Raw genomic sequence first — 144,179 nt, 5'->3', positions numbered from 1 at the left:
AGTGAGAGAGGGAGGAGGGAGCAGGGAGAGAGGAAGGAGGGGAACAGGGAGAGAGGAGGGAGGAAAGGGACAGGGGAGGGAGGAGGGAGCAGGGAGAGAGGAGGGAGATAGGGGAGATGGAGAGAGGGAGGAGGAGGATAGTGAGAGAGGGAGGAGGGGGACAGTAAGAAAGGGAGGAGGGAGCAGGGAGAGAGGACAGAGGGGGACAGAGAGAGAGGAGAGGGACAGGGGATCTTTTCCTGAATGTGATCTTTCCTGTATGATCTTTTTCTGAGTGGACTCCTATATGATTTCCACATCAGCACGTTGTAAGAGTTCGGATAATGAACAATGAAATTCAGGGAGTGAAATGTGTAAGATATAGGAAAGTCTAATACATATTTAAGGCATGGAGAATACAAACTAGATGACACCATGGGCTTAGAGAGTCAAAAAATAACTGAATGTTGTTAATATTCTAAATAGACACACAACTGATGTTTGAAATATGTGAGTGGCTGTAGTGACCAAACTTGGGGTACAGAAGCAGGTCATAGGAGATAATTGGAAGTAAACTCTAGACACCAGTCAGATTTTGGACACTGAAGTGCCCATTTCCTTATGGTATGTGTTTGTTCTTGATCATTAATGAAGCAGTGAAGATGAGGCTTTAAATATCCATTTTCTTGAGCCTGATAAGTCTGGAAGCTGTTGCCTCTATAACATCAAATTTTGACGTTCAAAATGGATCTTTAAGTTACTTCCTACCCCTCTCTCTTATTTAGATTCTCTTTCATGGTAACATTGACATAAATAATATATGAAGCATAATTTTAAATATTTTGTGTGAATCAAGCAAACTAGCATTTACCTCCAAATACATAAAAGGAAAAAATTATTCTGCTTTTGTCTACCACAGGTGCAAATATTTTGATTTGCTAAATTCTGCAATGTCAAGCGTGAAACTTAGATCGAGAATCTTTGTGGCTTCTCCTGGTCATTGACTAAATTGAGAAGCCTAAGAAACCCAAAAATTTTTGCACAAAATTATTCTAATGTAGTTTTGGTCTACAAGACACTGATGCATCAAAAGTAAAAAGATAGCGTTAGTCATGGTGAATGAGCTCCTCATTTTATTTTTGGTTTTTGTATAAGTAACTATATTTAGTTATTTCAGCTCAAAATGGTAGTCTACCATTGTGAAATTGTAAAATGATTTTGAATATCTGGACATATGTTAAAACTGAAAAATGTTTTTAGTCTTGCTGTTTCTTTCAACTAATTCTCTTTAGTTATGCTCTTGATGACCCTGATTCTTTGAATAAAACGTGTCTTTGTGAAATAAAAGATTCAATTAGACTTCCAAAATTATCACATTTAGGTTTGCTTTTAAAATAATTGCACTACATTATTTTACTTAGTTATTGACTTATAAACTGATTTAACTTCTGTGAGTGCCAAGTAAAATTTTGTTTTCAGGCTAACTATAACCAAAGTGCACACATCTTTTAGTTTTATGAAATTTTAACATCTTTCCCCTTTAATTAAAATCTCATTTCACTGCTCTATTTTCCCTATTTTTCTCTGAGTAGTTAAAACAAGTGTAAATTGGAAATTTGAAAAGAATGGGAACACTTGGCCGTATTTCTGGCTGATCAAGAAGCAGAAAATGCAGGAAATCTAATGAGAAAGCTTATTATTATGATTTGCACAGCTCAGCTTTTGCATAATCAAGCATGTCAATGTGCTCACACATTTGTGAATGCCTCTTAGAACCGCACATCTGAATCTTTTTAATGTTTCCCCATTACCATTGCTTTTGCTGCCCCACTCAGGAAGCCATCATCCATGACCTCAATTTTCAAAATGAGCCTGCTAAAACAAAGACTGGATGTGTTTCCTAATCCTATCAAACCTCTTTTTTTTTTTTCCTCAGCAGAATGAAAACAGGTGGTGTTCTCAATTTTTAAAGAAGACAAATTATAAACTGTATTCTGAATATGGCTGTGATTACCCAGGTACAATAGGCTAACACAAAAGTTGGTAGAATTCTAGAAGCTGTGTAATATTCAGGTGACTTTTCCCTAGCATCTGTGGTGATATAGTCCTTTAATATTATGCAATACTTTAGTTAAAGTTAGAGGAACATATGTTTCTATTTGTCAATATGATAGAGTAATACATATGCATGAAGGAGGGTGTCATGCCAAGGAAACTGCATCCACATCCTCCCCAAAGAATTCATATGAATAGTAAATACCTTTCACTCTCTTTCTCACCCATCCTTCATCCCTGTACTTAAGACTCAAATTCATATGTGGTGAATGGTGAGGGAGTGTAAGATTTAGTTTATCGTGGGAGTCCAGCAATATTTTAAAATCATAGACTAGTGCATACAGATAGCTATATAGCTATTTTATAGCTATTTGTTACGATTTTTGTTGTGATTATTGTTGTTTTATTGTTTTTATGTATTTATGATTATTTATGATTATTGTTAATGTTTAGACCTGTGAATTTCAATGAGAGAGATTAATTTCAAAATAAATGTGAGGTTTCTTCATATGCTATTATGTATAATCGGATGAAATAAAATTTAAGCAAAATAATGAGTGCTTTCAAAAAATTATGAATAAGATAATACATCGTGACAGTTATGAAGGTAGAATTCAGTGGATTTGTAGTTAATTGAAATATTTCTTATAAAAGTTGCTGTTTCATGGATTCCTGATGACCTACCTATAAATACTTCAGGTGGTGACATGACATGGGAGCAGGGATCTGTAGTTAATATTCACAGAAAGAAATTGAGGCCTTCCTCATTGAATGTATAGAGGAGACAAAAGGCATAAGAACTAACCATTATTTTACAAAAGATAGTGGGAATATAAAATGATGTCAATGGCATGAAAAGATAAGTAACAATGAGATGGCATTTCAAAATATTAAATGAAAAGGACTAATCTTGGTATAATTTTTTTTCCCACAAATATAACAGCATGGGTGTCTTAGTTCTGGGTGCTACAATATGCACCATAGACTGGGTGACTTAAATAACAAACATTTATGTCTCCTAGTTCTGAAGGCAGGGAAGTCTAAGGTCAAGGTGCTGACCCATACATTTCCTGGTGAGGGGCTTTTTCCTGGTGTGCGGGTGGAGGCTTTCTGGCTATATACTCCTGCAGCAGAGAGAGATCATTTCCTTGACTCTCTAAGGATATTAATCGCTGTCAGAAAGGTTTTTACCCCCATTAGCTAATTACTTCCCAATACTTCCAAATATTGGAAATCAGAGTTTCAAAATATGCATTTTGAGGGGCACAGTTATTCAGTTCATAGCAATGGGGGAGATGAATCATTAACAAAATTAACATTATGGATTTGAATTGGCAAGACTAATATGAAATGACTACATGATGAGCAAAAGCCCTCAGAACTACATAGAATGCATTGCTCTTCAGACAAGCTGCAAAGTGTTCCAAGACAGATTTTAATGTGTCTTTCCACAACCTTATATTTCTAGGACTAATTTTGAAATTGAATTAATATATTCAAATTAAAATCTTTTCAGTATCCTAAAAGAAGGAAGAATCAAAGTTTGTTGACCTACTTATCAAAGTGTGTTGATCTACCTCTTAAGATATGATCAAGAACTGTGATCAGTACCCTAGGCATGATCTAGTAGGGGTAGACAACGAAAATTACCTTATATATTCTGGATATTCAATTCAAACATGTATTTATTTAATATACATTTTGAGACACTATTATGAGCCAATCACTGTACACAGTGCACAAATATTAGTCTCTCTCTGAAGAAAGTAATCTAAAAATATTAGAAAGGCTATCTGCATACATGTATTTCTCACCATACAGTTTGTCTTAGGGAAAGCAAAAATAATTTTAGTGGACAACAATTGAACAACTGATAGGTAAATTATGTTTTATTTGCATGACAAGATATGTGGCCAATAATTAAAATAATATTTCTGAGTGCTTTATAATAATGTGCATTTACTCATGTCAACATATAAAAAGAAAACAGAGGTATATATAATATAATCATAATTATGTGAGGGATTAAACAACTCCAACCAATATGGATTAAAGTACTTCTAAGAAAATACATTTAAAATTGAATTAGCACTATAAGTCTGCCAAGAAATAAAAGCAATGTACATGAAAGAATGGTGCAAAAACACAGAGTTATCTGCTAAACAGATAATGAAACAATCCTTAACTTGTTAAAATGATTCAAATAAATGTAATTGAAAATACTAACACAATTTTATTTCTTTTCATAAGTTAAAGTAATTTTATACATGAATGCATGGTGAGATAAAAATGGAAACAGAAGGTATATGCCTTAATAATTTTTATGAAATATTTTTTGGAATATTTATCAAAGCTATTGAACCACGCATTTTGATTGTACTCATTCTTTATTTCAGTCTTGATTATGAGATTTTTTTAATCTGCAAAAATAAAAGCCAGACAGAAAATCTAACTATGCAAATATCCCTGAAATATTACATGAACCTTTTGAGGACAGTCAATACACCCAACAATAAGGGAATGGTAAATTATATTATACTGATTCTCTAAATGGTATATCATGCTGTTATAATTTATGAAGTTTTAAAAATAGCAAATAAGTATGATATATTATCAAGTAAACATCAGTCTCTAAATTGTAAATGCATCATTACTTAAACCTATATAATATCTATAAGCATGTGTTAAAAAATGAAAGGGATCTTTCAAACATGTATAATAATTTTGTTAGAATGGCTGAAATACGGGATGTTTTCCACATTAAATTATGTTAAAGTATATTTTAAAAATAAAATTCGCACCCGGAGCCATGCATATGGTTCAGAGACATATCTGTGCTACTTACATATACCTGAAACTACAGCAAATCATGGATGAGTTAGTATGGAAATGATAAATAAAGATGGGAAACTAAATGAGGAAGATCAACAGAAAATATTGATATTTAAGAAACAGGCAAAGAACGGGGATTCACAGTAACCTGACTAGAACGAAAATGCAAGCTGAAAAGTATTGAGTTAGCTACCGCATTGCCAACAAAGTGAAAAACATTTATTTCTTCCCAAGGGTTGGTGGTAAAACTGCTAAGATAGCTTTCTCTTCTTCTTAATTATCCCGGAATATAAGCAACGAACTTTCACTACTCTGAAGTAAGCGGAGTATACTTCTCCATCTCTAGGAACCTATAATGTGATTGTTTGCCATTCAGCAAGGGAAAACGTGTCAAAAGTCAGTTTTGAATTGGTTTCAAGGAGGCTGTGTCAAACAGTACAGCAGAAAAAGTGTATAATTGAAGTTTGAGAGATAAAGATGCATTTTTACTTGGCTACTCACCCTAATATTTTGTCAGAATATCTTCAGTGAGATATTTTCACATATTGATCAAAATTTCAGGATAAACATGGAATCTTGAACATTACAATACAACAATGCCTCATCATTTACTAAATATTTTAATGACCCCCTATCAACCTGGCATAGGAAACATGGAGATGAATATTATTTTCCTCAAGGTGTTTAATATATGGCAGATTAAAAAAATGAAAATATTTATAATATTTTGATATGTGATAATAACAGCACAGTCATAAAATTTTATCACCAGTAAATCAGAATCCTAGCTATGTGTAATGGGCATGATTGATAGATGACAGAAAATGAGGGAGGTGTCCTTTGTCTGGAAATTGGCAGACATTGCCCTGGAAAATTACAGGCAGCAGAAAAAGCACAAATGGGGCAGAGAGACATGAAAGGATCAATTATTTCGGAGGAGCTTCCAGTGCTTTTGTTGTTGTCATGCTTACTACTAGAGCAAAGATTGTACATCAAAGTATGCTAGGAAATGGGGCCTTTAATAGAGCTGGATGTAGTGTCATTTTGGGATATGTATTAAAAAGGGAAGACTTGAGTCAGAATGATATTCCTTGAGCCTGTAAGAGACATTGAAATTTTAAAAGTAGGATCATGGGAATGAGAGAAAGACTAGATTTGAAAAATAGTTTATAATTGGAATTTACAGAACTTTTACTCATTTGGTGTAGCTTTCCTAAAGCAAAATCATTTCTTTAGCTGAGCTAGCTCAAGAGTATCCTTTATTACAATGTGTGCTTCTAGCTATAGCTAACATATTATTTTATGCTGGTTTCCCACAGAAGCATAACTTGAAATGGGAATAGGGTACAAGCACTTTGTTTGGTAGGTCATCTCAAGAAGTGCTGGTAGGAGCACAGGAATATGAGACAGAAAAAGAAAGGAAGTCAAAACAGGTGCATGAATGAGCAACTTAACACTGTGAGTAACTGAGATCCAATCCCACTGGGATATGCTTCCTAGTTATTCCACCCAAAGTGTGATCCCCATTCATCAACTCCGTCCATCAACTGGTTTTATACTACTCATGGGGGCTTTAAATTGTTTGCACTTTTGCCTTGACCCCTGCCCACAGACTGAGAAAAATGTAATAGCCAAAGAATGCCTTCAGACAGAGTCACAGGTGTTTGCAGTAAGAAGCTGTCAAACTGTGAGTGCCAAGGAGATTTGGGCGGGACCACAAGTCATCTGTTACACACATTAAACCAGTATTTCTCAACCTAGAGTTTATGCATGGCCCTCAACAATAAATTATCTGTTTTTTAAAAAAGTTTTATCATCTTTTGGAACATGGTATGTTTAAAAATATGCTTAAGCATATTCTAGACATGGATAGTAACTTTACACTTCTTGGCTACCTGATGGTTTCAGTGACTAGGTGACAAATTATACAAAGAGGTGTTAACATAAAGTTGAAAAAAAGAAAATGAGAAAAAAGTTCATGGCATAATGTATGAATGAAGGTTTCAGAGAAGTTCATATAAAGTAGGGGAGAATTTATTCACCCGGTCCAAGCTTGTAGAGATATATAGTAATAAGTTGAGATGTATTCTCCTCCCCAACATCCATGTTGAAGACATAACCCAGTACCCTGGAAATGTGATCTTACCTGGAAACAAAGTCATTAAAGATACAACTAATTAAGATAAAGTCATTAAGGTGAGCCCTAATTCAATGTAAAAACTAGTATCCTCATAAAAAGCAGACATTTGCACAAAGAGACACAGACACAGGAAAACATCATGTGAAGATGAAGGCAGAGATCTATAAGCCAGGGATCACTAAGGATTGCCATAAACTCTCGGAAGCTACGGAAGAGTCCTAGAGCAGAGTATTCTTTGAAGCCCTCAGAAGGAATCAACCCTTATTAGCACCTTGATCTGTGACCTCTAGCTTGAAGAACTGTGAGATTACCGAACCATATCGCTTGTGTCTTAGCAAGCAATATCAAATGTCACAGCCATGATGTGACTAAAATTCCTCATTAAACATTGTACATCCCATTAGGTTATTTTTTAATCGAACTTGGTTGGCTTTATAGTTTTATTTATGTTTGTTTTCTATTTTTATCATTATGGTTGTATAACATTTATAAGCATAATGAATTAATAATTATATAATAATTTAAATTTAAATAAGGTTAACTTGTCGTCATTGTTGTTGTTTGAGATGGAGTCTCACTCTGTCACTCAGGCTGAAGTAGTACAGTGATGCAATCTCCACTCATTGCAATCTGTGCCTCCTGGGTTCAAGCGATTCTCCTGCCTCAGCCTCCCAAGTAGCTGGGATTACAGCTGCCTGCCACCACCCCCGGCTAACTTTTTGTATTTTTAGTAGAGATAGGGTTTCACCATGTTGGCCAGGCTGGTCTGGGACTCCTGACCTCAAATGATCCACCCACCTTGGCCTCCCAAAGTGCGGGGATTATAGGCATGAGTCACTGCGCCTAGCCTAAATAAGGTTAACATTTTAATAAAAATAGCTTAAATCATTCATGGTTAGTAACAGAATATGTCCTTTCAAATGGGTTCCATTTAAAAGAAACTTTGAAAAATGCTTCATTAAACTATCAGCATCTTTTCCTTATTCATATAGTTTGATCAATCAGATTCAGAACATAGTAATTCAGAGAGTTTGATTAAGAAATACTATTACAGAAGTTTAGCCATGTTAGATTTCTGTTGGTAAAGGAAGTAGAAACTTGATAAGTGACAACAATAACATTGACATCAGGAAAATTAGGGAGGAAAATCACAAGTTCTCAATATTGATTTTCTGTGCTTACATTTCTTCATGAATTAAGGACCAACAATAAGAACATCTCCTTTTGCATCTTCTTGTACCCCAGTGCTTTTAGAAATAAAATGATACTACAGAGCAAAGAAAGCTTATTTATTCAAATGGAAAGCCAGATGTGTACTTTACATAACAAAGAGGTAAAAAATTGGTAATGTATTAGTGGCTTAATTCTATTGCTTGTTTTTCTGTAAGCACATACTATACCAGAAGGCCTTTGACTTTCTTCATTTATTCTTCCTCTCAATCAATTACTCTTACCTCCATTAGTGAATCAGTCAGGAATGCCAAATTGAAACATTTGTAACAAAAACATTTATTTGCTCATTTAATTCAATTGTGGCATAGTAGTGAAACATTTGAGCTTCATGAATAATTGGAAGTGGGGACTTCTCCAGTTGTTCATTTTTACTAATTTGTGCATATCAGTTTTTCAAATCTCAGAATACCTTATTCATACAACCAAAGAAGTACAACCTCTCTTATCTTGGACATCAGAGATGAATTGAGCTTTTCCTCGACCTAAGTTCCAGGACTAGAGATCTGACTAGTCCAGATTGACAAAGGTGTTTCTATGGTTAAGTTCATGTGCCAACATGACTGGACTGTGGTACTCAAATATTGGGTTAGACATTCTTGATGTTCATTTGAGGATTTTTTTTTTTTGAATGAGATTAATATTTAAATCAGGAGACTAAGCAAAATAGATTGCCCTCCACAATGTAAGCTTCATTCAACCAGTTAAAGGTTTTAATAGAACGAAGACTGATCTACCCTAGAAAATAAAGAATTCTGTCAGAGGACAGCCTTCAGGCTTGAACAGCATCAGCTCCTCCCTGGGTCTCCAACCTGCTGAACTACTTTGCAGACATCAGAGTTGCTAGCCTCCATAATTGCATGAGACAATTCCTTAAAATAAATCATTCAACCTTCCTCTGTAATGCACGTCTTATTGGTTCTGTTTCTCTGGAAAACTCTGAATAATATACTACCAGACCTTAAGCAAGCCATCCGTACTAATGCAGGGTGAAAATGGTATCATTGGTTCATTTTGAGTCAAGTTGCCTTTTTTTTTACCAATCAATGGTGGGACAAAAATTAGTTATGCAAAACATGACAGTTCCCATATGATCATTTGATCATACAATTACAGCGCCCCCCCCCAAAAAAAAAGTAACAACAAAGTTTGAAGAGCTGAATTAGGAGCACTTCACATGTGTTTAAATGTTTGCTGAAAATGGTTATAAAATATCAGAATTTAAGATAAAAGACAGGCAAAACTAAGGTTTGAATCTGAAATACATTTTAAAAAATTAAAAAATACGAAAGAGCTTAATTCATTCAATTTTGCAAAAAGTAACATGTGGTTAAGCTTAGTTAAACTGGTGATTTTCAAAGTACACCAATCAGGCAATCCTGACTGATTTAGTAATGGAGGTATGCCATTTTGAAATATTTGTAGCAAAACCAGACTTGCTCATTTTATTCAATTGTGGTGGAATAGTGAAGCATTTGGGCTTCATGAATAACTGGCTTCATACATCGGCAATTTTTTAAAAGTGACATTTGAAGAGTATCTTAAAAGTACTTTGAACTTAATTTATTTTCATTGTTGAATTTAACCTATATTGTACATGTTGTATTACAGATTACATAATCTACTATGTAAAATATACAATTCATGCGACTTCTTAATTAGATTGAATGTAACTTAAATGATCTATTGAAATCTGCTTAAAACTGAGTAAATATTTAAATTTGCTAAATTATTTTGTGCAATAACATTTTATGGCTGGGTAATTAAGATTTATAATATATAGTAGATATTTGCAGCCTGATGACAGGATCAAAAGAGAGTCCAGATATGAGACAAAGACTCAGGTATCTGTCCCAGAATTCCATTGCAAGCTCTGTTTTCACAGATTTTGTCATAGAGGGTTTGGGTGTATGGATATGTGGTCAATTCTGGACAATAAAATGATTTTATTGGAAGCCTTAGGACTTTTCACTTCCATCTTATACTGATTTTCACTTGTAGCACTTAACAGGAAAACAGAAGTCATCTTCATTTCTGGCTCTATACTGTGATGAGAGGCTCCTTTTTCTTTCATTTAGCTTCTGATACAAGGTACTACTAGTTTGACAGAGACTTACCAATATGTTGATTTTATGAGGAACATAATAGTTGTTCAGTAAGTGAATTTGTATCTACAGAAAATTGGATGGGAGATAGCTGGCCTTGAAAGCCAGACAACATACACATACTATTGCAAACTCTGCTGCTCCCTAATTTTCACTTAGAAAATGTGAAATCTCTGGACATCATTTTCCTCAGTTGGATATTGTATAACATAGAAGAAAGTTTCTATATTTCAATTAAATGATCTGAATTTGGTTCTGCTAAAAATGCTATTTTTAGAAAATATCAACAATTGTGGCAGTAATTGTTTCAGTTGATCATAGAAGAGTCATATCCATTTCATCAAGCATGTCTAACGTCTTTTTACTCTGTCAACAATATTTTTTTTGAAAACAAAAACTCTGACTTTTAATGTAGCTATTAGTCTTCAAACTTTGAAATTTGTATGATAATGGGATAATTTTTCAGAAAAAAGTCTAGTGGTGTATGTAACATCTAACTTGCAGATCAAATATCTTAATGTTATATTTTGTGTCTCTGAATCAAAATCCTTCTCAAGTTAATACTTAACTACTATTACACATCCTAGATGTTTGTTTCAAATATATGCCTTTAGTTTACTTTCTAAATAGTGGGAAATAGCAGTGAACACTCCATGTTCCGTAAAATGTAACCCCAAATTAACATTTGGTCTGCACTTTCCTGTCTCAAGACATTCTATTTTCACATGCCATTTTGGCTTCTTTTCATCCTTTTTGATTTAGTATCTGGTTTACTTAACCAATTATTATCAGTTCAGCTGCGGAGCGCTACAGGATATATTGCCTTAATATTGTTGTTGCACTCTGGTTGTTATTCCTGGTGCCTGCGACAAATGATCCTTCAAGTACCATCGCAGAACAAGAGTAGCAGGTACAAATGCAATGCTTCCAGGGACATTCAGTCTCCATATTGATTGAGACCCCAGGGACATGGTATAATTGTTATGACAATAGAACATAAGAGGGTTTATTTGCTTGTTGTTTGATTTGTTTTAAATATATGTCTTCATTGGTTTCTTTATTCATTTGCCATGGTGTTACTGGCTTTTGTTTTTCATTGTGTTTTGTTTGGGAGTATTGGGAGGAAAGCAGGTTTCATTTTTAGTGAAATGTTAAAAAAAAAGGTGCCATTTTGGATGGTAGGGACGCTCACAAAAATGATGTTTTTGCAAGTTTTTTTATATAGGACCAAATGTTACTTTGTTGTTTTAGACAGTATTGCAGTCCAACTATCACAATACAACTGTCAGTGAAAGGGAATGAGGAAAACTAGGTAGGAAAAGCATCAGAAAAGATTAAATTCATCATAAATCTGAAAATACAGTGTCAGTGACTGAAAAGACAAAAGCACAAACTATGGAGGAGGGGTTTCAAATTAAGAATAATTCAATGGACCAGATACCATATAAAGAGCCACAAATGCCATATACAGCTCATGCCAATGCTGCTTGTTTCCACTGATTTTTCTACTGTCCTTTTTCTCTTTTTTTTTTTTTCATAATTTCCTTAACCAGTCTAGCTACTCTTCTATTTTGTATTTTTTTTTGTATATTTAATTGGCATGCTTTGTTCAGTTATACAATTAATTGAGATTGTTTTAGCAACTATCATAATAGATATTACATGCAGGACCTAGGAAGCATCCTTTCCTCAGACAGTTTGGGACAACATAGAAGATTTCAATGAAGCTTAGATTGCAGAAGAGACTTTTTAAAACCTGTTTGGTTATTAAGAATAATGACATATGGCCAAATGTGGTGAGTTGGGTACTCTGGAAACATACACTGATATAAAGTTTAGAATGTAAGATGTTTATTAGACTCAACATGAAAAAAACAAGAGGGGGCTGGAAACAGAAGTATAATAATTCAATTATAATAATACAGGTCCAGCAAAACTTCACTCAAAACAATAGAGCGCTCTGATGGGAATATTGCCATCTAGAGTGTTTTGCATCTGGTTGAAATGCGCGGGTCTTTATATCTCATTTAGTTCATCAACAAGATTCTGGCCTCTTAAAGGAGGGCATGCCCTTGAGAAAGGCAACTCTGTGAATCTGAGGCAACCCCTATACCTGGAGGATTTCTGGTGACTGTACTCCCACAGATGGAAATAAACCTTTCTTAGGCAAGGACCTGGGTGGTGCCTCACTGTGTCTACATCAAAGAGAAATAATTTGGAGTATACCATAGACAGATGTTTTATGGTATTCTCTGCCTCAGTCCCAGGATATTGTTTCAGGTTTCTTGATGAAGGAAACTGTGAAGCAAAGTGTAAATTAACTTTGAAGACCTAAAATAAATTATAATGTCTTCAAGGTTAGAAAATCTCAGTAGACTTAAGTGTTCCTTGAAAAAAAATTGAACTTTCTTTTCAATAAAAATAGAACATTAACACTAGTAACTACATTGGTAGAGAAAAATATCCATTCGAAAATAATTTTTGCATGGTTTATTACAATGTTAGAGGTGATGTTGGTAATACAGGCAATGTAGAAGTGTAATAAATCTCAGGCCAAGATGATACTTGTTCCTGAATTACCTAGCATAAGCTTACTGCTACTACAGTTACAATTTCAAAAGTTTTCACTATAAAGCTTATAAGTATGAGCATGCCTTGTGGTGAGCATGCATTGTTGCATGAAGCCATTCAGAAACCCACATTTTTCCCACTATGTTGTTTGAATCCATTGCATTAACAGCTGAGGAGAGGATTGTTTCTAAAGATCAGGTCTCGAAGTAGAGCTAGTAATTTTATTCACATGCCATTAAACACAACTTAAACACCTATACACACTGAATTGTAAAGCAAAGCGTGGCAGAATCCAACAAAACTAGGACATATTGACCACTCAATGGACATTCATAGCCTTTGCAACAGCTCCTGATATGGACATTCATAGCCTTTGCAACAGCTCCTGATATGAGTGAGAACACCACAGAAAGGCAAGAACTTACAAGAGCAGAGCTGCTGGTAAGGTAATTATGTTGATTTAGAGCTCAAAGAAAGAAGTGTAATTGTCATTCACAGCATCTGAGGAAGTTTGTGGAAGGAAGAAACTACAAAATAAAAATAATGGGTTGCACTTTTGCTCTATTGAGCAATTATCCTAGGAATAATTTGAAAGTTACATAAGGGGAAATCTCAACAATTAATCATTCAATTTTTTTTGAAGTACAGAATGCATAAAGATCTATTGTTAAGAATTTGGAATATTTCTACTTACTGAATTATAAGCTTTTTGTACTTAGAAACAATTAATGTGCATATGATACAATCTTCTATGCAGATTCAACAATTATTGAAGTGCTGGATGATGGATTACAACCATTATTTTACTTGAAGCCAAATAATTGCTTGCAAACTATTGTAAGTGTCAAGAAAAAGTAATAAAATGTGTTGATAGGTTGTTGTAGTTCAGTGGCATTTAAATTTTTATTGGGGTCAAGATGGGAAGGTAGGGAAGCATCCAAATTATCTATACAATTTTAGTACGTAACCACTTGAAAAAATGTGAGCTTAAGACTAAGTGAAGAAAAAAATAGCTCATCTATAATAATCAATTTCTCCCAATTTTCTTACCAAAAGATATGAGATTACTTCATCTTTGTGACAATTCTGTGAAGAACCACACTATTTTCATTTCTTGAAAAAAAGAATGCTAACATTGGGAAAAAATAACTGTGAGTAAAAGAAAAAGAACTCCCACTATGGTTTTATAAGCTACCATCTAACTGCCACTGCACAACAAGGCTTTGTAGTGAATATGGGAACAAACTCACACAAGAAAAAGTACATATGGAAATCCGAGGGTGAGCGTCAGTGAAAGGGACTGATTAAGACTAGGTAGAAAAAGCATCAAAAAAGATTAAATTCATCATAAATATGAAAATATAATGTCAATAATTGAAAAGACAAAAGTATAAACTATGGAGTAAGGGTTTTAAATTAAGAATAATTTAATGGGCCAAATACCATATAAAGAGCCACAAATACTATATACAGGGACACATTTGGTTTAAATAAGCAAGCATGATTTAAATGGTCAAACTTCTAAAGACGTAGCTTCTTAAGGGAACAAAAAGCAATGATAAAGAAGACAGAAGTACATATTGGCAATTGCATGATGAACAGGAAAAAAGAAGTAAAAGTGGAAATTTTAGAGGCCTAAAAAATGGAAGAAAACTGCAAAATCATGGGACTCACAACTATGTCACTATTGAAAAAACATAAAAACAAAGCATCTTGTTATATACCTGAACTTTGACAGATAAGCAAAGGGAAATGTCATAAACAAAAATCTGGAAAATACCCCAATACTATAAAATAAACGAAGGAAAAGTCTGTGGACAACTATTGCAGTAAGTCAGAAAACAAAATTTCCCAAATCAACTGGAGAAAATTTCTCCTTGAAAAATAGGAATGAAACAGAAGAAAAACTGTAATTCGATACTCTAAACAATATTAAATATATTCAAACAAGTATTTGAAGATATATAAAATCTTAAGTAAGAATTTCAAAAAGAAAGAACAGAAATACACAATAAAACTGGAAAACAAAAATTGATTGAACTCTGAAAAGCAATGAAGGGATAAGACAAGATTACTTCAGAAATAAAGAAAATAATTACTCAACTTTTTGGGTGAAAAAAGCACTATAGCAAGAATTGATTTGAATGAAGATTTAGTAGGATTACTGAAAAAGGGCAAGACATCAACCAAGGGAATGTTTATAGCATAAAGGTAGAAGAAAAAAGAATGCAAATGACATAAAGAAAGAACACGTTACATTGAGAAATAGGCACATAACTCTGACAGACTTGTTGGTAATGTAAATTAGCATAGAACTTCTGTGCAGATATTTGACAATGCTTTAACAATATTACTTACACACTTATGTGATTATAAGTAGAAGACTGCCCTGAAGAGATAACTGCAGTTATTTGCAAGTGTATATTAATAAGATTATTCAGTACAGCAGCATTTGTAAAATGTTGTAAACAATCTAAGTATCGCTAAGTACACAGGAGAGTGGTTGAGAATACTATAGTATAGCCACATAATGGAACTCTATGTACCTGTGAAAAATGAAACAGGAGGATATCTGCCAGTTGAGAGTGGGATGATATCTAGTATATAGCACCACACAAAAAAGCCAAGGACTTAAATACCAATTTATGTTTCCCTTCTTCACAGTAAGAAGAGGGGATATAAGAATATACATATGTGTGTTCTAACTGGTTACCTACAGCGAAAGTGTGTCAAAGTGGTGTTAAGAACAGAAGAATGAGAATGGAGCAGCAGAAGTAAAGAAACAGTAATATTTATCTGAGTAGAACTGTTTAGTAGCTCGGATTCTTGGAAATACAATAATGTTTTCATACCCTTCAAAATCCCTCAAAATAAACTATTAAAACCTTATCAAGGAATGGAGGAAAGCCAAAGTGGAATTCCCACACTAACAAATGAAGTTAACAAGACTACACATAATAGCATCACCACTGAAGTTGATTAAGGAGAAAGCAGCTACCTAAGTAACTTTGGGAAACAATATTTTGATTGGATACTCCAAAGCTAAAGACAGAAAGAATTATGCATAAATGTTGTATTCTATTTAGTAAACATATTTCTTCCAGTGATAGCCTTTAGCAATCCTGAAGCTATTTTATATATATACTAACATTGAACAAACATGAATAAATATACTGTAAGTAAATTAGAACTGTACATATCATGCTCAAGAAAAGAGTAAGGATAAAATAAACCCCATTGTGTTGGATTGCACCCAAAGTTAACAATATAAACACATACCCACATGCCTATATAAATACCTATGTATATACATACATATATATGACATGTATCTTATTATAATACATATATACACAGAGAGGTAGAAAAGGAAATATAGATGTGAGTATTGTACAGGCTAGTTTACATACATAATCTCTTATTCCTGTCTACTGAGAGCTTCTAGGGGCATTGAAATATAGTAGCAATGAGGCACCTATTGCGAGATCTTGTTTTGGAAACACTATTCTTCAATTAAAAGGAATCAGGAATTCTTAGAGAAGTGCTGCTTTCCAGGGTTGGGTAGAGGCAATACTAGAAAAATCTGGAGTTAGAAGGTAAGAAAGGTCTTAAAAAGATGAGGTTTTGTTGAAAGAATACAGGTACTAACCTGAAGATGTCCCCAGTGGCAGAACTGGAGCAATTTGGACATTAAAATCAACCCAGAGAATAAATATCCATGTTTGCACACTGTTAAAAATAATAATCAAACAAGTAAATAGAGAATAAAGAACAGGTCTTTTTTTTACAGAACAATTCCCAATTATTAACTATAGAATGATGACTTTAAGCAAACATCATAGCAAGGAATGTTGCAGGCATGATCTACTGATGGATGCGAAAAGTAGTTAGCAAAGTTTGAGGAGAAATAGTATTGTGTATTCTCAAAAAACTTACTCCAAGATATTATTTAACTACTGAGAGAAAGATAATAACTTTACAGTGGACAGCACCATAATCTAACTCTCAGTATTAACTTTACCAATGATAAGAAATATCAACAGCACAAATACCTTGACATGGCACACTACAAAGGACATACTGCCATTTCTGTGGTATTCATCCCAAGATGTGTAAATTTATTCTGGTCATGAGAAAACATTGGAAAAGCCCAAATTAAAGGAAATTCTATCAAATAGTAGATCAGTACTCTAGAAGAGTGTCAAGGTTTTGAAAGAAAGATAATAAGGAAATGTTAGCGATTACTGGAATCTAAGGAGAAATAAAAACTAAATGAAATGTGGACTCCTGAATAGGGTCCTGGAATAAAAAATGAAAGGACATTAATATGAAAAATGTTGAAATTTGAACAAAGTCTTAGTATTAAAGCAATGTAAATGTTCTGGTTTCAGTAATTATATTATGGATACTTAAAGGTTCACATTAGGGAGAGATAGTTGAAGAGTATACAGGAATTTTGGTATTAATCTTGCAACTCTAAGTAAAAATTGGTTTTAAATTATTATCTAGTCAAAAAGGTGAATTATCTGAGATGTAATATTTTAATTTCATTTTCTTATCAGTATACTTAAAGTATAGTTCTTGAAATTCTTCTCTGTAGATTTTTAAATTTTATAAACAAAACAACTAGTAACTTTGGCATAATATAAAGGAGAATATCTTTAACAAAGGGACATATTGATAGAGTTAGTAAAGGCCCAGAAATGCAAAGAGAACATACTAATTGTTCAATTATTTGTATACGACTAAGTCAAACGAAATAAATTAAAATTGAATAGAGAGTATGATTCTTGTGAATAATTATTCACCAGATGATATGGTTTGGCTTCATGTCCCCAACCAAATCTCATCTTGAATTGTAATCCCCACATGTCGAGGGGGGGACCTGGTGGGAGGTGATTGGATCATTAGATCATGCTGTTCTCTTGATAGTGAGGGAGTTCTCATGAGAGCTAATGGTTTTAAATGTGGCATTTCCTCAATCTTTCACTCTCTCTCCTTCTGCCTTGTGAACACGTGCCTTGTTTCCCCTTCACTTTCCACCATGAACGTAAGTTTGCTGAGGCCTTCCAAGCCATATGGAACTATGCTATTAACACTCTTCTGTTTATAAATTACCCAGTCTCAGGTAGTATGTTTATAGTAATGTGAAAACAGACTAATACAGAGAATTGGTACCAGCAGACTTGGGTACTGCTATAAAGTTAACCTGAAAATGTGGAAGTGACGTTGGAACAAGCAGAGGTTGGAACAGTTTGGAGGGCTCAGAGGAACAAAGGAAGATGTGAGAAAGGTTGAAACTTCCTAGAGGTTTGTTGAATCATTTTGATCAAAATGCTGATAGAGATATGGACAATGAAGTCCAGGCTGAGGTGGTCTCAAATGGAGGTAAGGAACTTTTTGGGAACTGCAAAAAAAGGTCACTCATGCTAACTCATGCTATGCTTTAGCAAAGAGACTGGTAGGATTTTGCCCCTGTCCTAGAGATCTGTGGAACTTCAAACTTGAGAGAGATGATTTAGGGTATCTGGTGGAAGAACTTTCTAAGCAAAATAGCATTCAAGAAGTGACCTGGCTTATTCTCAGAGTGTTCACTTATATGCATTCACAATCAGATGGTTTGAAATTGGAACTCGTGTTTAAAAGCAGAGCATAAAAGTTTGGACGATTTGCAGCCCAACAATGTAGTGCAAAAGAAAAATCCATTTTCTGGAGAGGCATTCAACTCAGCTGCAGAAATTTACATAATTAATGAGGACCTGAAAGTTAATCACCAAAACAATGGGGAAAATGTCTCCAAAGCATGTCAGAAACCTTCATGCCAGCCCCTTCCATCACAGGCCCAGAGGCCTAGGACGGAAAAATGGTTTCATGAGCCAGGCCCAGGGGTCCATTGCTCCGTGCAGCCTTGGGAGTGGGTGCCCTGTGTCCCAGCCATTCCAGTTCCAGTCATGTCTAAAAGTGTCCAAGGTACAGCTTGGGCTGTGAATTCAGAGGGTGCTGGCAACAAGCGTTGGTGACTTCCACGTGGTGTTAGGTCTGCAGGTGTGCAGAAGGCAAGAGTTAAGGTTTGGGAGCCTCTGCCTAGATTTCAGAAAATGTATGGAAATGTCCAGGCAGAAGTCTACTGCAGAGGCAGAACCCTCATGGAGAACCTCTGCTAAGGAAGTGCAAAAGGGAAATGTGGGGTTGGAGCCACATGCCTGGAAAAGCCATAGGCACTCCATGCCAGTCCGGGAAAGCACCCACAAGTGCTGTACTCTGCAAAGCTACAGAAGCAGAGCTGCCCAAGGCTGTGGGAGCCCACCCCTTGCATTAGCATTTTCTTGCATGTGAGACATGGAGTCAAAGGAGATTTTAGAGCTTTAAGATTTAATAACTGCCTGGCCAGGTTTCAATCTTGCAGAAGGCCTGTGGCCCTTTTGTTTTGGCCAGTTTCTCCCATTTGGAATGAGAAATCTTTATGCAATAACTGTATCCCCGTTGTATCTAGGAAATAACTAACTTGCTTTTAATTTTATAGACTCACAGGTGGAAGGGACTTCCCTTGTCTCAGATAAGAATTTGTACTTGGACTTTTGCGTTAATGTTTGCATGAGTTAAGACTTTGGGGGACTGTTGGGAAGACATTATTGTGTTTTGAAATGTGAGGAGGACATTAGATTCAGGAGGGGCAAGGGACAGAATGATCTAGTTCAGCTCTGTGTCCCCACCCACATCTCATCTTGAATTGTAATCCCCACATGTTAAGGGAGGGACCTGGTAGGAGGTGACTGGATCATGGGGGCGGTTTCCCTCATGCTGTTCTCATGATAATGAGGGAGTTCTCATGAGTGCTGAAGATTTTAAGTGTGGCACTTCCTTGCTCTATCTCTCTCTCACCTCCTCATAAAGACGTGCCTTACTTCCCTTTTGCCTTCTGCCATGATTGTAAGTTTCCTGAGTATCCCCCACCCCAGCCATGTGGAGCTGTGAGTGAATTAAACCTCTTTTGTTTGTAAATTGCCCAGTCTCAGGTAGTATCTTTAAAGAAGTGTGAAAACAGACTAATGCACCATGTATCTTGACACATTGCCTGCCAGTGTTAAAATCGTTTCAATTACTGATATAGTATTGTTTTAAAAATGAGTTCTGGTTAATGTTAATATACTAGGAATGAGGTAAATAAATATAATCATAGAAACATATTTTTATGGTTATGGTTACATTATGTCTGTGAATAAGGAGAACAAATTCAGTAATTTTAGTTTTAATAGTACAAAGTCTCAGATCCAGTAAATATAATATAACAATTATAAAGGCTCTATGTTATATAAATTCATTAAATGTCTTAAACACAATATATTTTTTTAATATGTTACTTTGAACATTTAATTTCCCTTTCTTGTACACAGATACCCAGGGAGTATTTCAGTGTGAATTGAGGATTAGTAAAGTTAGCCGGTACTTATTTTATGTACAGTGCCTACACTTAAGAAAATAAAAGCTACATTAGGTAGAAATTGAAAAAGAGAAATTTTAATTAGCAGAGAAACAACATAATGTTTCAAATCATTCTGCACCTCAATTTTACTGATATATAACCAAAAGAGACTAGAGTTCAGAAATGTAATCTTTACACAAGTAAGCTCCCAGTAGTTCAAAACAAACAAATAAAATGACTACAAACAGGTAAACTAAACCTAGTAGCAGCTTTAGGTTCTCAGCAAATTGGATGATAGGTGCAGCATTCCCATATATTTCCTGTGGGCCCCCACATATTTATAGCCTCCCCCATTATTAATATCTCCCAAAGAATGGTATGTTTGCTACCATACAGGAAACAACACTGAACCATTGTTATTACCCAAAGTCCATAGTTTATATTGGAGTTCAGTCTTGGTATCATATGCTTTATACATTTGGACAAACCTACATGACATATATTCACTATTGCAGTATCATATCAAGTAGTTTCACTGCCCAAAATAAATCATCTGTGTTCGGCCTATTCTTTTCTTCCTGCTAACCGCTGGCAACCACTAATCTTTTTATGGTCTCTATAATTTTACCTTTTACAGAACATTATGTAGTTGCAATCATACATTATATATCCATTTTAGATTGGCATCTTTCACTAAGTGCATTTAAGTTTCCTTTATATGATTTCATGCTTCATAGCTCATTTCACTTTTGGTCCTGAGTAATATTCCATCATCTAGATGTACCATAGTGTATTTATTCATTTACCTATGGAAGAATTTCTTGGCTGCTTCTAAGTATTGGAAATTATGAATAAAGCTACTGGAAATTTCTGTGTGCAGGTTTTTTATAGACATAATGTTTCAACTCCTTTGAGTGAATACCAAGGAGCATGATTGCTGGGCTGTACGGTAAAGAGTATGTTTAGTTTTGTAAGCAACTGCCAACCTGTTTTTCAAGGTTGTTGTACCATTTTGCATTTCCATCAGAAGTAAATGAGAGTTCTTTTTGATCCAAATTCTCACCAGAATTTGGTGTTGTCAATGTTCTAGGTTTTGGCTGTTCATTAGGTGGAATCATTAAAATGTGTAGTGATACCTTATTGTTGTGTTAATTTGAATTCCCCTGGTGCCACATGCTATGTATAACATCTTTTAATCTATTTGTCATTTGTGTGTCTTCTGTGGTGAGATAGCTTTGACCCATTATAAAATAAGTTGTTTGTTTTCTTATGGTTGAGTTATAAAAGTTCTTTATTAATTTGGATAACAATCCATTATCAGGCATGTTCTTAGCAACTATTCTCTCCCAGTCTCTGGTTTGTCTTTTCATTCTCTTAACATTGTCTTTCACAGAAGAGAATTTTTTTTAAATTTTAGTGTATTCCAGTTTATCAATTCTTTCACAGATTGTGCCGTTGGTGTTGTATCTAAAAAGTCCTTATCAAACCCAAGAGTATCTACATGTTTTCCGGTGTTATCCTCTAGGACTTTTATAGTTTTGCGTTTTACATTTAGATCTGTAACACATTTTGACTTAGTTTTGGTGATGAGTGTAAGGTCTGTGTCCAGATTCATTGTTTCTGCAGAAAATATACAGTTGTTCTAGCACCACTTTTTGAAGGACCATGTTTTCTCCATTGTATTGCCTATGTCCAGTATTAAACATCAATTGACTATATTTATGTGGCTCTATTTTTGGGCTCTTTTTTTTTCTGTTTGATCTATTTCTATATTTCTATTTTTGCCATTTTTAAAATCAAGCATTTGTACAAAGAAAATAAAAGTGAATTCTGCGTTGTTGCCTTTAATAGATATTAGTCAAATGAAAATTGCATCTTTTTATTCTTTCATACCTGCCTAGAAACTAATAATGAACTGTGGATGTATGTAGTAATCGAAAATAAGACCACAGGCTATTAATGCAGAAACATAATTATTAGAGTTAAAGGAGAATTCTGTACCCCACACATGCTCATCTTTCATTCTGGGACCAGAAGTTTAGAAGACATATTCATTTTATTAAAATATTCAAGAATATTACTTAGCATCACCTTTTAAGCATTGATTCTTACTTTATAATTTTAGTCAATATCTGTGCCTTGACAATAATAGTACATCTCATCTGAAAGCTGCTTTTCCTTTGTTTTCATGGTTTGGAAGTTTCCGCTTCCTAAGCTCAAATATCTCTCTTTCTGCATGAAGTTTTCAATTACTGAAACTAAAATTTTCCCACAAAAGTGTTGTTGAGGTGGCTGCATCTTTTAGTGGCCTTTTTTATTTATTCCGTTGTAGATAATGACTCCTTTTTCACACATGTCCTTACTTCTGCGTAACTTCTTTCATCATGTACTCTTCAGTCTTGCACAGAGTGCATGGCAGAGTCAAAGGCTGCTGGGCAGAGTGAAAGGTTGTTTTGTGTGCTGAGAACATCATTATCATCCTTGCTTCCTTTTAGACACTGATTTTATCCTGAGAAAAAAAATCAAACACACATATTTCACAGCATCACATGTACACAACCTGCATCTTACCCCATGTGATCCATCCAGCACAATGCACTTAATAAATAAGACTTTCATTAGCATATTGAAAACTGAGTTTTATCACTGACTCTCCCTTATAGTTTGGGTACTTTATATATCTTATTATTCAGATAATATTAGAAGGAGAAATTAGACTGGATATTGAAATACTAAAACATCAAACATTTGTAACTAAATGTATTGTGGGCCTCTATTACTTCTCATAAGGTCAGACAATAGATTATCTTGATGCATTTGTACACTGCATTTGTAAAGAATAAAATGACTTTAAAATGCAGACAGAACATTATATTTCTTGGCACAATAAACCACCTGAAGATTTCTAGCAACTCGGATTTACTCTGATCCCCTAATTAGAATAAGATGTTAAATATCCAGTAGTTTAAACAGGACACTTGAATGACATTTTTGTCTGAAAGACACCAGTATTGGTTGGAAAAATTACAGGCATTTGTCCTTCTACACAAAAATGAAGGCCAAATGTAAGATAAAAAGAATTAAATAAAAGAGACCAAAAGATGCCTGAACTAAAATACATTTCCATGAACTGAAATACATTTACTGGATTAGATATTGAGCTTCTTTGCTTTAAGTAATCTATTTCATATTTGTTAATCCTCAAGCTTAATTCTCAATAAGTAAATTTGTCAGGCAATTATATAAAGTTGGTTTAATTTTCTGCTTACCAAAATAATTTATCATTAGGCATCTCTCACATCTAAATTTCTAGAACTAATTCTTTTCTCCTCTTATTTCTATAATATATTCAAATGTCTTTTGATTCCCATCAATAACTATTTCTAAATATTTAACAAATATAAACTTCTAAGCTTGGAAATAAAATAATTTCTCTCTGTCTCTCTCTCTCTTTCTCTCTCTCTCTCTATATATATAAGTTTGATAAACAAAAATAGTACGATTATAGAGGTAATATTTTTCATTTAAAAATAGTTCTGGAGTTTAAATTCAAACCAAATCATTCATTATTCTAATATGAAACAGTCAGCAAATCCCACCCTTTAAACGTACTCTGCCCAGAAGTTTGCATAATGACTTACATGTTTTCACATGAAGAACTTGGAGAAAATAACACAGAGCTGACTTTAAAGGTCTCCAGTTTTCTTTCTTCTCTTTCCCTTGTTTCTCCTTCTACTCTTCCTGACATCTCATGATTGATGTGTTTTCCATTCTCATTTATAAAATGAACTCTTTGCTTGACTGGACAGGTATTTTTTCAGGTGATTGGTTCAGAATTCATTTTTGGTACAATCCTTGTCCCTTTAAAATAAAAATGTAAGTATTTTGTAATGTGTAAGGTATTATACATTATTAAATTTAATGTATTATGAATGAACAAAATCTCTAATATTACAAGTGCATTAAAAAGGATTGCCATAAATTCCCATATACATACTCTAAAGTCATCATAGATAACTGTTTTTGTGAAGTGCAAATGTTCTAGATAATTCTTGAGAGTTATTAGTTAGAAGCAAAGGATAAAACCCATGTATATCTCTGCTTCCAAATTAAAAAAAAAAAAAAAGTACACTCTTGAAAAAATCCTCCAATAAGTTCCTACTAATCTTAAGAAGGAGGAGATGGTATCATGATTTTTACTAATGAATAACTGATACTTTTTAAACTGATAATAAAAAAATTAAGGAATCAAAAACAGTTAAATGGAAAATGCCTTGCCTTGAAGACTAAAAAAAGTTATGATGTTGTGCTTTTAAAACCATCTCAATGATTTTTTTTCCTTAAAAATATAAATAAAATATAAAAGTTTACTGTAACCTGAAAAAGAAACTATAGGGAATAGATTAAATAAAACTTGTCAAATAAACATAATGGAATGTAATTCAGAATTAAAATCATGTTGTGGGAAATTATATAATAACAAAATGCTGACATAAAATAATATGAAAAGTATTGCGAATATATCAATGGTATGAGCTCAGTGACTTTAAAAGTTAAATGTGTATAGAAAAATATTGCTACTATTTATTGTAGAATGTAATATTAATGTGGCTCATCTGTTGATAGAATTATGAGCACTTTTATTTGTATATATACATTTTATTTTTATAATTTCTAAAATAATATACTTTTACATCAATGTTAATTTGGATTAAAAAAAGAGAAATAACACAAGAAAATGAAGTCATTCTTGTGTGACGTTCTTTTCTACATTCTCTGTGGGAAACATTTCCATGCTTAAGTCCCTCAGTACATCAGTATGTAAACAAAGACGCATAAAGCATTTTTCCCAAATAAATACATTTATTTCATCTACATAACAATTTTAAAATAAGACTTCTAATTAGATCTTAATATTTCAAACAGCTGCATGACATAATCTATCTTTGGAGTAGAAAAAATACTGAAAGGGAAAGAAGTGGTCATTTATTTTCTGTCCCTTGAGCAATGCCTTCAATTAACAATACTTTTCAATTCTCTTTTCTGTGTCACTCAAAGAAAGCTAACATTTTCCTGAACCTTTTTTTCCTCCCCTTCCCCACTCCATCTTAGGAATTTTCTCCAAGGATTGTGTTATTGAAAGACATTAAGCCCAAGTTTTTGTGTCTCTTCTATTGGATCTCTATTTTTAAAGCATACCTTCCTTTTTGTAAAATTAACATTGACAAATTGAAGACAACTGGGTTCTTTCTTTAAATTCTTTTCCACACATAAAGCTGTGTCAAGTTCCATGGTAAGGAGACCTGGGATCTGTTCTGGGGTTTGAAACAGTACATGACATATCACTAATACTCTAATAAATGTGTGTTGAATGGAAGAGTATTTAAACATTTTTTCTTAGATAAGTCACAAGTTTGGGGCGTGTTTTTTTAATAAAATGAGAATATAGGGGAAGATCATATTTAAGTACTGTTTCCAATTCTAAAATTGAGAACTTCTATAAATTTAACAGAAGCCTATGTTGTAGTTCCCTGGAAGAAATTATTTGTCACACTCTACTATGAGGAGGAGCAAACACCTTTCTTTACATTTTCAAAAACAAACATTCTTACTTCCAAATTAAGGATGGCTTCCTTGACATAAAGTATGTAACTAAAAAGTAGAGGACATAAATTTCCCTAATATGAGGACTGTGTTCACAAATTTTAAATTTTCATGGGATCAATATCAATTTATGTGTGATAGATCAATATTTGTATAAACTGATATATAGATTGATATAATGGTTGATGACTTTTGTATAGAAATCAGTAAACACCCCCTTCTTGACAACAAATTGACTTCTTTTTTACCTGTCAACATTACAGGGATTCAGTTTGCTTGTTGGAAGACAATTATCCCTATTTCTTTTGTTATTTCTCCATATCATATGAAGAAGCACTGACAGCTTTTGTTCTACATTATTTGTATAGACACAAGCATATAGGTCAACCCTTTGCTTAGGAGGCTGGTTCATTGACATATATTGAAGTTACTTTGCAAGTAGATTGATCTCCGAAGTTTTATTTTAAGATATCTTAGGCCACAATCTACAGATGAGCAACAGTGACTCCCAAAGAAATTCATTCAAGAGAACCTGATTTTGGAATGGAAATGAGTCTACAAAATTCCAGCTATGACTTAATGGCATGCTCGCTGTCTTCATTAGAGCCAGTATATAAATGCAATATTTTAATTGAAGATAATTAGCTAATGTTTTTTTCTTTGTATTTCCAGTTCATCGCAACCTTTCTCTATTTAAACACATAAAACTTGTGATATTCTTTGCTTTATAGTAGAAATATTAAAGCAAAAATGCCCACAGATATAAAGAAGTCAAATTTCGACTTTTGAATTTTGAAACTCATACCAGAAAAAAATGTTTGATAAAAAGAAAGGTAGTAATATGTAGATATTGTTGAAGAGGTAAAATAAAAATCTCAGATAGTTTAAGGGATCCAACAGCAGAAAAAGCTTGTGTACCATTTCTCACATCAAACCTAGAATATGAATTATACCTCAGAGTACCTTACTTAGTCCAATATAGAAATGGCCTGTTTGCCTGAATCAGTATCCCAGAGTTTCCACTCACTCTGTCATGGTCTTGAAGTAGAATGCCTTTGTCTTTTTCTGGGCTAGCACAAAAGTGGCAAAGTGCCTTACAGATAACTCTATCAAGTTTTTCATAGCCCTGAAGCAATACAGAAAGGGGCTCAGAAATGGTAGAGAGAATCAGACTTTAATATCACTTGAAAACAACAAGGAACAATATCAAAGTTCCCTGAATGGATTCATAACTGAGAGCAAAACAAAATGATGTATATCCAAAGAATGTTAGTTTTGATACCTGAAGACCAATAATTATGGATACCCATTAACTCATGAAAGCTATGTCATTATATCACTGCAAACGATCTTCACTGCAACTACAGGGAAGTAAACTTAGACCTTAATCAACTGAAATTTAATATTGCCATAGCATAATGATAGCTCAAAAACACGTATTGTTGAATTATTACAAAATAAGAGTTATATGTCTGGTATATCTGAGATTGTAGCCTAAACTTTTTTGTATATCACATGTATTGTAAAGTGTTTTTGTACCTGTGACAAAACCATAAACATAAAAACTATAATTTTATATAATACCTCTTAGCTACAAACTCATTTAATGCTTAACTTTGATAAAGATGTATCTTTGAAATCAGTTTGAAGATATGCATATCTTTCTTTTGTTTATGGAAAACCAAATTAGGTTATAGCATCAGAAGGTGACATTCATTAACATTAGTCCTTTATTGGTAATGGAGGTAGAAATGTTGCATATTAAAATCACCTAGGAAGATTTTTTTTTTCCTTAACCTTCCTTCCTTTCTTTCTTTCTTTCTTTCTTTCTTTCTTTCTTTCTTTCTTTCTTTCTTTCTTTCTTTCTTTCTTTCTTTCTTTCTTTCTTTCTTTCTTTCCCTTCCTTCCTTCCTTCCTTCCTTCCTTCCTTCCTTCCTCCCTCCCTCCCTCCCTTTTTCTTTCTTCCTTCCTTCCTTTCTTTCTTTCTTTCTTTCTTTCTTTCTTTCTTTCTTTCTTCCTTTCTTCCTTTCTTCCTTTCTTCCTTTCTTTCTTTCTTTCTTTCTTTCTTTCTTTCTTTCTTTCTTTCTTTCTTTCTTTCTTTCTTTCTTTCTTTCTTTTTCTTTCTTTCTTTCTTTCTTTTTCTTTCTTTCTTTCTTTTCAAGACACAGTTTTGCTCTTGTTGCCCAGGCTTGAGTACAATGGTGCAATCTTGGCTCACTACAACCTCTGCCTCCCGGGTTCAAGCAATTCTCCTGCCTCAGCCTCCCAAGTAGCTGGGATTATAGGCATGTGCCATCACACCTGCTAATTTTGTATTTTTAGTAGAGATGGGGTTTTTCCATGTTGATCAGGCTGATCTTGAACTCCTGATTTCAGGTGATCCAACTGCCTTGGCCTCCTAAAGTGCTGGGATTACAGACATGAGCCACATTTCCTGGCCCTAGGAAGATTTTCAGATGTCACCCTCTCTGGTTGTTGGAGACTATCAGGGGAACTAGCCCCCAATATTTCAATGTAGGTTCTTTCTATTTCCCCTAAATGTTGGCTGGTCTGAGAAATAAAGGGAAAGAGTACAAAGAGAGAAATTTTATAGCTGGGCCTCTGGGGGTGTCATCACATATTGGTAGGACCTTGATAATGACCCCAAGCCACAAAACCAGCAAGTTTTTATTATGGATTTTAAAAGGGGAAGGAGTATATGAACAGGGAGTAGGTCACAACGATCACATGCTTCAAAAGGCCATAAAGATCACAAGGCAAAGGCAAAATTAGAATTTCTGATGACAGTCTGTGTCCTGCTGTGCACATACTGTCTCAATAAACATCTTAACAGGAGACAGGGTTCAAGACCAGACAACCGGTCTGACTAGAATTTACCAGGCTGGGATTTCCCAATCCTAGTAAGCCTGAGATACTGCAGGAGACCAGGGTGTATTTCAGTCCTAATCTCAACCGCATAAGACAGACACTCCCAGAGCAGCTGTCTATAGTCCTACACCCAGGAATGCATTCCTTCCCCAGGGTTATTCCTTGTTGGGAAAAGAATTCAGCGATATTTCTCCTATTTGTTTTCTGCAAGAAGAAAAATATGGCTCTATTCTGCCCCACCCTGTAGGCAATCAGACCTTATGGTTATCTTCCCTTGTTCCCTGAAAATTGCTGTTATTCTGTTCTTTTTCAGGGTGCACTGATTTCATATTTCTCAAACACACGTTTTACAATCAGATTTCATATTGTTCAAACACACATGTTCTACAAATCAATTTGTGCAATAGTGGTCCTGAGGTGACATACATTCTCAGCTTATGAAGATAACAGGATTAAGATATTAAAGACAGGCATAAGAAATTATAAGAGTATTGATTGGGGAAGTGATAAATGTCCATGAAATCTTCACAATTTATGTTTTTCTGCCTTGGCTCCAGCCGGTCCTTCCATTCAGAGTCCCTGACTTCCTGCAACAAGAGACCAAGTATAGTTTGAGAAAGAACTTCACTCTTCACCGCAAGGTTCACATTAAATTGGGATCTAGTGCTTTTTCCACTGGATAAAGCATTAGCAATGTTGAATTTTAAGCCCTTTCTTATCTTCTTGTAATAAATAATAAATAGATTGTCAAACAAAAATTATTTCCACAAGAGATGGCCTACTTTCTGCATATCTTCCTTAAGCTTCTCATTTCTGGTCTTTTAGCTGCAAAAGAGCTGTCCATAATGTTCATTTCAGCCTTATTTAATGTGTCTAAATATATCTCAAAAGTTTTAAAGCACATGTTATGTAAAATGAGTGACTGTCATAAACTTCTTGCAGAAAATGATTTTTAAAGTTGCAATTGTTTAGAAACCAATAGCAACACCTATGTGTGTGTGTGTGTGTGTGTGTGTGTGTGTGTGTGTGTGTGTGATTCCTGTAAATGCAAACAAACAGAACAAACAAAACAATCCTTTCCTTGAGCTACATAAGACATTATCTTACTTGACCTTTAACTTTTCCCAAAAGGAAAAAGTCATTCATAAGGACATAGTCCTTTATGCTTAAAGGCTCAGATGAAAGGATCTTTGTTCAACTGCAGTCTTTTAACTACTGCAGGAAGGTGTTTGTGTATTTCTTTTGTTTTGCATTATTTTGTTGGGTTATATACCTGAGACTATGACAATTCTGCATTCTTCAACATAAAAATTATGTATTTCCTGCCAATCTATCAATTATCATTCTATACCACTACAAGGCCATCTCCTCAAATTCATGAAAGAATGATGGCTTTGATTCCTCTTGTTGTTGTTGTTTTTGAAGGATTGGTGAAAAACAATTAACTTTGTTTTCTGGGAAGAATAATATAAAACTCATTAACTGGAAAGCATCATTTTGTGAATTACTCCAATACTTTGCATCAATGTTAGACTGTTCCAACTAGAAAATTTTAACATTTTGATTTATACTTACCCTTCAAAGCATTTACAGAATATATTTCATAGAATTTTAAACAAAGGAAATTTTAGTGTACATAATAATGTGATCCTAGACAAAGTAGGTCTCATATACAAAAGGATTATCAGCACAGAATTTAGTGAAAATGTGACTCCCCTCCAAAGTACACACTTTGCCACTGACTGATATTTTAATTTTAGCAATTAAGTGTAGAAGGTGAAACTTCCAGAATGTTCCATATCACTTTCCCCAACTTACGTATTCATTATGTTTTAGATATTTTATAATTATCCTACAATTTAATGCATATGATGTGGAAAAAGTACATTCTGCAAAATACAGATTAGTTCGTTTGATGTTTTGGATCCCAGAAAGGATTCCAAAGATATTTATTGAAAGCATTAATTATGTATATTAAAATAATTAGCATATTGATATAAAACAAACATTTTTAGACAAATGTGTATGTATTTTTTTAAATAGGCTGGTTTTCTAGGACACTATTTTAACTAGTTTAACTATAGTTTGGCAAGGCATTGTGTATGTTATGCCATCTTTGTTTCCTGGTATAAGCCTGATATTTTTCTTGAACCTTTTCAAAAGCTTTCAAACTGCATTTGCTGCCATCAGATTGCCCCCTAAGTAATCTATTTTACTATTGATTAGATGAATATTTTTAAATATCAATGTGGTAACATCTCTCTGTTTTTCATCATTTCCCTGGATCCTAGGACAAACTTTAACTTTTTTACTCATTTTTTTTTTTAATATTTCAGCTTTAAACTGTTACCTTGTTATTTTATGATTTTATCTCAGAAATACTTTTTATTATTTCACATTCGTGTTGTGTACTTTCTCATTTGTACATTTGTTTATGCTACTTCATCTGTCTAGACTATTTCTTCACCTCTTTATGACCAGAGTCCCTGAAATATTTAGTTTAAATGCTATTTCTTTCACGTTTAATTTTCACATTTCTATAATCTCTCAAGAGGGGAAAATTCTCTTTTTACTATAAACTCTTGCATTTTTCTTTCTCACATTTCTAGCATATACATTTTAATTGTATATAAAAGAGTAATAATAGCTATAGGCATCAATATAGTAATGATAGTTAATAGTTATTGAATAGTTGCCTAATATGTGATAGGCTAATAACTTTGCATATAGCTCATATTTAATATTGTAAGCCTTCTTATTAGATATGTGTTCTTGCTGATCTTTAAAGATGAGCAACTTAAAAACTTATATTTAAGTCAAAGTCAAATCACTAGAAATTGGTGGACATGGGTTCTAAATGTAAATGAATTTACTTCAGCATTTGCCACCTTAATACCTATGCTCTATTTCTTTAACTGAGGGAGAAATACCTAACTAAAAGGAATTTGAGAGTAAATTAGCTTTTTGATATAACTCTAGCAGAGCACAAGTATCCACAATGAATTTCACTACAACAAATCAGAGTTTAAAATATTGACGAAACAGAAACGCACATAAAAAATTGGTGAACTATTTGCAGAATTTTAGTAAAATCTAATGATCTTACAAGTGTTTGCATAACCACATCCAAAGAGTACTGATTTGGGGTCTTTTGAGAAGAAAGATTTTAGCACTTCCCTCTAGAATCCTTCTCTTAACTTGGTCCTAATAATTTTTTCATGCGTTTGGGTACAGATGGTAGAAATTATTAGCAAATTTTCAGGTAATATAAAGCTAAGAGAATAGCAAAAATGATGAGTTATAGAACCAAGATGCTAAAAAGTCTTAACAACTTGAGATAAGATAATTTTATTATGATATATTGTATGATACATATAAGGTAGGGACAAATATAGTGTAAGGTTAATGTACCATAAATATTTGGGCATCTCAATTAGATTAGTTCTTTGTGAAATCTATTACCTAATTGTCTATTTGTAATTATGTATTTGTCTTTGTCAAGAAGATTCTGTAAAATCATATAAGCTTATGAGAAATTTGGATCTGCTTCTATATAAGACTCTACAAAATAGTTTTTGATTGATTTAAAGAGATCAGAAAACAAGTCCAACATGGAAAAAAAGTCACTAGCATTTCTTGTTAAAAATTGATGACATGATTTGATGCTCTTTGAGATGTGCCAGTGTGGCTGGGGTATAGTCCTCAATTATTTAATTAAACACTAATCCAGATGTTGCTTGGAAGGTATTTTGTACATGTGATGTAGTAGTTTATTCTCACATTGCCATAAGGAAATACTGAGACTGGGTTATTTACAAAGGAATAATGGACTCATAGTTCTGCATGGCTGTAAAGGCCTCAGGAATCTTACAATCATGGTGAAAAGGTAAGAGGCGTGTCTTACATGGTGACAGGTAAGAGAGAATAAGTGTGTAGAAGGAACTGTCAAATACTTTTAAAACCATCAGATCTTGTGGCAACTCACTCACTATCATGAGAAGAGCATGAGGGAAACCATCCCAATGATCCAATCACCTCCCACAAGGTCCTGTTCCCCACACATGAGGATTATGAGGATTACAATTCAAAATGAGATTTGGGTGGGGACACAGAGCCTAACTATATCATTTGATTAAAGTTTATAACCAGTTAAATTTAAGTAAGGGAGATTATCCTAAATAATTTTCATGGGCCCGATTCAATCGTCTGAAAGGCATTACATGAGAGAAAAACAAATTACATATGTGGTCCACAGCTTTAGCCGGTACCTGGCAGTTCTAGATTACCCTTCTCGAAGATCTGCCCTTCTTGAAGACTTGCCCTGTGGATTTAGAAATTGCCTAGTGAGCTCCTATAATCAAGTAAGCTAATTCCTTGCAATTATCATACCGTATATCTCCTGCTGGTTCTGCTTCTCTGATTGAACCTTGATAATAAGCATTAGTTAACAATTAGCTCAATGAGTGTCAACAATGAGATGTAGTTATTTCAAAAGTTAATTTGCCCTTGAGTTGCTGATGAAAGAGTCAGTGAGAACCCAGTGATGCATTATCAGATCACACAAGAGTGTAGATTATCAGTCTGCAGACTTAATTTCCCCTGCTTCTGGGAAGACAAGTTAAAATAAAACATGCATTCTCAAAGAAGGATTGCTGAGCCACTGATCTGAAAGAAGTGTGGATTCCAAGACTTTACATAGATATCTTAGTGAGTTAAAATTTAGGACTAAGCATTTTCCCTAGAACATAGCAGATATTCAATATGATAAGCTTATTCATGTAACAAGTACAGATTGAATTATAATCTTACTTATCTGTGCAAGGCAGCTTTAATTAGAGGCACCATCAATAGGAAGATTGCTATAGTTGTAGAGAGTGAGCTTTCTGGATTTACACTAAGTGGGTGAGAATTTGTGTTTCACCAACTACTAGCTCTGTAATTGGGAAAATTTATTTGTTTATTTTATTTAAAAACATTTATATGAGCTTACTATGCACTAGGACTTGTTTTAAATACTTTACAGTTATTGAGTCATTTGATATTTACAAAAGAGGCAGGATTTTTATTACACTCATTTATCAGTTAAAGAAACAGGTATTAACAAAATGCAGCATAGAGTACCAATTAAGCACGTAGCGACTTGAGATTGATTACTTGGGTATGAAGCCTATCTCCACCACTTTCTATTGATGTGACTCAGATGATCTATTTAAGCTACCTGCATCCATTTCCTCAACTGTTCAATGTGATAACAATAGTACTTGCCTCAAAGAGTTATGGTACAATTAAATTCGAAAACATGCCAAGAAATTAGAATGACATCTAACACATAGTAGGTGTTCAAATTATGTTAAATAATAACATTGTCACCATTATTAAGATTACTGTTAATATTATTGTTATTACAGATGGGGAATCCAAGTCTCCAGGAAAATTAGTCACTAAGCAGAGGTGAAGGGACCAATAAGTGAAACAAGCTGAAATTAAATCTCAGTTTATCTGTCCCCAGATCTTGGGCTTTTCTAATTATATCCTACCTTTTTATGGAGGATCACTGGCCTGTCTCCATGGATGACAGCTCATAGCTTGTCTGCTTCATATTGTTAGATGTAATTAGAAGCAGAGTGACTCCAGGAGTCTGAAAAGCACAGTAGATGAGTTCCAAGCATTGATCATGTCTTGCAACAGATGTCTTCATTATGTAATTCCAGAGCAACAGAATCATGTCACACACAAATTTTCCAACTCAGCCTATTCCAACATTAGCTTAGTCTCAATTTTGTACACACACCCAGTTGGCTTCCCATTTGCTGATCAATGCCATAATACAGATTATGAAGACAAAGTACTTTGAGTCATGAAGAGAGTAAAACAACAGTTTTGGAAACAGAATATGGATATCCTTAGACTCAGCCTTGCTGAGTTCCTGTATGTCACATTGTTTTATCACTGTTTTAAAATCTGTTCAAAATGTTCACACAATTTTATGATGATCACTTCCAGGTTCTGTTTGCCTGTTCCTTATTCTCTTGCCTATTTTTTTTTTTCACAATGACCTATGTCTTCATGTTGACAAAGGATGATAGTGTGATACATTTTTCACTTGCACATAACTACATCTGTGACTTTTTAAAAATTAGATTTTCTGTAAACATCTTCTGTTCACAGAGAAAATTGTCTTTCTGGGAACTGTAAAAATGGGAAAATAAATAGAGAATGTACCAAACAGAAACAGAATTAACACTAATCAGACGGCTTTGCAAAGTTTCAGCAACTTCAGCCTTGATTTCAAAAACTTCCTACTTGATTTCAGAATGAAGTATTAATTATGTGATGAAGTGAATAAAACTCAAGGTATCCCTTCAGAGAAGTTTCCCAAGGCCATCACTTTCTCAGCTGAATACACTTCTAATGTCATCATCCAGGGAAATGAGAGTTTCAGCATAAGAACTGTGCCCCCTGGAATTATAGTTATTAAGTCCGCCCTTCTCCTGTAGGACCTCCCTACTTCACTATGTTCTTTCTCTCCAGCAATCATGCAATGTTATTAAACTACAAGCGAATCTCAAATTACAAATACAAATTATCCAGCTACAAGCATTCTCTCTCACAGTATTCCGTTCATGTTGGCATATTTCCACACATAGAAAGAATGTTGGAAGAAAATCAAAAGTGCTTGGCAAAAGTCCCAGTGCTAGCACTTTCCAGTTCTGTGACCTTGGGCAAGTCATTTGGTCTCACTGGTTTATAGTTTCCACATCTTTAAAGCAGAAGATGATAATTCCTTCTATGACTGCTATGAGGCTCAAGTACAATATCTCTATTTAAGCAATTTGGAAATTATCAAATTCCATATAAAACAGAGGTATGATTTCAGTTGGATTCCTTCCTCCTTTAGTTTCAAAACCCAAGAAAGCACAGTAAAATTGTAGAGTATACAATGAGTGAATACATGAAGGGATGATTTGGGGTTAAATTTTGTTGTTGTTTTTGTAGGTTAATTAATTGATCTATATAATTAACCAACAACTATTGAGCACCTACTGTGGCATCACTACAATAGTACCGGACCCAGAGAAGATAGAAGATCTCAGAAATAAGTAAGTTAACCGTGCCACTTCAGTGTACTTACTATGTGCCATGATCGGATGCAGAGAATGGAATAGGATACAACTGAAACATAATTGATTTGGATGGAGAAAATGAGGATAGAAAGAAATAAGTGAGAATAATGAAACTGGAGAAGTTAGTTGGGGCCTGGATCACTTTATAAAACACTTTATTCTTTTTATAAGTTTTATATGCTGATGTTCAGAATGCAAATATATTTGAAAAATCATTCTCTTCTAAGTTCCCCAATGATCATGATGCACTTAGGAGACTATGTAACATGTTTTATGTAATGCATCTGCCAAGAACCAACAAGCTAGTTTGTTGGAAGACATCTTTACTATTTAATGTCCTCAAAATTTGGAATTCCTTGCTTTATATCATGAGCACAGTTGCACAATTGGTATGATATTACTTTCCAATTAGTCCAATTGAGATAAAGGTTTTATTGTTTTGCCAGTCTCATTAAATATAGATCTCCATATCTAACTTCTCATACAGCTAGAACTTTGTTGTGGTCACTACAGCCACTTCCTGCCAGCTGCAGATAATCTGCAAGTTCACATTTACATTTATTTTACACCAAAATTTACAAATGCTGTATGTTTCTACCAATAAGGAGGGCTGCCTTAGTTTTTATTCCGATATTTGGATTAGCTTACCATTTACTCACTTGACACTAATTTTCTTTTTACTTTACTCATTATTTTCATTGCTTCTATGTAACTTCTTCAAAATCAGAAGTTTGTTTCCAAACACTACCCACTCCCAAGTCTTTATTAATGACCACCTCATCTTCCAAGTTACTGTTCCAAGCATTTCAGGTTCTAAGCTCAGATAATGGTTAAAACCCCCAACTTGCAGAACCAGGAGAGACCCATCAAATTCTTCACAATGCACCTTTACCTCTGAGGCACTTGGAAATTGCAGTTTGGTTAGGTGGGGTTCTCCCCACTCCTCTGGTTCTATGCAACCACATTTTTATATTATCTAACAATTTGCTCTAACTGTAGGGAGATCAGAGTGTGCTAATTTGGATGTCATATAGCCAGGGATTCTGTAGTTCACCCTGAAGTCTGGACCAGATCTGTGACAGACGAACACCTCTCCATTAGAACAGCTCTGCCAGGCCCACAGCTGACCCACTCCCACGTGCCTGGAGAGATATGAACTCTCCTTTGTTGCATTTTTACCCTTCTCTAGGGAAGTGGTCAGAAATCTTTTTAAAATATAAACAATATATAGGTTTTTTCTAATTGAAAACTTTTTCTGGTCCTGTAAGTAGTAAACAGTTTACAGTTTGTAAGCCAATTCCCCCGGTCACAAGTATCCAACTCTGCTGTTGCACAAAATCACTCACAGACAATACCTAAACGTGAACTTCAGCAACGTATCCAGGACCTCACAAGTAGTGAGTGACTGTGGCAGGGTGAGAATCTGCTGCTAATATTAAGTAATAATGACTTTATAGAATTATTTTGCTCAACATATATGAATTAAGGATCTACTTGTGCCAAGAACTCTTCTGGACACAGATAAACCTCATCATATAGCTTATGATTTAATTAAATCAGATCCTTCATATGGTTAAAATAATACCGGACAGCTTAAAATTAAAATCCTATTGTTTTAAAACACTCATTCACATCACCAGAGGCAGTTTCTTATACCTACTTTTGTTTCAGGCCTTCAGTTAATCACCTCAATATCACTAAATACTCTGTTTATGCATCTCTGTCATGATTGGTTAATTTTAGAGTGTATCTCTACTGAAGATGAAGATATTACTCCTTTTTCATTTCTTATTATTCTTTATGCTTTCTTCAAAATTTCGAGTATTTTGTTTTGTTCTGTTTTATTTTGAGACAGGATCTTGAGACTGGATCTTGTTCTGTTGCCCAGGCTGGAGTGCAGTTGCACAGTGATGGCTCACTGCAGCTTTGACCTCCTGGGCTCAAGTGATCCTCCCACCTCAGGCTCCTGAGTACCTGAGACTACAGGTGCATGCCACCACACTAGGCTATTTTTGTTTATTTGTTTTTTGTTTTTTTTTTTGTCAGTATGTTGCCCAGGCTGATTTCAAACTCCTGGACTCAAGCAATCTGCCTGCCTCAGTCTTCCAAAGTGCTGGGATTATAGGCATGAGCCACTGCGCAAGGTCCCAAGCTTTTACAGTGATCTCTTTACTTTTATTTGTTGACATTTTCATATTTACAGTTTGCTCTGTAATTCTAATTATATGTTCAGTGTTTGGTAATTAGCTGATTTTAAATATTGAAAATGAAAGAACATATCATTATGATTTATATAAGTATTGTTTGGAACAAGTTCAGTACTGTTCTACCATTTATTTTCTCTATAGCAGTAATATAACATTTAATGAGTTCTCATTTATTATATACTGTGAGTAGTCTTTTAATTTAGTATTTAAACATAGACCATATCATCATATAGCAATCTTTTGAATATTCAATCTGAACTGAATATTATTAATATTTAAATGTATAAATAGGTAAATACATATGTATATTGACTAAAAGTTAGAACACTTCACAGAATCTTTGCATACTGTTCTAGGAATTACAGTAATGAGATAAATAGGCACTATCTTTGAGACATGCAAAAGCTCTGCTCTTTCTACACTTCTATTTCTCACCATTTAAAAAATGTAATATGCACAATGTATTTTCTCTTTGTGACTAGATTAGGAATAAAAGAGAAAAACACCCAGCAATATGAATTATATTTATTCATAATTTATTTTCAAAAACTAAGAATGTATAATAGAAATTATGAGCTCTTGGTCAAACAAAATGTTATTATTATTTTAGTGTGTTCTCTAATGAAAATAGATAAAAATAAGGTCTATTTTCTAAATGATGGTTTGTAGAAATGATCCTAACTGAAGTTTGTTGCTATATTCTTTGGTTTTGTTTTTGAGATGACTTTTATTCTTTTCTATTGTGAAGTTGTCATGTTCACCTTCACATTTGATGAGGAAGGATACCTCTGAAGCCAGAGTGATTATCATCTTAGCACTTTCTGTCTTGTCTGGAGTAATAGGACAGCCTTCTCTTTTAAAGAAAAAGTGACAATAATGTATTTCTAGCTACTTTGAAAACAATGTATTCATGATTTTTAAAATTACTAACAAACTGCTTTTTGATATACCTTACTGTATCATCTACAAGTATTATCTCATTTGAAATTTAAAACGAATCTGTAAATAAGGCTTTTCTTAGCATTCATTAATTATGTATTTTTATACTTTTTCCATGAAAGTCATAATTTAAAGATGTTCATTTAAAGTGTTCATTTTAGATGAATAGTGAATGGCCCGATAATTTTTCTAGTTTAATTAAGGTATTTTGTTTTTATATAAGCATATATATGTTGACTCCTATCAAAATGACATTCTTTAAAAGTAAGTTTCTTATATTTGAGGAAGGGTCACTTTTACCTAAACATTATGTGTTTGCTCACTAAAATGCCACCTTCAATAGTATTTTTTATTACAAATTATCACATAATAAATTAATCACATTCAATGTGCAGGTCTTTGAAAAGGACTTCATTGTTTTCTTTTTATATGCACAAATGTTCTTAGTATTATATCATCTTGAAGCCATGGCATGAGGAATTTTTTTTTTTTTTTAAGAAAAGAGCTAGAAAAAATGTTAGTGCCAAGGAGATTTCTTTAGAAATAGAACATGACAGTCTATTTCTTGACTTTCTATTTGCCTTTACCAATTTTCTTCAGGCTCGAGAAGACATCACAGAATAGATGGTGGAGAAAAGGATTCCTTGCTATTTTTCTGTTCTTAGTCTAACTAACGCACTTCAAAACAATTCTTATATGGGCCTGTTAAACATTTTGCTAGTAGCCCTACAAAAAATTGTTGCAAAAATGCTTGGTGCTGCATGATGGAATGAGTTTGTTAATTTTAGTACATTGTGATTAAGTTTCAATAGAAGGGGAATGTGCCTGGAAGATCTCATTGTAAAGTGTTGTAAAGAGATAAGTAATCTGGAGATTTTTGCCTTTAAAAAATGGCATTGGGAAACTATCCCTTGAGAGACAAGTCAGATGTAATAAACAAAAGCAGCAAACTATTGAGTTATCTGTGTCTATTGAAGATGATATGCAATTATTTAGCATTTCTTTTTAACGAAAACTTCCATGCATTTCTTTCCCTAAAGAAAGTTATTAAAATGCCAGTACCTTAGTATGCACATATAACCTTACAATAATACTCCCCAGAAAATATTAAGAAAATCAATAAAGAAATCAATATTAGTCTGGAGTCTGAAAGAGTTGCAAAATACATTGATGGCTTCCCTTTTATGTGTTTGGAAAAACTGATTTCAATAGCCTTGTTACTGATTCTTAGAATTTCATTTAAAACTTTTTCTTTCTTTCTTTCTCCAAGACTCAGCAGGGACATGATATTGTGAATTAAAATTCAGACAGTGAATTAGAAAAAATGTCAGTGTTTTTTCTTAAGATGGAAAAAAGATATTTTCACTGCTTTATTAGTAAGTTAGACATCAAAAGATGAAAACACATGATATTATCATGAAAAGAGAGAAAGAATGCTGTGTGGAATAAAACAAACAAAATCTAAAGATCTACTAAGACTTTCAGTATTTTCAGTTAAAATATTAAAATACTTATTTTCTCATTTGCAACACTTTTGTGTTAATCTGTAAACTTTTTTAAGTGCCCAATTTAGGAGCCATAAATAAGCCTTCTTTGACCCTATTAATCTTGCATTTCTTGACCCAACTCTGTGCTCTCTTTTACAACACAACTTAATGAGTTTTTAATACTTACAATTTGCAGTTCCTCTCCTTTATGTTCTTTGCAGCTTCTCCAGTCAGTCTTTGTTCTCTATCATTCCACAGAAACTGCATTCGACCAAGACTGCGAAGACCTCCAGTTTGTGAAAACCAATGATTAATTTTAGTCTTCATCTTTTGAGGACATCTGAGGGAAAGAAAAAAGAAAAATCTGAAGCAAAGGCCTTAAGATGGAAACATTTTTGGAGTTTTTGAGAAATATAAAAAAAGGTCAGAGAAGCTGGAATTAACTGGATACAGAAATAGTGCAAGAAACACAGACATAGAGTTAATGGGGACAAATAGTCTTGTAAATGGCCTTGTAGGCCATTGTAAGATGTGGCTTTTTCTTTTCATGATATGCATAACCGTTGTGGGTAAAGGATTAACATGAACTGACTTGTGTTTTAAAAGAACCAGTTTCACAGATGAGTTGATAATAGAATGGTAGTGAAGAGGGTGGCAGTTCAGATAAGGCAGTTCGGATGCAAGGAGAAATGTTAGAATAAAAATCTATCAAGGAGAAGGAAGTAATAAAATCAGTAAAATGATATGATGCTGAAAAGTTAAAATGCTCAACATTGCAGGCTATTGGGGAAACACAAACCGCTAGAATTATTACAATCAAAAAGACAGACAATAATAAGTATCGGCATGGATATGGAAAAATTGAAATGGAATGGTACAGTCATTTTACAGTCCATCAAGTTGGTAGTCCTTCAAGATGTTATCAATAGCAATATCACATTATTCCCAAACTCAACTCATAGGTATATGCCCAAGAAAACTGAAAACATAGGTACACACAAAAACGTGTACACTAATGTTGACAGCTAAATTATTCATAATATAAAAGAAGAAAACTACCCAAATGCCATAACATGGTAAGTGAATAAACACATTGTGGTATATTATTCAACAATTAAAAAAATGAAGTTCTCATGTGTACCTCAATGTGGATGAACCTTGAATACCTTATGCTAAATGAAATAACCCAACTAAGAAGAGGATGTGTTCTTTAATTCCATTTATGTGGCATGTCAAGAATAGTCTTATCAACAGAGACAGAGAGGAAATATTTGTCTCGGGTGTACATTAGAAGAGAGAATGGCGGCTATTGATTGCAGGGTTTCTTTTTGAAGTGACAAAAATTTTCTAAACAGATTTTGCTAATGGTTGCACTACTGTGAGTATACTAAAATTATTGAATTATACACATTAAATGGGTTGATTTTAGAGTATCTGAATTATTCCTCAATAAATATGTTAAAATATCCATACATAATTAATAAATGGAGACATTATAACATAATCTTGCTAAGTCAACCCAGGATAAACTAAACCTGAAAGCTGGCAATTTTCTAGTTAAGTTGGAAAGAGTAGAGTCAACCTGGAGTTTTTGGACAACAATTCCTATATTTATATCATTTTCTATATATTCTGCAGTGACTTGTGTAGGAAGAGGATACAGAAGTAGAAGTTTGTGTGATTTCTCTTGTTTTTTTCAGATCCTATGGTTTCTTCTGATGAGCAATGTTTGTGTCTTTACAATAACAGATTCTAGACAATATTAGAAACATGTATTCTTGTTTATTTAACCTGTGACTATCTATGCTGAGGAAAAAGAACAAATAAAAGAGAGAGGCCAAATCACTCATGTTTGCCTTGAAAATGATGCAAATTCTATTCTAAGAATTTCCAGTGTTATAAACAAGCTGTTAAAACCTCCCAAACCTGCTTGTTCAGAATCGTCTGCCTGCCCTTTAGCTTGGTTCACCCACACCCACTGTTTCCTACTCCAGACAAAATTAAGCAGGAAGATTAACAAATAATATGAAATAAATTATTTAAAGAAGCTCAGTTTATAATCCATAAAATAAATTTCAATTCATGATTCTTTTATCCTCTTTGTTTTATTATCTTTATCTTATCATTGGCCTTGGTAGCATAAATAGACCCAATACCAAAGCTTTTCTAACAAGAAGTTATTCAAGGACTGCTGTGTAAATTAAGCTGTTTTTCTTACCAAAAGCAAAAATGAAAAACAAAAAACAAAACCTTTCAAAGACAGTCATATTCCTTTAGCTTGAGAATAGGAGCCCTAAAGGCAAAACTAATAATAATAATAATAATAATAATAATAATAATAATAATAAAAATTTTAAAGACTCCTTAATACTTGATTTTAACCAAAAATAATCTTTTTCCTTTCTTCTGCGGATATTTAGCTCATTCACACATGAGCCCTTGGTGGTGTTCCATAGTAATATTATAATCTGCTCTTTCTCTCGCCCCAGTCCAAAACCCATGCTATGTGTCCTTCCCAAGCAAATCTCCCAGAGGCAGATGCTTCAGTCAGCAGCCTCACTTTCATGGAGGCAAGAGAGATCTTGAGTGACCTGGCTGTTCTTCAGACGGTCTGACAGTTTCTGTCGCTGATTTCTGCCTTAAAGTCCTCTCCTGCTCCCCACTCTGCCTTCCTCCAAGCTTGAATTTGTTTCTGGGTTCTGTTGGGTTCTATCAGGTCCACTGTTTTCCACCTCTGCTGTGACTGTCTTCCTTCAATATTTGTGTATTGAGTTAGTTTTTTTCTGCTTTGATTTATGAATATTATCCCATCTACTTTGAGTCTTTCAAAAATCCATGGAAATACTCTTTTTTTCGTGATGTTTTTTCAGTGCTGCAATGGCCTCCTCCTCCTCCTTTTTGTTCTCCTCTTGTATCATTATGGTAGATTTTTTTTTACTGACCTAAATGGGACAAAGACAAAGGGAGAGGCAGATAGCTGTGCTGTTTTCACCATCTTGAACTGGAATTCTTTGGTGGTATTGTATGTATACATCTAATTTCATATATACTTTTGCAAAGTTGATGCAAGTACATAAGGATTGTGATAGGAATGTTTTTTTCATTGCCATCTGCTTATTATACTTTCTACAATCTCACTCTCTCGACGTTAAATCTGAGCACTTGGTCTTACCCCTGTATTTTCTTGTGTGTTGCAATGTTAGAAATAGGAATTATTAGGCTTTTTAATTGTTTCAAGAGGGACAAGTCCCTGTATGTGGTCATTTTGAAGATAAATTTCTTATTTGAAGTAAAAATACAATCCAGGATGAATCATATGTAATATAATCCCCATTCAGTATACTGTTTACATGGGTAGGAACATAATTTGTAAGTAGACACTATTCCTGTGTAACCCATATATCAGGTATCTTTTTTTTATTATTGTCAATCACCATTACTCTCCCTTGGGCTCTTTTTTTTTTTCCTTATAAATGACACAACAAAACAAGTCTCTGCATGCAAAAACCAGTGACTGCGTCCATATATTCTTTATTAACTCAAAAAAGTTATTGGTATACTCTCTGTACATTCTTCCCCTTTCTTTCCCCCTTTCTGAACCTCTTTATCTGTATACAAACACATATTAAAAAATAAGTAACTAGGAAGCACATTTGCCTTATACCCATGTACCAGAAAATGATATATTTCCTCATTAATGATCATATGTACACAATAAGCAAAAAGAATAAATCACAAATTATCTAATCTTTTTCTCTCTCCTTCTGTCTGTTATCCACCTAACTGGTACCTCTGTAAGCAAATAAATGAATCAAGTAAAATTGTAGAGCATTTGTAATTATACTTGAGAGCTGAGCATGAGTATTAGACATCAAGAAACGTAGTTTTTTAAAATCCATAGCCTTGCATGTTAATTGTCTACAAACAAGTATATATGCTCACTTTGTCTGAACAAGGGCCTGGAGGAAGAGATGGTTAGTTTAAACAACAAAAAAAAAACGACTTCATACATCTCAATAGGAATGATGAAATAAATGCAATAAAGTCTATCTGACCTCAGAATTTACATGTTGAATGGAAGAGAAAGGGGGATCATTATATTTTATTTGCCATGTGTACTAGAAAGATTTGATAATTTGCCAGATTTTTCTATAGCTGGAGACATTTGCATAATGAGAAGATATAGTATACAAACATTAAGTTACTTTACTTGCAATCACTTGAAATTATTAAGATGTTGTGTTATTTGTTATTACACTAAAAGAGGATACCTTTCTAGCTGAGGTCAGTTAATTTGTTATAAAAATGTTAGAACAAAATGGCAATGTCATGTTTTAAAGTTGCTGTGCATGAATGGTTTCTTGCGGGGGTGTTTAATGGAGAAATTATATTTTTGAAAGATGAAAAATAAACTTTAGAAAAACAAAAAAAAACAAAAAAACAAAAAACAAACAAACAAAAAAAGAAAAATAAACTTGAATGATGGTATGAATTATATTTTGAAACACATCAAGTAAGTGTAAGTACAGAATGTACTTGCCAAGCATGGGTTTTCCTAAATATCTGAGTGTACTCTACTTTGTAAATATATTTTTGAAGCAAATTGAAAATAAAATACATTTTCTATCGATAAACAATTATTTGGCATTGGTTAGCACACTACTGTAGCACATAGGTGAAGAAGGGAAAAATAAATGAGAATATTAAATATTATCAACTCATAATGAAAATTTGCCTTTATTGTTTTTGTAAATCACAAATTATTTTTTAAATTATAAATTTGCTTCAGTCTTAAAAACAACATGATTGCAAGGAAAAGCAATTCATTTCAAATTATTACTTAACTTTTTTATTATATAGCTAATATCTCATATGTAAGACAGAACATTTAGAAAAATAATCATAATGAAAAAACTATCACATACTGTTTAAATATTTATAGGTAAAAATTGGAAGACTATGTCATTAATGTTTTCTAATGTATCATATCTCTTAGTATCTGCTAACTCACATGGGCTTGGCCCTCAGACTTGCTTTTGGCCATTAGGCATCAGCAGAAATAACACAAGCTGAGGCTTCGTAAGCACTGTGCATTGATGATTGCTTCTTGAAAGATTGCCATTACTGTGTAAAAAAATCTGGATGACTCTTCAAAAGAGATCAGGTGCAAGAGAAATAAGGTACCCTGACCTGTGGCCCCAGCTAATATCCAGACATGTGGTTCCAGACTTTTTGGACCACTTAACCCTAGGAGAATAGCCAGAGGACTAAATCTTTGCAAGTGACTCCAGGAAAGACCAACTGGTAAACTGTCCAACTGAACTTGACCCAGATTGTAGAACAGCATGCAAGTAAATGATTGTTGTTTTAAGCATAGGAAACTGAAACAAAAATTGGAACCTAAATCTGAGGTGCAGCCGTTCAAAAAATTAGACAAATGACATTGGATAACAGCATTGAATGAAAAATGGAAGAATGGTGAACAAATTGTTAGTGAAAGTTGAACAGACAGTGAAGAAATGATCACTGGAGACTGGAAGAATTATGAGATGTTTTGCAGTGGTGAAGTAATAGGAGAATATGAAAAGTGCCAATTGGCTTCTTTTAGCTGCAAAAGATGAGAGAGAGAGAGAGATACTGGAGAGAGTTTTAGCTTACAAAGCAGAATTTTGTTAAGCTTGTAAGCAAACTTTAGAGGAAACTTAGATCCTCTAGGGATTGTTGGGTTGACAAATAAAGCTTGATAAAATCCATTATATCTAAAATATATATATATATTTTCAAAGAAATGGCTTCAGAGTAAGGATCATGCAAAGGTGTTGCTGTCAATACTCTGTTAAGACCTCTGCACTTTAAAGGTATTGCCGAGTGGACCCTCTAAGCAAGAAACAAAATGGCTTCTAACTTTGTGGATATAATTCCATGGAAGCCCAACAAGCCCAGAGAGAATTATGGATGTGTTTTTTTTTTTTTTTTTTGGAACACATGTTACGATCCATGATCAGATTTATAGGAACTGAGAATTTATTAAGATTCTACTAGCTTGACAAAAAGAGTCAAAAAAGAAGTCAAAATAAAAAGAGGCTTTGGACCATCAATGTTTTACAGAGATCAGGCTGAAAAAGTATTCAGCTTCAAGTGTACCCATTTGTTGAAGAAAAATAAGTACCTTTTAGAAAGCAGAGCAAAACATCCCAGAAGCCATACTCAGTCACAGGAGACAATAACAGATTATAAACCGCTACCTGGGAACAGAATCAGCCACTAATCTTGAAAAATTTCCTGCCCCTATAATAGGTGCCCCGACAATCTATTTGGCTAGATTTTAAAATTGCTTATTAACAAGTATCAGCTAAGGTCTCCCACTTGATCCTTTTTTGGATGAAAGCAGCTATTGTGATTATTCTGTCTTTGCAGATTATAGAGTGTTTACTCTTTCTTTCCTTCCTTCCTTCCTTCCTTCCTTCCTTCCTTCCTTCTGTTCATTTATCTCTCTCTCTTTTTCTTTCTGGTTTTGATGTCTTGAGATCTAGAGCAGCTACAGCTGAGGAGTCTCATCTTAATTCAGACTTGATGAAAATGAGAACATCATGAAATTTAGCATAATACTGCCAGTGTTGTCCAGCCAAAGAACACCGGAACACACCTTTGAGGAAGGAATACTCAAGTGAGGCTAAAGCTACAATTGGTTTGCCAATTTTAACCAGGAGAAGGGCTGTTTATTTTTGTGAATTCCATAATTGTCTGTGTTTAGTTAAAATTTATATTGGTCTTGTTTCTTGTCTCACTTTGTTATGTTTTTAAAATAGACTTGTCCTGTGTTAGTTGCTGGAAGATTGTTTATTCTGGGAAAATAACAGAACCTAGCTGAGAATACCAGTCCAGCTTGTAACAACACTATGACCTAGGTGTTAGTTTTGGGTCAGTTCCTGCGTGTCCATGGATGATTTTCTCTTTCTTCTCTAGTCTCCTGCCCTTTTTCACTTTAGTCTTTCCTCTTCCTAGACAATATTAATATGCCCCTTCTTAAAATCACTCCTACTTCCTCAGAAAACCAAATTCAAAGCAAAACTCCATCTTCTTGAATATCAGGAGAAGAGATATTTGGGGAGTCTTGGGAGAGTGAGAGTGCACTTTGCATATGAAAAGTCTTTAATCATTGGGCCTAGAGAGCAGATTGTAGTGGATTATTAATCTAGGTAGCAGATTGTAGTGGATTATTACACTAATACACAACTCAATAAATCACAGTAAATCATCCCCCTGGGTATCCAAGGCCTTCTGTAGTCCATTTTCGCAGTGACTCTGGGCATGGTCATATGCTTTACTTTGGCCCAAAGGACATGTTGGTATTAATAACATTCTACTCCAAAATATACTACTGGCATATTGGCAATTTTGAGTTAAAGGCATTTGGAAAACAGCAAGTACAACAAGATCACTCTGACCTTCCTTTTGCTTCTTATTAGTGAGAGATGGAATTCCCATGTGAAAGGTATTCTGCCTATATCAGAAAGAAAAAAAACATTTTTTATCACGGATGGGAAGTTGAGGCTGAGGGAAATATGTGAAAACAAACCTTGTCACATGAACCCTTATCTCCCTAGCCACTTTCCCACCCAATTAACTACCCTGGCCCAGATCCCTTTGCCTTGTCACATTTTTACAATTTCTTAACCTTTGTCTGATTTAGCCTATAAGTGTTCAACTCTAAGTGCATCTTTGGGTCTTCATTTCCTTAAGAAAGTTCCCATGCCATGTCAAACTCTTACAGATGATTCCCAGAATAAAAATGTCAACTCACATTTTTTTTTCACTTTATGATGGCGCAAAAGTGGTACACGTGGAAAAAAAACTGTACATTGAATTTGGAATTGTCATCTTTTCCTAGGTGAGCCATATGTAATCCACGTTCCCTCTGTTTGCTGGGAAACAGCTGTGAGCCCCAGTTCCCAGTCAGCCACACAATCACAAGTTTGCTCTACAGTGTATTGTGTTGTCAGTGTTTTTTGGATATTGTGTTCTGTGTCTTTGTATCTGATCATCTCTACAAAACTTCCATCTGTGTCTCCTACTTCTTGTGAGAAAAGGAAGGCAAATACTCTTGAGATGAAACTTAAGATAATTGCTCAGCATAAGGTGGGCAAGCCAGTAATGGCCATTGCAGTGAGTTAGGACATTTGCAGTGTGTGAAGATAGAGTGAAATTGTCAGCTAAAGCAAGAAGTCTTTTCAGCACACTCAGAAAAAGCATGTATATGATTCTACTTATATGCAAGTCTTGTGTAGTTCCAATGCTTCAAGAGGTGTCATAATTTTCATGATGTGAAGGTCAATAGTGAAGCAGCAAGTGCCAATACTAAAGGTGCCAAAGCTTTTAAGGAAGAGCGGCATAAGATAATTGTGGATGCAGAATATTTGCCAGAACAAATATTTAAGGCTGATGAAATAAGTTGGTTCTGAAATCATATGTTGGAACATACATACATTCATCATGAGTCCAGGACAATGCCAGGATTCAAGACATTCAAAGACTGTGTAATGCTGTTGGGTGGTGAACATTTTGCAGTTTAATTTAAAGCCTTCCCTAAGCTACCACGGGGGAAATGCTAGAGCATTCAAGAATGTGAGCAAGCATACATGTCTCATTATTATCGCTATGACAAGAAAACCTGGATGATGTCAGCATTGTTTGAAAGTTGGCTTTTGAACTGTTTTATTCTGAAAGTAAGAGAATATTGTAGGCAAAATAACATCCCATTCTAGATTCCTCTGATCTTAGACAACGCTCCAGCATATTGGTACATGCATGCTGGTGTAAAAGTCATGCATTTGCCACTGAACAAAACAGCACTTATTCAAACAATGGACCTAGATGCAATAGATAAGTTCAAAGCACATTATGTATGGCAAACATTTGTACAGGGGGTTGAAGTGACTGAATCTTGTAATGGGCTCTACGAGTTTTGGAACATTTTTAACATTCTGAATGCTATCCTTAACATCATTGCAGCATGGGAAAAAGTCACACAACAATGCTATTTGGAAGAAAGTTTGATGACATATATGAACACGTTGAAAAGCTTTAACAAAGATTCTTCTGTTGACAAAACTAGTAACAAGATATTAGTATTTGGTGAACAGCCAGAATTGTACATGAATGAAGAGGATGTTCATGACCTTGTTGGCATTGAGACTGAAAAGTTATCAAAGTGAAGCTGACCAAACTGGAGAAAGAAAGATGTAAAGAAGTTGAGGCAGAAGAAGAATTTATAACTGAGACACCAAGAAAGTTCACAGTGAGGGAACTGGTGGCAGCATTGGCTACTCTCAGCAGCGGCTACTCTCAGCAGTGGCTTACGGATGTTAGAAAAAAAATTCATTTTTCACCAACTATAAGAGATAGGTAAGAGCTGACAGGCAAATATAGGATGCTCTTGCTTGCAAAAGATAAATGAATAATGAAAAGAAAAAATAAACTTTACAGTCAAAACTTGATATCTTCTTGAAAAACACTATGCTTGTTAAACCATCAGTAAGTGCCAATCCCTGAATTCTACCAGCGATTTTTTATCTTCATGAGAAGAAAGAGAAATTGATGATCCTGTTGCAGTAGCATCCCCATCACCCAGCAATTAACTGTGGTTCAATGTTTCAAACATTCTTCATGCCCTGTGTACTTTCAGCTGTGTATGTTAATGGTATCATTATTACCATTGTGTTCTTCACGTTCTGTCCAGTATTCAGTAAGTTACATAAAATAGTCAACACTTTATTATAAAATAGGCTTTGTATCAGATGGATTTCCCCAACTGTAGGCTAATATGTGTGTTCTAAACATGTTTAATGTAAGTTAGGCTAAGTTATGATGTCTTGTAGGTTACGTGTATTAAATGCATTTTTGACTTACAGTATTTTCAACTTAGGATGGGTTTAATCATGACATAACCCTATCACAAAGGGAAAAGCATCTGTATGAAATAAATTTGTATATTTTTCTCCTGTAGGTTTGTTTTAGATCAATTTAATTATCTGGCCAAAAAAAGTAAAGGTAAAATTTTATATTCTCTGCAAATATCAGCAAACATAATTCAAGCACAGATTTAGTAAGCATTTGAACAATGGGACTTTTCTTCTTGGAATGCTGTCATTGCTTTGAGAGTCTATTCTAAAGAGTCCAGATGGAGATGAAACTAGATGTCTCAGACAAGAGTCCTAAATAACCATGAGATATGTAAGTGGGATCATTTTGGTTCACCTGGCCCCAGTTGAAGTACCAGAACTATATTCATAAATATTGGGAATACCAACAGGAGAACCATACATCTGAGGCCAGCCCAATTGTGAGCAAATTCAAAACCAGCACTAAGTTGCTTTGATTATATATAGACTTAACTATTAAATAAAGTCTATATTAAATATAGACTTAAACTATTAAAAGTCACAATATTTATAAAAAAAAGAAATTATGCTATAAATGTACATTTTATACCACTTTTTATTTTCACCACTTAACATGCTGAAAAACACTTGTAACAATTAAGAAAATTTATCTTAAGAAAGAAAGTTAGTTTAATTAAGAAAACTAACCTAAACTGTCTCGCTTAGGTTACAATTCTACTAAGAATCATTCTGGATTGGTTAACCAAATAGTGCATATTTTTTGAAAAAAGGTTTCCATATAATCCGTTCTTTTAAAAAATTTTAAAGAAAAGTATTTTAAGGCAGAGTGATTTATAATATTGTTGTAAATATTAAACCATGACTCAGATACCTGTGTTATTAACCACTGGACATCATTCTAAGGAAATGGTACTGCATAGGAAATGTAAATGGGAGACTTTCATGTACTGAAAAATATAGGCAAAATATCAATTAGATACTGCTTTAACCCTAGTCAGGTTTTATATTATTGTTAGAATTTCATAGGGAGTATTATAATTGTAAAATTGACAATCTTCTTTGAATAGATAAACATTACTAAATATGTTACCATAAATACATACCATACATCTCTGGTATGGGGCTTTAAAAGTTAACTATATTTAATAATTTTATTAAAGGAGACTTGCATCTTGTTTGACCTGGGAGAAAACAACATAATTCTTCTTGCCAATCAGTGTGGATTTTAAATGATATTAAGTAAGTATAGTTAGAAAAAACAACCATGCATTTGGAAAACAAAATTGGATTCTTCAGATAATTGGTAAAACTCAAATCCAGAAAGATTAGTGGCAAATAAGTAAAACAAATTTGACTACTTTGGTAAAATATGTTTGAATATTATTTAGACCTTGAGGTAAAGAAGAATTTTGAATACATGACAGAGACTATAATGTAAAATATATTATTTGTAACTTTTACTATATAATACATTAAAAACTTCTGTTCATCAAGTGATAAATAGAAATAGTACCCAAACTGCATATATATAATATATATTCATAAAAAGTGTGTGTGTGTGTGTGTGTGTGTGTGTGTGTGTATATATGACCCAGTATAAAAATGAGCAAATAACTTCAACAAGCTTTTCGTGGAAGAGGAATCACATTTGGTCCAATGAGCATTTGAAGTAATAATGTCATCCAATAAATGCATAATGCATATTTTAAAAATAAGATAATTTTGCAATCAATGCACAAATTTGGAGTCACGATATTGATATATTAAAAACAATGTGGATTATTTGAACCTTATTTTTAAATAAGATTTATTGATATAATTTCAAAAACATTTAATTTAAATGAATGGTTATTGTAAATGAACAGTTTAATGAGTTTTGTTTGACAAACATAAACAGCTGCATAATCACTACTAAAATTAATGTTTAGAGTACATCCATCACTACAGAAATTTCTTTCATTCTATTTTGCAGTCAATTCACAGGTCTATCCTACACTTGGAAAAAAATGATTGATTTTCTGTCATTATAATTTTGCCTATTTCTGAATTTCCTGCAATCAGATACATAGTCTTTATATCTAGATTTCTTCCCATAGCCGGATGATTTTGAGACATATCCATGATATTGCTACTGGATTTAAAAATTGCAAAACCACTTTGGAAAATAGTTTATATTGTGAATTGAAACTTCATGTATGTATATTGAACAGGAGGCATACACAAAGTCTCAGTTACAATGTTATTAATGTTAAAAGCATGTTGATGTATAGATAATGAATAAAGAATGCAGTATTTCACTCAATGGATTTTACAATAGTAAACATGAATGAACTATAGCTATGTGCAATAATAAGAAATAAACCTTACTTATAATACCACAACACTAATTAAAAGATTAATCTAGTTACAGAGTATAACATAAGGCATGATACTTTATTACACATTTCAAAATTATCTGAAATTTAAAATAAATTGTTTTGGTTTATATATGTGATAAAAAGGAAAAGTAACCAAAAATTATAAAATTTAGGACAATGTTTACCCTGGATGGTGACAGAAAAGAGAGAGATATATGAAAGGAGCCCACAGTTATCTTAAATTTGTTATAAATACTCTAGTTCTCAGGTTGCATAATATGTTCATGAGTTCATTACAAAGGAAAAAAAAACAAATAAATAAAAGTCTAGTATGCCGCTAACTAAAATAAATTAGTTTAATTATATACAACTGTGTTTCAAGAACAAACAGCAAAACAAAACCAAAAAACAACAAAAAAAGTGGGAAAACATATCCAGAACTGTTTTGTTGTTGTTGTTTTAAAAATACTAGTTCAGAAGAGTAATTGCAAATAACATTGATATGACTGTCATAAAAATAAGTTCTTAAGGCTCAGAGAATCTGAAATTTTATTATACAAGAAATAGTTTTCATAAACTACTCTTTATCCAGCATTTTAAGAAATTAAGAAGCAGGTTCTTCCTCTATGGCTTTATCACAGATTGATCTGTATAGGACATAACTTAAAAAATGACATTTATCTCGCTCTAGCTTTAAGTGAAGTAGAGAACTTGCAATTCATGGAGCTTGGAATATTGGTTGACTCAGGGGAATTAAGCCTTCTCTAGTCATTGAGGCTTTAAATCTTCAGACAATCTCCTTAGTATTAGATATCTGCATTTCCCATGCCTTCCACCTGAGCAACCTGACTTTATCATGACCGGTTAGGAAGAATATTTGGTTAAAAATTATGGAAGATTTTTTCCTCCAATAACTGAAAACAAGAAACAGATCTCAAACAGAAGTTGGTTTAGCAAATAAAAAAAGTAGTTTTGTTTTTATTAAGTTAAAATAAAATATTACCTGTATTTGTTTCTTAGTACTATGTTGGTAAAATATATCTTTATTGATCCGGAGTTTATTTACTTGTTGTAAACTCTTGGTTATTTTCTAGAGTTCTAACAAAGGCAATAGTGACTGTTTTGCTCATTTTTTTGGTGTTTAAATGAAGAGATGAGCCCTTGGAGCTCCCTATTTCACCCTTTTTTGGCTGACATCATTCCAGTTCATTTATTTTATGAAATGGGTATTATAAAGTAGCAAGCCTGCACAGAATTTCTATTTAATTTAGGAATTTTAAAGAAATTTCATTGTTCTTTTTTGTTATTGTAACTTAAATTAACTATTTTGTGGGAACTATATCCTTGGTAACAGGATATCCATATGCTCATGCCAGAAGGAAACATAACAGGGTAGAAAATATCTATGGTTTGCTTTTATAAGATCATCCAAGTGTCTCAAGCGCTTGTTAAATCTACTTTACATGTTCATTCTCTTCCTAATTGTACAAATGCCTATTAAGTATTCCTTACATATAGAGGATTTTGCTTGTCAACATCCTAGGAATACAGAATTATAATTTATTAAATATGTTTTTAACAAATGCCCAACCTATTAATAAATGCCAGTCAGCAAAACAAAGCAGGGCATGTAATTTGGCTGTTTTTTTCTTATCTAATCATACCTGGCATATTTATTTGCTCCTTTTTGAGTATGCTAATTCATAAATGAAAGTGCAGCTTGTTTTATATCCAGGCCTTTGTTCTGAGAAGCCCTTCTTTACCCATTTATTTTATTGACATCCTTTGGTCGTTGAATATTGATCATTTTTCAATCCTTTCTATATCTAGGTCTCCTATTTCTGAAATATGATTAGAAAACTCTGAGTTCTAAAATTTTGAATGACTCTTCCATATTGGATCTATGAGCAGTCCATTTAATACAGCAATGTCGTGGATGAATTTTCCAATGGCGTGTTCTAGCTTTTGCTTATCTCGAGATCTGCTGACCTTTGTTAGTGTCCCCAAAGAGAGAGAGAGTGACCAGAAAAAGAAAATTATTTTATGAGGTAGCGTATGAATAAGGTTTTAAAGTTAGTAAAGTAATGAAATTGTGTGGGTTTGATCTCAGATTCTTATCTTTGTATATATAAACAAACTCCTGTTCATGAAATTGGTAATAATAAATAATATTATTCACATATTTTACTGTAAGACTAAATCATATAATACATGCAAAACTTGAGACATTTTACATATATAGAACTGAAAATGCATTATCATTATTATGAAGAATGGTTAGGATTTGAAAAGCGAGAAGGGAGTATTAATTCTAGGCAGGGATAGGGACATAAGCAAAAATGCAGGAAAGTCTATAGCCTATGGAGAGACCAATCTGTTTGAAACTAGAATTTACAGCGTGAGCCATAATAACAAACTTGATTAGAATTATTAAACTTATCTAAAATTTGAAAGGTAGTCAATGTCAATTTAAAGATCTGGGTCATTCTTTTCTAGGAATGTAATTTTAACTGGTAAAATATGTTAAATATTTAGGCTAGAGAAGCAAGTACGTGGTGAACAAGTTTCAATTCTAATATAAGAAGGACCATCAGGTGGAAGAGCTTGTTCTATGTTGCTCAAGATTGCAAACCTAGAGCTATCAGTTTAGTTTATATATAGGCATATTTATACTCAGAGGAATAAATTACTTAGAATAAACAGATGTCTGTCAAAAGAAGGCTGCTACATATAATAATAAAATGTTACTCACTAGAATTAAAATAGCAAATGCTAGAAGACAAACCACAGATGCTCTAAAAGGTGTCAATATAGAATAGGAATTAGGAATTTACATATGTATGTGAGCATATTTATTTTTTCAGGAAAGACACTGTATGATTTAATCATGATCTGAAAGTGATACATAACCTAATAAAGATGAAGACCTGTAGAAACACAACAACAGACTTAGATGCCTTAAAAGGATTTTAAGGTCCCAGTATTCATAGAGAAACATGTAGATGTTGCAATTTTGGCATAACAACTAGCCTTGATTTTCATTAATTGCTGGCTGTGATGGCTTTCTCCCTTTTTACTTTGATACCTATTGCTGTGCTTGCTTCATCCATTTCCTAAACTTTCATTCCTATTCTGGTAAATTGAGCTACTTTTTAGCATTTTCATTTTGTGAAGTTCAGCATTTATCTCCAGACTCTTAACTCACAATGTCCTTTAAACTGAAAACACCAAAAGTGTCCCAAACCTTTTCCCCACTCCCCACATTGCCACACCTGGAGACCTTTTTTCTCAATCTTTTTTATTACTTTCACTGACAGGTTTTACTTTTGTTGTTATTCTTTTGTGAAGGATATTTTTCAAGCCTGGCTATTGTTAAGTCATGAACCTTATCTGTAAGTCAAAGTCTGTTTAGGGAAAGAAAATATTATGAAACACAAAGCAAGGTTAGGGGAGCAGAACTGTTACTCTTTGATTTGCAAGCTATCTTAACTTTGTAAGCATGGACTTTTATTGTCATTTTATTCAGTAAATTTAAAGGCATAAAAAACAAGCTGTAAATCCAAACCACAAAATAATATACTGAATGAGGCAGACCCAGTGGTACATTTTTGGAAAGGCAACTGTGTTAGAATTCTCCTAGGATGTTAGCATGTCTCCAGTACTGTAAGTCACTCCTTAAGCCATCAAGTTTTAGAACTATTGGGTATGGCTTAATAATGTATAATAAACTTGTGGTGTTCTGTAATTCTTTTAGAGATCTGAGAGCATTCACATCTCCTGACTGTATATTCCTCTTCACCTTTAAAATGACCAATCCTTAGCTGAATTCTTGTGGATTCAGGACAAGTCAGACACCAGGCTGTCTTCTGTGAGAGTGACAAACACTTTATCAAAGTTTAATTTTTCCTTTTACAACCAATGATTCAGTAGCCCTTTCATAAAACAGTGTTGAAAGAATTTGTACATGTAACCTCAAGGGGGAAAGAGTGGATTCCCTAACCTATTTGTCAACATTGTGGAATCAAAGAAAAACTGTTCAAAGATAGGGCTAAGAAGCTGATTTTACATGAAGTAGATAGTGTTTCATTTGCAACACAACATTTGATATATAGATTCATGGCATTAAGTTTTTATCTTGTAATACTGACACTGCTGGCAGCTCAACCTGCTATTCCATTAGAACATCCCATAGGAATTCTGGAATTTATCAGCTGCCCATGTAAAAAGAGATAAAGCAAAGGAAAAAAATATTAAGGCTTATTTTTATCAATAAAACAGGTCTGTGCCTTCAGAATCAAAGCTTTTAAACCTCTATCATGAGCACTCTGAAAGAAGCAAGTTGAGAGGCATTGGCAAAAAAAAATGTATATGAACAATATCTTTTTATGTCAGCACATACATTCTATTCAGCTTATTTTTTCCTTTAAAATCACAGAATAGCAAGAGGCTTACTTTATTTTTCATTCTGAATTTATAACTATAATGATGACTTCTCAAGAAAATGGTAAAGATGTAAGTTGTGCAGATGCTTTAGTCAAAGCTTCTGAGTTGCTATCAGAGAGCATAAGAAGGTATAAAAACATATAAATGCACTTTTTAGACTAGATTTATTTCACATGCAGACTACAGTTCCTATGTGGCCAATAGTGTCTTGAGGAAGAGCCTTACTTAGTGTTAGTAAAAGAAAGTTTATCTAAGTAGCCAAAATATGAGCCACTAAGGTCTAGAACCACACCGTCCAATATAAATTTATGAGATAATGGAAATACTCAACATCTGTACTGTTCTTAATAGCGGCCACAAGCCAAGTGCAGCAATTGAGCACTTAAAATATGGCTAGTTGGACGAAGGAACTAAATTTCAAATTTTATTAGATTTTAATTAATTTAATTTTAAACTAAATATATCTATAAAACTTTAATTTGTGATATTAAAGGGGAAAATGTTCAAATAATGTACATAACTTACAGAGTTTGCTGAAACCACATTTCATTGTATCCAAGTCAGCTTTATTGAAGGATGTTTTGTGTATTTAAGCATATCTTGCTTAGGAAATATTCAAAAAATGTGATGCAGAGAGGACTTTTTAAACTTTTATTTGAAATAATTTATATGATTGGTAAAGGGAGGCTGTGGAAGAAACTGATTGACCTACTTTCTAAGACCTTCAAATAAATACTCTCTTCATCCCAACTTTGTGATTGTCAGTGCTTTATGTTAACTTTTTATTGATATGTCACAGTGATAAATTAAACATGATACCTAAAGAAAAAAAAATGTGAGAAGAGCAAGAAAGCTGGAATTCAAACACAAACTAATATGGACTAAAGAGATGCAAAAGATACTACCTTTACTTAGGTTGTTAAAATGCTTTGAGTTCTGTGCAATGCCAAAAAAGAAAAGATTTTTTCATAGAAAATGACCAGATGGTCAGGAGTTCAAGACCAGCCTGGCCAACATAGTGAAACCCTATCTCTACTAAAAATACAAAAATTAGCCAGGCATGGTGGCACATGCCCGTAGTCCGAGCTACTTGGGAGACTGAGGCAGGAGAATCACTTGAACCGGCAGGTGGAGGTTGCAGTGGGCCAAGATCACACCACTGCACTCCAGCTTGGGCAACAGAGTGAGACATCATCTCAAAAAAAAAAAAAAAAAAAAAAAAAAAAAAAAAAAAAAAAAAAAAGGTGTTAATAAGATGAACCATATTTTGGTTATGATAGCTCCTTTTAGATGTATCTGCTTATGACTGTGCTTCAATAAAAGCATTTAATTTCTTACTTACCTTTTTCCCCATTCCTTTTACAATTATTTATTGAAAAACTGATGTTTAACAGGTTCTATATTATGTTCTAAATTAACAGTGAATTGTGCTTATCTAAAACATCGTGGTGACTGGGCTCAGTGGCTCAATCTTGTAATCTAAACACTTTGGGAGGCTGAGGTGAGCAGACAGCTTGAGCCCAGGAGTTCAAGAACAGCCTGATCAACATGGTGAAGCCTTGTCTCTACAAAAATACAAAAATTAGCTGGGCATGATGGTGCATGTCTATAGTCCCAGCTACTCAGGAGGCTGAGGTGGGAGGATCATCTGAGCCTGGGGAGGTTGAGGCTGCAGTAAGCCATAATTGGGCCACTGCATGCACTCAAGCCTGGGATATAAAATTAGACCTTGTCTCAAAAAAACAAAACAAAACAAAACAAAAAACCCAAAAAGGTTCTACAGCCATGAATATGCAGAAGAGTCTGGTTTCCATTCTGCAAATTGTACTTTTCATCTTGAGAAACAATAAGCATTGAAATAATGATATAAATCTGTATTTGGACATATACCTAAGTTCTTAAAAACAGTTATTTGTTAAATATTATTACATCAATTGTTTGAATAATACTAAAAGGTGTACATTTTTAAAAAATAAATAGGATGCCAAAAAATGGATAATCTAAATGAAATGAAAAATGTCTAGAAACACACAAATTAGCAAGACTTAAGTACAATAAAGTAGAAAATGTGACAAGGGTGACAACTAGTAGGAAAATTAAATCAATAACCAAAAACCTCCCACAAAGAAAAGTCCAGATCCAGATGAATTTACTGGTAAATTCTACCAAACATTTTAATTAACATCAATCTTTCTCAAATTCCTCCAAAAAAAATTGAAGAAGAAAAGACAACTGCAATCTCATTGCATAAGGCCAGCAATTCCCTAATACAAAAGTCACTAAAATAAAAGAAGACTAAAAATATTTTAAGAAAATATTAGTGCAAAAATGCACAATAAAATACCAGAAAACAAAATTTAACCATATAATAAATGGATTATATACCATGAGCAAGTGAAATTATTCATGGAATGCAAGGATGGTTCAATACAGATGAATAAATCAATATAATACACCACATTAATAGAATAAAAGGAAAAAATCTCAAATAATCATTTAAGCTGATGCAGAAAAAGCATTTGATAAAATTTAATGTACTTTCATGATATAAAACACTCAACACACTAGGAATAGAGGATATCTCAACATAAGAAAAACCATATGTGAAAAATCAACAGCTAACTTCATACTAAATGGGAAAAGACAAAAGATTTTTCTTCTAAGATCAAGAAATACACAGAGATTCTCACTTTTATAACTTCTATTCAACATAGTATTGGAAGTTCCAGCCAAAACCATCAGGCAATCAAAGGAAATAAAATTTCAGATGACATCATTTTATACAAAAAAAAAGATTCCACACCAAAACAAGCAACTATTAAAACTGATAAACAAATTCGGTAAAGTTGCAGAATACAAAATTAATACACACAAATTAATTGCATTTTTATACACTAGCAATGAACAAAATTGAGAAAACAATTCCATTTACAGTAGCATCAAAAAGAATAAACTACTTAGTAATACATTTAACCAAGGGTGTGAGAGACATGTACATACAAACCACAAAATGTTGCTAAAAGAAACTGAAGAAGATAAATAAATGAAAAAAAAAATCCAGTGTTTCTTAATTAGAAGACTCATGTTTAAGATTCAAACAGATATTTATATGCTAGTGTTCCTAGCAGGATTATTAACAATAATCAAAAGGTGAAGCAGCCCAAATATCCATTGGTAGGTGAATGGATAAATGAAATGTCGTATATACATATAAAAGAATATTCTTTAACCTTAAAAACGAAGGAAATTCTGGCCGGGCGTGGTGGCTCATGCCTGTTATCCCAGCACTTTGGGAGGCCGAGGCAGGTGAATCACAAGGTCAGGAGATTGAGATCAGGGTGAAACCTCGTCTCTACTAAAAATACAAAAAAAAAAAAAAAAAAAAAAAAATTAGCTGGGCATGTTGGTGGGCGCCTAGTCCCAGCTACTAGGGAGACTGAGCCAGAGAGTGAAGTGAACTAGGGAGGTGGAGCTTGCAGTGAACCACTGCACTCCAGCCTGGGCAACAGAGGAAGACTCTGTCTCAAAAAAAAAAAAAAAAAAAAAAAAGTAGAAGGAAATTCTGACACAAGTTACAGCATAGCATAACCTGGAAGATATTATGCTGCATGTATATTAGTACCTAGAGTAGTCAGAGTCATAGCAACACAAAGTAAAATGGTAGTTATCAGGGGCTATGGTGATGGGAGAATGGAGAATTCTTGTTTAATGGGCACAGCGTTTGAGTTTGGAAAGATGCAAAAGTTCTATAGATGAAGGATGGTGATATTTGTATAACAATGTGAAAGTACTTAATACTACTGAGCTATACACTTAATGGCTAAATGGTAAATTTTATATTAGATCTAATTACCTTAATTTAAAAAATATCAACAAAATGCAATATGGTATCCTGGATTAGATATTCTCCCCTCTTTTCTGGAACAGAAAGAGGACATCAGTTAAAGAAAAACAAAACAAAATAAAACAAAACCAGCAGTGAAATCTGAACAGAATCTCTGGTTTAGTAAATATTATGGAACCAGTGTTAATGTCTTAGTCTTGGCAAATGTACCATGGTGATGTAAGAGGTTAACATAAGAGGAGGCTGAGTCAAAAAACTCTTTGAAACTTTGCAACTTATCCATAAATCTATAAGTATTTCAAAATAAAAATCAGTACTTATTAAATAAAAGAAAATTTAGAGGAAAATGTTTACTATATATATTTACAATGCATCTAACATTAACCAACAGGTTTACTCAATAAATTCTAAACTATCTTGACAATTAGGAATTTTAAAATGCTGTAAGTTCAATCATTCCTCCTATCTTAGACATTGTTATTTTCTGATATTTTCACTCTACATTGGTTTTGACGAAGATAAAAATGATTTCTATATTTTACCTTAGTGTTTAGATTTACCCATATGTTTATCAAAGACAGTTTGATCATTTTTACTTATAAATAATATTTTATAACTAGGATATTTGATTTCTTTCTGAGGTTCACCCTTTGATATTTCTTTTCCTGACTGTCTATTAGTAGTACATTCTCAATATTTTCTTCTCTCATTCTCTCTCTCTTGCCTCCTCCTTCCCTCCCTCCTTCTCTCTTTCTCCCTATCCCTCTCTTTTTCTCTTCTATATTTACTAATATTGTTTTACAATAATTTTATTTCAGCACTTTGAACATATTATTCTATCTTTGAGACTTAATTTTTGATGTTAAGAAATTTGCTGCTTTTTAATTCAATTTTAGACAGTCTTTCTGTCCTCCCATCCAAACTGTATCTTCTTTTAGGATCTCATCTTTCTGCTGATGTTTCTCAAGTTCATTGAAATAAGTTTTGATTCGGTTAGTTTTATGTGCTCTATTAGTCTTTTTTGTGCTTAAAAAGTCTCAAGATTTGTGTTGATAATAAATGTAGTCCCACCCTGAGCAACAGAATTTCGTAACAGTCTAACTATATAAGCAAATTGTTTCTACAACATTATTTTGAAAAGCATTATGGCCCTTTAACATATATTCAATTTCATATTAATCTTTGAATATAAGTGCCTTTTATGCAATTGCATATTTAATGTTTCAAGATGTGTATCTGATTCATTTCAAGGGTTTAATGTAGGTGTTTCATTCAAATACCTCTGTCTTATTCAATTTGAGCTGCTATTAAAAAATACCATAGACTGTGCGGCTTCTAAAGTGCAGAAATTTATTTCTTACAGTTCTAGAAATTGGGAAGACCAAGAAGAATGTGTCAGAAGATTCAGTATCTGGTGAGGGCCCGTTTTCTCTTAGATGACCCCTTCATCCTGTGTCCTCACATGGTAAAAGGAGCAGGTAGCTCTCTAGAACCTCTTTTACAATGGTGTTAATCTCATTCATAAGGGCTCTGCCCTTGTGACCTAACCATACCTCAAAAGACACCACCTCCTAATACTATCACCTTGGGGGAGAATATTACAATGCATGTATTTGGCAGGAATACATTCAAATCAAAGTAAGCTTTTTTGAAGCTGTTACTTATAATAAAATCTACCTTCCCTTGATGAACTATTTTATCTTCTCTGTGTTTCAGTGGACTTCTCATCCACTTGTTACCGCAAGCCACACCTTAGAAGAGGTCTTAGATATATTTGCATTTTGAAAACAAAAGTATAAAGTTTTGAATAAAACTGTTCTTTCCAACATATTATTTCCATTAACAAATTAATAGCATAGATAATATCAAAATTCATAATATTCATGTAACAATACTGATGGGAAATTTTGTCTGTAAATATTAAACATTAAAAATAAGGAATAAATTAAAGTTGTCAGTTAAATGTCCATTGAAGAAGCTTGTGGAGATTTCTGTTTCCAGCCAAGATGGAATTAAGAGAGACTGAATTTATGCTTTTACCGGAAGTCATAAAAAAATACTGGAAAACTATATCAGATAGTTTTCAACACATTAGAAATCAAGTAAATGAAAATCAACTATGAAAGATAAGACAAAGTTGAAGAACTTGAAGCGAGCATATAACTCTCCCAGATTACTACCTTAAGACAATGACCATACTTAATACAGAGAGGAAAACCCATTGATAATATGATAGTCTCTAAGTTTTGGAAACAAAACGGAGAGTCCAGGAAGAAAAAGGTATCTTCAATCAACAGGACAGATTTATGAGGAGGAAAAAGCTATACAGAAACTAAACTACAAAACTATTGCACAGAATCTTTTTTGAGTATTCAACAGAATACTAACCAACACGTGTTGTGAGGAAACTACGTGAGACTAGGAAGAACACTACCCGAAATGATTAGTGGTAAGAATGGGAATAGTGTTAGTTCCTAGTCTTCATGTTAGAAACCATCAGAGGCATTGGGTAGAGTATTCAAAGCACCTTTCAATAATGGGACAATGATAATCCTAAACATCACTCTGAACTCACATAAGTAATCTTAAACCAAGACCTAAGTGGACTACACGATTTATAGGTAACTTGATTGCGTCACAAAGCAAAACACACAAAAATTTTAGGAATCAAAAATATGCCACATGCAATGGTTAAAATGTACAATGTCTGGCATCCAATAAAATATTAATAGGAATGCAAAGAAGGGGTAAAGCACAATTCATAAGAAAGAGAAAAATAAATCAGTAGATAACCAATCTAGAATTAACAACAATAATAGTTTTTAAAATAAACATGGAAACAGTTTTTATACATGTTTTCTGCATATTCAATAAGTTAAGATGTAGAAAATATTTTAAAAAATCAAATGTCTGAAAGGAACTTTGAAAAGACATGTTTGAATATAAGAAATAAAGAATAACAGCAGATTTATTATAAGAAACAACATAAGAGAGAAGACAGTGTTTCAATATCCTTAAAATCCTGAAACAAAAAAAAGTCAATTGAAATTCTATATCCTGAAAAAATTATAATTGATAAGACATTCTGGAGAAGGCAAAACTATAGATACAACAGACAATCAACAGTTGCCAAAGTTTGAGAGTGAGGAGTCAGTTGAACAGTAAAATACAAAGGATATTTTAGGGCAGTGAATCTATTCTTTATGATATTTTAATGATGAATTTTAATGCTATGAGTTTATTAAAACTCAAATAACTATATAGAAAGTTTAAACTTAATTTATGTGCATTAAAATACTTTGAGATATTCAGGGATACTAAAATAAAATGCAGATTGTGATAAATCAATGTAGTTAATATAATCGTACTAAACAGGTTCACTGAAGGAGGTAAATAAAGATGCTGACCTAAAGAAATTTGGAAATGGGTGGAGTGTGTAAAACTAAGGACAACATACATTGCACATAAACAACAAACTCTAGTGGATGAAACATACCCTAGAAAGCTACTGCTTTGAACTATAAAAACACTATACATGGATACTAAAATTGAAAAATTAAGTAAATAGATGGCTGATGGTGAGAACTAGATTCTAACTGTTAGAATGGTATTTTACAGATAGTCAAAGGGAGAAGGCTAAAATAATGTAGGAATGGATTAGATTTTGAATTATCAAGCTTAGCTTTACACAAGCAAACACACACAATGATGGGATAAGTCAAGGGACACAAGTGTCAAATGAGAAAGCTTCTAATGTCCAAAGCCAAAACAAATATAAGGTCAAAAGGAGGTGGAGTATAAGGTGAAATACGAATTTCTGCACCTTAAATGTGGCCTGTGCATAGTGACTTCCTTCCAATTAGTACAGTATAAAAAGAGGGGGGAAATAATAACTTTACAGTGGAGAAATTTGACAGACTCTAACTCAGCCAGGTGATAAAGGTTAATATAAACTGTGGTTAAGTAATGTTGATAACATGTACCTTATATAATGTGATGAAAATGATACATTACATATGTGGTCTTACTACTCAAAACATAGAAACTCCGTCTAATTATATAAAATCATCAAACAAATCACAACTGAGGGACATTCTACAAATGACTTGACCAGCACTCCTTAAAATTCTCAAGGACATAAAAAACAAGGATGTATGAGAAATTGTCACATCTAAGAGGCATTTAAAGAGACATGGTGAATAAATGCATCATGGTATCTTGGATGGGATCCTGGAATAGAAAAAGTACATTAGGTAAAATCTAAAGCAATCTAACTAAAGGATGAACTTTAATCAATAATTTGTCAATATTGGTTTATTAATTGTGATTAATGCACCATATTAGTGTAACATGTAAATAATAGAGGAAACTGGTGCAAAGTTTCCTCTGGAATGTAGACATTCTCTTACTGTATTTGCAACTTTTCTGTAAATCTAAATCTATTCTAAAATGAAAAGTTGATTGTTTTTAAAGTATCAACTTATATATTCCTAATATGTGCAGTTTATTACAGGTTAACTATACCTTAAAAAAGCTGATTTTTAAAAATTATCCAACAAAGAGGCCAAAACCTAACAATGGAATTAAAGTAAAATAAATGCAAGAGAAGAAACAATTTAAAAAATGAGCAGACATTAATGAGATAAAATATAAACTTAAATTAGAGTCAACAGAAACAGATGCTGATTAATTGAAGAGACTAAAAAATTGGCAGGCCTCAGGAATAACAGATTAAGGGGGAAAATAAAGAATTAAGAAAACAATTACAAAATGGGAAAAGTCTTTATGCCAACAGTGCAAAAACTTAGACAAAGTAGCAGCCTCCAAAAACTATTGTTTACTTAAATGAACAGAAAATGAAATGGAAAACATAAGTAAAATATTATTAAGTACAATGAATTAATACTTAAAATCTTTCTATTGGATTTAAAATTGATTTGGCCCCTTAGGAAAACTATTTGACAGAATCTATGATCCAGCAATTCCTTCCCTGTATACACCCAACAAAAATAAATGTACACACAAAAGGTATTGCAAGGTTATTTACAGCAGCATTATTTATAATAGTCAGAAAATTGAAAAATCCAAGTCCTTATCTCCAGTGGAAGGGAAAATAAATTGTGGCACATCCATACAATGCGCTTATCCTGAACCAAGACACTATTGTAAAACACAAGAAGAAAGAATATTACAAACCTAATGTTATGTTTTAAATGCCAGACGTTTAAATGTCTGATGTTAGGTTTTAAATGTATTAGTTCATTCATGTGAAGTTTAAAAAACAGAACAAAATAAAAATGGCTATAACCAATCTACTTTGTTTTAGGTCAGAATAGTGGTTATCCTCGAGAAAGAGAGAAACTAAGAGCTAGAAATGGGGTCTGGATGGAATTCTGAATAATGGTAATATTTGATTTTCTTGGCAGTTCCTGTTTGGATTTGTTCTCTTGGTGAAAATTCAAACAACTACATACTTATAAAAGTACTCATATCAAGATAGATGTTCCAGTCTTCCAAATAAGAGATTTCCACCCCAATACAAAATTCATGCAAAGACATCATGAAGAACATTTACAGACCAATGTTATTTTTCACATAGATGTAAAAAGCCTAAGCAAAATATTAGTAATTACCCAGCAATATATGTTTTCCATATTTTTACATACATAATAAAACTTTTAAAGATAATGCTTTAACTCAGCAGGGAATGGGAAGAGAGAGAGAATGTATTTGAAAATGGGTTAACCAATGGCTTTTTAAAAAATTGAGATAATGAGTTCATGAAACATGGAGGATAAGATGAGAAGGTCTAACATTCCTATCTCAAAGGAGAATATATAGAATAAGAGAGAAACAATATTGTAGAATTTTATTAGCATAAAGATTGTTTTACAGTAAATTTTGTGCATTTATTTGGCTCAATAACAAAATTGTTTTTCATATATTCACAAGTGAAAGGAGGAACCAGGGATACATTGATCCAATCATTGGTGTAATATTGAGAAGCAAGCCATGTCTGTGAGTCCTGAGACACCTTCAGGTGACACTAATGTCTCTATGCATCTTCAAACTAAGTAATAATGTTCTTTTATTTGTACTTGGGAAAAACGTGTTGGGAAATCATGCAAATAATTGAATAAGATAAAGAATGCTAATGCTACTATAACAGTTTCCTCTATTAAACTAAACAAGGTTTCACTGGATAGATTATAAGTTTCTTATAAACCCTCTCATTTTAGAGATAAGAATGACATTTTAATAAATGAAATACTACCTGATGTAAATGACGAGTTGATGGGTGCAGCACACCAACATGGCACAAGTATACATATGTAACAAACCTGCACGTTATGCACATGTACCCTACAACTTAAAGTATAATAATAATAAATAAATTAAAAAAAAGAAATACTAATATATATATATATGCTTTTAAGTATCATCCCTAGTATTTGTATTCCTAGTTTAATTGGTTCTAACAATTTCTTTAAAGTATATGAAATAAAGAAATTTTAAGACTTCACAGTTTTTCCTTGTATTAGACACTTCCATGTGAGAAAGAAACATCACTTGGAAACAATTTTTAGGTATATGTAACCACAGAGCACAAAATCAACTTTGTTATCATCCAAATGCCTTGGTGCTTAAAAATATAGTTTGTTTTGGTTTGGTTTGTTATAGTTTGTTTTGGTTTGGTTACCTGCATTAGGACAGGAAAGCCAATCTAGTGGAATTGTGGATAAAGAAGATTTATAAAAGTAGCATTAGGGGTCAAGTGTTAGAACTAAAGTTGTACTATTTGTTTAATAAACTGGTGAAGTCTTAACCAATTAGTGAAGCCACAGCCTGGCCAACATGGTGAAACCCCATCTCTACTAAAAATCCAAACATTAACTGGTCAGAGTGGTGTGTGCCTGTAATCCCAGCTACTTGGGCAGCTGAGGCAGAAGAATTGCTTGAACCCGAGAGGCAAGGTTTAGTGAGCCAAGACACCGCCACTGCACTCTAGCTTGGGCAACAGAGTGAGACCCTATCTAAAAAAAAAAAAAAGAAAAAGAAAAAGGAAACAAGTGAAGTCAACTTTATATACATAGTAAAATTAGTCTTGCCTGAGAATCATCAGTCTTTCAGTTAGGAAGAGAACAGCAGAAGGGGCACACGGCTATTCCTGGAAAGAAGATATCCAATTAAAAATAAATCAAAGGAAAGATTATCCTCATTTGATGATTAATGCACCAGCAATCTGTAATAACATTAAATACATGTAAATAGTCATTCATTGAAGTCAGCAACAGCAGGTCCGCCAGTCCAAAACATAAATCATGTTCCTTGGAGCAAAGGCTTTCAAAAAGTATGCTCCCTGTTCATGGAATTTATTACTAATTCCATCCATGGTATATGTTTGGAAATTCAGAAAACTGTGTTTTGAGATATACATTGTATTTGTTAAACACACATTTCTTTCTCTCTGTGTGTGTATGTGTGTGGAGAGAAAGAAAGTGAACACCACCAATATAAAATACTTAGTGATTTATTGGTAAAAAGCACATTTTAGAGGTATGTCATATTATTTGTTAATTTTACATTTTCCTTTGTCAACCATAACTTTTACTGGCAAAAACAAGACGAATTGAAAATCAGTATTTTCAATTATTTTGTATCTTGTTTTCTCTCAGAATTTAATAAGTTTTCAAGAGCAAACAACCTACACTATCACACTTTTCCTCCCTGTTGAGTTCTCATTTTTGATTCCCCAAAGGTGAGATGAGGAAGAATTACACTTCAGTGAAAACATAGATCAGAAAAAAAAAAAAAATACATTTCCTTCTTAAGAGTCTTTATTCTCTTAGTACTTAGGAATGCTTTTATTTATTTTGAGCTTTTTAAGCCAGATAACCTTTTGATTTCGTTACACATAATGATGATTTCCATTTTTGATGAACGAATTTGAAATTAACATATCAGAATAAGCTGCTAGGGTAAACAATTTTGGTCACATACATTAAAATTTTTAAAGTAAAGAGACACTTAATTGTGGTATTCATTAGTTAGTGAAGTGAAACAGCAGAAAACCTGAGTTTTCCCAATTAAGCTAAAAGCTTGATAGAAATTTGTTATTAAATGTTTTTCATATTTGTCATTTCAGGTAAACACATATATAATTACACAAAACAATCTTTTTATTTGTTCAACAAAAACAACCAATAAATAAGCAAAAATGTCTGAGACTGATAAGCGCTATGAAGAAAAATTGAAGCTGTTTGTTGTAGTGTGAAGTGGGGTGATCTTTCAGATGAGGAAGTAAGAGAAGACTCCTCTCAGGAACTGACTTTGAACCAATTGTGTTAGGAGCAAGTCACATAGGTACTGGGCGAAAAGCATTATAGCACAAGGGTAGTATATACAGAGCCCCGAGACTAGTGAATGCACAGTGTGTTTGTGGATTAGAAAAGAAGCAAGTTGTCTGGCACATACTAAGAAAAAGCAAGAATGGTAATAAATGTGCTTGGATAGGAAGCCAGGAGCTAAATCTTGTTGGACTGTATGGGCAATATAAAGAATTTGAATTTAGTTTTAAGTGTGTTGGCAAGTATTTCATGGTTTCTAGAGTGTGGTGACTGACAGTTTTGGAAAACAATGAAGTTCAATTCTTCAGCCCTCGGTTAAGAAAAGATAGATTAGACTTCTAGGTAAAAAGTCTGAAGATGAAAAATGATAATTTCATTTATACCTGAGAATTACATACTATCTCCTATCACATATATTTTATGTCTCTAAGATTAAAGTGATAGCTCTGGCCCAGATGAGCGAATACAGATAAATACCCTACATGATTATATGTTAGACTGCTCCAACTCCAGTTAGTTATGGGTCTGATAGAAGATGAACTTCCAAGAGGTGTGATGTGACTCTAAATCTTATTAACATTTTAAATTTTAACATGGTGAACATTTCTATCACCCTAAAGCTCACAGCCAGCTCTCTTGTACAATGGTTCTGATCTCTCTACTCTGAATCATGACTCTGTTGATTTCTCTGTGAATCATTTAAACAAGAAAACCTCATTTAATTTGGCTAAATTATGCTGTGTCTGTTCTGTTTATCAACATTTGCTTACCAAATACCTCAATGTGAAGGTTGTTTATGGCACTGAAAACACTAATTTCAGTAGCATCAAATTGGGTGGTCTTCAAGACAGGAGTGATACTGAGAAACTCAATCCACTGGATTTAATTTTTTTCTGTAATCTAAAACTAAATGCAATTCTGAGTACTGTTGAGGGCAATAGTTTGAGTGAGAGGAGTGTTATCAAAGGAGGCAGGAAAAATACACTTTTTAGGGAAATGTAGTAGAATTAAATGTGTCCTGAGGACATTATTGAGCTTTGTGGTCATATTTAAAGTTAAATCAAATCGATTGTTTATATTTTTCCCATCCTGCTTAGCTTTCCTGATTCACGTTGATCATTTAAGTAGATAATGAGATTAAACCAATATTGGGGTTTAGCTAGTTGATACGGTTTGGCTTTGTCCCTACCCAAATCTCATCTTGAATTGTAGCTCCCACAATTCCCATGTATTGTCGGAGGGACCAGGTGGGAGTTAATGAAATCATGGAGACAGTTCTCACGATAGTAAATAAGTCTTGCCAGATCTGAGATCTCATAGTTTTATAAAGGGGAGTTTCCCTCCACAAGTTCTCTCTCGTCTGTCAGTCACCACGTAAAATGTTCCTTTTGCTTTCTGCCACGATTGTGAGGCCTCTCCAACCACATGGAACTGTGAGTCTATTAAAACTCTTTTTCTTTATAAATTACCCAGTGTTGGGTACGTCTTTATCAACCTTGTGAGAACAGACTAATACACTAGTTTATTCAAAGAAAGCAAGAAAAAAAGGTAAATAAATTGAAGATTGATAACAAAGAGACGGCTTTAATGACAGCCCAAAGGAATATAATCCTGTGAGAAGGGGAGAAACTACCAAAGTGGAGAGATCAACAGTGAATTATTGGTGGTTTCAGTGGATGAGGTTTTGTTTGGGGAGTTGGAATTCTGCAAGAGTTTATAGTTTAATATGAAAATATGAATATTAAAATAAGGGTATGATCATTAACATTTTTGAAGTGGTATAGATATTGATAGTGACAATATCTGGAGGGAATGATGATTGAAACAGGTGATTGTGATGAAGTGTAGAAAAAATTACTGGGGTAAGAAGAATATGAAAAAGATTAAAATGTCTTCTTAGATTACCTGTATAGATAGTGACATTACCAAGAATAATACTATTCCTATTGGTGGAAAAAAAAGATAATAAACAAGATGATAATATTGTCAATGATACTTTTAGTAGGTGTTTACAACCATTAGGAAAACATACACATATCTTCCTGGTTCATTTGAAACAGATTGCTCTTCATTTGTTTGTTTTAGGGAAGGATAGAAATCTGTTCTAACTTGAGGACTGTTGCAACTTGGGATGTGTGTGAAAGATTATTTGAGAACACTGATGGGGGAAACAGTGTCCTTAGGTGATATCTAGATTTTAGTTAGAACAGGAAGTGGAAGAAACATTGAGACAAAAGGAGGGTGTACATGACTTTCTATATTCCGTGGTCACATAGGAGGAGTTTACATTGTGAAAGAATGAGTCACTTCAGAGATATACAAAGCCTTGAGTCTTTAAAAGTTCAGATAATAAGGAAGCACTGCATAGCTTTTATTTATGTCTAATAAAATTATGCCTTGTGTATGTCATACACAAGCACATACACAAGGACACAGGAAGCGTTTGCAGAAATTTTGAAGATTCACTATGTGAATGTGTTAACTTGTTCAAATCAGACTGTGCTAAAGAAAGATTTTTTAGAAAGTTTATAGTGCTTGGACAGAAAAGGTTTGGGATCAGAAAAAGTGGTTGTTTCACCATATGCCTGAGGAGTTTTCCCATGTTCTACCTTCATCCTTGATGTGAGTAATGTAAAAGCTCGGAAAAGGTAGTTTTACCAGGAACATTGATACTCTGTTGGGCCATTTTAGTCCCAAGTTGGATTCTACCTCTCTATAATATATAATATATAATTCTCCTTATATTATGTTAGAAATTAGACATAAATAAAAGCTTATTTTCCTCCATTTTGTAAGGGGGGAAAGAGCTTTGCTTCATATTATGAGGCTGAAGTATTATAAAGGGAGAAAGCTCTCATAATAAATTATAATTTTGGTGGATTGTCTAGAAAACGGTCATTTGTTTCATCCTGTAAATGGAAAAATACAGATGAGAAGGAAAGCACAAGATACTAGAAGCCAACATTGAAGTGCTAAAAACTGATAAATTCTAACGAGAGTTTAAAGTAACATGTGGTTTTAAAGTGCCAGTTTGATTTAGTGTCAATAAAACACAAATCTTTATATTGTTTCTTTAAGCATTTCAGACAATTATATTACTTTGTGATAGTCCATGAAAAATGTTTCATATAGTCAATGTATTTTGTAACACCTTTCCTTTTGTATTCATATGTTGGATTCAGACACTTTAAATTATTTTTGTAAAGTCTCTGAGAAGTCATACAGTGAAGAAGTTCATTTACCTTTGTTTAATGAAGAGTTTTTCAATATTTTTGACCACAAAATTTTCTTTGGTGTGTTGCATGTATTTACTTTTGTATGTGTATCTGGGCGTGTGTTTAAGTAAACATCTATTGAAATTTTGCAGCAATGCTGTCCCTATGATTTAGTTCTAGAAAATATTGATCTAGGAGACTTTCGTTCTACTAACCACCAAAAGTTCAAACCTATTGTAAGTGATACACTTCATTTTTGACCCACTTACACACAATATTGTGCATAGAGCTTTTCACCCAAAACATTTGTGAGGTCATCTAGCAAAAGTAAAGTTTAGTTAAACCTTAATTATCTATTTAAGAGGACACTGCTAATTGATATCTGATAATGCAAACACCTGACTATATTATGGAATATAGCATCTAACACGCATGTGAACTCAAGACTTTCAAAACAAAGAGCATCAACACTACTTTCAATCTAAATATAAATGTATAATGTCTCGATAATATGTATAGAATCATGTTAAATTCTCATCTGCAAGTTTCTAGCCTTTTGATGCCAGCATTACTGAAATAATTAGCATATAATTTATTGTCATCCTTATCTCCTGGCATTGAGAAATAAAGTCATTGGTTGTTGAATTTTCTACTAATCACAACACATATCTATTAATGTAGTTATATGTTTTACTTTACCTTTGAAAATTACATTTCTTTTGAAGCTAAAATAAAATCCCAAATGCAGTGATAGCAAGACACAATTTTATACTTCAGTGACATACATCACTTGGGAATGCCAATCTATTTGCATTTCCTTCAAACAAAAATAATCAAACTTTTTATTTAGGTCATCCATTGGAAAATTCTCATAATGATATCCTCCATTCAGGGATGGAAATGATAGGATACTATCCACTTATTATAATAATGACTTTCAACAAGACAGCATTCACAAAACTTAATGGCTCAAGCAAACATTAAATGTATAATTTTAACAAGCAAGTATATGGCATCAGAAGAACAAGTACATACAAATTACCCAAATTAACTATTGCATTTATAATGCATAAAACAAAGGAAGGATTGGGTCTTCAAAAACCTATAAAACATGCACAATAGCACAACATAGTGAAGACAAAATGATATAAAAATGAACATTAAAAATTAATAAGTTTTGTAATTGTTTAGACATTCCAAGTGGCCTATTATTACACACAAACACACCTATATATATACTATATGTGTATAGTATAAGTATGTGTATATAGTATATAGTGTAGTAATATATATTCTATGTTCTATAGTATACTATAGAATATAAACACATATATATTATATATATAGATATTACTGATAAATTTTAAGCAAGTGAAAAAATGTATTACATTCTAAAGACTTTTGAATGCCATGGTTAGCACATTCATAGTCAGTTAGATGACTTGTGACCTCAACATAATATAAGTATATCAATTCAATTATTTTAGTTTGTTGTTTTTAAAAGGTAAGCAGTTCTCCAAGCTGTACACTTGTTTACTCAGGGGGAATATAACCTGTATCAACCTGGACCAAATGCATAATTATCAACCAGAGACAAGCATTTAGTAACTTTTCAAGTTTTATAATCTTTACTATTTTTAATGGCCTTCAAGTTAAATAAATATAAGGGCAAAACTGCCACATTTTATACAAAAAAAAAAAAAAAACTATCAGCACTGCTCCTATTCACTATACAATTAACTTGTTTTTCACTAAATAATCTTTTTATAGTATACACAGTTTTGACATTGTGTTTCCTATCAATTTGACATGTTAGAAATGAGAGAAAGGAGATTTTTGTTTTTGCTCCAACTTCTATTAAGTTTTGTATTTCTTGGAGACACATTCATTGAGAGCTAAATTTATATTACAACAGATAACTTACATGTCCCCTTTATCCATATCATTCAGAAGTTTATAATTAGTCAAATTAAAGAAAAATGCAATAAAAATTTTAGTCTGGATTAATGTTAGGAAATACAATATCTAAGCAATTTGATATTAAGTCCATCTTGACAGCTTTTAAAACAGAAAATATGTGTTTAGTTAGAAAATCAGCAGAAAAAATATTGCTCTGTTTCTTATCTGACATGCGTCAAAACACAGAATTTTTGATTTACATTAAGCTGTGAAATAAGACTGCCATTGTTTGCTAGTAATAATACCTAGGTTAATATATAGAATATATTTTACACAATTATAAAATATTAGTTAATCAATCTTCCTAGCTCTCTATATTAACATCTACATATGACATAAAATGTGTCATAAAATTGATATATTCTTCTCCTAAATACTCTGTTACTCTGAAGAGATATATATATTTAAAGTATAAATCTTCTTTTAATGTAATAATATCAATTTTTACTCAGCTTACAATTTTTTCCCTCAGGTGCTCAAAATCCACAAATCCTATTGTGCCATCAATACCTGGAGGGAGGAGAGAATGTTGTCTGGATACACACTCTATGTTACAGATTTATGTCTAAAAATACAAAGAGACAAATGGATACAAAACACAGAGGTTTTCTGATAAAGCCTCTGCTCCCTGCCATCACTCTTTGAAGGTGTAATTGATTTGTGAAACTTGATTATTGCCTCCAGTGCTGAGTAAACGATCAAGCACAGCCACTTTTATTTCCATGATTCACACTTAAAATCAAAATTGTTCATGCCAGTATCCTCTACTCTCTCCTATAAAGAGGTATTCTAGTCTAATTATATTTAAAAGTATTTCAGGAATTTTAAATGTCCTGATAGTTTAAGATTTATTCAAAAAGTAATTAAGAAAACTGGCCCCGTGGCATTTTTGTCCTTTAACAATTTTTTCAGACTACAGCATTTATAAATAAATATAAAAGCAGAAGGCCAGAATTGACTTTGAAGGGTTATTCATTTTAGCTATTTTACATTTGAACTACTGCAAACAGACAAGGAATTTAACAATTCTATGCAAAATAAATTAGGTTCACAATCAGAAACAAATAATAGAAATAAGAAACAAAATTTACATCGGGGAACAGAGAAAAAATACAATTCCAGAGAAAAATAGAGCATTGTTCAAAGGGTTCAACTTTTCATCATCAAAACACAGTGACAATTTTATGTTTCAGGTTCAAGTGTAACATGCAATTTATATTTCCTTTCCAGATATTTAAAGTTAGAACAGTCAGTTCTATCTATATGGTGTGAAAAGAAGTCTACACACTTACACTCTAATGTTTATGAGTCAATAAAAATGAAAGCGGTTTTCATCAATATTACTTTCACTTTATTTGATTGAATTACTTCAACAGCATCTTACAATTTTACAATGTAGCTGACTGCAAGATAAAATATGATGCAATCTGAGGCACATTTATGTCCTTTCATATTTAGGTATGACTCTGCTTTTATGTGAAATCTTCTTGCCCATTGTTTTGTTTTTGTTTTTGCATTTCTATAAAAATAAGACATGCATATATTTTAGAAGAGTGTATCTAACTCTACAAAGACTTTCCATCCATATTCAGTTTAGTTGAAACGCATGCCCAATTAGTTTATACGGCCAAACTGAGAATTGCACATTCAGATTAATTTAGTTCTCTATTTTTAAAAGACTGAGATTGAATAGAATGCCTTTTTCTCAGAGTGTCCTGAATTTGTTCCACCTTCCTACAATGGAAGAATCTCATTTTGCCCTTTATTTCAACCTAGAGGGTAGTAAGTCACTCCCTTAGGTGTAATAATCATGGCACTAACTGTGATTCAGTTAGCAAGATGGTGATAATGATAACAATATCTCAGAGTCTCTTCCCCTAGAGACTCTCAAAGACGCCACTAGTACTCACTCTCCCACATTATGAGTTTCATGAACTGTACCTGAAGGTTTAAATGTAGCCTTAAGCTGAAAAGTATTTTTTAAAAGTGGCACCTTGTTACTATGATAGCATACATCTGTTCCCTGTATGCCATTGGAGTTGTCTCTGCATATAACAACAACAAGTTTTTATAACTGTCAGCAAATGCCAGCACAACTGGGGGAAAAAAAGGAGAATGTCTTGCACTTCATGTATCAACAATATTACCACCCATATTTCTTTGCTGTGGATAGTTATGGAGCAAACACATACTTAGTAGAGTCAATTGGTACCAAGAAAAATTAACAGGGTCGTGAAAGGGATAGAGAGTACTGAATGCTGTCAAACTGTTTCAATTTATAAGATATATCTAGCATGTCACTTTTGCTCAAAGCAGTATGTCTTTTAATGTCTCAAAGGCATTTCTGTATTTTTATTTACTGGGTATATTTGTATAGTGATTACAGTCAAAAGCATCTCTTTAGTATTTCTTCTCTCATTCATTTACTCCATGGAATAAAGGGGCATGGCAAAAATTAAAAGAAGATAATCTGAGTTTTTAAAATAATTTATTTTTGATCAAAACTTGATTCCAGATTGATTGAATGAATAAGTGATATAAGATGTAGAGAAAAGCAGAGGTTAAAATAAGATATTTGGAGGTCTGTAAAACATTAATTTATCTCAGAAATCTGTGCTGATATTGGATATAATGAACGAAGATATATTGGAGAATATAAAAGTTTCAACGGAGTGGCTATCAAGCTGAACTATCATTAGAGTATAATTAGAATTTTTTATTATTAGTTTATTTTGTCTGTCATTATAGATTTTTTTTAAAGAATAGGAGTGAAAGCAATTTTAAAATAATAATTTCCCTTTAATACGGTATTTGAACTGGATACCTTGCACATGCCTGTCTATGGGCAGATACTTGTATGCAACATATAGGCGAACATATTCATAATATATGCATGAGTGAAAGGTGGCGATCTAGAAAGAGGTAAGAAAATGAATAATGAGAGCTACCGAAATCTGAAGTAGTCCTGGGCATCATACCTTAAATATTTGATTCCTGTTAAACAAGGAAAAAATGTGTAAGTCCATTTCTGACAAGGTCAGTACCTTCATTTTCAGTAGTAATGGAACTGCAAGTGCAAGACAGCATTCTATATGGCTATCCACCTCTCCTTCACAGGACAAGGAGCACAATAACAGATGTGCCAATGTTTTTATCACTTCAGATCATCTCCGCTATTCATGACCAATTTTCCCCCCCATGAACTTTATCTTCCATCCTCTTCATGAAATGCATTATCAAACTTTTTCAACAAATTGGCTCTGAAATCATTTCTAGATTTTTAGCACAAATACGGGATGTATATATAGAGAGGCAGTACATTTTTAAAATTTGTACATATATATGTATATATATTTTCTTCAAAAAACCTATGGGTTGGCATCCAGTAAGAAAAATTTTCCCTACCACAGTTTCTTAATTTTAAGCTGCAGCAGTTATTATTATGGAAGATGATATATAGGAGGCACTCATTTGCATAAATTGTTACTCAAAAATACTTTTGTGGTGTAATTTAGTCATACTCTACATACAGAAGAAACTACTGCCTGGAGATGTCAGATAACTCAGGTAACTTCACAAAATTACATTGCAACTTTAAAACTCATTGATCAGTTACCAAAGTCTACCCATAGAAATTGTAGTCTTGATTCAAGACCGAAAACCTATAAAATTGAAGATTTTTGAAAAGTAGGGTATATTTGCTTCAAGTTGTGTTTTCATAAATATAGGCTCAAGTAAAATAGTACAGTTTTCTTGGGACAGTAGAACCTGACTGAAATCTACGGTTTGGAGTTATTAACTGACAGCTCACCATTAGGAACAAACTTCCTTTTGTCTGCCTTGTACAACCATATGTAGGTCACTACTGAAACAGGAATTTTAACCTAACTGACTGTAACACCTCCAAATGAGTTATTATGAGCTATCATTGAAGTCTTCCTTCGTTCAGAGTTTACTGACCTGGAATACTACAAGTCCCTGAGCATTTCACATCCATCCATCTGTTGTTATTACTCAGGCCACCCTTTTTTGTAAGTCTGAAGCCCATATGTAATCTTCAGTAAGTAAATCAGGAAGATTTAATCTTCAATGATTATACCTTATGGAGCATTCACTTGTAATATACTTTCTCAGACATTTTTAAAAAGGGATTTTGGGCCGGGCGCGGTGGCTCACGCCTGTAATCCCAGCACTTTGGGAGGCCGAGACGGGCGGATCACGAGGTCAGGAGATCGAGACCATCCTGGCTAACACGGTGAAACCCCGTCTCTACTAAAACATACAAAAAACTCGCCGGGCGAGGTGGCGGGCGCCTATAGTCCCAGCTACTCGGGAGGCTGAGGCAGGAGAATGGCGTGAACCCGGGAGGCGGAGCTTGCAGTGAGCTGAGATCCGGCCACTGCACTCCAGCCTGGGCGACAGAGCGAGACTCCGTCTCAAAAAAAAAAAATAAATAAATAAAAAGGGATTTTGAATTTATGAGTAACTTCCCACATCCTCATTTGTAAGACAATTCCCTTAGGGGTGTCTTTCTGTAAAGATCAGTTGGCAAAACTCCAAACTAAATAATCTCTTGTTTTGTATTTTTTTTTGTTTTAGAAGTAGAGGGGGAAAAAAAAACAAAATTTACTCTCATGGTTGACTCAGGTTGTCACTGGCTTTGAATTTATTTAAACACTTATTTTCTAAAATTTAAGCTTATTTAAAAATATATTTCAATATTTTAATTTCTTAGCAGTGTTAAGAATCTAACCTCCAGTATTTCTAAGGCATTTTAATTTAAAAATTTCTGTTTAATTTAAAATTTTAAAGATATTTTAAGTTAATAAAAGTTAATTTAGATAACTTTTAAATTTCTAAATTTACATGAGTTGAAAGGTAGTATATCTTAAACCTTATAAAGAGTCATTTTTATTTTTATATTTTAGAATTGACCATTTGATAATTACATTATTTGGAAACTCAACACCTCCTTTTCAGACAGTGCCTCAAGGGATGTAGATAGAAAAGTGGGTTGAATCCTGATGGGTGGGACTCTGGTCTCCTGCCATTTCTGAAAAAAATTGTTCAGTATGGTGAGTTTACATGTGAGGTATCATTTAGAGAAAAATATGTCCCACTGAAATCCTTCATGAAAATTTTGTTCTAAAACTTGAATCTGTATAGAGTCAGCTCTCTGTATTGGCGGATTCAACCAACTCTGGTTTGAATAACTTGGGGAAAAAAAAACAATAAAAACGACAATACGACAATAAAAATACAATATAATAACTATATATAATATATCCATTGTATTAGGTGTTAGAAGTAATCTATAGGTGAAACAAAGCATGTGGGACGATGTGTATAAGTCATATGAAATATAACGTTAAAACGAGGCTTGAGCATCTGCTTTGTCATGGGAGGGGGTGGGAACTCATTTTTCACAGATACCGAGGGACAACTGTATATTCATCCAATAGTTTATTTTAATTGTAAGTACCTTTTAAGAACTGGGGAAAATGCTTTATGTTCACAATTTATAGGTGGAAATGGGACGAACTTCATGGATACTACGCTAAATTAGGTGACGAGTGTAACAACAGACAACATTTTTTTCTAAATTCGGTCTTATTGTGTATTTTTTTAAAAAATTATCACTAGTTGGTAAAACTGTCATCAGGTATCTCTTTATAATTTTATTAATATGTAAATATTTTCTTTAAAAAACACCATATGGAAGACACTCAGATAAACAGTGGAAAAGACCTAAAATTATTTCATATATCTTGCCTTGATAAACCTTGTAATCTTGTATGGTCTGAGCTACATTCATGTAAACACAAATAACACAGGAGTATATTTCACAGGGCTCAAATGAGTGTTATATAGAGAATGTGTTTTATGTACTATCTGCATCACAAGCTTGATAAAGATACAGATGTCCAGTCCCACCCTAGACCTTTTGAAAAAAGAGTAATTTTCAAGGCCTAGGAACAATGAAATCATGGGTGCCCTTGTTCAAAAAAGCAGAAAGTATTGCCACTAAACAGTAAAATTTTCTTTTTTCTTGTAGGATTTCTCTTTCACCTTGTCATGGTGCTTATTATTTGCTATTTAATATTGTTATAAGTGAAGAAAAATTAAAAAATTAAATTAATAACATAAATTTTACATTTATTTTTATATTGTGTAATGCCAGTTTAAGATGCACATATTAAGAACATTTAACATGTTCACAAATGCTATATGTAAATGGTGTGGCAAAGAATAGTGGGCAAACATTGCGTGTGTCCCTCACTTCATGCACGTGCTGAATGGTCTCATTTGACTTCGCTTATAAAACACTAGTTCAAAAAAATGTATTAAGAATTTCAAGATGATGAAAATACGACATAAAACCAAGTGTGGAAGCCCTCCTGAGCATGGGATCCTGTGCTACTGCATATATCACATCCTTTAGATGACATGGCTGAATACGGTCATGGATTTTGCTTTTTTAAAGAAGCATCTTGGGGGATTCTCCTGGAGTCTAAAGTTTGAGAACTATTTTTTACTTTTTTTTTTATTTTTATTTTTTGTTTTTAGTAGAGATGGGATTTCACCATGTTGATCAGGCTGGTCTCAAACTCCTGACCTCAGGTGATCCAATCTCCTCAGCTTACCAAAGTGCTGGGATTACAGGCACTAGCCAACGTGCCTGGCCAAGAACTGTATAGCTATTACACAGTATTTCTGATTAGGAGAAATTCTTTTACTTGACTAAGAAAAGGCTCATAGGCTCAGAAGAGCTTGAGCTGGTTTGTTTGAGAAGATTCCTTCTGTTCTTACCACCGCACCATTTTTATGCATCTGAATTCTCAGGTATTAGAATTCAAGCATTTCACCTCTAATTTTAAAAAGTGGTAGTGATAGGGAGAAAGGCTTGGGGACTTGAATTGGCCGTAGCTTTTCACTGAAAGGCTCTACATTAATCAAAGCATTAATATCATCCATATGATGTTCTCTGTCCTCACAGACACTTCAAAGGTTGCATATGACACTTCACAGAAATGTATGTAGCCCGGAATATTTGGTAAACTGCCTTTGTATTATACCATTTTGAACAACTTTTAAAATAACACAAATTTTTCCACATTTAGAATATAAAATTATTGTATAGGAAGCAGATTTGAAAACCAAATGCACAAGATCAAACATTTTTCAATATAACATTTAAAAAACTGGTCATACTTCATACTGAACAATTGCTAGTAAGTAATCATTTTTCAGCATTAAAAAATAAGATTCTTGATTAGAGCCAAGATCATCAATGAAAATGCTCTTTTCACTACAAATATATCAATCAATGCAAAGATATAACTTGATTATATGTGAATATGCTGCTTTCATCTTTTCTTCTAAGTGTTTAGTATCATATAGCTAGAAACTCTTAAATATTTAAAGGAACAGGAGAAATAAATTTGTGAAATAAATTTGTGTCGCCAAGTGGCGACACAATGTATATAATTTAGTAATGATGAAAAATATTCTCAGCCAAAATAATTCTTTGTTTGACCATGAATATTGAATACTATTAATTTCACTCTAATTTATCATTTATAAATGGAAATTGGCCTTGATGCTAAAAATATTATTTTGGAAATTAAACCTGAAATTTGTAGAAAGGGGCAAAGTATATGTTTGAAGTAGATACAGGGATGGAAATTTTCACTCAATATGTGGAAGAAGATAACCTGAGCTAAGAATTGAAGAGGCAACTTCATGAAGAATTAGATCACCTTAATGAGAAGCATTACAGCCAAGGCTAAATCAGTGTTTCCTCTACCCTCATTGAGAGGAAGTTAGGACTGGATGCTCTCTAAGGGAATTTGCATCCCTTTCAACATATTTACGAAAATCACTTGCTGTGTAACCTCTGTCTTGATTCTCTCAATCTCCCTTCTATCTCAAAATGAAAAGGTTATTATTATTTTCTTTGAAATAGACAATAGACATGTCTACATCATATCACACATAAAGTACATATTTCACTTCTAGTCTCTCTTCAGTTGAAACGTGCTATTACTCCACTGAAGGAAAATATCTTTGACAAATTAAGTTACTTTTACCAAGTGAATTCTTTCACATTGAAGTTCTCATTAAAGTATAATTTACCAAAAAACATTACTTATGTGACTCATGCTAAGTCATGTTGTTTTCAAGTTGACCTACACTTCTAAAAGCTATGTAATTAAAAATATTCCCGATTTTTAAATTTTTTGTAGTCTTCATGGTGATTAAAAATCATTCTGAAGTTATTTAATAAATGATATTGTTATTAATCTAAGTAATTTAATTTTGGTAGATATCCTTGGTTGAGAGTCAATATTCACTATACCCACAGTCATCTACCTCTAAGATCTTAATTTATTTTTTACTAAACACTTTCTGTTATTCTTTTGAGTAAAAGCCACTACCACTATTTTTTTTCTAGATATAAAATGTGACATGTTTAGAAAAAGTAAGTAACATTGTCGTATTTAGGTTCCTTGTGGTTTAAAATTGTTTAGTGAGTCCTTAATGTTAAAGCCTGTTATCTGTTTAACTCAGTTATATCAAAAGATTCGCTAGTATCTGAGCAAGGTTTGATGAACATAGGTATTAAAGAAACAAGGGGACACATATCCCTAATACAAGTGCAGTGTGCAGCTGCGTTGCTGAAATACTGAATTTAGAAATACTGTTTTCTTGTCCATTTCTTTATCTTTGCCCATGCCCATGGACAAATAACCTACTCACTATAATCCACAATTTCCCAACTCTATAAATAAGGGGGCTGGACTATTTCACCTTTAAGGTGCTCTTTAGCCCTAAAATCCCATGGTTCTATAGCTTTCAACTGATGGACTGTACAGAGAGAGGAGCACTTTTGGAATAATCTTCACAGCCTAAAGGCCAATGATGACACAGATGGTGATGTTTTTAAGGAGGTGATAGAAGATATTTGATCCCTTTGGTTTGGAGTCCACCAACTGAGATAAAGGAGAAGAGCTGAGAAGCCTTGTAACATCAGTATTCTTTGTCTCTTTGTGGATGACCCTTTCACATTAATATCGACATCAGAAACTGAATTCAAGAAAAGAAAGGGAGAGTCACACATTCTTTCAATAATCCTTTGTCAGTGAACATTTGAGCACCATAGGAAGCCAAATCAGACATCACTTAAAATAGTTTTTGGGTCAAGATTACAAAAAAAAGGAAGACAGGAAAGAACAGTGGAATCAGCAGGAATGTGTCCCCTAAAGTCCCTTAAACTAAGTTGGAACACAACCCAGAGCAAGTTAGCTAGAGCACTTCTCAGTGGGATGATGCCCACTGAAAGGCATTAACCACAAATTGTTCTCAGAAAGTGTTTCCTTTCAAAACTGAAAGTCATCAGGGAAATGGAGGTTTCTTGCTAAGGAAACTTTAAATGAAACATACATGCCAAATTTTACTGTTTATGAAATTTATAATCAAACTTGGAAACAAGGATCTTAAATTGTGGAAGATCAGTTTGAGTGTGAGCCTTATCTCTCAAAGTCATATGTATGGTAATTGAAAACCTACTCTATAACTGTTGACTAGTATTCACAGGTTTTACCAATGTGTGGGAATTTTTTTTTTAAAGTAATAATAAACAACATTCCTCTTTTTTTTTTTTTTTAGGGATTAGTATTTTTCAGTTGGATATAGAGTTAATTTTTACAGTCACAAATGTGACTATGGCTACTAAACACAAAATAAAGAGCTATTTATATTCAGGGAACATTTCAGTTCATACAATGAAGAGAACAATAAAATTCCAGCACCACATGCATCTTTGACACATCTCTGATAAACTGCTCAGTATAATTAACATATTCAGTAGACCACAATATTTACTATTACTCTTCATAGACTTTCCTATTCACTTCCCTTATGTCAATTTTAAATATTCATGCTGTTTATTTTTTAAATGTCTATCCAAACTCAGATACACACTATGAAAGCAAAACAATGTATGTCCAGTATTTTCTTTATGAGTTAATTTGAATTTGTATTTTCTAAAGATGTAATTGCTCCAATGGCAAGTATAATTTCTTATCATTTAAAGAATAGTAAAGACAGTATGAACTAGATAAAATTAATTAATTAAATTCCTATACAGTTTTCATGAAGCTTGTGCAAATGATCTTACTTCACAGAAATTGGGAAGCAAAAAAGAATGTGAAAATATGGTTCATTGTATTTTAGTATTGCAACTATGTGTTTTTAACTGACTCTCTGTAAAATAAAAGTTTAAAACATAGCATTTTAGATGCAGTTGAATTAATTTCTATAGTTTTTAAGTTTGTATTTCGAATTGGAGAACTATTTGTAGTCTCAAACCATAAATAAGATTTCATTGTTTAGTAGACTTTACAATGTATAAAAAATTATCAAAAGACTAAAAATTTTAAACTAGCATATAGTTATCTATAGCTGGTTTTATGATGGATGAATTTTACTGCTTTTTCTTTCATTAAACATGTCATAAAATAAGATTATTGTTTTGTTTATTATATTTCAAAAACCGTAAGAAATAGCTTATACATTTAATACATCACAGAATAATGCTATCCAAATGATTGACTATGGAAGCAGTACATTTTGAAGTTGACAGTTTTATGTGACTGGAATCCATATGCACTTCTTTTTCTCTTCACATGTGCAAAAATTCATTCTAGGTTCAGTGCTTTGATATATCTTGTCACCCTTCCAGGGTTTAGTTCAATATAAATCCCCTCCAAAGTTGCTTAGTCACTGATAACTGCTTGCTTTACCTAGTACGAAACCTGCACTTTAACAATTGTTTTTCACTTGGTTTTATTAGGTCTACATTTAAGTCGTACATTCACTTATATAAATTCCCTTTCCAAAGTGGGTTTATTAGACTTTAAATAGAGGCGAATACACTTTAGCCATGAAAGAAATATTTTGTGTTAATAAGTGGTTCAATTGCATAAGGATGTGTTGATCCATTTGTTGGAGTGTGATAGGCATAGTCACAGACTATGTTTAAACAAGTTCAAACAAGCATGTTAAAAGAGAAAGGACTGAGAATTAATTTTTAACAATTCACCAGTATAAATAACACATCTGAACAATCCATGTTTAAAAAAAAGTAACACAATACAGACTTTGAAAACTTATTGTTGAGTTAATTTTAAAACCCCAATCTGTTGCATATTATGTAGATATGGTGAAAAACAAATAACAAAACCACAGCCTATTCAGGTAACATTTTTGAAAAAATATCCTAAATTAAACTAAATGATCATTGTATTTTTATCAATAAAATGGGTTTGATATTTTTATCAAGAAAATGCTTTGATATTAGGTTGACCAAAATTATAAATTGTTCAACTGTTACTCTTATTTTATATATATTGATATCACTTTAGATTTAAAATGTCTTAAAAATCAGAATTTGGTGTGATTATTATGTCCAAATGATAACAAACTTAACAGTCAAGTCTTCTGAATCAGAAAAATAAAATGCACATTCAAAATACAACCAAAAGAGGCAGATATCTAGAATGACATAGCAAAGTATTCAGCAGGACCTCTTCCCTGTTATACAACCATTTAACTGAAGAAAATAATTTTTATAGATGGTGTTGGGAAAACTGGCTAGCCATATGCAGAAAACTGAAACTGGATCCCTTCCTTACACCTTATACAAAAATTAACTCAAGATGGATTAAAGACTTAAAAGTAAGACCTAAAATTATATAAATCCTGGAAGAAAACCTAGGCAATACCATTCAGGACAGTAGCATGGGCAAAGACTTCATGTCTAAATCAGCAAAAGCAATGGCAAAAAAGCCAAAATTGACAAATGCAATCTAATTCAACTAAAAAGCTTCTGCACAGCAAAAGAAACTATCATCAGAGAGAACAGGCAGCCTACAAAATGGGAGAAAATTTTTGCAATCTATCCATCTGGCAAAAGTCTAATACCCAGAATCTACATGAAACTTAAATAAATTGACAAGAAAAAAACAAACAACCCCACAAAAAGTGGGAGAAGGGTATGAAGAGACCCTTCTCAAAAGAAGACACTTATGTGGCCAACAAACATGAAGAAAACTCATCATCACTGGTCATTAGAGAAATGCAAATCAAAACCACAATGAGATACCATCTCATTCCAATTAGAAATGTGATCATTAAAAAGTCAGGAAACAACAGATGCTGGAGAGGATATGGAGAAATAGGAATGCTTTTACACTGTTGGTGGGAGTGTAAATTAGTTCAACCATTGTGGAAGACAGTGTGGTGATTTCTCAAGGATCTTGAAACAGAAATATCATTTGACCCAGCAATCCCATGACTGGGTATATACCCAAAGGATTATAAATCATTCTACTACAAAGACACACGCACATGCATGTTTATTGAAGCACTGTTCACAATAGCAAAGGCTTGGAACCAACCCAAATGCCCATCAATGATAGAGTGTATCAAGAAAATGTGGCACATACACACCATGGACTATTAGCAACCATAAAAGAGAATGAGTTCATGTCCTTCGCAGGGACATGGATGAAGCTGGAAACCGTCACTCTCAGTAAACTAACACAAGAACAGGAAACCAAACACTGCATGTTCTCACTCATAAGTGGGAGTTGAACAATGAGAACAGATGGACACAGCAAGGGGAATATCACACCCTGGAGCCTGTTGGGGAGTGGGGGGCTAGGGGAGGGGTAGCATTAGGAGAAATATCTAATGTAGATGACAGGTTGAAGGATGCAGCAAACTACCATGGCACATGTGTACCTGTGTAACAAACCTGCACATTCTGCACATGTATCCCAGAACTTAAAGTATAATAATAAAAAACAGGGGAGTATAAAAGTGAAGTTCCATCCTTAAGAAAAAAAAGAGAATAATTTTTAAAATAAAGTTTCTAGATATTGTCATATGGCATACAGTAAATGGATAAACATTCATTCAAGCTAATCTCCTAAATCTCAGTATGAAAATTTACTGTATTAATTCCTTCTCATGCTGCTATGAAGGAATACCCAAGACTGGGTAATTTATAAAGAAAAAAGGTTTAATTGACTCACAGTTCTGCACGGCTGGGGAAGCCTCAGGAAACTTAAAATCATGGCAGAAGGTACCTCTTCACTGGGTGGCAGGAGAGAGAACGAGTGCCTAGGGAAGGGGGGAGCCCCTTAAAAAAAAATCAGATCTTGTGAGAACTAACTCACTATCACAAGAAAAGGATGGTGGAAACCATCCCCATAATTCAATTCTCTCCCCCTGGTCCCTCCCACAATGTGTGGGCATTATGGGAATTACAATTCAAGATGAGATTTGGGCGGGGACACAGTCAAAACTATATCATTCCAACCTTGGCCCCTCCCAAGTCTCATGTTCTCACAATTCAAAACATAATCATGCCCTTCCAACAGTTACCCAAAGTCTTAACTTACTCCAGCATTAACTCAGAACTGCAAGGATAAAGTCTCATCTGTGAGAAGGCAAGTCCTTCTGCCTATGAACCTGTAAAATCAAAAGCAAGTAGGTTACTTTCTAGATACAATGGTGTGCAGGAATTCAGTAAATACACCTGTTCCTAATGGGAGAAATTGGCTAAAACAAAGGGACTACAGGCCCCATGCAAATCTGAAATCCAACAGGGCAGTCATTAAACCTTAAAGTACCGAAATGATCTCTTTTGACTTCTTTTCTCACATCCAGGGCATGCTGATGCAAGAGGTGGGTTTCCGTGGCCTTGTGCAGCCCTGCCCCTGTGGCTCAGCAGGGTACAAGGTACAGTCCCCCTCTTGGTTGCTTTCATGGGCTGGTGTTGAGTGTCTGTGACTTTTCCAGGCATGCAGTGCAAGCTGTCAGTGGATCTACCATTCTGTGGTCTGCAGGATGGTGGCCCTCTTCTCACAGCTCCACTAGGCAGTGCCTCAGTGGGGACTCTGTGTGGGGACTCCAACCCCACATTTCCCTTCTGCATTGCCCTAGCAGAGATTCTTCATGATGACTGTGCCCCTGCAGCAAACTTCTGCCTGGGTGATCAGGCATTTCCATACATCCTGTGGCATCTAGGTGGAGGTTCCCAAACCTCAATTCTTGACTTTTGTGCACCCACATACTCAACATCACATGGAAATGACCAAGACTTGGGGCTTGCACCCTCTGAAGCAATGGCCCCAGATGTACTTTGGCCCCTTCTAACCCTGGTTGGAGCTGAAGCAACTGGGATGAAGGGCACCAGGTCTCAAGGCTGTATAGAGGAGGGATGCTCAGGGCCCCACCCAGGAAACCATTTTTCCTTCCTAAGTCTCCAGGTCTGTGATGGGAGGGGCTGCCGTGAAAGTCTCTGACATACCCTGGAAACATTTTCCCCATTTTCTTGGTGATTAACATTTGGCTTATTCTTACTTATGCAATTTTCTGCTGCTGGCTTAGATTTCTCCCCAGAAAACAGGATTTTCTTTTTATCTTATCGTCAGCCTGCGTATTTTCCAAACTTTTATGCTCTGCTTCCTCTTGAACACTTTTCCCCTTAGAAATTTCTTCTGCCAGATACCTTAAATTATCTTTCTCAAGTTCAAAGTTCCACAGATCTCTGGGGCAGGGGCAAAATGCTGCCAGTCTCTTTGTATAGAAAGTGTGACCTTTATTCCAGCTCCCAACAAGTTTCCCATCTCCATCTGACACCACCTCAGACTGCACTTCATTGTTCATATCACTATCAGCATTGCAGTCAAAGCTATTCAACAAGTGTCTAGGAAGTTCTGAACTTTCCCACATCTTCCTGTCTTCTGAGCCCTCCAAGTCTCTAGGAAGTTTCAAACTTTCTCAGCTTTTCCTGAATTCTTCTGAGCCCTCCAAACTGTTCCAACCTCTGCCTGCTACCCAGTTCCAAAGTTGCTTCCACATCTTCCAGTATCTTTACAGCAGCACCCCACTACCCAGTACCAATTTATTGTGTTAGTCCATTCTCACACTGCTATGAAGAAATAACCAAGACTGAATAATCTATCAAGAAAATAGGTTTATTTGTTTTTTTGTTTGTTTGTTTGTTTTGAGATGAAGTCTAGCTCTGTTCACCCAGGCTAGAATGCAGTGGCGGATCAGGGCTCACTGAAAACCTCCACCTCCCAGGTTCAAGTGATTCTCCAGTCTCAGCCTCTCAGGTAGCTAGGATTATAGGCAACTGCCACCATGCCTAGCTAAATTTTGTATTTTTAATAGAGACTGGGTTCCACCATATTTGCCAGGCTGGTCTTGAACTCCTGACCTCAGGTGATCCTCCTGCCTTGGCCTCCCAAAGTGCTGGTACTACAGGTGTGAGCCACCGTGCCCAGCCAGAGAAGAGGTTTAATTGACTCACAGTTCCACATGGCTGGGGAGCCCTCAGGGTACTTACAATCATGGCTGAATGCACCTCTTCACAGGGCATCAAGAGAGAGAATGAATGCCCAATAATGGGGGAAGCTTCTTATAAAACCATCAGATCTCTTGAGAATTAACTCACTATCATGAGAATAGGATGGGGGAATTTGCCTGATGATTCAATTATCTCCACCTGGTCCCTCCCATGACACATGGATATTATGGGAACTAAAAGTCAAAATGAGATTTCAAAGGGATATAGCCATATCATCATTTGAGCCAGGACCTACTCCTTTCACTCCTCCTGCATCTCAGTATTATGGAAACGAAACTCTGGCCATTCTTTCCTAGGCAATTAACATAAAAACGACTAGCCTCTCTTTTCCCCAGATTCCAATGGAAGGCTATAATTTCTCCCTGGAAGGGAAGATCACTGATGCTTTTTATTCTACAAGCCCCGTGCTACAGTAGTTGTATTCTGAGTGGGCATGGCAAAAGAATTCTTTGCTACCAGCCATCCCCTACTTGTAATGGAAAGCTTTACTTCAAAAGTGGCAAGATGAGAATAATGGGATAAAATTGCCCCATCTCAGCTTGCTCATGGGGTGAATGTTCCATGCATGGAGGGGGAAACCAAGAAGACCAGGGCTCTTACTGCCTCAGGGTCCACTCATTTAATAGATGTGTCATTCCAGGAGAATATCCTCCCCGCAATTTCTGTGTTCTGGTGCAGAGGTTCTTCCCAGGGAATGAGACAGACATTAGGGATAAAGAACTCTGTACACCTGATGAGGGGGTAGTCATTATTAGAAACAGTACATGAGGAATTCTGTATCTAAGGGCATTGTTGAACACAATGGAGATACTGAGAAAAAATAAGAGGGGATTATAGTAACTCCATAATACTGATAGCAATAAGTAAAAAGCCAGAGTGACCAGAATTTTCACAGAAAATTAGGAAAATAAACAAGTAAGGAAAGTCCTTCTGAGATCAGGCTATCAACTCTGAAGGTATGAATGTTAGTAAATATGTGCTTGGCTGCATCCACTCAGGAGCATTCAGAGCTAGATATGGGACAATTGGATATGGAAAATTATTCACCATGTTGCACTTAAATCTATCAATAAATGGCAGAAGCCTAACCAGCAATATGGGCTTAAGCACAGCTTTGGATGAAACATAGACTGAACAATAAGTTTCTCTGACCCTAGGAAAAAAAATAAATTTGCAGTTATCTCTGGCAATATGGAAGACCTAAATAAATGCCAAAGTTTGAACTCTCCCAAGACTGATCAAAAAGGGATATCCAAGCTTCTAGTCACTGTCTGACCATGAAGCAAAAACACAAACTCCTTAAACTGTACTAGCAAAATTCAAAGCCAAATACTAACCAATGGTAAAGGGTAAAAACATAATGGGACAAAATGGCTTAAGCATATATTGTAACAAACAAGTGACTCATACGGATCCAGGTACAAGGTATAATCTCTGGTTGTCTAGGCTAGAAGATAATATCAAGAAAGAAAAATCTGAGCAAGGCTATCAGAGGCTGCACAGTACTGAGGGAGCATATTCCACAAACTAGGTCAGCCAAATCTTACACAGACATGCACATGACTAAGTAAATAATATATCAAATGTCTTATTTTCAACAAATAATTATGAGATAGACAAAGAGATAACAAAGTGAACAATGCACGGGGAAAATGCAGGGAACAGAAACTACATTAGTGGAGTACAAGAACTTGGACTTAGGAGACAAAGACTTCAAAGCAGCTATTATAAATATGCTCAAAGACCTAAAGAAATTCACATCTAAAAAAATTAAAGAAAGGCATAATGGTACTGTCTTATCCAGAGAAAATAATGAGATGAACTACAATAAATAATTAAATGGAAATTCTGTAGTTAAAAAGTACAACAAAAACATTGACTAGAAAGGCTCAGAAGTAGATTTTAGCTGACAGAAGAAAGAATCAATGAACTTAAAGATAAATCAATATAGATTATGCCAACTAAATAAAGAGCAAAGAAAACGAAGAAAACTGAAGATAGCCTCAGAGAAATATGGGATACCATCATTAAGTACGCCAACAATACCCGCATGATGTGATTACCAGAATAATAAGAGAAGGAAAAAGGGGTTCAAAAAATTATGTCTCAAATTTCCCAAATTTGGTGTAAACCATAAATCAACATATACAAACCAAACAAAATTCAGAATAGAATAAATGCAGAAAATATTACCCCCAGACATAACATAGTAAAAATGTTGAAAACCTTAAAAGCAATAAGAAAAATTACTCATAGTCATCATATACAAGATAACCCCAATAAAATTAATAGCTGTATTAATCTGTTCAATCTGCTACAACAAAGTGTAGACATACTTTGATTTATTGTGCTTTCTGTGCTGTCCTTTATTTTACTTTACAGATAATGTTTTCTTTTTTTAGTTTTTTAATAACTTGGGCAACCCTGCATCAAGCAAATCTATTGGCACCATTTTTCAATAGTATGTGTATCTTTGTATCTTTGTGCCACATTTTGTTAATACTTGCAATCTTTCAAACTTTATTAATATTATATCTGCCAAGGTCATCTGTGATAAGTGATCTTGAATGTTACTATTGTGATTGTTTTGGAGCACCACAAACTGCACTCATATAGAATGGCAGACTTAATCTAAGACTGTTTGCATTCTGATTGCTCCACCAACTAGCCATTTACTCATCTTTCTATCTCTCCTTGATCCTCCCCACTCCTTGAGACAAAACAATATTAATGGAATTTCAATTAATAACAGTACAATGACCTCCAAGTGTTCAAATGAAAGGAAGAGTCACGTGTCTTTTACATTATATCAAACATTAGAAATGATTAAGCTTAGTGAAGAAGGTATGTTAAAAGCTGAGAAGGGTCTAAAGGTAGGCCTCTTGTGACAAACAGCAAAGTTGTGAATGCAAAGGAAAAGTTATTTAAGGAAATTTAACGTGCTACTCTAGTGAACAAGCAAATGCTAAAAAAGTTAAACAGTTTATTACTAATATGGAGAAGGTTTTAGTGGTCTGGATAAAAGATTAAACCGGACACACCATTTTTAAGCCAATGCCTAATTGAGAGCAAAACTCTAACTCTCTTCAATTCTATGAAGGCTGAAAGAAGTGCAAAAACTTCAGAATAGAAAGACTGCAATTACTTTTGCACCAACCTAATAGTTTGAAGCTAGCAGAAGTTTGTTTATAAGGTTTAAACAAAGAAGCCATCTCCATAATATAAAAGTGCAAGGTATTGCAGCAAGTGCTGATATAGACCCTGCAGGAAACTATTCAGAAGATTTATCTTCTCTACAAAGAAGTCAACGCCTGGCTTCAAAGCTTTAAAGGACAAACTGACTCTTACTAGGAGATAACACAGCTGATGACTTTAAGTTGAAGCCAGTGCTCATTTACCATTCGGAAAATCACAGGAGCCTGAAGAATTATGCTAAATCTATGCTGTCTATATTCTATACATGGAACATCAAAGCCTGGATGACATCATATCTGTGAGTAGTATGGTTTACTGAACATTTTAAGCCCACCATTGAGACCTACTGCTTAGGAAAAAAAGATTCATTTTAAAATGTCACTGTTCATTGACAATGCACTTTGTCACCCAAGAGCCCTGACGGAAATGTTCAAAGAAAGTAATGCTATTTTCATGCCTACTAACAAAACATCCATTCTGCATCCCAGAGATAAAGAAACAATTTTGAATTTCAAGTCTTATTATTTAAAAATGCATTCCTAAGGTTAAAGCCATCATAGATAGTGATTCTTGTGATGGATACAGGCAGAGTAAAAACCTAAAAACCTGAAGAGGATTGAAAACCTGCAAAGGATTTGCCATTTTAGATGCCATTATAAACATGTGATTCGTGGGACGATGTCAAAATGTCGATATTAACAGTAGTTTAGAGGAAGCGTATTCTATCCTTCATGGATGACTTTGAGAGATACGATACTACAATGAAGAAAATAACTGGAGATGTGATAGAACTATTTAAAGGACTATAAAGAGAAGTGGAGCCTGAAGATGCGTGACTGAATTGCTGCAATCTCATGATAAAATTTGAAGGGATGAGAAGTTGCTTCTTATGCATGAGCAAACAAAGTGATTTTTTGGGATGGAATCTACTTCTGGTGAAGGCGTTGTGAACATTTTGGAAGTGACAGCAAAAGTTCTAGAATATTTCGTAAACTTAGCTGATAAAGCAGCAGCAGGATTTGAGAGGACTGACTTCAATTTTGAAAGAAGTTCTACTGTGGGTAAAATGCTTTAAATGCCATAAAATTCTTTATGGCATTGCATGCCATAAAGAAATCTCATGCAAAAGAAAGAGCCAGTCCATGCAGCAAACTTCATTGTTGTCTTATGTTTAAAAATGTCCACAGCCACCCAAATCTTCAGCAAACACCAACCAGATCAGTTAGCAGCCACCAAGACCAAAGCAAGATCCTCAACCAGAAAAAAATACTATGACTTACTAAAGTGTCAGGTAATTATTAGCTCTTTTTAGTAATAAAGTATTTTTAATTAAAGTGTATACAGTTTTTAGACAAATGCTATTTCACACTTAGGAGACTATAGTATAGAGCAAATATGCCTTTTATATGCACTGGGAGACCAAAAAAAATTGTTTGATTGCAATATTTACTTTATTGCAGTGGTCTGGAACCAAAGTCACACTATTTCTGTGGTATGTCTGTATCATAGACAGGGTGGATTAAACAATAGAAATTTACTTTCTCACAGTTCTGAAGGAGAGAAGTTTATAATCAAGGTGTTATCAAATTTGGTTTCTGGTAAGGGCTCTATTCCTAATGACGGACAGACAGCCACCTTTTGTCTGTTTTCAAAAAGCTGTTCCTCAGAATGTACATACACACAGAGAGAAAAAAAGGGGGAGAGAGAGAAAGCTCTCTGGTGTTTATCCCTATAAGGACACTAATCCTAGGAGGTCAGGGGCTTACTCCTATGACCTCACTAAAATTTAATTGAATGTTAATAGGACCTATCATATGCATTGGGGATTAGGACTTAGTAGGATCTATCATATACCTTGGGGATTAAGACTTCAATACACAAAGTATGGGGGGACACCGTTCAGGTCATAACATAGCTGATTTATTTTCAGAAACAATGAAGGTGAGAAGGCAATGTGATAACATATTCAAAATGCTGTAAGTCAAAATACTCAAGGATCATATACACAACAAAGCTATCTTTCAAAAACAAAGGCGAAGTAGACATTACCAGATAAACAAAAGAAGAGAAAATCCATTATTGCCAGAGAATCTGCCTTGAAAGAAATTCTAAAGAAAATTCTTCTGGCTGAAAGCAAGTGACAACACACTCTTTTTTTTTTTCTTTTGTTTTCTTTTTTTGTTGAGACAGAGTCTCGCTTTGTCGCCCAGACTGGAGTGCAGTGGCCGGATCTCAGCTCACTGCAAGCTCCGCCTCCCGAGTTCACGCCATTCTCCTGCCTCAGCCTCCGGAGTAGCTGGGACTACAGACGCCCGCCACCTCGCCCGGCTAGGTTTTTGTATTTTTTAGTAGAGACGGGGTTTCACCGTGTTAGCCAGGATGGTCTCGATCTCCTGACCTTGTGATCCGCCCGTCTGGGCCTCCCAAAGTGCTGGGATTACAGGCTTGAGCCACCGCGCCCGGCCGACAACACATTCTTTTAATCCCTAAGAAAAAACAGAGTACCAATAAAGAAAATTAGGTAGATATTATAAAAAATATAGTTAAATTTTCTTATTTTTTCTTTTCGTAACTGATTTAAAAAGCAATAGCTTAAACTATGTATTTAAATATGTATGTGCATATATATGTATTGTTGGAATCATAGCATATAGAAATGTAATATATTTGACAGTAAGAGCAGGAGACGATTGTGAACAAACCTTTATTGAGGTAAATAATAACAGATGGTAACGTGAATTCAAATGAAAAAATAAAAATCCAGAGATTATAAATAGGATATTAGTTTAATCAATTGCAAATATTTATGTGCTCTCTTTTATTTTCTCAACTTCTTTAAAATATGTAGCATTTCAAAAAAAGGTAATTATAAAAATATATCACTGGTTTTGTGACATAAATAGGCACAGTATATATATATATTTCCATTTTATATGTATAAATAAAGTATATTTTATTTTATATTTAGATGTATAGATCTAATATTTTATTTTGGATATATTATATATATATATAAAAATAGAAAAAACAGGAGAGAAGGGAAGGAAATACAGCTATATAGGAATAAAGTTGTTATAATTCACTAGAATTGAGTTAGTATAAATATGAAGTAAATATGAAGCAGTAAAAATATGAAATTAAGATGGTATAAACAAAATTAAAATGTATTTTATAAAACTAGAACAACTAAGAAAATAATACAAAAATATAACTCAAAACTATTAAAGTAATTAAAATTACTTTAATATTACACTAGATAATATTCAATGCACACAAAAGAAGGCAGGAAAAAAAAAAGAAGGCAGGAAAAACAAAACAGAAGTACTAAAAATAAATGAGACATAGAGCCAGGTGCGGTGGCTCACACTTGTAATCCCAACACTTTGAGAGGCTGAGGTGGGCGGATTGCCTGGGGTCTGTGGTTCGAGACCAGCCTGGTCAACATGGAGAAACCCCATCTGTACTGAAAATACAGTAATTAGCCAGGCGTGGTGGCATGTGTCTGTAATCCCAGCTATGCGGGAGGCTGAGGCAGGAGAATAGCTTGAACCCAGGAGGAAGAAGTTGCAGTGAGCCGAGATTGTGCCACTGCATTCCAGCCTGGGTGACAGAGTGAGACTCTGTCTCAAATAAATAAATAAATAAATAAAAAACAAATGAGATGTAGAGAAAACCAAGAGCAAAATTAAAAATGTACATTAGCTATATCGAAAATAGATACATTGAACTAAATCTAATTTTAAAATTTTTGTGCTGAAAATAACTACATCGAAAAAGTGAAGAAAGAGAAAAAACACAAAATACTACTATTGCAAATCATACATGTGACTGGTCTTGTCTCCAGAGTATATAAAGAATATTTATAGCTAAATAATAAAAAGACAAATGACCAATTAAAAATTGAGCAAAGGATCTGAATAGACATTTATCCAGATAAGATATATAAATGGTAAATAAGTACAAGAAAAACTTCTCAAGATCATTAGTCATTAAGGAAATGTAAATTAAAACCAAAAGAGATATCACTTCAAACCTACTAAAATTACCATAGTATAGTATAATATACTAATTTCTTAGTAAGTTTTTTAATATAAATCATTCTGTAACAGAATTATGCATTCATTGATTAAAGATGGTTTAAATTTCATAAAATAAGTATTACAGAAATAGTACAGGTTTTAGACACCATTCCAATTGGCTAACAGTATCCCCTTAATTCAGTTTTAGAAAAGTGTTGTTTTTCATTTGTGTTATGCCAGGATTCCACAAATTCCCTGAACTGTAATGTGCACATTATATCCAATTCCAAATACCTTACATAAATCTTTCCATTTACTTTTACTCACTGATAGCAACCTCCTCTATCCTCCTCTAAAAGTGATAAGATCTTATATTTTAAAGCAAGTGAAAATTTTAGGATTACAAACACAGTTTATCTCATTTCTACTGTATTTTTAACAATGTGAATACCATGCTTCTGGAAGCAACAGGGGCTCAAAGAAATCACAATGTAGACTATAAATCTCTAGAACATATCATGTCACTGTTTCTTTTATTAATATCTTTTGACAGGGAAACCGCCTCTCTTCTCAGTTTAAACTATAGAGCCAAGCACTGTTCTAACTCTTTAAAGATTATCTTTACCTACTTTTTTTCCCCCCTCAATGCTTTCCTTTCATCGTCCTTTTCCACTAAACTATAAAGTTTCTGCTGACTCCTCTGTCACTCAGATAGTGTTTATTTTGGGACTTTAATATCCCTTTCTCAATCTAAAAATGTTTCAGTCTCTTTCAACTCTTCTAGGGTTATAATTTCAAATCTACAGATCAGAGAAATGCTGATTTTCTTCTGAGTTGTGTTAATCTTTGTATTTTTAAGTTCAGCAAACTTTGTCTATTACTAAATTTCCTATCTTTCTTCCCAGAAATCATAATCAAGAACTAGCATCATATAGCTAAAGCTGAAACCTCCCAAGCACTGTGAGTAATAATTGCCACATATAGTCACCATTAAATCTTCGATTTTTATATGCAGATGCCACTTCTTCCATCAAGAGCTCTTGTCTATTTCCTCTCCCATAGATTCTGGGCTGGCCTTGGGATTTATTTTTATTAATAGAATTTTTATCACAAAGGAAAATGAGATGCTTGGCCAGCTCATAGCTGGGCCAAGCACTGCAGTGGAGGCACCTGTTATGTGAGCAAAGACTTGTTAGCTATCTCAGTTCCAGTCAAGCTCCCAACCAAATATGCTGCATGAATATCCCAGCCAATCATTGGAACAAAAATTAGCCCTGCCCAAGTTGCTGATTCATGGGCAAATAAGTGGTTGTTATTTTTGACACTAAGTTTCAGAGTATTTTGTTAAACAGTAATGGATGAGCAAAATAGGCACAAAGAAATAATTCACAAAAGAAGATAATTTAGAATGTCTACCATAAGAACTACTATAATTAAGATTTTAATAACTTAGAGAAGAAACTTTACATTGACCCATTGGCTTTTAAAAAAAGATTATATACATATAAAAAGATACACTGTAGAAAATCAGTGAATTTGGAACATAATGCACAGAAAGATCACGTTGATGTTTTCCCTTAAAAATTTGAATCATTGGCCGGGCGCGGTGGCTCAAGCCTGTAATCCCAGCACTTTGGGAGGCCGAGACGGGAGGATCACGAGGTCAGGAGATCGAGACCATCCTGGCTAACACGGTGAAACCCCGTCTCTACTAAAAAATACAAAAAACTAGCCGGGCGAGGTGGCAGGCGCCTGTAGTCCCAGCTACTCGGGAGGCTGAGGCAGGAGAATGGCGTAAACCCGGGAGGCAGAGCTTGCAGTGAGCCGAGATCGCGCCACTGCACTCCAGCCTGGGTGACAGAGCCAGACTCCGTCTCAAAAAAAAAAAAAAAAAATTTGAATCATTACAGTCAATACAAAAGTGAAGTTAAATTTAAAAAAAGTATATATGACAGAGTGGTTGATTATCTATTGATCATAATGTTGTAACAAACTTATTTGATCTAGCAAAGAATAACTGCAGAATGAAAATTTACAATAAATTTATCTATAGGTTAACTTTGCTAATTACCAGGATATAAAGAAATGAGAGCTGAAGCAAATGGAAACCTCTCATTTATTATCTTTCTAGAAATTACAAGATAGCATTTGATTTTTTCTTCTCAATTAGAAGTTTTTGTTCATCTTAGCAATTTTCAACAATAAAAAATAACATTCTTGATTATAAAATTAGTTATCAATTGCTGCATAAAAAAATTGCCCCAACACTTCATAGCATAAATCAACAGACATTTATTATTTCATGGTTTCTGTGGGTCAGAAAACTCAGCTTGGCTTAGCTGGATGCCTCTGCTTCAGTGACTCTCCTAAAGTTGTGATCAAGGTATCAGCTAGGGCTCATTCCCATATGAACACTCTATGGAAGTAAGATCTGCTTCTAAACTCATGCACCTAGATTTTGGCGGGATTTTAAGCATTGTGAGCTATCAGACTGAGGGCCTCAACTCAGTCCAATGTGGTTATTTGGTCAAAGAGTTTGCTTAGTTCCATGTCCTGTAAGGCTTTACAGGGCAGCTACCTTCCTTCAGAGTTAGTGAGTAAAAGCATTGGTGAGCATGCAAAATGGAGGTCACAATCTCTCTGTTACCTTTGCCAAGAAGCAACCTTCCATTACTTCTGCCACATCATGTTTGTTAGAAACAAGTCAGTAAGTCTAGCCCACATTTAATGGAAGGGAATTAGAAAAGATCATGAATATTAGCAGGTAAGGCCATCTTAGTACTGCCTAACATGAGGGTTCACATACACAAAAGTCTCCTAATCATGTATCACCAAATAGCATGAAACATTAAGTTCAATTTAGCAAACAAATTAACTTGAGTTATTATGTAAAATTTAGTTCATATCTTAATAATAATAGGATGTTATCTGTTGAGAATGTTAGGTTTTATCTTTTTTAATTGATCCAAGTAAAGAATATTATTTACTTTTATATAGAGATCTATAAAAACTGCATTAAGGTACTCGATTTTCAATATATACCATATATAGTAGTCTTAGGTTAAGAAATTAAAATCACGAAAATTCAGACAAAAATAAGAAAATAGTCATGTTTGGAGATGACTCAAACTTTAATATTTCTTATTTTTAATAGGGTAGATGTAGATAGTTGGGAAATAACAACTTCCATGCTTTATTTTGGAAGTTGTTGTTTCCCCACCATCTATACATTTTGGTACATTTTTACACATTTCGTTGTGAAGAACAGAGACACACTTAAATTATTTCAGGTGATAAATAAATTGATTTTTAAAAACATGTAAACCAGAAAAGAATTAATAAAATGGCAGGAGTAAGTCCCTGCATATCAACAACAACATTAAATATAAATGAATTAAACTCTGCAATCAAAAGACATAGAGTGGCTGAAAGGTTGGAAAAAAAAAAAAAACAAGATCCAATGATCTGTTGCCTACAAGAAATACATAACCTATAAAAATACACAAAGGCAGAAAATAAAGGGATGGAAAAAGATATTTCATGCCAGTGAAAATCAAACAAAGTAGGAGTAGCTATACTTAGACAAAATAGATTTCAAGATGAAAAGTGTAAAAAAAGACAAAGGCCATTATATAATGATAAAAGGGTCAATCCAGCAAGAGTATATAATGATTGCAATTATATATGTACCATACACTGTAGCTCCTAGATATATAAAGCAAAAGAGCTAAAGAGAGAGACAGATGCCAATACAATAATAGTTGGAGACTTCAACATCCCATTTTCATCACTGGACAGATCTCCTAGACAGAAAATCAACAAAGAAACATCAAACTTAATTTGTGCTACAAAAAATTGGTTCTAACAGAGGTTTACAGAATATTTCATTCAACATCAGCAGAGTACCCATTCTTCTCCAGCATATGGAACATTCTAAAGGATATATAATATGTTAGGTCACAGAAGAAGTCTTAAAACATTAACAATAAGTGAAATAATAGTAAGCATCTTCTCTGACCACAAAGGAATAAAACTAGAAATTAAAAGCAGGGAGAATTTTGGAAACTATACAAGCAGGTGGAAATTAAACAATAGTCTCCTGAATGATCAGTGGGTCAATAAGAAATTAAGAAAAAAATGGAAAATTTTTTGAAATAACAATGGAAAGACAAACTATCAAATCTACATGCTATACAGTGAAAGCAATACTAAGAGAAACATTTATGCCTACACCAAAAAAGTAGTCTCTGCATCAAAAAAGAACAACTTCAAATAAGTTATATAATAATGAATCTTAAAGAACTAGAAAAGCAGGAACAGACTGAACCCAAAAATAGTAGCAAATAATAGATATTAGAGTAGAAATAAGTGAATTTCAAATGAATAAAATAATACCAAATATTAATTAAACAAAAAGTTGATTTTTTGAAAAGATAAACAAAATTGACAAATGTTTAGCCAGACTAACAAAGAAAAAAAGACAGGAGCTCCAACTAAATAGAACCAGAATTGAAAAAAGGATACATAACAACTGATACCACAGAAATTCGAAGGATCATTAGTGGTTACCATCAGCAACTATGTGCCAATAAACTGAAAAATCTAGAAGCCTACTGAAAAAAACTGAAACCTACCAAGGTTGAACCATGAAGAAATCCAAAACATGAATAAACCATAAGTAATGAAACTGAATCCTTATTAAAAAGTCTCCTAGTAAAGAAAAGCCTGGGACCCAATGACTTCACTACTGAATTGTATCAAACATTTAAAGAACTGATACTAATTCTACTCAAACTGTTCTAAAAAATAGAGGAAGAGGGAAATCTTCCAAACTCTCTGAGGCCAGTATTAGTCTGATACCAAAACCAGACAAAAATACATTAAAAAAAATAAACCTACAGGCTAGTATCTCTGAGAAATATTGATGCAAAAAATCTCAACAAAATACTAGCAAATCAAATTCAACAATACATTTAAAAGATCATTCATCATGACCAAGACAGATTTCTCACAGGGAGGCAAGGATGGTCCAACATACACAAATCAATAAATGTGATACATCATACCAACAGAATAAAACATAATCATTTCAATTGATGCTAAAAAGCATTTGATACAATTCAACATTCCTTCACAATAAACATTCTCAAAAAACTGTGTATAGAAGGAACATACCTCAACATAATAAAAGCCATATATGACAGAGCCACAGCTAGTGTCATAGTGGGAAAAACACTGAAAGACTTTCCAGTTTGATCTGGAATATGATAAAGATGCCCACTTTCACCACTGATATTCAACATAGTACTTGATGTCCTAACTACAACAGTCAGACAAGAGAAAGAAATAAAGGGCATCCAAATTGGAAGTGAAGTCAAATTTTTCTTGTTTGAAATTTATATTATCTTATATTTGGAAAAACTTTGACTCCACCAAAAAACTTCTAGGACTAATAAATTCAGTAAGGTTTAAGGATACAAAATCAACATAAAAAACTCATTAGCATTTCTATATGCCAACAGTGAATGATCTGAAATAGAAATTTAAAAAGCTATCCAATTTATAATAGCAACAAATGAAATTAAGTACCTAGAATTTAATTTAATCAAAGAAGTGGAAGATCTCTGTAACAAAAACTACAAAAAACTGATGAAAGAAATTAAAGAGGACATACACAAAACAAATGGAAAGGTATTTCGTGTTCACAGATTAGAGTAATCAATTTTGTTAAAATGTTCATATTACCCATAGCAATTTACAGATTCAATTTAATCTCTGTCAAAATACCAATAACTTTCTTCACAGAAATGGAAAAAACAATCATAAAATTCATATGGAACTACAAAAGACAGAATAGCCAAAGCTATCCTGAACAAAGAGAACAAAATTGGAGTAATCACATTACCTGATTTCAAATGGTACTACAGAGCTATAATAACCAAAACAGCATAGTACTGGCATATAAACAGACACATAGACAAATAGAACAGAACAGAGGACCAGGAACCAAATCCACATACCTACAGTGAATTCATTTTCGACAAAAGTGCCAAAGACATACACTGGGAAAATGATAGTCTCTTCAATAAATGATGCCAGGAAAACTGGATATCCATACATAGAAGAATGAAACTGGACCCATATCTCTCACCTTATACAAAAATCAAATCAGAATGAATTGAATAATTAAATCTAAGGTCTCAAACCATGAAATTACTAAAATAAAACATTGGGAAAAATCTCCAGGACATTAGTCTGGCAAAAATTTATTGAGTAATACTCCACAAACATAGGCAATCAAAGCAAAAATGTACAAATAAGATGACATCAAGTTAAAAGCCTTCTGCACAGCAAAGGAAACAACCAAGAAAGTGAAGAGATAACCCACACAGTGTGAGAAAATATTTGCAAACTGCCCATCTGACAAGGGACTAATAACCAGAATATATAATGAATTCAAACAACGCTATAGGAAAAAATATATAATAACCCAATTAAAAATGGGCAAAAGGTCTGAATAGACATTTCTCAAAAGAAGACATACAGATAGTAAAATAAGCATATGAAAAGGTACTCAACATCATTGATCATTAGAGAAATGCAAATTCAAACTACAATGGAATATCATCTTTCTTCACTAAAAATCACTTTTATCTAAAAGTCAGGCAATAACAAATGCTTGTGAGGCTATGGAGAAAAGGGAATGCTGTACACTGTTGGTGGGGGTATAAATAATACAGCCACTATGAGGAACAGTTCAGAGGGTCCTCAAAAACTAAAGGTAGAGCTACCATACTATCCAGCAATCCCACTTCTGCATACATGCTGGAAAGAAATGAAATTAGGATATCGAAGAGATATCTGCAGTCCTATATTTGTCACAGCACTGTTCACAATAGTCAGGATTTGGAAGCAACCTACATGTCTATCAACAGATGAATGAATAAAGAGAATGTAGTACATATGCACAATGGAGATTCACTCCTAAAAAATGAGATCCTGTTATTTGCAACAACATGGATAGAACTGGAGATCATTATGTTAGGTAAAGCAAGCCAGGCACAGAAAAACAAACATCACATGTTCTCACATATTTGTGGAATCTAAAAATCAAAACAATTGAACTCATGGAAATAAAAATAGGAAGATGGTTACCAGAGACTGGCAAAGGTATTTATGGGGCAGGGTGGAGGTGGGGATGGCTAATGGGTACAAAAATAATAGAAAGAATTAATAAGACCTAGTATTTGATAGTATGAAGAGTTAATAAGACCTAGTATTTGATAGTACAACTTAGTAAGCCCTAGTATTTGATGGTACAACAAAAATAATAGAAAGAATTAATAACACAGTATTTGATAGTATAGTATGGGGGACTATAATCAGTAATAATTTAATAGTGCATTTTAAAATGTCTAAAAGTATATAATTGGATTGTTGTAACTCAAAGGATAAATGCTTGAGTGGATAGATACCTAATTTTCTGTGCTGTAGTTAGTACACATTGCATAACTGTACCAAAATATCTCATGTACTCCATAAATATATACACCTACTATGTACCCAACAAAAATTTAAACATTAACAAAATTGGTAATATGTTTGTATGATATCTATATGTAGGAATGAGGAAATTGAGAATATGATGTGAAACTGTGAGAAAAAAACACGTTAGATCTCATAAACAAATGATTCTTCTTTTAAAACTGAAAAGATTTATTATAGTTCCAGAACTAGCACTCTAATGATCTGCCCATTATAATTTGACCCTAAGTCTCTTCCGTTCTCCAGTTCTTTGAAAGCAAATTTTTACTTTGTAACTTCTCTCTACACCGTAATTTTGCCTAATTCTCATCCTGACTTGTTTTCCTACTAAATTCCCAAATGAGGGAGAATATGACTTGCCAGTCATACCTTTTCAAACAAGAGCAGGCTGCATTCGACTTATGGGCCTATAGATTTGCTGACCTTGGGTAAGGGGCACAATGCATAGCCAATGAGCTGTGACTGAGGATGGAAAGTGTGGTGCTGCAAAACACGGGCTCTGATGGAATCTGTTTCCAGGGATGGCCTGTCAACATTGCAGTAATTCTAGTTAGCAAAATAAGTCTAGTTCATTACTAGTTCTTAACCTCTTTTGCTAATTTAGCTCGGGTCCTGAAAATTAAACATCAGGAATGGGACCCGAAATCCTCTCTATTTACAAATTTCTAGAGGTCCTATTACATTCAATTATATTTTAAAAGGAGGCACACGTCTTATCAGTTGGTATATTAGTTATCAGCTGTCTTCTAGCAGATATTAACGGAAATGGCATTTAAGAGAAGCACCAGGCCGGGTGCGGTGACTCACGCCTGTAATCCCAGCACTTTGGGAGGCCGAGGCGGGCAAATCACGAGGTCAGGAGATCGAGACCATCCTGGCTAACACGGTGAAACCCGGTCTCAACTTAAAAAAAAAAAAAAAAAAAAAAAAAAAAAAAAAAAAAAAAAAAAATTAGCCGGGCGTGGTGGTGGGCCCCTGTACTTCCAGCTACTCGGGAGGCTGAGGCAGGAGAGTGGAGTGAACCCAGGAGGCGGAGCTTGCAGTGAGCCGAGATCGTGCCACTGCACTCCAGCCTGAGCGACAGAGTGAGACTCCGTCTCGGAAAAAAAAAAAAAAAAAGAAAAGAAAACAAAAACAAAAAACAAGAAGCACCAGAAAGCCAAGAGGAAGACACGTTGCAACACAGACTCACGAAACAGATAAATGATTGATGGAAAGTTGTGCTAAGCCAAGAGTACAAGACAAGAAATATGTGTGTATATAAAGCAAGCAAATTAATAAAGGATAGTAATAAAATATCAAAACCCCTATGTTAGGTGCATGGAAAAATATATAAGCAAAGCATGGTAAGATTACTAAACTATAAATGTTACAAATAAAGAAAATGGAATATTCGCATGAGTAAAGTAAATTTAGTAATGTAAAATGAAGAGTTGGGGTTAAATAGTTGGAACCTATATTCTTAAGCACAAAGTCGAGGGTTCATTCTATGGTAAAAACTACACTCTAGGAGATTAGAATGCAAAGTAGGAATCCAACCAAGGATAGGAATAACTGTAATATTGAGCAGATGTTGATGTTGTTATTAAGCTGATTATTTGTAACCCAAAGCTCATTTTATTTCTATATACATAAAATGAGTGTTGTCTGGGCTGGAACTGATCCACCAAAGTCTTAGCACCAATATCGGTTACAAATCAGAAAGACAGATAGCCTTTGGGGTCATTCTGAAAATACTTGGTAGTCTCAGTCTTTTCCTCCCAGCCCAATTTAGCTTCCATAGCAGTATTTTTTCACTGGAACACGGGGACAGGTTCATTTCAGATTTAGAACAATTACTTTGGACATGTGCAGAAAGCACAGGAGACTTCCTGCACTATGCACATCTGAATTACAGGGAAAGCTGCTTAAAAATCCCAGCAAATCTATTTGCATATTGCTGTCCAGTTGTCAGATGGTGTCTCAGTTTATAAATGTGAAAATCAGAGCAGATTTTATTTTCATCAGGATTTTAGACTTACCCATTGAAATGCAGCATATCAACAAGCCTCTCTGAGTTTTCATTATCATATTTGCATAGCACTGGACTCAAATGCATGTAGAGCTGGATACAGGCAGCAGTCTTTCCACCTGAGAAAAGTTTCCAAACATGACATCTTTTCAACAAATTAGTTTAAGTTGGAATACTTGACATAAATATTAACTCAGAAGAGGGATTAAAAACATTTCTAGCAAGCAGTGCAAACTATGAGGAATGTAGGAAATATAATTAAGAAGTATTTGTAAGAGCTTTCCCTCTTACCAACTGACTGCCTAGGATCCATTTACAGATGTTCCTCCCCATATCCTTCTTGCCCCATATTTGTTCCCATGGATGCTATAACATGGCATGGTCTCTGCCTGACCAGTTGTTAAAAGTGTAGCCCCAAAACCCATGAAACTTACAGTCCAGTTGGGAATGTAAGATGTTGAATAAATATAATCATTTGAGAGTAAAATATCTACCTGCTTGATCAGTGATGCGAGAGAGGTATAATTTACTATGTGAATGCAAAAGAAAGAGGTCATAATTCTAAATAGGGGAATTAGGAAGAACATATAAAGACGACCACTTACATAGGAGTAGGACTTGGTAAAGTTAATAGAGATTTTCTTGGTAGACTTATGGGAGGAAAACTAGTAATGAGAATAAAAAGATAACAAAATATAGTTAAGAAACCTTGGGACCTGTAATGCAGTAACAATTTGATATTACTGGAACAGAAGATGTACATACAAGTGGAAAAGGATAGAGATATTTGATGGTAAGCCTAGAAAAACAGACTGGATACACCATGGAGGACTTTGATGGCTGTGTTAAGAAATGATAAGAAATAGGATGCCAGGGAAGGTTTTTCACTAAGGAATTAACATGTTTGTAGCTGTGCTTGAGAAGCACTACATGGAAACTCAGAGAGGTGTGTATGTGTATAGTAACAATATTAAGGTGGTCTGCAGCCATGTTGCTATGCATCTATGCATGTCCCTCTTTGCATAACTACACATGGATATGGCTACAACATTGAGTTCATGTATATGTCATATGAATGTTATATACATATGTTTGTATATATTTCTTTTACTTACAGATAAAAATAATATTTTAGTCAAAGTTATTTTTTATTTTTTATAGTGCAATTTAACGTAGCGTATTGTACTTCTGCTTAAAAGAGATTATTTCAATTCGATTTTATTCTTATACATTGGGGTGTTTAAAGGGTGTAATACCAACCTGGGCCATATTAGAACTACTGGCTTAGAAATGAACATTGGCCAGAAGTCATTAAAAATGGATAGCTGTTTAGTGGTGTGTGGGAAATGAGTTAATGGTCACAGTCCAGTTCCTACTTAACAGGTGTCTACCTCATAAAAACCACCATCATAATCAGCACTTATTGGCACCCTCATTGCCAGCGTGAGGAAAGAAGCCAAGATTTAAGATTGCTTTCTCTTCTCTGTCAGTCAGGACTGTATGGGGAGCCTCCTTTCAACCTATTATAATGATTTTATGTTTTCTTTTGTACAGTATTAATTTCTAAAATAAATTTACTCTCTAAGGAGCCATCTCAAGAGACTGTCATTGACTTCTTAACCAGACAATAATTCACTTTAGAAATAATATTGTTAGAAGGAAAACATAGAGCCATTATAAAAGGATATAATGAGAACATATGAAGAGGTACCATTTCAAATCAGCAGTTTTAAAGACAGACATATGTTCCCACCACAGGGACCTGTCCTACTGCTAGAACACCAGAAGCAAATTCATTACTTAAGATCATTAAGGGATCACATTCAAACCTAATCATGATTTACAGGGTGAAATCCACAGCTTTACTCAGTGCTGCTTGATTGTGATATTGGATGCCACTCAATTGATGGAGAGTTTGTTTTTCCATGCTTGCTAACATGTCATCTCCCATATTTATGATTTAAGCATGAAATCTAATTACAAAGAAATAAGAAATATTCAAACCAATTCATTTGCAATAGAATTATTTAGAACATTCACACTTGGATACAGTGTCAAAATTCATCTTTTGCATAAAGCTGTTCCCATAAATAAAATATTTTATACACACTTTATTGTGCATTTAAACATGATTGCTCCCACTTTGAAAAGATGTTTGCTGCAATGATGAAAGGAAACAATTGGCTCCTTTTAAGTGACTTTGCGTTATGTTTTAATGGCAGTTGTTTTGGGGTATCTTTTGAGGAGTGAAAGAATTATGGACTTGAATGCATTCCAATAGTTTTTATATTATACTTTAGTTGGCCTTTCAATTTTCAAGACAGGAAAAGCAAAATTGTCTGTATAACAAGTGAATGCATTCAAATGTATTTATATGTATTACACAGAAAATAAAAATCAGAGAAAAATTCATAAACATCTGTATGCACAATGGATTTTATTCCATATAGAAAATTTATACAGAAAGACTAAGCAAAAGAAGTTCCAGAATGGAATTAAAACTATGCAGCATTGACATTTCTCCCAATACAATTTGTATAATTGACCTTTGATAGTGAAAATAGTCAACAATGGAAATATTAAGAATATTCAATAAAACAAAAAAGAAAATCATTTTGAATATTAAATATGAAATATGCAGTTGCTTGCTAATTGAATTTTTTTAAAAATACAGAAACACACAATTGCTTTTTATAACCCTTCCCTTTTTTGCATTGTTCTGTGTTTGTTCTTCATTCTTGGCTACAAATATAATTTTTTAAGAACATGAGCTCGAGTGCCCCCACAAAAATTGATATTTTAAAATAACTAAAATGAAGTTCTATATATTGGCTTAAATTTTGACACTATTGCTTCTCCATAAAGAGAACATAAACATATTTTGAAAGAAAGGAAAATTCAAAGAATCTCATTTGCAAGTAAGAAAAATTGTCCAAGATTATAAAACCACTTAAAAGAATAGTCAAAATGATTATCCATGTTTACAACTTCCATTGTATAATAAAAGAGAAGACTTTTTAAATAATATTATTGTAGTATGTTCTTTTTTGAATTGATCATAAACCAAATTAGACAATTCTTCAAGTAATCAATTGTTTAGTCTGTGACTATTTATCTTTCCAACTTTTCTAAAAAACAAGATCTCCTTTACTTAAATCTCAGGAAAACTTACTTGGAGTAAGTTTGGAAAACTAAAAAAGACTGAATTGTTTCAATTTTACAATCTTATTTTGGGGTGCATTAAAAAAATCTTGTATTGAAACCTTTCTAAACTGAAGTATAACCTGACAATCTGAGGACTGAGACCGTCCCTTACACATCTTTGATTTAAAAAAAATAATAAATAAATAAGGCTGGCATTGATCACTATTCCTGACTTTTAGTAGAAACTCAATAAAGGTATATTCATTGTATGTTTTAAGACACAAAATAAACAGGAATTTTTCCAAAAGTCACAGGTAGTACTCCAAATGGAAGCAAAGAAAGGTACAAATCTCACTTGGCTTTAAAATTATTTCTAGACACAAGGATAGAAGCACATTTATTAATTTTTCTCTTAAATAAGTTGAATATATTATTTTAAAATGTTTCTCTTGCTCAAGAAAATAAGAGCATGAAACATTTATATAACCTCTTATTTTGTGATTGGTCCAGATTATCTTTTCAATTTATCATTTTCTGTTCTTTTTTAAGAGGGAATCCACTGAAAGTATTATTTTTGCTTAACTTTAAAATTTAATTCTTGAAGCATGTTCTGAACATTTAGTGTGTTTCTATGCTTAGTAGCTAAAATAGTACTTATAATGACACAAAATACTTCATAAAATGATATCTTTATTTTGATTATCATAATTCTATTCACTGAACAGCTTCCTGTAACTAAAACTTATACTTCTTATCTGACTTGATATGAGCATGGACAGGAGAGGGTTCATAATGCACACAGACAAAGCAAAAACCTGCAATTAGTAGAATTAATAAATCGGAAGCATTACAAAGATTTCACAAAGCTGGTAAGATCACAGATTTTTAAAAAATATTTCAGCAGTATTTTTTATGCTCTTCAAACTCTTAATTTTGTACAATTATCAACCACATTTTCATCTAAATGCCATTCTATGCATTGCTGATCTCTGAAACTTTCCAAAAGTGGAAAATATTTTCAGGTAGTTTAAAGGCAGCTCAGCAAAGTGGTATGCTATGAAACACATCAATTTAACTTCTTCAGGCTTGTTTTGCTCTCTACCCAAGCACACCTCGAATGCTGCACCATTCATTGCTATCACTGCAGTATATCCTATGCCTCCTCAAACACTATCACCACCTCTCAAACCTGGCATGAAATAGTTTGTAAGGTTTTTATGTTGATTTTAAGGAATTAGAAGCATCAAGCATGTTATTTATTCTGGGTTTATCTCCAGTGATGTATACAGTTACCAGTAGCACTGGATTGCATCCTAAATAATCTTTTCAGGATTGGCTGCTGAAGTATTATATTGTTGTCTGGATTAAGGTTGTCTATATATTGCACTAAAATTTGCTTTTATTTAGAAAGACTTTAGGCTGTTAAATAAGTCAATAGGAAATGTAGTTTCTGCCAATTAAAATTTAAAAGTCCATCTCCCCAAATTAATGCAGAATATTTAGCTTCCTAGTATTTCATAAATGTACTTACCAAATTAGATTATCACCTCTATTCCTCTTCCAAGGGAAAAAGAAAAGTATTTCCTATAGATTTGCTTTCAATGTTAATGAAAAACCAAGAGAAACAACCACACAAGTATATAAAACTATGAGTAGAGTTTTGCAAAATAATTTTGGCAGTGCAAATTTGACAGATGCAGTTTCAATATCTTGTATATCAAAAAGTAAAGTAAATTTCTGCAGTGAGAAATGGGGTAATACAACAAGGAGGAGTGAAGAGAACATAAAGCAGACACCTGAATGCCAGGGGAAGCGTGAGTCCATGATGGTTTGTCCCACGATCTCTGTGCTTTGTCCTTGCTTTCTCTGAGTCTAGTGCTCTTTTCTCTAGGCAGCACTGACCCTTCCTCGCAGCAGAAGGCTGAGTGCTGGCCAAGGTCTCATAGTTGGTCCATTTACAGATCTAGCAACAGATCCAGGACTCATTTTTCTCACAGGTGAATTCAGAGATTTAGATTAGATTAATTGTTCTAATATCTCCTTGAGAGTTAGAAGAAAGTTTTGGAAACTTCCTCTCCAAAAAAGAGAAACACACAAAACATGTTGGATGAGTTTTAAGCCTATCTATGGCCTCCAAGTTAAGAATCCAGAGATTAGAACACTTTTAAAACATTATATGTGTTTCCCTAATACATGTAAATAGTGGACTTTTGGATAATAATAATAATTTCTTTGATCTTTGTTTTTCTGTAATTGCAAACCATCTACACTGAGCATGCATTTAAGGTTGCAGCCCCAGAAAGTAGACCACCTAAATAGCAATCTTCGTTCATCCACAAACTTCCCGTGGAACACTGGCCCAAGTACTCACCTTTTCTTTCCTTAATTTGTTTCATTGGTATGTTGTAGATAACAACGTTTACAGTTACCTCACATGGATTTGTAGCTATTAACTTAGTGTGGCATGTATGTGTGTGTATGTGTATTAACACAGCCAGGAATTTATATCTATCATGCTTAGAACAGGTCCTGAAACATGACAATTGTTCAATATATCTTAGATATCACATGGGTATTTTTAAATTCTATAAATATAAAATACACCTTTCATAATCTTATTTAGGTGTTTTTTTCTAGAATGTCAAGATCTAGCTTCTTATATTTGAAAATTAACCATATTATCTAATTTGCAATGTGATATCCTGTGCATTTTCTGTACAATTTTATTTATGGTTTCTAAAGATTGCAAAAAGAAATAAATAGTTTTATATCTCCACAGCAAAGAATCAGTAACGATTTTCCAATTGAAAAAAAAAAAAACACTGAAATAAATATAATAGGTAATGCTTAATGTCTATGCAATGACTTCATTTGTAATTAGCATTCTGCACCGTATAATGTGTCTTGCAATCATGTTCCTCTTTCCCCTTTTGAAAAAGAATGTATATCAAGTTTCCTTATTCATGTGGCTGGTGTAAAATTTCTTACATTTATATGTGAGACTCACTGTTTAATGAGTCTTTTCTAAGAAGACTTTCCTGACTGAACTAATTTGTTCCCATTCTTAAAATAAGTTTTAAAATAAGTTTTTCTAAACTGAATATACAAAATTAATATCAACAGATTTCTAACCTATTTCTTTATCTATATGTTTTACAGCATACAATCAGATAACACCTTAGATAAGATTTGGTTCAAAATTGTTATACCAGATGCAATTTACTTTTTAATCCTAAGTCCTTCAATAACTCTTTTTCCTTTTCCTCATTTGTCCACTGGTGAAGTGTGACAGATAAAATGTCATTTCTGTTAAACAAGAGCACCACTTTCTATCCCCACTTTTACTTACACAGATAATAAAACTAAATAAAATATGAACATGGTTGGAAAGGGAAAGACACATGTATTTTCTGCTTAGTAAAACAAAACCGTTTTGGTTTTCTCTGCAGCCATATTTCTTGCTGGACCTATATTCATTCTTTTAAAAAACAACTATTACTTTCATTATGCGCTTCACTCCTTTTCTACAGCCAATTTTTTTCAGGCCCCATAGTTTTGCTTTTTTAAAATCCGAATATGAGCTCCTCCCTCCCTCTGGCACACATACATATACACTCTATTTTAGGTGCCAGGGCATGTCAATAACATCAATCACCATTCGCACCATCGATCATGCAGCTACGAAGCAGTTGGATGACATCTGCCATAACACCCTTCTGTGCTACGGTAATGCACTTGAATTTTGATGCAGGAAGTTATTGGTTTGCAGACTCGTAATCAATCACAGCATCTTTTCAAGCAGAATATCTTGGAGATATAACAGCAAGTTAATCACATATTCTTTGAGTATGTTTGGGCATGAATATAAGAGAGTTCCATATTTGTAGACTAATATTAAGTAATTAAAATATAATTTATAATTCTCCTAATAGCCAACATCATATTAATTACCCAAACAATATTTTCTTTTTAAACTTTAACACATTTCTCCACAAATGTATTTTGAGGTTTTTCTTTATTACAAAATTTGAGGCAACATTTGTGTCATTCTAAAATGCAAAGATAAAGACAAAGCAGTCCCCTATTGGCATTCCTGACTCTAGTCAGGACCGCTTAGTGTATGCACATTTTATACAACAATATATTTGTTACACTATTGGTGGTGGTCTTTGGTATATAGGAAAATCATATCATAGCAAATGTGAATAAAACAGCAGATTTTATAAATAGAAACAATTGAAATAAATTAAAGGTAAAATACAGTATCTGATAGTATTGTTTAACTTGATTTTATTTGAAACTTCATCATTATGTCTTAACATGAAGCCATCTATGCTTGCAAATTGTTTTAGCTTTTAAAATTTAATTATTCTAACATTTGGTAAAATGCTTATTTTGGTTGTTGCTGTTAGATCTAGCTCTGTCACTAGGCTGGAGTGCAGTAGTGGGATCTCAGCTCCCTGCAACCTTCGCCTACCAGGTTCAAGCGATTCTCCTCCCTCAGTTTCCCCAGTAGCTGGGATTACAGGCGCGTGCCACCACGCTCAGCTCATTTTTGTATTTTTAGTAGAGACAGAGTTTCACCACCTTGGCCAGGCTGGTCTAGAACTCCTGACCTCAGGTGATCTGCCTTCCTTGAAAAGGGTGGGGATTACAGGCATGAGCCACCGCGCCTGGCTGCATTATTGACACTTACATGTTTCTAATACAAAAGACGTTTGCTGCAAAGCTGAGAGCAAACAGCAAATTAACATTGGGTTTCCTGAAAAACTTAGAAATTTGGGGAGAAGAGATACTGTTACTTGGAATAGAGTTCTCACACTCATCAACACAACAGTAGAAAATCTGGGAGAAAGCAGAGATATGTTTTCTCCCAAGGGGGTATTTTATTACATTAGACTTCTCAGAGGAAAGAGTAGAATATAGACTCTGAAGGAAGAGGAAGACAGTTGAGTCCAGACCCTAGGGTGCTGCCTCTGTTTCCTTGGGTTAGAAGTTTCTAGGATGTTGTGTGGTGTAATGATTCAGAGAGTCTTTCCTGACAGTCACAATACCTGTCATGTGGGGAAAGAGGAGGACAGCAGATTTCTTCTAAGGTTAAAAAAAAAATAATAAAAATGCATTTTTGTATTTGATAAGTTCAGTGTTTCCAGATAGTCTCAATCTTTTAGAGAAAAGTTAGAAATTGTATTTTATGAGATTCAATACTTAAAATTGGCTAATGTTTTAAAAGCACTTTGAAGATACATACATTTATTTATATATAATATATATAATATTGAATACTGGTTTGTCAACAACCAATTGCTAATCTCAGTTCAAATCCACAAGTGTTTTTCTTTTTTTTTTTTTTTATTATTATACTTTAAGTTCTAGGGTACATGTGCATAACGTGCAGGTTTGTTACATATGTATACTTGTGCCATGTTGGTGTGCTGCACCCATCAACTCGTCAGCACCCAACTACTCGTCATTTACATCAGGTATTACTCCCAATGCAATCCCTCCCCCCTCCCCCCTCCCCATAATAGGCCCTAGTGTGTGATGTCCCCCTTCCCGAGTCCAAGCGATCTCATTGTTCAGTTCCCACCTATGAGTGAGAACATGCGGTGTTTGGTTTTCTGTTCTTGCGATAGTTTGCTAAGAATGATGGTTTCCAGCTGCATCCATGTCCCTACAAAGGACACAAACTCATCCTTTTTTATGGCTGCATAGTATTCCATGGTGTATATGTGCCACATTTTCTTAATCCAATCTGTCACTGATGGACATTTGGGTTGATTCCAAGTCTTTGCTATTGTGAATAGTGCCACAGTGAACATATGTGTGCATGTGTCTTTATAGCAGCATGATTTATAATCCTTTGGGTATATTCCCAGTAATGGGATGGCTGGGTCATATGGTACATCTAGTTCTAGATCCTTGAGGAATCGCCATACTGTTTTCCATAATGGTTGAACTAGTTTACAATCCCACCAACAGTGTAAAAGTGTTCCTATTTCTCCACATCCTCTCCAGCACCTGTTGTTTCCTGACTTTTTAATGATTGCCATTCTAACTGGTGTGAGATGGTATCTCATTGTGGTTTTGATTTGCATTTCTCTGATGGCCAGTGATGATGAGCATTTTTTCATGTATCTGTTGGCTGTATGAATGTCTTCTTTTGAGAAATGTCTGTTCATATCCTTTGCCCACTTTTTGATGGGGTTGTTTGTTTTTTTCTTGTAAATTTGTTTGAGTTCTTTGTAGGTTCTGGATATTAGCCCTTTGTCAGATGAGTAGATTGCAAAAATTTTCTCCCATTCTGAAAATTTTTGCACAAGTGTTTTTCAATTCGAAAACTCTGTGCCCTCTCTGTTGTAGTATTTGTGTTTAATTTGGTGAAATGAAAAATATTTACTGAATAATAACTTAATACTTAGCATTAATTTTGTATGCCCCATGGTTGCCTATCTACCTCTATGCTTTTTCACATACTTTTTTCTTCCCTTACAAATTCTTTCTTTCAAGGAATGCTCACTTAATAACCTACCTAAGTTATTCTTATTCTTCATGGCCCATTTTAAATGCAACCAACCCCATGAAAACTTTCAGTTTCCTCTTAAGAGAATTAAGCTGTTTTCTTTATACCATTTTCCTCTTTCCACCATCTTGCAATTACACACTCAGAAAAACAATCATAAAATTAAATCAATTGCATGTATAAGATTCAAATTGCTTTCTTAATAGTTTTGTGATTTGTGAGGCTGCAATATGTTAATCCATGTAACAGGCTTAGTGTAAAACTCTTCATCTCACAAATATACTGTTAATTTTACATTTAACATGATGCCATCTGCTTTAATCTTACGTGATCAGAGAATAAAGTGGTCTAATTCATCAAATACTCTGTCCAATAGATGCAATAAATAAAAATATCTGTATATTTGTATATATGTATACACACACACACACACACACACAAGCTCACATCAACTCATCATGACATGACCACCAAACAATAAGATGCCTAAAACACACTTATCACAATCCATATTGTACTAATTAATTATCCAAAAGGATTTCAAGAATATTTTTTATATGGGCTTTATACTGCACAAAGTGGTTAACATGTTTGGGAACTAATCCACATTTTCTTATTTGTTTTGCCCAAATTTTGGTCAGTCTGGTCTCAAATTCATCCTTTTTTTTCCAATGCAGCATGCATCTATTATCTGTTTATAAGTAAAGACCTCAAGCAACTGGTAAGGTGAAGCAATTTCAATCAGGAAAGCATCTTCCCATCATAGTAGAAAAATAAAGGCACGAAATTTTTGGCTTCAAAGTGAATATGTCTACTTCAAATACCTAAAGTACAAAATCGGATCAAGCTTGATCAAACTTGTAGGGTTTTTGCTGAAAAAAAAAAATCACCCTGAAACACAGGAAAGATTTTGCTGAAAATCTATTTGAGTTTTGTGAACTAATGAAATTATATTGTAATTATTTATTCATATGTCTATACCCTGCTTTAGATATTGAGCTGCATCTGAATATTCTTTATTTCTGTTTCCCCAGCACCAAGTTCATGAATAGAACTCTAGGAAATACTCACCTAAGCACTGAATGAATGCATAGATTAATTAACCTATGAATGAGGGTAGGGACTGTTTGATAGCAAATGAAACTTTCCTTCTTGACTCTGTTTTAACACAACTGAGGCAGGCTACAGTAAACTCTACCCTGCTACAATTTAGAAAAATAGTGGGCAAATAATATGTAGCCTGAAACTCCTTCATTTTTATTCATTCAAACTATGATTATCTATGTTGTGCCTTTCATGGGTTAGGTACTATATTTAAGTGCCAAGTGCTTCCACAAGATATAAATCAGAAAGACATATATTTAGAGCAGTAGTTCTCAATTTGAGATAACACTGGGCTATTAGGGGACATTTAAAATATCTTTTGATATGTTCTGATATGAAATTTGGGGTAAGATGCTATTGGGTAAAGATACAGATTGATGCTAAACATCTTACAATGAACAGGAATACCTTTCACAACATAAATCTGCCCAACTGAAATGTCAATCAGTAGTGCTGAGATTGAGAAATTCTGATTTAGAAGAATCATGAAGGAGTATAATAAATACTTAACTTATTTTGTGATGAAATTATATAAGTAGAAAGTTATCACCTCTACATTAGGTGGCCATGGAAGACTAACAGAAGAGAAACATGAGAAACATTCAGAGTGGGGGCTTTAAGTATGTTTTCCAGGAATTAAGTTGATAGAAGGCGTAGGAAAGAAATCAACTTTATACCCCAATGGTTGGGGCATAAGGTAGTTAACATTTGTGTGGGATGATGCTGCAAAGTGACACAGTGGTCACCTCAAAAGAGAAGAGAAATATTATCCTCAGTATAACACATTTATACACAGTCATATGACAGGAAATTCTTGTTTGTAATACCTAGGAGAATAGATTGCATTATAAAGACAGTAAGAGAGATGTTGAATAATGTTTTAGCAAAGAAGTAAAATGGTAGGACATGTTAATGTTTTCTATTAAGGAAAGTACAAAAAAAAAAAAAAAAAGGAAACTTTGGGAGCATATCGGCGTAAAGAGACATTGGAAGGCAAAAGCCAGGCAAGGTTTACTTTAAAATAAAACTTCAGGGACATTATCATTGTCCAAACTAAAGATGTGGCAGTAAGAACAGAGTGAAAGGAATAAATTCAGGAATATTTAGGAAGACGAAATGAAAGTAGTTGTAAAAATCATATCTTAGGTGGAAAGTTATTAAAGAGTTGAGAATGATACCTACGGTTCTGGTTTGCCCTATTAATTAAGTATATACAGTTTGTGATAAGATGATTGCACTGGGTTCAGTCAAGTACATGTTAAATTTGTGGTTACTAGACGTCATTCAAGTAGAAGTGCTCAGTAAGTATTTGGATGTAGAATTCAGGATGTAATCTTGGCGGAAAAAATTGATTAAGGAGTCATCACATATGGGTAGAAATTAGAACCATGGGGATGGATACATTTATCTGAGGAAAATGTAAAGAATAAAAGTACAAAATAGCCAAAATGAAGTCCAATGTGACTGAGTCAGTTTCCAGGAATCCAAACTAAGCCTATGGAGGGTTAGCAGGAGCCTTGGTAACTAGATGCAAGAAGTTTGGTATCAACAGGATAAACAAGTTATGCCTGACATCTTTTCTTTAAATTCATTTTAATAAATAAAACATTAACAGTAAATGATATAATGTGATTTTAAAGTACACAAGTGATACTTTATACTTCTATGTATGAGATGAATAAGAGGGATAGCCACTCTACGCTAAGAAGCAGAGAGGAATGTCTGGCACATTGCAGGTGGTTAATAAATGTTTCTGAAATGCAGGAATATTTGTAACATGTGCAAGAGATATAGCAAACCCGTAAAGTTTCTATTAAAGTGGAATATTATAAAGCTAAGCTACCTGTGGCCCAGTGTAAATTTAATCTCCTACCTGAAATCGTCCCACAGCTCTGTGTGTGTGTGTGTGTGTGTGTGTTTTCTTAATTTATAAACACCAAAATTCTTTTGGAAACAGAAGAAAAAAAATGGTTAGCATAAGATCATAAAAAGTAGTTGTAATAGATCTCTCAAACTTATTTATTTCTCCTCAGTAAAATGTTGTGCCCTTTGACTAACTACTCCCTACCCACACCCAGCCTCTAGTAATTACCATTTTACTCTCTATTTCTATAGCTTAATTTTTTTTGGATTTCACATCTAAGTGAGATTTTAGCTAAATTTAGCTAGATTTAGCAAAACAACATATTGAATATGATAAATATATACAAATTTTACCCGTCAATTAAAAAATATTGAATAAGTAGTAGATTCAGGATCTTTGCTTTTTTTCATCTCTACTTTTTTTAATCCCTTTTATTTTGGGTTGGAAGTGAGGGGCTTGAATCTATTCTATATAATGTAAATGAGAAATAATAGTTCCCTTTAGTTTTTTTTTTCCATAGTAAGCAGTACAGCTGACTTTTTGATGAGACAGGCTTGAACTATGTGGAACCACTTATAGGCAGCTTTTCTTCCGCTTCCGCCACCTCTGAGACAGCAAGATCAACCCCTCTTCTCCATCATGCTACTCAATGTGAAGATGACAAGGATGAAGACCTTTATGATGATCTACTTTTACTTAACCAATAGTAAATATATTTTGTCTTCCTTCCTTTATCTTCTTTATGGGTTTTCTTAATAACATTTTCTTTTATTTGGCTTAGTTTATTGTAAGAATACAGTATATAATATACATAGCATAAAGATACATGTTAACAGTCAACTGTGGGCTATAAGTAGTTAAGTTCTGAGGGATCCACAATTTATACACAAATTTTCAACTGTCTGGGGCTCAGCACCCCTAACTGCTGTGTTGTTCAAGGATCACTGCACTTTGTTTGAAAGTAAAGCAATCTCAAGTTTCTAGAGGTGCCTTCGAATTTCAAGATTAAATAACAGAATCTATACTTTTCATGTCTTGAGATATTTTTATTATTTACCTTATTGACCTTGATCTTTTCAGACAAAAAGTGGTTTGTGATTTTTGTTGTTGTTTCATATCCTCAAATGTCAGTGCTTTCCTGTAAACTTTGTCATTTTCATTGTGTGTGTGTGTGTGTGTGTGTGTGTGTGTGTGTTTTCCTAAACCATCCCATTCTTTCAGGAACTTGGTTCCTGTATGCTTTTTCTCTCCATTTACTTTCAAATCTTTTGGTAAAACAAATAAAGTGAATCATTTATATCATAGTGTTCATCTAAGATATTAAAGTACAAATTAACCCATATATTAATGTATCTATTACTAATATAGCTAATGAAATTATAACCATAGGTAAATGCTTCTATTTTCTAACGTTTAATGCATCGCTGAAACTGTTGATGCAATTTCACTATACTAACTGCTCTGCAGTGAGTACATCAAGAGGGGAGAATAATAATTTTCGACACTAAAATCACACTATACAATTGTTACCAAAATTATTTTCATTTAAAGGTAATTAAATAAGGTTCTTCTCTGCTCCAGTTCAGGAGACAACTATTTAATTACACTTCTCCTATAAAAGTATTTCCAATCTAAGTGGATATATCGCCAAAGAAGCAGTCTATTTTTTAATATGTTAACAGAAATGTATGCTATTTCTCTTTGTTCTAGAACTCTCCTTATGCTTTGTGATTTTCCACATTGCATTTCATCCAGCTACACACATACACAAATATATGTGCACACACCTTTTGAACAAAAAGAGTCTTTTCATTTTTCTCTTATAAACAGGAGAAGGCCTTAAGAGGTAATTTATCCCATGCACTTTATTCAGAGAAATGTAATCTAGTTTCAAACAATTTTGAATTTTTACCATTATTACATAAAATTATATTTTATGATAAGTCAGTTTTTTATATAATATTCATGGGACACTTAGTTTTTTTAATCCAAAAGTTTTCAATTAGTAATTAAACCAGTTTTGTTAAGCAAATGAATTTATTATTCGCCTTCTAAATATCTGACTCAAGAAAAGTGTCCTCTTTCTGCATAAGACTTTTCTTATGATTGAAAATGAGCTTTTCCCGTTTCTAATAGACTTTAAATGACTTGTTTCATATGCATTTAATACCTAATCAAACCTTTAGACCATGCTGTCTAATATGGAAATGGACAGTGTGATGAGGAACATGTCCCACTATGCTGTCCAATATGGTCTCCACTAGCCACATGTGGCCTTCGGGTACCTAAAGTGTAGTTAGTGCAAATGTGCATATGAGACAATACATTTTCAATTTTACTTAATTTTAATTAATCTATATTCATATTTAAATAGCTGCACGTGATTAGTGGCCACTATGTTGGTCATCATAGCTGTAGTTGATTTTGTCACCTACTTGGGGAAAGTTCTTTTCATTGCCTTTTTGAGATTCTAGGGTATACATGCATTATGGGCTACTGGCCTGACTTCTTTCTCCATTGTCAAAGCCATCAGTGTAGCACTTTCAAATCTGTCTCTCTCTCTTTCTCTTTCTTCCTCCTTTCTCTTACCTCTGCTATTATTGTCACATCTACCCCTGTGCCACTCATCCTTTGCTTTTCCTCCTATAAGGACCCTTGCGATTACATTGAACCCAGCTAGATAATTTAGAATAATCTCACCATCTCAATATATTTAATTTAATCACATCTGCAAAGCCTTTTTGCCATGAGGTTAACATAATCAAAGGTTCTGGAAATTAGGACATATGCATCTTTGGGGGACCATTGTTCTGTGTACCACAACATGCATTTTTTAACTTTTTAAAATATAAACTTTTAGTGCTGTTTTGAAACAGTTTATCATATTTGCAAATATATATGCACATACATGTCAATTCAAAAATATAATATGCTTCTGAAAGACTTGTATATATATATGTACATAATATGTGTTTACATAACAGTAATACAAGTTAACATACAAATGAATAACTAGATATGTGATATAATAAGATGATTGATGTATTAGTCAGGATTCTCTAGAGGGCAGAACTAGTGTGTGTGTGTGTGTGTGTGTGTGTGTGTGTGTATATATATATATATATATATATATGAGTTTATTAGGTATTAACGTGATCACAAGGTCCCATAATAGGCTGTCTGCAATCTGAGGATCAAGGAGAGCCAGTCTGAGTCCCAAAACTGAAGAACCTGGAGTCTGATGTTCAACAGCAGGAAGCATCTAACATGAGAGAAAGATATAGGCTGGGAGGCTAGGCCAGTCTAGTCTTCTCAAGCTTTTCTGTCTAATTTATATTCTAGCTGCACAGACAGCTAATTAGACGGTGCCCATTCAGATTAAGGGTGGGTCTGCCTTTCCCAATACACTGACACAGATTTTAATCTCTTTTGGCAACATCTTCACAGGCACACCCTTTGCATCCTTTAATCCAGTCAAGTTGACTCTCAGTATTAACCATTCACAATTGTGTATCTGTTCTTATGTTCCATTATTTTTTATATTGTATTGAAAAATTGTGCTTGAAGATTCCTGATCAGCTCACATCATTTCTGACACAACATGTCTCTTGTTTTTTTTTGTTTTTGCATCCTTCTAATTATACTCTTTTATACTATTTCTTTTAAAAAAGACAGTATTTAATAATGTCTTTGGCTAGTAGTTTGGTAATTCAAGTAGTATTTTATCAGATTTATTAATATGTAGGTAGTATGATATAAAAATGTTGCTACGGATAAGAAATATTACATTAATCCTTTAATTCTATATACCTGACCTATTATTTTGAATCTAGATGTCTAAATTAGTGTCAGAATGAAAGCTTTCAATCCAGAAACTTAATAATATAGACGGACATGACAAACTGTTTTTGTTTTATGTGGATCGAGTTATTTTTGTCTTGCAAATGTGTGATCACACTCTTACTTCAATTTGCTTCAAGTCACTTAACACTGAGTACTGGAAAGAACATTGGTCTGGAATTGGATGTTAGTTTAAACCCTGGCTTGATCAGTTAGTAGTCTGCTTATAAGTTTTGGCTCATCTCTTCTGCTTTTTAAGTTTTAGTTCTCTCATCTGTAAAATTGAATTAATAATATTTAACTCTATAGTCCCCAACAGTGGCTGTCTGACCCAATGATATTTTAAGTAAATGATAGCAGGTTTTGTCATGATTACTTTTAACAGTGGAAAGAAAAGGACAAATTGTAGCACATTAAGTCGGTTAATCAACAAAAATTAAAGAAAATAAAGAGATAGAGACGGAGATATTATTAAATATTAAGCTGGAAAATAATATCTGAGCAATTAAATACTAAGCAATAGGTACATTTCTATGTAATATACAATTTTGTCTATACAGAGACCTTGGGTTCAATTTTTAAATGGTCTTAGTATTTTTTTTTGTTTGTTTTGTTGTTTGCCATTTATCAATCTAATTTTACCCAGATTTTAAGGGCATTCATTATTTAGATTTTTTTTTTTTCTTTGAGACGGAGTCTCGCTCTTTCGCCCAGGCTGGAGTGCAGTTGGGCGATCTCAGCTCACTGCAAGCTCCGCCTCCCAGGTTCACACCATTCTCCTGCCTCAGTCTCCCGAGTAGCTGGGACTACAGTCGCCCGCCACCGCACCGGGCTAATTTTTTGTATTTTTAGTAGAGACGGGGTTTCACCGTGTTAGCCAGGATGGTCTCGATCTCCTGACCTTGTGATCCACCCGCCTCGCCCTCCCAAAATGCTGGGATTACAGGCATGAGCCAACGCTCCGGGCCCAGTATTTAGATTTTAAACTCATGTTATTTTTTCCGACCTCATATCATTTGTGAGAGTCATTCTCACTCTTTTCCTTTTACTCTAAAGCTCTTTCCTTGTATCAGTCTTTGTTACGGTGTTAGGCATTGTAACAGTAAAGCAAAAAAAAATCACTGTTATGTCATTTCAGTTTTAATTCTAACATTTACAACTTCATGCCCATTTTATTTTATATATATTAAACTATATACGAATACATATGTAAACAAAAGTACACAGCTATTGTATATATGTGTGTCTATGTGCATACATGTATGTTGCATATATAAAACTAACATAAAGTATTTACATATATAATGTTAAAACAAAAAGCATACATATAAAGTTAATACATGAAGTTGAATATATACACATAAAGCACAAAACATATATTTACATTTATGAAGTTAATGCATAAAACTATCACATGCATACGTATACACACACATATAGAAATATGCACAGTATGTAAAAACATACATATCTGTAAAAACATAGCAAGGTAGACATTTTATTGATGCTTTAAAAATTGTTAAATAACAATACTATTACTACTACAAATAGTAGCTGACACAAGCACTGACCCAAATTATTTACATAATGACTATTGACATATCCTCCTAAATATATTCCTCATTATCAGCCTTCTTATGTATTCATATGTGTTCTAATCAACTTTATTTTTCAAACTGTCAGATAGTAATCTTTCTAATAATGCATATTTGATTCTTACGCTTAGGTTAAAACCTAATTTTAAAAAATTTCTAATGGAACTTAGAGATAACATGAGATAACAAGATGGGATAATTTTGTGGCATGGCTTACAAACATCTTTATAATCTGGCTCTCCTGACTTCTCAAACTTAATCCCTGGGACTCATCGCTAATCTCATCACTCAAAGCCAAATCATACTTGGTGTTTTTCCCTCCAAGCCATTCAGCTGTTTTTCTCTTTTATTTAATTCTCCTTTTATCTTTACTATCTTCTTGAACTGCCTAAAATAATTTCTGTGCGTCCATCAAGACTAACATCACTATTCTGTTCTTCCGGAAAGTTTTCCTTAATTTGATTAAGCAGCATTAATTATTCTCCCTTTATGTCAGTGGGTTTTTAATACCTTCATCAACTGTAGCATTTTATTACTATTTTTCCTTAATGAGCATGATTTTTTTCACCTTACCCAGACTTTATGATGCTGTAGGCCATATCTATTCACTTCTAGCACAGTGCTCCTGACATGACAGCTATAAAGAATATGTTTAGTCAATGTGTAAATGAGCAAATGAATCATATTGGTCAAGTGGGTTTATATGTTAAAATTCACTTTTTTAAACTAATAGTATAAAATTTATGCTTATTCTAGGTAAGAAAAGAATATTCCAGCCAGGCGCAGTGGTTCATACCTGTGAGTCATTGATAGTGAGTTGCCAATTCTTTTTCTCTTTTTTCTGGCAACCATGAAACCCAGATGCTAAACCCAGCACTTTGGGAGACTGAAGTGGGTGGATCACAAGGTCAGGAGTTTGATACCAGCCTGGCCAATATGGTGAAACTCCATCTCCACTAAAAAAAAAACAAAAACAAAAACAAAAAACAAACAAACAAACAAAAAAAACAGAAAAATTAGCTGGGCATGGTGGTGCACACCTGTAGTCCCAGCTGCTTGGGAGGCTGAGGCAGGAGAATCGCTTGAACCTGGGAGGCAGAGGTTGCAGTGAGCTGAGATTGCACCACTGCACTCCAGCCTGGATGACAGAGTGAGACTCTGTCTCGAAGAAAAAAAAAAGAATATTCCCACCCTCTTTCTATCCCTAGAGACTCTATTATACACAAATAATTATATAAACCCATAGATTTAGATTTTCATTTTTAAATAGTTATACAAATAATATCATATTCTAGAAAATGTATCTTGCTCTTCTTTGTTCAAAACTGTATGTTAATGCTCTTCTTATAAGATTATAAATAAATCTACCTCATTCTTTTTAACCAGAAACATAACCAATACTATGTGATTAGCTTAATTTATTAAACCTATCCTCCATTAATAAGCATTTAAATAATTTCTATTGTTTTTACTACAATAAGTAATTTTACTGTGAATATCTTTATATATATATACATGCACGCACATGTATAATTGCGACTATGTGAGCACAGAATTTAGAACTCTTGAACTGAAATTATTACACCTAAGAGCATGCATTTACAATTTGGATACATAATGCTATATAATTTAAATTTTAATCAATCAATAAATAGCTGTTCATTACAGCCAAATAATTTAAGAAATAAATTAATGGAAAAGACTCAGATTCAGTAAAATTCTTCCTAGTTATTCACTGTCCCAAGAAAATTGGCAAAAGATTATTATAATTACATTTCAAGAGGTGAGTAGCATTTTCCATCTCCAAGATAATCTAAGTCTATATAATGTAATATTCAAATAAGCATAGTTTCATTACTACTGACTCATAGTATACCAACAACTAAAATTTACACTATATTCATACTTAATGAAATTGGCTATTGACTGTATTGATAGTATAAAATCAGGTGTTTGGATTTAAAAGTATTTTAAACTAGTAGCTTTATAACAGATTTAGGCTGCATAATTGACCATTATGGTCAAATTGGAGAATTAATAGGTTTTTGGATTTGCCTTTATATTAAGGTGCTAAATATTGAAGTACAGAAAATTTTAAATTTGGGATGATCTTTTATATTCACTATTTCAACAAATTTGGTTTGAGCAGTATAGAAAGAATCACTTGAGTCAAGTAAAATGTGCAGTTTTATGATCAGAGAAGAGAGTCAATAAAAGGTTTTTGGTGCATACTATATCAATTTTAAGAGCTATAATAGGCTAGGAGTTATTCTTCACATTTTAGGCAATATTGATAAATTATATAACCAAAAAGAAATTACTCACCTTGTGTGGGCATAAATCCTAAATCTAATTGGCTTTAAATTATATTAGTCAAATCTATTGTTTATTTGGCTTACGAAAAAAACAGTTTCACTGAAAAACAGCTGGTGGATATTTGGGAGTTATATCTTTAGTTATCATATTCAATTATATAATTGGCAGTCAGAAAACAAACCAGTGATTGCTAATAGAAAAACATTATTTCTTACCTTGTTTAAATACAGAATTTATATTCAGTTGGCAAGAATGTTATGCAAAATATCAATAAAATAAACGTATTGAAAACAGACTGAAAATTCACATTCAAATTCAAGATTCTCAGTATTCTGATTCATTTAGATAATAACCAACCAGCTGCCTAGGGATTGTATGGAAGATGTCGGTTAATAGTGACATATCTACAAGTACAGGGAGATACTTAATTTTAAACTTTGCTATAACCTACTGCCTTTGACATTAAAAAAATATAAAAATGTCTTATTTTGCAAAAGCAATCTCATTGGTAGTGAGTTGCCAATTCTTTTTCTCTTTTTTTCTGGCAACCATGAAACCCAGATGCTAAGCACTGGAAGATATTTCTTCCAAAGCAGCATCTGGCGTGCTGGCAGACTCCATAAGCAATTTTGTTTTACGGCTTTAAAGCAGCTTCTGGGTCTATTACATGGTTAATCTGATGGGCTGTCTGGGCTCTCTTGTCCTCCTGGATGCCATATGCCAACAGCTAGAGATACAGTGAACTGTCTGCCCATTAGGGCTGCTATAAAGAGAACACCTGAAAAAAATCAGCTGCAAAGAGTGTGCTCTACTTCTGTTCAGCTATTACAGTACCAGTGATGAGTGACCTGGCTAAAATAGTGCTAAAAACTTGCCAAAAAATGTTCAGTGCCTTCTGAACACCAGGGAAGATGAAAAAACTGGAAATAATAAAATATTCAGGGTATCATTTTATCATTTGATACTGAAACAAGCTTTGCTTTTCATCCTCCTTGCAAGAGAAGGAACAGGAAATGAGAAGTAGAATTGTGAGGGTGAGAGACACAAATTTGATTGATGCTCTTCTGTGGCAAATGGCTCGTGAGAGGTTGGTTTCCCCGAGAGAAATTGTGTCTAATTCATTTTTAGTTTCAGGACCTACCAAAGTATTTGAATGTGGTAGAACTAGAAGAAGTTGTTTTAAATAAATAAAAGCAAATAAAATGATTAAACTATTGCAATTGTGTAATACATTTCATAATTTTTAAGCCCTTTGCATAATTGATTTCTTATCCTTTCAATACTGTATCCTATATTACTTCTTCATATAAAATTTTTCTTATTACCCAGATTGGATAGGGTCACTTTTTAGTACTCCTTAATATCTGTAAATACATGTTTTTATATCCTTTAACACCATGCTTGTTTGATCATAATAAGTTGCATTCCAGTCCTTTAATTGAAAACATAGGTTATTTTTGTTTTACTATGAAACACGTCAAAGTAGAATTTTTTTTTTCACATGATAGCCAAGGCACACTCTTTAGTTAAATGGAGACTGATTCTGAATTTCTACTCTATTTGGTTAATGTTTTTCCCTCCCATGAGGCTTAAGCTCCATGATGGCTGGGTCTATATTTTTTCACGACATATGTCACAACATCTGGCTCCATCTCTGTATAGTTTTGATGTATGAGTTCAATAAATACTTGTTGGATTAGTTATACTTATTTCTTCAAAACTGAAAGGTTCATGTATTTATTCCCTTTTCATTAGCCACCCCATTCTCTCATGCTCCTTCATACTGCAGCCTCATTCCGCTAGGCTCAGGACGTTTTCCCACCTCAGCCTCCTGAGTAGCTCGAACTGCAGCCTAGCACCACTGTGCCTGTCCAGGGTTTTGAATTTTTGTAGAGATGGAGTCTCACTATACTGCTCAGGCTGGTCTTGAGCTCCCGAGCTCAAGCCATCCTCCCAGCTTGGCCAAAATGCTGGGATTACAAATGTAAGGTACTGCACCTGGCCTGGGTAAGCAATATTTTAAAACCGTTAACCAGAGACTGCCTTTTGCCAAACAGAAAACATAAAATATGACAATTTATTTTGTTCTTAAAAATAATACTAAATACTGTTAAGCGGATGAACATTTCTTTGGCCTTATACTCTGTCTCTTCAGTCTATTTTTATTGCTGTACTGTTTCAATCTTTTGTTATAATCAGAGTCATTTTAGATGACACCAATGAATTGGAAGTAAATTCAAAAGTTCCTTAAATTAAAATGTTTATTAAAGATTAGTTTACTCACAAAGCTTCACTCCAGGTAAACATTGAACAAGCAAACAAACAAAAATCTGAAAACAAGCACACAGCTAGCAATATAACCATCTTGTTCCACTCCTTATATTAAAAGATATGTTATTGTGCTAAAATATATACACAAAGAAAACCTATGAAAATCCATCTTTGTTTTGTTAATTAATCAATGGCAGCTATTAGACTGTTCAAAAGAGACTTTAAGAATTGTAGAAGTTTTCTTTTAAAATTTTTTGAGTTTTAAAATATAGGCTATATTTTGAAGCCAATTTGTATGGGAAATTACTAAGATACATAGAAAAAGCATGTCTTTGTGGATCATAGGTAGAGTTCCTATCTTGCATTACTACTCTCCTGCTGTGCTTTGCCTATGACTGGTAGCCCAAAGCCATCATTTTGAGTGGAATCAGATTGTTTAGGAATAGTAACTCATGCTGTTCTACTACAAAACAATCAGTAACACACATTTCAATTGGACAGGAGAAGAAAAAAAAAAAAGAGGAAGCTGAAATGCTATTATTTCTGATAATAAAGATATTAAGAAAGGAGATACTGAGAGTGGCCTAAATAGAAATTATATTGTCTTTTATAAAATATTTTCTACTTACATACTCATGGCCTAATAATCAGAGCTTTACGGAGTCAGTTGATTGGTATTAACCAACTTAAATCCGATTACAGTTATATAAACTTATGCACATCATTCTTTTGCTATACTTTACCTATATCCAAATGCAAATCTTACTTGAAAGTAAATTTAATCTAATTTAAAATTTAATAATATGTTACTTGAAGGTAACATATATATTTGGATATAGGTAAAGTATAGCAGAAAACATAGTATATATAACTGTAATTAGATTAAAATTGGTTAACGGTAATCAACTGACTCTGCAAAGTTAAGTCGTACAAACCCCAAAGATGTTTCTACTATTTTCTTATAAGTTTCCCCAATAACATTACAGGTATTCTACATGGTTAGGATTATTTTATACTTTGTCACAGACAGTAGTTTGATAATTTGATTTTATTATTTGACATTTCATAAGGCTTTTAATGTCTTTAGTGTAAACATGAGAATGTCAGGAAATTGAAATTGGTGAACAATATCCAATTCCCAGAGATTAATGATTTGCTTAAAATTAACCAGTTTTGATTAAAGAAACTTGGTTCATAAAGCTTAGAGAATAATTTAAAATAGAGTATAAACGAAAGCAAGTCTGGAGGTCAAGAGACCTAGTTTCAAATTCTGATGATAACATTTATAAATCTGTGACTTTGGCTAAGTCCCCGAAGAACTTCACATGCCATACATTCTTCTGTTTTTAAAATAAGGATATCTAGCAAAGTGATCTTGAAGTCACCTCTTGCTGCAAAATGTTCTGTCTTATATCTACTTGCTAACATCTATAATCTGAGTTTCATGTACCTTAAGTCTACACTGAAAAAATCCACTGCCAATTAATTTTTTACCAGAATGGATAACCATGTAAACAAAGTCAATATTGAATATTCACAGTTAAAAAACAAAAGAATCAAGCACATCTATGTATCTTTCAGCAAATCATGAACTTTACTAATTATTATATTTACATTGAGGCATGCTTCATCAGGCAACCTCTCCTAATACAAAATTGCTTTTGAAAAATTACCACATAATGCAATATGCTATAACATAGTTTGTTTTAATGCCATCTTGACCTAGTGTTGAGCCCCTGCTAGAGGCTGGTCAGTTCCCCTTGTTGAATAGTTGATTAAGTCCACACTTAACCTTATATATGTTTCTTATATTCCTGGGCCACCATGCATCATTTCTAAACACCCTGGTGCCAAGTACCAGACAACAAGGGTCAGCTCCTATGTCCCTTAAACCAAGAGAAATTGTTCAAATTAGCCCATCTGTCAGATTCCAAGAAAAGAAGCTTACCCTACACCCTTGCCATATGTGAGCTACTCCCTATAGCTCCAGCTGTACCCTGTCCCTGGGTACAACCCCCTTTGTAGCCTTGTCTGCCAATCTTCTTTCTTTTAGAACTGTAAATAACAGAGTCCTGCTTTTCGTTTATGAGTGTCATTCATTGTGTTGTGCTGTCCCATAAGACGTTCTTTAAATCTTATAAAATACCCACAGCTGTGAGCAGGATGGCATGGCCATGACCACTGACTCCCGATAGCTTCATGGGGGAACTGCATATTTTTTGCTTACTAACTGGTTCCAACCAGTGCAAAAGCATAGTGGGGTAGAGCTCCTGTGAGCTTTGTTGTCATTTTTCTCCTTACCCAAATGGGAATATTCAACACAAATAGCATTAATTGGCTAAACTCCGTGGGCTAGATACGAGTCCAAGTGAGGCTCACCTTTGGGCAATAGGAACAATAGGCCACTTGAGTGGCACTTTCTCAGATCTGGCTTTCAGGTACGTTTCAGGTCACAACCTGTGTTGGGCAGAGACCTATCCCAAGGCTCTGTCACTTCTTGGGTATTGGTGTTTCCTTATTAATGAGGGCAGAACCCTGGTTCTTCTATGTCTTTTCAGTGACCTCTATGGAGGAAAGTGTTGGCTGGGCTGCCCAATGGTGAAGAAATTTGGCACCCTGATCTCCATGTTTGTGTTGTTCAGGTGAGGGAAGTGGCCTGCCTGTCCTCTTTACCGGGGCAAATACTGACCCTATTGCCAGCAAGCTTCATGCTTCCCAGACTCTCAAAGGCATTGCGGGGCCTCAGGCGAACAAACCACAGGAGGCATGTAAGTCGTCCCCACTTCCTTCTCCAAAAACTGGATACCTATCAAAAAATACAGCAACGTTCGCAGTGCCCTAAAATGACTGCCACGCTGTTAAAAGAATTCCAAACATTCCAAGCAACAAATAAAATAAGTCTGTCCAGAATAATCCCTTGTGTCCTTGAGAAATCTCCAATTTCTCTAATGTACACAAGCCACTTCATCAAATATAGTTTGTATTTTAAATTCACTTAATCCTGATCCTAGTCTTCTCTTTGCTTTGAGTAGGATAATTTGTTACTGTTTTGAGATATTCTTCAAGTTTTTATGCTATTTGAAGGACACATTGCCATTGAATTTAACTGAATAATTTTAATTTCTCTTCGTATTTTAGCAATCCATTTTAATATCTGAAGTAAATTTCTAAACCACACATGTTTTCTTATATTTTTGTATCACTCACACAGGCTGTAATCATTAGGAAATAATTGTTTTTGCTATATATGAAAGCAAACCATCTGAACAAATGTATTCATAGAAATCAAACTTCTACAGTACCAGTTATTAATATTCCATGAATAAATACATTCATGAGAAGTGATTTGAAGCCATATTTCTTAAAAAAATAGACAAATAATTTGATGGTTATTCATTTCAATTTCTATGAAAGAAAAATTCTAATATACACTGGGATGAATGATCTATGTAAAAGTATTGAAGTGACACCTACCCGATTATGTAGAAGTTTTTTTTTTTCTGTCAAAGCAATAGATATTCTAAACCAATATGTTAAAATATCAAATAAAAGTTCATTCTCATAAATAATCTCACCCATTCACAGTTTCAACATATCTCTTTTAAGATATTAGAAAAATCCTAACAAATATCTGCTTTTCATTTATGTAATTATGATGCCAGGTAAAAGAAAATACAGAATATAAATACTTAAGTACCTAGGAAGCTAAGGAAATCAATTAACATGTAATTTTGTTAAGTATGAAATTTATTATATAACTCATATATGTTACTTTTCTAAATTACGCTTCATATGTGAAATTATTTTAAAAATTCAATGGCAAAATTAACAATTTATTGCAACTTTTTACTCTACCTTTCATTTAACCAAGCATAGTTAGATATTCTTCAGTTTAATAATTATAATTTAAACATTACTTGAGATGAACTATGTTCACGTAAATTTTCTCAATGCAAAAATTATCTTATTTAATAATAGCATATTGTATTAGCATTCTCCAGAGAAACACAGCCAAGAGGATGTGTGTGTGTGTGTGTGTGTGTGTGTGTGTGTGTGTGTGTGAATAAAAATTTATTTTAAGTAATTGGTTTATACAATTATGGGGGCCTGGTGAGTCCAAAATCTGATGGGGGAGGCCAGCAGGTTGGAGATTCAGAAGAGGTGCAGTTTGAGTCTGAAGGTAGACTACTGGTAAATAAGAGCTGGCTTGGCAGATGAAGTCTCAGGTTATGGGATACATTACCTATGGAACAGTTAACATCCTGAAGAAGTGTTTTATAAAATATCCATAGAGGTATATAGATGTGGTATACTCAAATTATCTTTCTTATGTTACAATATTGCACGTTCTGGTATCTCAACTAGTCATCACAGTATTGAACTCTTCTTACCCTACAATAATTCTCCATTCCAGACACAAAATATGAGAAACAATAGTCATATTTATTTCCACTACATTTTTTTCTTGATGTACAAAATCATCTTCACTAACTGTTCTTGTCCCTGGTCTGCTACAAAAATGCCTCGAAATTCTAAAAGTTAACTTTAGTTTCCCCAGACCATTCCTTTCCAATTTAGGGTTTTATTTTGTTTTTGTATTTGACCCTAGACACTAGAGTAATCTACACAAACTTCACTCTATAAATGTTTAATCTCAATTTTGTAAATATTGTGTTAAATAGTTTATGTTTCTATTAAATCACAGACTTTGAACTGGAACAGCAGCTCTCCCTGGGTCTCCAGTCTGCCTACCCCCGCTGGCAGAAATTTGGACTTAAGAAATTTGGACTTACTAGCTTCCATAATTGTATGGGACACATCCTTTTAATTCATACATATATGTACATATATACACATACACATTGCCTACATAACCTATTAGCTCTGTTTCCCTAGGGAAACATATATAAAGTTCCAAAATTATCAATTATTATTACAAACATTATGTTGTGTGCAAAAGGCTTGGATGATTCAAATATAAATATTATCTGGTGGTATTGATTATGAGCTTGTAATGAAAAAAGATCATGCTTATTTAATGCTTGCTATGTGACAACTCTTTTTCTAAGCATTCTTCTAAGATGCTTCTGGGGCATCCAACACAGTAGCTATTAGCCACACTTGGTTATTTAAATTAAAATTTTTAAAAAATGAAATGAGGGTTAAAATTTTAACCCCCATCCACATTTCAAGAGTTCAATAACAATATACGGCTAGTGATTATCACATTGTACAGTTCATGGTTAGAATATCATCATCACAGACGCTTTCAGTGAGCACACTGCAATCAATACCTTCTGAACAGGTCTATCTGTTTCTGTGCTTTCTGACCTGGCTTCTCTTATCTACACAGGAGCTAGAACGATTTTTAAAAATTGTTTATTTTTAAATTGTTTGTACATATGTGGGGTATTGTGGGGTATGATGTGATATTTTGATGTATGTATGTATATATGTGTGTGTGTGTGTGTATATATATATATATAAATATATATATATATAATACTACAAAAGTTTCAGTTAGACTGGAGAAATAAGTTTTAGTGACTGCATGGTGACCATAGTTAATAATAATGTACTGCACATTTCAAAATTGCTGAAATAGATTTTCAGTGAGGTAATGCTTTCAAAATAAAACCCTGAACTGTTGCTCTTCTTATCAAAAACCATTCTGTTGCTGTTATTTTACCTAGAATAAATGTCCAATTCATTACACAGCCTACAATGCCTAATATAGACTTGCTTTTAACTGCCATTCTGTCTTTGTCTCCTACACTCTCACCCCTGCTCACTCAGCTCAAGGCATACCACACCAGCCTCCTTACTCTACTTGAGCTCCTCAGGATGCTCTGCTCAGGGTCTCTGCATTTCCTGTTCTCTCTTCCTCCGATGCCTTTCCCCCAGTTGGCTGCATTGTCAGGGTGCTCACTTCTTCAGAGTCCGTGACCACCCAGTCTCAAAATAGTTCTATTGACATCTTGAAACCTTACTTTATTTTTCTTCCTAACACTTATCACTACCTGCCATATTTTATATTTGTTGGTTTATATCTGTCTCCCATTTCTAGAATGAAAATCTGAAAGCAGGCGTTTCATCTGTTCACTGCTCTATGCCTAATACCTAACACATCACTTTTTATAGTATTAGTGTTCAGTAATTATTTTTTGTATGGTTGAATGTATTAATTCATTTAATCCTTTAAACTACTCTGTGAGTTTACCCAAAGTCAGCCTGTTGGAAAGTGGTGGACCTGAAAGGCGAACCCACACAGCCTGCATCCAGATCTCACACTTTTCATCTCTAAAATACTTAGGATGAATTTTTAAACCTCATAAAAATGTTCAGTCATCCATATTTTATTGACACATTTTATTGACATGTGGTCAAGTAAACAGCTAAAATATCATTAGTATCTATCATCCAAATCTGGTAACTATGTATATCTTCTGTGATACATTTTATGGAGTTAAAAATATATTTCTAAATTTACTAAAGTACAAGGACAAGGAGATTTCAGACATCTTTTATTAATTATGTAATCTGATATACCTACAAACAATTTTTCATACATTTGTTACAAAGACTACAGAGTCATGCACAGAACATTCTTCCATTTAGTTTTCCATTCCAATATGAAAATTAGAAGTAAATTTAGAACTCAAAATTTTTAAATTTAGTTCATACTTGAACAATTACATATGTTCTACAAAATGAGAGTAATTTATTCTAGTAAATATCCTTCTACTTTGGAACATTATAGACAGAAAGTTTAAGTAATTAATTCTTTCCAAAATATACACTTTCCCTATGTTTCCTTAGGTCTTGGAGTTATAATCTCAGACACCAACTTATGATACATACATGGCAATATGTGGGTCTAAATAAAGCCCAAAAGTACAGCTAAGAACTTTCTCTGCTAAAAGATGGTAAAGACGGCATGTCTAAATTTGATTGCATTCTTTCTTTAATTAAAAAAAGGTTCAAAAACAATAAAAATATGCCCATCTAGGTGCATTTAAAATTCACTAACTAAAACTTAAAATAGGAAAATATAAATTAAAATCTCAAGGACTAAAAATAATGAAAGGGAAACTGCCTTATATATGTATAAAGGTAGCTTCTAAGCACAACCAGACTAACATGTCCTCCTCCTCACCCCATTTGGGAGAGTGAAACCTTAAGTATGAGATTTTTTCTTTAAATCTTGCAAACCTTAAATAATTTAAAGTTGAACTAAAATAGTGTTATAAATGGGAAATTCTAGAAGGATTATTACCTCAGAACAGTTTTTTGAGGAAAGTTTAACCCATTGAATAGAACTAGGCTGGTTGGTAGAATAATGTGTTCTTAGTGTCAATGATCATTTAAAATATAGTTTTGAATTGATAAAATAGGCACTGTTTATAAACAATCATTTGCAACAGAAAGTTTTTATAAAAAATATTTTTCTATCAGGAAGAAGGTTTTAATTATTTTTTAATCTCAAACTCTAATACATCTATGCTTTTGAAATTTTAAGATTTAATAAACAAGAGATTTAATTTAAAATATGAAACACATTAATGCATTAAACTTTTTTTTTTTTTTTTTTAGTTTCAAGAACAAAAACTTAATGTATTGCTTAAATGGGAAGTTATTGGCTCACAAAGGTGAGAAAAACGATTTATGGCAGACATGTTTTGAGATAGCTTGATTTGAGATTTAAATGATGTTACCTTGATTCATATCTATACTTGAAGTATTCAGCCTTTAATCAAGACAAACTTAGATTGTTAAGAGTACAGCTAAAGTATCATTAATCTAAAATCTAGTAACTATTTATAAGTTCTATATACAGCTGACCCTTGAATAACCCAGGTATGAACTGTGCAAGTCCTCAGATACACAGATTTTCTTCTACCTCTACCACCCCTGAGATAAGCAGACCAACCCCTCCTCTTTCTCCTTAGCCTACTCAAGCGAAGACAATGAAAACAAAGAGCCCTATGGTGATCTACTTCAACCTAATGAATGGCAAATATATTTTTTCATCCTTATGATTTTCTTAGTAACATTTCTTTTCCGCTAGCTTACTTTATTGTAAAAGTATACAATACATATGACATACAAAATAAGCATTAATCAAATTGTTTTTATTATGGATAAGGCTTCTGCTCAATAGTGAGATACTAGTATTTAACTTTTGGGGGACCCAAATGTATACATGGCTTTTCCACTGTGTGAGGGGTTGGTGTCCCTAACCTCCATGTTGTTGAAGGGTCACTGTATTCTATTTTACCTGCAAACACTGAAAACTTTTTATTCACATTGCAAGATGGTAACCAGCAACTCTCAAGGCAAGATAGTTCTGCTGTAAATTTGAATAAGAGAAATCAATTTTGTTGCATTAATCCAAGCAGAAGTCCTCAAATTCACTTTTTTAGGAGGATTTCAGTCCATTTGTGTACTACCATATAATAAATGCCACAGATCGAGTAATGCATAAAGATAATACATATATTTCCTCATAGTTCTGGAGGCTGTAAAGTCCAAGATTAAGGCATCAGCAAGTAGGGTGCTTCATGAGGGCCTGTACCCTACTTCCAAGATGGAAGTTTTATGTGTCTCACAAGTCAGAAGAAATGAATGGGAAGAAATTCATTCTTGTAAACACTTTATAAGAACCCTAATCCTAACCTTGAGGGGCTCTGCTTTCATTACTTAATCACCTCTTAAAGGTGCAACATGTTAATACTACATTAGCTTTTTAGTTTCAACACATGAATTCAACCAAACAGATTCAGATCATAGCAGAGAGCTTAATTCTTCTGCTGACTCTGAATTAATAGTGGATAAGCTTAGCTGAGGATCACTTGCTACTCCCTGGGGCCCACAGTGAGAATCTATGTTCCATAAATAGCTTCAGTTAAGAATGTGGTGTGATAGTATCCTCCTAAAACCTCAGAGTACTATTGTCTACTCAGGAATGGAGAGTAATTTCTGAGTGCTATGGCTGACACTGTTGGCTATGGGAAAGCTATGCTGAAGAGGTAAAGATCCAACAAGGCCATTAAAACATTGGAAGAACAAATAACAGGTGTTCTTCATTCTTCTTGGAGTACCTATGGGGCCCCTCTGTCTCCCCCAGATGCACAGAAAAGTTCCCAGTCACAACTTCTTTCCATCTCAAACACAGGTGTCTTTCTACTTCTTTTCCTGAAGGCTCTCTCCAATGCCATGGTAGCTTAATCAACCCAAGAGCAGGGTAACTCACAAGTGCAGAAGAGTGAATTCCTCCAGGGGCAATCCTTAAATAGTAAGCTATGGAATTTAGTAGATAAGTATTCCAGCTTCCTGTTCCATATGGGGTAATTTTGAGGTATATGTTATAAGATTCCTCAGAGGATTCCCATGGAACTAAGTTATAGTTGCCCTTGGCAAAAACCTATTCACCATGTATCCTTTGCTGACCTTTATTTTTCTTCCTGTTTTTACTTTTCCAATTAGAATTACTTTACAAATATACTGCCTGCACCCAAATCATTGTCTCAAGGTCTGCTTTCAAGAAAAACTTAATTAAATAATAGAGTCTTCTGAAGCCTTTCCAGTTCAATTTTCCTCCTTTACTGGCAAGAAATTAAAGACCCACTAAGAGGTAAAAGTAGGCAGTGCCACAAAATCTGAATCAGAACTAGATTTTTTGCCTTCCTTGTCAAACCCACTGTCTCTTCATTCTATATATCTGGAAAGTGGTAATCCTCCAAAGTAGTTATTGTTTGTACTTCTAGGCATGCTTCTCTTCACACTGTCTCCAAACTAATGCTAAAGTTGTTTTCAAAAGCACTAACTGAAATATTCTCTTGCTGTCTCCTTAGTATAAGATTATTGTAACAATTAAGATATTGAAGAAAGAAAAGCTCTTGTCAATGTTGGATACTAAATTAACAGTAAATATTACATCTGTTATTATTATTAGCTATTATTCAGAATATACAGATCTCTTCACATTTCTCTCTGAATAAAACTGAGTTTCTTATTATGGCACATAAGGTCCTCCTAAATCTGATTCTTAAGGACCTCTGTGGATCAATTCCTTCTGACTCATGATTGCTCTTCTATCTTCCTACATATGGAATCATTTTCACGTCCCTGATATTGCCATTCAATTTTAAGATTCAAGATTTTTGTGTAATGTGGGTCCTCTGCCTATACTGTACTCCCTTAATTCTTTGATGGATATATTTTATTCCCACATAACTCAACTCAAGCATGTTCTTATGAAGCCATCCCTAACTGACTTAATGATGATCTCGTCCTTCTCTGCCTTAATGCAGGATTCTAGGAAAACATCTAAAAATGCCATCATTGGTTTACAACTTGTCCTCTATAATAGGCCTAAAGTTTTAAGAACAGAAATTTTAAACCTTGTCTCTGTATCAACCAGCATATATAAACACAGTTTATATAAAGTGTGTTGTAAATGAGTGATATATAAATAAATTAATGACAAACTTAGGCTTGTGATTACAAGTTCCTTCAAACTACGCCAATATTTTATATATATTTAGTTATATCAATAGCTTAAATATTAACATGGGGTAAGGGGTAGAAGAGGACTATGTATGTATGAGTAAAAAATAAGTAAATACATTTCTATAAATGTATAAAACAACTATATTAGAAACAATTTTATACAAAGTATTAATCAACAACATGATGTCTTTGACAAACAGATATTTATTTTACCTTGCCAGTCTGGCCAAATCCCTCTAATTACATTCTTGTCCTCCACCTGCATCTTTGACCACAACCACTTAGATATCTGAATTACTTATATCATAAAAGTAACTATTTAATTATTAAATCTGCCCTTCAAACTGCAAAAAGGAAGTGTGTACCTATGTAACTACATTGAATTAAAGCAAGCTTGTCTAAGGGATTTACTTTTATTTGGGAAAGCATGAGTGGTAGGGACCCTCTCCAAGGACCTGGACAGAAGTTTCATTTCTCCCATAAGCTGACCTAAACTGCTTCAATAATATATTTTATGGATCTAAGTAGGAACGATTTTGATCATAGATTAATGTCAAAGCTTTTGCTTATATGCTTCCTGTTGGTAATGGCGCCTCATGGTTTCTTTGTATATCTGAAAAAATTCAACTTCAAATCTGTCTGGTCCTGGGCTTTTCTTTTTTGGTTGGTAGACTATTACTGATTTAATTTTGTGTTTTCAGGGATTCAATTTATTCCTGGTTCAGTTCTGGGATGGTGTGAGTCCAGGAATTTATCCATTTCTTCTAGATTTTCTAGTTTGCTTGCATGTAGATGTCCTTAACAGTCTCTGGTGGTTATTTGTATTTCTTCGGGGTCAGTGGTAATATCCCCATTGTCATTTGTGATTGTGTTTATTTGGATCTTCTCTCTTTTTCTTTATTAATCTAACTAGTGGTCTATCTTATTAATTTTTTCAAAAAAAAAAAAAAGAACAGAATCTGGCTCTTTGATCTGTTGAATTTATTTTATTTTATTTTATTTTATTTTATTTTGGTGTGTGTCTCAATCTCCCTCAATGGGGCTCTAATTTTGGTTACCCCAAAGTCATTAAAGAGCAGGTTGCTTAATTCATATGTAATGGTATGGTTTTGAGTGAGTTTCCTAGTCTTGAATTATAGCTTTGTTTTGCTGTCATTGAGAGAGTGGTTGATACAATTTTTGTCCCTTTTTGTTTGCTGAGGATTGTTTTATGTTTCATTATGTGGTCAATTTTAGAGTATGTGCCATGGGCAGATGAGAAGAATGTATATTCTCTTGTTTTTGAGTGGAGAGTTCTGTAGATATCTAGCATATCCATTTGATCCAGTGTTGAGTTCAGGTCCTGAATGTATTTGCTAATTTTCTGCCTCAGTGATATTTTATTCTCACAGGGGTGTTGAAGTCTCCCACTGTTATTGTGTAGGAGTCTAAATCTCTTTGAAGTTCTCTAATAATTTGCTTTATGAATTTTGGTGTTCCTGTGTCAGGTGCATATATATTCACGACAGTTAGGTCTTCTTGTTAAATTGAACACTTTACCATTATGTAATGCCCTTCTTTGTCTTTTTTTTTTTTTTTAATAGTTGTTGGTTTGAGATCTCTTTTGTCTGTAATTAGAATTTCAAACCCTGCTTTTATCTTTTTTTTTTTTCCATGCTTAGTAGATGTTTCTCCATTCCTTTATTTTGAGCCTGTGGATGTCATTGCATTTGAAATGGGTCTCTTGAAGATACCATAGCATTGGGTCTTATTTCTTTATCCAGCTTGCCACTCTTGTGCCTTTTATGTAGGCATTTAGCCCATTTACATTCAAGGTTAGTATTGGCATGTGTGGATTTGATCCTTTCATCATGTTGTTAGCTGTTTATTATTCATATTTGTTAGTGTGGTTGCTTTATAGTGTCTCTGGTCTGTGTACTTAAGTCTGATTTTGTAATGGCTGGTAAGGGTCTTTCCTTTCCATATTTAGTGCTTTCTTTAGGAGCTCTTGTAAGGCACATATGGTGGTAACAAATTTCCTCAGTGTTTGTTTGTCTGAAAAGGATCTTATTATTATTATTATTACTATTTTTTATATATATATATATATATATTTTTTTTTTTTGCTTATGATGCTTAGTTTGGCCAGATGTGAGATTATTGGTTGGAATTTCTTTTCTTTAAGAATGTCGAATATAGGTCCCTAATCTCTTCTGGCTTGTAGGGTTTCTGCTGAGAGTTCCACTGTCAGTCTGATGGGATTCCTTTTATAGGTGACCTGTTCTTTTTCTCTAACTACCTTTTATGCATTTTCTTTCATTTTGACCTTAGAGAATCTGACGGTTATGTGTCTTGGGGATGAACTTCTTGTTAAGTGTTTTGTGGGAATTCTCTGCATCTCCTAAATTTGAATGTTGGCCTCTCTATCTGGGTTGGGGAATTTCTCATGGATGATATTCTGAAATACGTTTTCCAAGTTGCTTCCATTCTCCTCATCTCTTTTAGGGACAGAAATGAGTCATAGATTTTGTTTATTTACATAATACTTATTTCTCAGATATTTTGTTTCTTCCCTTTTATTTTTATTTTTCTTGGATCTTGTTAGACTGCCTAATTTTAGAAAACCAGTCTTCATGCTCTGAGATTATTTCCTCAGCCTGGTCCCTTCTGCTGTTAATGCTTGTGATTGCATTATGAAATTCTTGTAGAATGTTTCTAAGCTCTATCAGGTCAGTTAATATTCTTTTCTATGCTGGCTATTTTGTCTATCACCTCATGTCTCATTTTATTATGATTCTTAGCTTCCTTACATTGGATTTCAACATACTCCTGAATCTCAATGATCTTCATCCCCATCCATATTCTGAATTTCATTTCAGCCATCTCAGCCCAGTTAAAATGCTTGCTGAAGAACTAGTGCAGTCATTTGGGGGAAAGAAAACACTGTTTTTTGAGTTATCAGAATTCTTGCACTGGTTCTTTCTCATCTTTGTGGGCTGATGTTCCCTCAACCTTTGAAGTTGATGTCCTTTGGATGGGTTTATTTATTTTTATTTTTTTTCTTTTTGGATGATCTTGCCTTGGGGGTTTGATAGTGGTATAAGTTTGCTTTGTTACTAGAAGGTTTTAAGGAACCAAGCCTCAGCTCAGGAATCCTGAACTGTGTGCCATAATTCTGGGGGACTGGAATCAGCTATGGCTTTAATCTTTGGTTACTTGCACTTAAGAAACTGCTGTGCGGAAGAAGCTGAGGTGCTCCTGGACTACTGGTCACAACACTCCAATGACTGATGCCAGCTGAAGCAATTTGTATGGTGGTGACTGTGGGATCTCTCCTTGTTCGCAAGTGCCAACAGCAGTGGCAGTAGTAGCATGGCAGGGTGAATGATCATCAGCTGTGGCAGGCTGCTGGAAGGTGCTGGAATGCCAGGCTCCATGCCAGTATTTGCACCAGTGGCAGTGGTAGTATGACTCAGGTAGGCAGCATGCCCCTGCCAGCAACTGCATGCATTCTTGCCGGTGGTAGGGTTACCACGGGGTGGGGTGCTGACGAGCAAAGGACTGTGTGCACCTTCTGTGCATGTTCATGCTGGTAGCAGTGACCACACAGGTGCTGTTTCCTGTGCCTAGTTTTGCAAAGGCCACCCCAGTGCAGGGGCTGGTGATGGTGGGGAAGGCGAGGGACAGCTGGAGGGCTCTGTGCCTGCAAATGCTCTGACAGAATGGTGGTGCAATAGGGTGGAGGGAGCACACTCACAAAAACAGCAGCAGCAGTGGCATGGCAGGGTGCATGCACACATGCACATAGGTGGGGAAGGGAAAGCTGTCTGCTCATTTACACATGCACCAGCAGTGCAATTTAATGGGTAGCCATGGCGAGTTCCTATAGGAAAAGTGGCGCCAGGCGCGGTGGCTCAAGCCTATAATCCCAGCACTTTGGGAGGCTGAGACGGGCGGATCACAAGGTCAGGAGATCGAGACCATCCTGGCTAACACGGTGAAACCCCGTCTCTACTAAAAAATACAAAAAACTAGCCGGGCGAGGTGGCGGGCGCCTGTGGTCCCAGCTACTCCGGAGGCTGAGGCAGGAGAATGGCGTAAACCCGGGAGGCGGAGCTTGCAGTGAGCTGAGATCCGGCCACTGCACTCCAGCCTGGGCGACAGAGCCAGACTCAGTCTCAAAA

This window comes from Macaca mulatta, chromosome 6 (genome assembly GCF_049350105.2).
Source record: "Macaca mulatta isolate MMU2019108-1 chromosome 6, T2T-MMU8v2.0, whole genome shotgun sequence".
NCBI lineage: Eukaryota > Metazoa > Chordata > Mammalia > Primates > Cercopithecidae > Macaca > Macaca mulatta.
Note: the sequence above shows the minus strand (reverse complement) of the source record.